General features: G+C 47.8%; 2 protein-coding genes across 8 annotated transcripts in view; both read left to right on the top strand.

Annotated features, from left to right (window-relative positions):
• The first annotated feature begins 15,280 nt into the window (after positions 1 to 15,280).
• On the top strand, positions 15,281 to 121,347 carry C16H10orf143 (chromosome 16 C10orf143 homolog). Of its 6 annotated transcripts, none has more exons than XR_009522378.1 (6): positions 15,281 to 15,610; positions 42,238 to 42,411; positions 42,510 to 42,572; positions 105,091 to 105,316; positions 107,061 to 107,175; positions 120,800 to 121,347. XR_009522378.1 is itself a non-coding variant. In XM_060033833.1 (4 exons), the coding sequence occupies exons 1-4, from the start codon at positions 15,542 to 15,544 to the stop codon at positions 43,618 to 43,620; spliced, it is 330 nt and encodes a 109-aa protein (XP_059889816.1). In that variant the 5' UTR covers positions 15,283 to 15,541; the 3' UTR covers positions 43,621 to 44,658. The 6 variants fall into 6 exon arrangements, 3 of the variants coding, with proteins under 3 accessions (XP_059889816.1, XP_059889817.1, XP_059889815.1); XR_009522377.1 differs by having other exon boundaries at positions 105,091 to 105,284; XR_009522379.1 differs by having other exon boundaries at positions 105,091 to 105,281.
• Positions 121,348 to 133,160: 11,813 nt separating this feature from the next.
• EBF3 (EBF transcription factor 3) overlaps positions 133,161 to 137,487 on the top strand; it is a 115,284-nt gene continuing 110,957 nt past the window's right edge. For both annotated transcript variants that reach the window (XM_060033839.1, XM_060033840.1), the window contains exons 1-4: positions 133,161 to 133,769; positions 133,875 to 134,031; positions 134,395 to 134,458; positions 135,158 to 135,213. In XM_060033839.1, coding sequence (XP_059889822.1) covers positions 133,636 to 133,769; positions 133,875 to 134,031; positions 134,395 to 134,458; positions 135,158 to 135,213 — 411 coding nt within the window. In that variant the 5' untranslated portion in view covers positions 133,161 to 133,635. The remainder of the gene's footprint in view (positions 133,770 to 133,874; positions 134,032 to 134,394; positions 134,459 to 135,157; positions 135,214 to 137,487) is intronic.

The following is a 137,487-nucleotide window of genomic DNA, read 5'->3' on the forward strand; positions in this document are numbered from 1 at the left end:
CATTATTAAAATTAAATTTACCTCTTTCTACCTTTTAAATGTGGTTACTAGAAATGTTTAAATTACATAGGTGACTTTCATTTGTGGCTCACTTTGTATTTTCTCTTGGGCAACTCTGCTCCAGTGATTGAAAGTGGTCTTTAGTTACATATGTGCCTCATCCTGAGAAGTGGGTGTTCCTGAAGATGGTAAATTCCATTATCTAAAATGCAATAAGAGAGTGGTGAGGAACTGTTTTGTATCCTGACTTTGGTGGTAGGTACACAAACCTAAACGCACGAAATACACACAAAGAGTACAAGTAAAACTGGAGAAATGGAAGAAGATGGACAGATCGTATGAATATCATCATCCTAGTTGTGGTATTGTACTACAGTGTTTCAAGATGCTATCTTTGGGGAAAAGCATAGGCAGAATCTCTCTCTGTTATTTCTTATGACTGCATGTGACCCTACAATCATTTTAAAATAAAAAGGTTAGTTTTTTTAAAAACCGTAAGTAAAATCTAGAGACTACTATGAAAAAATGCACCGGGAAGGGAGAAAACAGCATGTTGCAAAACAAGATGTATGCTCTGATGACCATTTTTAAACAGAATTATATGTAAATAAAACACGTAACTCCGTATAGCTAAATGTAGCATAGCAAAAGGTCTTCAGAAGGATGTTCTCCAAAGTGTTAGAAGAACTTGTGCCCAGAGAGTGAAAATAGGGAAGTTTTAAAGGGAGGACCTACACCTTTTACATTATATGCTTCCTAGTGTCACCTGCATTTTTTCTTTTTCTTTTTTTGTTTTTTAAACTTCTTTGGAGTCATTCATTGAAATGTTAGTATGTTTGGAAACACATCTGCACCAAATGTTGTACAAGAATTATATCTCTAATTTGAAGGAAGCTTACACATCAATACTAAAAACATTTCACTTGCATTTTTTTCAAAGAACATGGATGGGCTTTGTAATTTAAAAATAATGAAATTGTAATACACTAGGGAAATGTGCAATAGTGAATCTTTTTCAAAAAATGCAAGAATCACCCATCTAATGTAACTGTTAAAAATCCTGATTTTTCCTTCTTTAAATGGAATTTGCTGAAAGCAGGATATACCAGCTAGAGAGCATGCTCCCTACCTTAAAAATAAAGTTGGGAAAACTCCCTAAAAATCTTTCCAGTTCTGCCTCCTGCCCTTTTTGCTGTTATCACTATTGATATCAACAGGCCTAATGTTCAGCAAGTGAATCTCTGAGCTTTAAAATGCTCTGATTTCACAACAAAGACCATTCCACTCAGCCCTGAGCCCAAGCCACATTTTGGGGGGCTGTCACATCTGAGTTACAGGTAGATAAGGGTGTACACAGCTATATAGTGCTTTTCAGCTTTCCAAAGTCCTTGCTGCTTCCAGATCATGATGCAAAGACATCACTGCCTGTGTTACCAAACCAAACTTAGGTCCTCTCACCCACCCACAGTAAAGCCAATCTACTGACCCCAGGTTGTGGTGAAGGAAAGTGCAGCATTCATTGCAGGAGCCAAGCAAGGAGTCCAGGCAGCTAGTGCTTAAAAGGTCCAAACTCCCCGAAGGCTTTCAGGAAAAGCTTTTTAAAGACAGGTAAGGGAGGAGGGTTGTGGGGTGCGTGATCAGCTCGTGGACATACTTCTGATTGCTTGGTGGTGAGGTCATCGAGAGTCAACATCATCAACCTTCTGGTTCCAGCTGGTCTGGGCTCTGCGTGCTTGTGGGCAGCATGCAGTTAACTTCTTCCACCTGGTAGCGGCTTCAGTATCTGCAAAACAGCTCCAAGGACATGGCTCAGAATATTATCTATAGCCCTTGAGGAGGAACTAAAGGCCCTGGACTTTGTTTAAACTAGTATTTTGTCTTGCTGACCACTTTCCTTTCTCTCCGCATTTTCTCACTTCTCTGATTAAATTTATTCTTTGGAACTTGGGCAAGGCCTAGGAGGCTAAAGTTTTTCTGCAGACGAGAGTCAGGCAGAGGACATGGGAGGCAGGGTGCAGTTCTGTCCTGGGAAGGCCCCATAGCGCCCTGTTCAGTTACACCTGCCCCACTTTATAGCTAAGGAAATTGCCCAAAGCCACAGCAGGGAAGGGGCAGTGCCGGGACTCATTCCATGGCCTTCCCTGTCCTGCCCCCACTGCACCCCATCCTGCACGCTGCTCATTCTTTGGAGAGCCCAGTCCTCTGCTTCTCTGAGCGTGTTCAGGCACAGAGGGGAAAACTCATCATTGTCATACAGAACTTAGTGCGTGAAGACTCAAAACCACAGGAAAGCAAGATGCTGGGGCTGATTTTGGCCTTTGTCCCCAGTGTGGGTTAATCCCAGACACTGACATTCTGCTGACCCATATATAAGCATCATTTAGCTACATCCTATACCCTCTTGGGGCAGAGGGCTCCCCCTAGGGAACCCAGTGACACTTCGTGGCCCTGGGCAGGGGCCTCTCCGGGCTCTCCGGCCCACTTGGTCAGGAACCAGGGACAGCTCTCCAAGCAGCACAGCCCTGCAAAGGATGGGGCAATTAGGTTTTGCTGAGAAGGCTGTGTGGCACCTCAGGGGCTGGGACCATGGGGACCGGGAAGCTGAGGCTCTGGGTCCTGGCGGCTGAAGTCCTGGCCTGGCAGAGCACAAGCTTCAGAGAGGGCTGCAGGGGGCCTTCCTGGCGGCAAAGGTGCCGCACCCTGTGTCTGTGAATGGACCTCAGTTCAAAAGGGATGTGTTTGTGTGGCTGAGGTGTAATTATTTTTAACGACAGCTAACATTTCACCGCTCCTGAATGGGTGAGGAAATATTTTAGCCATCCCACGTTTGGTGACACATCATTCCCTCCTGGGCCCCAGTGTTACTCCCCAACAGGGCACAGTGCTGAGTACTAGGTGGGCACAGATAACCCAGGTGGAGAAAAACACCTGGTCGTTACAGGGGAGGATTTGGAATTGAATTCCCGCCTGGCTAGGTTTTTGTAAACACTCCCTCGAGGAGCCAAGACACACACAGGGTTTTTAATGGGCAAAGCATGGCATTAAGAAGTGTTGTTACTCAAGGAAAATGGCCAATGCGCCCTCTCTTTTAAGAGAGACTCCTAAATCCCAGTCACTCTGCCTCCGAAGGCCGGTTGAGAATAACCCCAACTGGAGGGAATTAATTTCCTTAGGAATTTCACTGTTACAAGATTAATGGAGCCCCCTGCTGAGAAACAGTAAAACTGTAAGTACAGTAGATTTGCACCTGAAAGATACATATTTTAATTTCCGTTCTCAAGCTGCGATAACATCTTCTCGAGCTACTATAAATGGCATAAATAAGCACCCGCACGTCTGCTGAGAACCTGCCGACACAGAGCTCCCGGGGAGGAGTCCGCGCGGAGCTGGGGTGGCCCCGGGTCCCAATGCTGCGGGCTCCATCCACGTGGTGGCCCGGAGCAGGGGTCGTGGCCACGTGACCACGGCTGGGCGCAGGTCTGGAAGGGCCGAAACAAACGCCCCTCCCGGGAGCCCCAACGGGTTGACCAGAACCCCAGAGAAGAATCCCTGGACCACATTCTCGGAAGTCGACCCCCATCGGCCCGCCCTAGCCCTGCCACCCACCCTGGCACAGTCCTGCTGAGGGACCACCGGCCTGGACCGAGAGTGGGGTAACTAAGAAGTGGACAGTCTGTGTTCTGCCCCTCGGGAGCCCTCCAGGGAATTTCACCCCGCTGTCCATCAGCTTTGGCGGCCCCAAGAATGGGGCTTGGGAAGGTTGTCTCACAAACCACGTTGAGATAAACTGGACACTGGGTCCAACCAAGTGACCAGCCCTGTTCTCCTTGGCCCAAGGGCCTCCCTGGCAACTGGGATGCTACAACTATCACCCTGATAACCAAGAACTAGTCTGGGATAGGGAAGTGGGAATGGGCTGTGATGTTTCCTCTGTCAACCCTTAGGAGCCCCGCACTTGACCTTGGCAATGTCTGGCCAATTTTTTTGTTCCCTTCCTTACCAGAAACTGCTGTTATTGGAAGAACTCTATGTATATGCTGGCTATAAAGGTTGTTTATGCTGCCATAGCGAGATTTTTATTGGTTGTATTTTTGCTGCACTTGCTTGAAAAATAATTATTTTCAAAGAAAAGAAGAATTACATATCCAGTAAATTAAATAAGACTCGTGTTTGTTAGGGACCTCTGACAGCTCCTCAAATGTGAAAAAAGGTTTCGAAGCAGTGAATGGACAATTTATGAGCAAGCTTATGTGTAAAACACATTTCAAGACGTACTCCATCTTGGCTCCACCGATAAAGATACATTTCATTTCTTTTCAGAAGTATATGTTATCTGATAGTTTCACAGTAATCTCTTTTCCCCTAAAATAAGACAATGTGAATAAGCGTGTACCCACTAACCCAATCTAGCACTGAGTTGAACGTTTTTGGGTTGCTATAGGGCAAAAAAAAAAAAATGTGACCACATCCCATAAAGTGCTCTCTAGAAGAAATATATTTATAGAAAATGTAGTTCACAAATCTTGATCTAATTGCTACAATCTTCAAAAGCTCTTTAGTCAAAATAATTTTTAAACACGTTTCTAGTTGTTGACAATTTATCAGGGAAAATTCATCTTGAGAGTTGACTACCCATTTTCCATCCCCTGCATCAATTCTAATGTGTCTTCCACGGAAGACCAGCGAGGGCGGCAGGTGAGGATTGTAGAGCCAGTTTCCAGGCTGTAGGTGGCACCAGCCGCTTCTTCAGGCTGGGGAAGGAGCATCCTTTGTTGAGTGGTTTCTTTATTCAACCTGGAGACATCACAATTCAGAATTAACACAAACTGATGCTCTATCTATAGAGGTTCTTCTGATCCACCAAAAACGTGCTTTACCCTGACTTGCCAATTTTTAACACCTCCTGCCTTCTCAGTTCGATTGGCAGTGTATTTGAGGTCCTATAAGATGTACCAAGTCTGTGCTGTACATATGAAAGCCGCTAGTATGGGGTTGGAGGGAAGGGTCATGTGCAGAGAGAGAGAAGGAAAAACTTACACATACACTGCCACATACATCTTTGCCTACCTGAAGTTTCAGTTTTCCATGTGATCACCCGGAAGAAGATTCCATGGCACTTTGCTGATCACGAGTGTACATAGTCACTGTGTATGTTTGTATGCAGCTGTGTGTTGTCTTGAGTCAAACGTTTTACATATAAACAGCGTTGTGTGTGTGTGTGTGTGTGCGTGTGTGTCTATGTATTTATTCTCCAGGTCCATTTGGAGTCAATTTTCTGCTTGTATTTGTAATTCTTGTTTCAAATTTGACAAACTGAGGATACAAATGAGTTTGCCTTGGTGTCACAAACAAGATCACTTGTAAAATGAGAGGGAATTCTTAAGAGAACTAAGAAGTTCTAACCAGGCAAGCTCCTTTGGGCCGTGTGGCTCCAAGATGTCACGTCTCAAAGAGAATCCTTCCACCTAGGCTTTTGAGTTCACAGGTCCTCTGTCCCGCTGACCTTGGCACTCTCACAGGCTGCTTTTGCCTGGAGATGTCACATCACAGAGTGGATGTCTGGAGTGTCCAGCAAACACCGTGAGCAGAGCTGGCCCTTCCTTGCCAACTTTAAATTCTTTCCTCTAGAACCAAACGAGAAAGGAAAAAAGCAAACCACTGATTTTTAAATGATGCATAGGCGCTATTGCCCTGTAGTACGTATATAAAATAAATGGGTCAGTCTTTCATGTTCTCTTGATGAAGTAGCTAAACCTCTATGGTTGTGTCTCTTCACCAGAGTAAAGCAAAAACTTGGTGGTGACTCCATTATTAGCCTAAGTTTAAGTTAGTATCTATTATTTGCTCATTTGTATGAAATACACTTCACTATTTTAATCAGAACAAATATCTCATGTAAAAATGTCGATGCCAACATGACCTTTAGACCTTCCAGCTATGACATACATTCTTTTCTCAGTTCATATCTGTTGAACTAAGAAATGAATAACAGGAGATACAGAGGGGGAAAGTCTCCTTCCTATGATAAGAGGCAGAAGTGGGGGACCCTAAACTGGCTAACCCTTTATGGCGTGGACCTGAAGGAGAAAGCAGCACGTCTGGCCGATTCTGCACGGACACGACACACCAGCTCTGCCAGGCACTGAGCCGTCAGAAGTCAGGCTGCGGCTGCCCTGAGGGCTGAGATGGAAGAGGCAAAGCTCCCGGGGCGTCAGGTAGGTCTTCAGTCTCAGCCTGCTACCCTCACACCCCCAGCCCCTCTACACGGGAGGCCCCAGCTCCTAAACTGCTGTGTTTATTCCTATTGCCCCAAACTCTCAGGCCTTTCTCCCCAACGGGTAAGGACCAGGAAGATGCTCTCGCCCACTTGGATGAAATGCTGCTTCTCTGGTTTCCGCATGTTCTCTGTCACTGCATCACAGCTAGAAATGACTGGGTACACTTCACATGGATTCTGGGCCCTGTTTTTTTTTCTCCCATTGAATCAGGTTATTATATCATTCCTTACCCAGGACAGAGTTATTATCGGGCATAACTGTATTTACCCTACAGATATATGTCCTTTTATGATGGGACATAAATATTAATAACAGTGTTCTGGAATTCCTGTCCACTAACACAGTAGGGGGGAGCCACATTCTGAGGAATCCCGAGGCCTACTCCAATCCTTAAATGAAATGTTCTGTTTTAAGGGATGGCTATAAAAATCTTTAACACTATTTAGCAATCTCTTTGGAGGGGTTTGTCTCTTATTTACCGGAAGATATAGTATGTGAGTTTGTGTGCCTTTGCTTTCGTTTTATAATTTCAAATAGTCAGAAAATATGGCATCTGCTGGCAATCAGTTTATTTTGATAGATAAAAAGGGGTTAATAAAAACCCCTTAGAAATAAAAAGAAGGTGACTAGTAATATATTTCATGGTGCTTTCTTCCAGCTGTGCATAAAGAGAGCAAGCTTTTTTACTTCTCCCCAGTAAGTCTTCTCCCCTTATTTTCTCTACCTACCGAGTCATTTATAATCATTATTTCCAACCCACATACTAACGCGGCCTCAGTCATATTTCCACATCCTGGGGGTTTCTCCTTACTATATTGTGAGAGCTGAGGGGCAAAAACACCTTATAATTTACATGAAAATACATGCCAAAAATGGATTCTCAAACATAGCCAGTGTGACTTCATATACTTGCAAATAAAAAAATCTTAGGATGAAATATAAAACATCATGCTAAAATTTTAACCTATTGTGGAAACATAGTGTCTCATAGGAAGTACACTGGTGTCTGGCACTTAACAATCATTACCCAGCGATTAGAAGCAGGGGTAGGTTAAAATGAAATACAGTTACTACTTTCTGTTCGAACCTAAAGCTATTGCTTTTAGAAGGCGCGTTTGTGGTTTATTAATATTTCAATTTTTCTACGGCACCTGTTTAGCAGACTATAAAATCCTGGCCTGCGGCGTAAAGCAAGTGTTTACAGTTCCATTATGGGATGGACGGGGGCACATATGTCATACTGTATCATACAAATCTCTGACTTGCACTGGTCATAACGTCTTTCAAATAATTATCTATTTTTGATCATCCCTGAAGAGCATATTTACAATGTCAGGAAATAATATAGGGAAATGGCTCAGATCACAAAGGTCTCCATGTAGAGATATTATTTTGAAAGTTGAAAATGATGGGTTATTATTACTGTTATTCTTATTTGCCTTAATGAAATATTCCTGGATCATTATAAGGATTGCATTTAGAAAAATCTTATACTGAGTCTTGCCATAAAAAAAGTAATAACCTGAGTTAAAATGACGTGGGAACAAAACCATGACCCTTAGGAAGATGAACATGCGCTGACTTTCTGGAGAGACAAGCATCCTTCAGATTACCCCTCTTGGGATGGGGCAGCTGTCCACAGCGCGTGGGCCCTCAAGTCACCTGTGTACTGTTGAGCTGAAGACCAAGGCAGAAGATGCAGGCAGAGCGTGGGGACCTGCAGGCAGTCCTGACCAGCCACTCTTCAGTAACACTTTGACTGTGGCCCAGAAGCAGAAGATGTAATCACCGAGACAAGAGGTGGACTAGTGCACGGCTTGTGCAGTCTGTTCTTCCTTGTCCCATTTAAAATCCCAGCGATGTTAGATGTCTTTAGCTAAAAACAGCCCAGAGGGGCCAGGAGGGCAGGGGCACCTGTCTTGAGGCCTCCCTGGGCTCTGGCTGGAGCTGATGCCACACAGCTACCTCTGCTGAACTCATTTATTCACTGGCCTATCTCTGAGTACTCACGCTGGGTCCCGCCTGTGCTGGGCGCTGGGGACACAGATTCTCAAGAGGAGAAGCCCTTGGCCACACACTCCCGTTCATGAACCACTTCGAATGCAAAGGTGGGTGATCAGAATAAAGATTATTCATGTCCGGGTGCAGCAGAGGCTCACCTTGAGGAAGCCGGCTGGGACTCTGTACCTGCCAGCAGCGTCTGGAAAATTGTGTGGTGAAATTAAGGCCCTTGGGGCAACTAGCAGAGCCGTTTTGTTTGTTGAACTGTTGTTGTTTATTTGTTTGATCAAACTTACGGAGGCTTTCCACCGGAACCAAAGGCAAGGCGCGCAGAAGGGTAAGAAATCCGGACAGAGTTGTGTCTGAATCCAGGTCTGCCCTTCAACCTTTTGCAGCCCTGGGCACCGCAGGCAACATCTCTGAGCCTGATGTTTCTCTGTTCCTTTATCTGAACATGAAGACAGCCCGAGCCCTGCTGTGTTGCTGGGAGGATGAAGTGAGATCAATGTTGCAAAATTGACCACTAAAGTCTGTTAACGCCCAGTGTATGGTTATTTCCTGAGTGCCAACTGCAGGCCTGCATCTGCCCAGTGGAGAACAGTCCTCCTGGAGGGGATATGGAACATCAATGGATAAAAAAAGAAAGCTTCCCACCATCCAGGCATGAGTGCCCTGAGGGACCGGAATCAGGCAGATGGGGTGGGGGCGGGGTGGGCTCGGCGTCTCTCCGGAGGGACGGTTCCCTCGACCTCTGAAAAACAAGAAGGAGAGCTGTTGCAGTTTAGAGAGAAGTGTTTCCAGGCAAAGACGATAACCGACATTGTCATATAATGTCTAAAGAAACTGTGAATTTCAGAGGAAAAAAATAACCTATTCTAGTGCCCAAAGTAGTTCTGGGAATTTTTTTAAAATAAGAGGGCAAGAAGGAAGGGAAAGAGCATTTATTAAACACTTATTATGTGCCAGGCTATGTGTTTCTGGAGATATGCATGTATATAGATACACTATATATATTCTCTGTTACATGCCAACAAGATAAGCAGAGGTAGTCATCTTTTAGAGAGGTCACTAAAGATTTAAAGAAGGAAGGTTAAGTCAATGGAAGAGTAGAAGTAATGACCTTGCAACAGTTGAATCAAAACTGTTTCTGGCACCCTCCTCACAACACATACACAGACACAGACGTGCAAGACACATGCGCATGGGCACAACCCATCTGAGGGAAGCAGAGCTGAGCATGTTATTAAAGACAACCCCCAGCTACTCCATGAAGCTCTGACTTCCCTGGAAGGCTTTATTCCTATTTTACAGATGAGGAAACTGAGGCTCAGGAATGAACACTCCCCCCAGCACACCTCACTAGTTAAGCAAACAAAACCTCTCCACAAACTTCCTGGACTCCGATTGGTCGGTCCAGTGCTCGGCTGGGAAAGACTAGAGATTCCTCATTCCAGCTACAGTGAACTGCGGGCTTGCCAAGTACCACGCATCACGCTGGGCACTATACAGACGGTGTCTCACTGTAAACTCGGAGCACTCCACTGTAGGAGACACCGTTTATATATATATATTTAAAGCTGAGGAATCAAAGCAGCTTGCCCAGGTGCTGGAAATTGGCCAGGTGGAATCGGAGCTCAGGTACCTTCCTCTGAGAGCCGCTTTCCCTGTAGGTGGTGTGCAAGGTGACTGGAAGTGGTGCACAGAGAAACAACTTTTCTTTTAATAGTTAACTTTTATTTATTTTTATTGTGTTACAATACACAGAACATAAGATGACCATTTTAATCATTTTTAACTGTATAGTGCAGTGGCATTAAGCACAGTCCCATTGCTGTGCAACCATCACCACCACCGGTGTCCAGAACTCTGTTCATCTTCCTAATTGAAACTCTGCCCCGCTTAAACACCAACTCTTCATTCCCCTCCCCCAGCCCCTGCTGCTGCCTGTCTGTGAGTCTGACTACTCTGTCCCCTCCCCCAGCCCCCAGGAGCCACCCTGCAGCTGTCTGTCTGTGAGTCTGACTACTCTGCTATTTAATAGAAGTGGAATTGTATTGTACCTGTCCTTCTGTGACCCACTTATTTCATTTCACATGTCCTCAGGGTTCATCCACGTTGTAACCTGTGTCAGAATTTCCTTTCTTTTAAAGACTGAATAATATTCCATTGTATGGATGGACTGCATTTTGCTTATCCATTCACCCATCTATGGTCACTTGGGTTCTTTCCACCTTTTGGCCGCTGTGAATAGTACTGCTATGAACATAGGTGGTCAAGTCCCTTCTTTCCATTATTTAGTGTGTATACTCAAAAGTGGAATTGTAGGATCATATCATAATTTTATGTTTAACTTTTTGAGGAAATACCATACAGTTTTTAATAGTGGCTGCACCATTTTACCTTCTTGCCTTCTCCCCTCGAACAGGGGTCCCAGTTCCCCCACATCCTAGCCAACACTTGTTTGTTTGTTTGTGTTATAATAGCCCTCCTCATGCAGGGGTCCCCAATCCCCAAGTCATGGACCGGTGCTGGTCCGTGGCCTGTTAGGAACCGGGCCACACAGCAGGAGGGGAGCGGTGGACAAGTGAGCGAAGCTTCATCTGTATCTACAGCCGCTCCCCATCGCTTGCATTACCTCCTGAGCTCCACCTTTTGTCAGATCAGCGGCAGCAGTAGATTCTCGTAGGAGTAGGAGCTCGAACACTACTGTGAACTGCAAATGCAAGGCATCTAGGTTGCACGCTCCTCATGAGAATCTAATGCCTGATGATCTGAGGTGGAGCTGAGGCGGTGATGCTAGCACTGGGGAGCGGATGCAAATACAGATCATCATTAGCGGAGAGGTTTGACTGCACAGACACCATAATAAATCAACTGCTTACAGACTCATATCAAAACCCTATCAGTGAGCGGCAAGTGACAATTAAGCTGCATCTTACAGAGTAGACTGGATATAAGCAACACACTTCGGGTGTCACTGTCTCCCATCACCCCCAGATGGGACCATCTAATTGCAGGACAACAAGCTAAGGGTTCCCACTGATTCTGCATTATGGTGAGTTGTATAATTATTTCATTATATATTACAATGTAATGAAAATATAAATAAAGTGCATAATAAATGTAATGTGCTTGAATCATCCCCAAACCATCCCCCACCTCCCTGGTCCATGGAAAAATTGTGTTCCATGAGACCGGTCCCTGGTGCCAAAAAAGTTGGGGACCGCTGTCCTAATAGATATGAAGAGGCATTTCATTTGGTTTTTAAAGAATTTTTTTAAATTAATTAATTTGTTTATTTTTATTTTTGGCTGCCTTGGGTCTTTGTTGCTGCACACAGGCTTTCTCTAGTTGCAGTGAGCAGGGGCTACTCTTTGTTGCGGTGCACAGGCTTCTCATTTTGATGGCTTCTCTCGTTGGCTTCTCTTGTTGCAAAGCACGGGCTCTAGGCACGCAGGCTTCAGTAGTTGTGGCTCGCAGGCTTAGTTGCAGCATGTGGGATCTTCCCAGACCAGGGCTTGAACCTGTGTCCCCTGCATTGGCAGGCAGATTCTTAATAGCTGCACCACCAGAGAAGTCTCTCTCATTTGGTTCTGATTTGCATTTCCGTAATGATTAGTGATGTTGGGCACCTTTTCATGGCCATTTGTATGTCATCTTTGGAGAAACGTCTATTCCAGTCCTTTGTTTTTTAAACAAGTTGTTTGGTTTTTGTTGTTGAGTTGTAGGTGTTCTTTTTTTAAATTTTTTTTCTAAAATTTTATTTATCTATTTTTGGCTATGCTGGGTCTTCGCTGCTGCACACGGGCTTTCTCTAGCTGTGGCGAGCAGGGGCTACTCTTCGTTGCAGTGTGTGGGCTTCTCATCGCGGTGGCTTCTTTTGTTGCAGCACACAAGCTCTAGGCATGTGGGCGTCAGTAGTTGTGGTGCACGGGCTTAGTTGCTCTGCGGCATGTGGGATCTTCCCGGACCAGGGATCAAACCCGTGTCCCCTGCATTGGCAGGCAAATTCTTATCCAGTGCGCCTCCAGGGAAGCCCCTGTAGGTGTTCTTTATGTGTTGCGGATGTTAACTCCTTATCAGATATATAATTTGCAAATATTTACTCCATTTCTTGGGTTGCATTTCACTGTGTTAATAGTGTCCTTTGATGCACAAAGGTTTTACATTTTTATACAGTTCAGTTTATCTAATTTTTCTTTTCTTGACTGTGTTTTTGGCATCATATGCAAGAATCCAATGCCATGAAGCTTTCTCCTGTTTTCTTCTGTTAATGTATTTAACATATTAGAATAACAAGTCCTTTAAACTATTACTTTATAGATATTTTGTATTATTTTTAAAGTCTTAAATTTTAAGATATTAAGAATTTAAATATACTAGGTAAATAATAGGAGAGGTTTAGTATACATCTTTCGGTTGGTACCCAAATGACTGATGTTTGGTAAATAGTGTGATAAGCTAAACTGCATCCTTCTAAATATACCAATTGTGTTAAAGAAAAAAGTAATCGTGACACTTGTTAAAGAATGATAAGGCAGACTTTACTCAGGGGGACCCCACTGTGACAGGTATAGTGACTACTGAAATGGGCTTTTGCAGGAGTGGAGAGATTGGGCTCAACTCTAAATACAAGGGAAAGTGGTAACTTATAGCCAAGGAGCATGGCGGGGTGGGGGAGTGGGGTCAGTGGATGGAAAATTTCTACGAGGAAACATCAAGGGTAAGAGGAGATTCTAGCTAAACTAACCTAGCAGCATTCTTGCTGAAAGCAGGCCACCATGACCAGACAACCCCTGGGGGATGTTGGAGGATGAGAAGCCCAATCAGAAACCAAGGCTGGGGGCTTCTGGCTAAGTTGCCTTAGCAAGATTCTTGCTGAAACTGGAAAATGCAGGGATGAACACGGGAGCCCAAAGGTCAGAGCCTAGTTGATAAGAGATTTCAGAGGAACCTGAGTAGTTTGGTCAAGGAGACCATCTGTCACTACTTCAGGGACTAAGCGTTTGTACCCCCATTACCCAACGGTTGGCTCAAGCATCTGAAAAAGCAGCCCTAGGTGCAAAGAACAGTGAAATTGAAACTGGACGACAAAGCAGGTCATTTAATCTCAACTGCAAGACACATACATGCAAAGTTTTTAAAGTAGAGGTAGTAATACAGGTCCACAGTAGTACTTTATTTTCAATTCTGAAATGCAAAAAGTTCTAAAACATAGAAGTTTCCCCCTAAGTTTGGAGCAAACTCATTGGAACTAACATAAGACTATAGCCTTTATATATCCCACTTCGGGTTAATATTTGTGAATATTCACACATTTTTGCTGCAGAAATATTGTCTTTGATTATATGCCGTTCCAGACCCCGCTGAAGGTGTTTCATGCAGTATGCATACTGCCCTTTAACACAGAATCCAAAAAATTTTGAATTCCAAAACATCTGGCCCCAAGGTCCCCCACCCCCATCTTTATTGAGCTATAACTGACATTTGTCATTTAAGTTTACTGTGTACAATGTAATGATCTGATATATGTATATACTGCAAAGTGATTACTACAGTCAGGTAAGTTAACACATCCATCACATAGTTACATTTTGTGTGTGTGTGTGTTGTGTGAGAACTTTTAAAATCTACTCTCTGATCATCTTTCAAATATATAAAGAAGACAGGATTGCTACTATAATCACCATGCTGTATATCACACACCCAGAACTTAATCACCTTGTAACTGGAAGGTCCCAAGGTTTTTGATACAGGATTAACTAGTAGTCCTAGAAGTACTAGTAGTAGAATTGAGCACTTAGTTTGTGTCAGGCATGGTTCTAAGCACTTTACATTTAATCCTCCCAATACCAGAAGAGTCATCATCTTTTATAAATGAGAAAACTTACGTGATTAGCTACTTAATTTGCTGAATATCCTGCATAAAGTAGCCCAGCTGAGTAGGGATTCATGCTTTTCACCACAACGGGTAAGGACAAGTCTTTGTGACAAAAGATGCCTCCAACTGAAGCAAAATGGTAAATTTACAGTGACTCAAATAACAGAGACAAGACAAGACGTCTGGAGATTGGTGGTCAGCTGGTTTGGGGTTGGTTCAGAAGCTCACATTGTTAGCCTGGATGCCTTCCTACTTTTCACTAAGTTTCCAACCAGCTGCCCTCATGGTGATAAGAAGGCTGCAGCAGCTCCAGGGAGCTTCCACTGGCAACAACAGCAGGAAAGAACTAAGCCCCCAACCATCCAGCCCCTTTTTTAAACAGTAAGGAACATCTGTCCCAGAGCCAGCCATGCCCCTAACAGACCCACTAGCCAATCACTGTCAAAGGACTGGCTTATACTAATTTTAGTTAACCAGAAAGGACCTCGGGCTCGGCGATTTGGTGCAGAAGCCGGTGCGGCTCTGCGGTGGGGTACTGGTGCCGGCCGAGCCTGAGCACGCTCCAGCCTGGACAGGTCCCTCGGCTCCCTGAGATGAGGGCAGTGCAGCTCCGCACAGCACTGGGTCGCGGGTGCGATGCCCACGGTTTGGGGACTGCTCACAGAGGGAATCCCACCCCACGACGGCGCGGACAGCAAGGCCTCGGTTTCCCCTTCCGCACAGCCCAAAGGCCCCGGCAGCTCAGGCCTGCTGCCTCAGAGAAGCGGGTGCTCCCGGGGCCTTCAGACGAGAAGCTACCGTACCACGAGCAAACTCGGCAGGAGGCCACCGCGCGGTCTCGCAGCAACCGGGGCCCACTCCCGCCCGGAAGTTGAAGCTGCATCCCCGGGACTACATCTCCCAGAGACGCCAGAGCTTCTCCCATGCTGATAAGGCCCGCTGCGCCTTCTATCAGCCAACCAGACACAGGAAGACGGCCGCAGACTGGGCTCGGAGACCAATCACAAGAAAGGAGGCGGGCGCTCCTCCAGCCGGTCCAGGGTCTGTAGTCGAATCGTGACGAAACCCCAAGAGTAGGTTCTTTGGAGCCCCACGGCCGACTCAGTGATCGGAGAAGTGACGTTCAGCCCTCTTCCCGAATCAATGACCTGAGGCAAACGTCCCCTCAAACGTCTCCTCAAGGCTCTGGCCTCCGCTACTCCGGCCTGTAGCCTGGGCCCGCCGGGTCTCAAGGGTTCCTTGCGGCGCCCCGCCCCCAGCCCCTCATTGGCTCCCTCGGGGCACGTGGGCGGAGAGGGCGTGGTCGCGGCGGCGTGGGCCGGCGGCGGCACCTTGCAGCCTGTGGGCATGAGAGGCTGGGCGGCCTCGGGCCTGGGCCCGCATGGACCCCCTGGCGCTGGGCCGGTGGCGACGGCGGAGGCCAGAGGAGCTGCAGGTTCCGGGGGACGCGGTGAGTCCCCCGGGGCCTGGGCCTTAGGAACGGGAAGGCGGTGGCTCTCGGCGGGCCCCCACTGGGCCTCGCGTCTTCTGGCGCCCTGCCTGGGAGGAGGCCCGGCCGGAGCGGGGCACGCGCACCTGCTGAGGCGGAGGGTAGTGGGCGGGGCCGCCCCTCAGACCGCGCCTGCGCAGAGATGCGAACCCGGGCGCTCAGGAGCACTGGAGACGTAGGGTCCCTCAGATGTGCGCGGGGCTCCCTGCAGGGTCTCGATGTCTAGGTCAGGGGGGTGTCCTGCATTCTGCACGACGCTGTTCCTAAGTCACGCCTCCACGTGCAGGCGCTGGACTGGGTGTGGTATGGGTGCCAGGTGAGTAGACACGCCAGGCCTTTGCTGTGAGAGAGCAGGGTAAGAGGTGATCAGTAAGGGGGGCCAGGGCCTAATCAAGCTGGGGTGGGAGGGTAATCGGGTCTCTGTGAGGCTTGAAGGGGAAACAGTGTGGGTAGGAAGCGCGTAGGCTTTTAGGGAACTGAAAGAAGTCCTGTGGGACTGGAGCAGGAGTGCAGGGCCTCTGAGCTGCGCTCTTGTCTAACACCTCTGCCTGCGAATTGCTGTTTCTCACTTCATCTCGTTTATTTCCTTCTAAGAGCAGCAAGGATCTGCCACCATACCGTGCTTCTTAATTGTTTGTCTGCTTCTTCTGGACCTACGGGCTCCATAAGCATGGGGTGTGCCTTCTGAGTTAATGCAGGCAACGTTTTTCTCAAATGTTTTGCACAGCATAGCAGGAGTGACGAGCTTTCTACTCTGCAGCATGTTTCCTCACCACCCACTGCCTGACCACGAGCCAGTATCACTTATGTTCTGTCACAGTGGCGCCCCACTCCCTTGTGCCATATTACAGGGCATAGGTTAAGCTTCTGTAACAGAGGGACTTCAAACCACATTGGCTCAAACCGGATGGAAGTTCGATTCTCCCGTACATTACAGTATGGAGGTGAGCCCAGGGCCGTGGAACACAGAGCCGCTAAATATAAGTATGGGACTGGTGGTACCCAGATCAAAGACATCCAAGGACTCAGTTACCTTTTGTCCGTGGCTTCACCACTCCCTGGGTGTTGTCCTCCAGACAGTGCGAAGTAAATAGTAGAATGACACGATCATACTGACATTTAAAGAGCTAACTCTTTCCACAGAGCAGCTTTGTGGGAAATGAAAGGGATAGTGGTCAGAGGGGAGGCCAGGAATAAATAGATCGTGGGAGGCGACAGAGGTTCAGACAGAGGGGAGTGAGATGGTGACAGTACACAGACTTGGCTGTATATTTTGGAGGAAGAACTGTCAGGTCTTGCTGGTGGAGTGGATGTGGAAGGAAATATAAAGGGAGGAGTCCAGGTGACTCCCAGGGTTGTGACTTGAGCACCCAGATATGCAGTGGTGCTGTCATTGAGGAAAGATTGACGTGTGACTGCAGGAGAAAATGAGGAATTCCTGTTAGGCCACACTGAGTTGTGTGTCTTAGAGACATTTAGCAGAGATGTGGCAGATACTGCCAGTCCTTGAGCGGCTACCATGTGGGTTATCAGTTTCACAACAATCCGTTATTATACCCGTATTACCAATGAGGAAACTCAGGTACAGAGAGGTTAATCAACTGGCCTAAGGATGCACAGCTAGCAAGTGGTGGCAGTAGGTCTTAAACCCCACTGTCTGCCTCCAGAGCCTGTGTTCTTAACCACTGGGCTATACAGCTTCCCATGGGGGGCTTGTGGACCTAAAACATGAGACTTCAAAACGAAGTCCTAAATTGGCCATCAAATGATGAAAAGTGTGATGCCATGGGCTGTCAGGGGTGGGGAGCCGGAGGTCACTATTGATCAGAGAGAACAGGAAGGGCTTAATGGAAGAGACCTTGAGTGATCTTTCAGACTGGAATTGCTGAAATTAAACGCCCAGGTTGAGGCTACAACACTTCCTGATTGTGACCAAAGAAGGATGAGGTGGTATCTTATTGCTGTGGTGTGTATTGCCTCCTAATTTGATAAAGTTCTTGTTTATGTTGTATTGTGTCCTAGTCTTTGATCTAATAATCCAGATTGAGTTCAATTAAGTAGCCAAGCTCTTGTCCCAAGTTTTCCGTTCTCTCTCACACACACACCCCCCCTTCAGAATTTGGTCACTCAGGAAGTGCAGCTCCTTTCCTACCTCTGTGGCAGCCTAGTGGCCCTACACCCTGTGCGTTAAAACCAGCCGTGGAGTTAGGAGCTACAGCCACCAGGACCCATCTCTGGAATGAGTGAGTCTCATGAACCAGAGTCAGGTGCCTCTCCTGTAATCTTGTTAGTGTCCTGATCATGGTAAGGTTGGCTAATGTGGTAACACGTGTAGCAGTTAAATATCAGTAGTGATTATCGTTTCCGTCGGGTAGCCGTTTTTTGAGCATCTATTGTGTATCAGGAACTGTTCTAGGCTCTGGAAGAAGAGACGTGAGGTCCTTGCCTAGGTTGACCCCGTGACTCGGGGCATCCAGTGCCCGGCTCCTTTCAGTCCCTGCCCACCACACTCACCTTTCCTTTAAGAATAGAAGTTTCTGCCTAGAACAGCTGAAGATTCATGTCTACTCAGCCTTTCATCTCCCTGAAGACTCTCCTTCCATAAAAGCTCTGTAAAGAGCAAGTTCTCTAGGCAGAGCATACCTGGGCTCACGTTGAATTGATATTTTTTTCTGGTTTAATCTGAGGTGATCCAAGATCCCCTTTCCCAGCTTTTGGTTCCTAGGGATAAGTGGCCATTTCCTGTGTTGTAATTTCTTTCCATTCTTTGTCAATGTCCTTTAGAAATAAAATAGAAGGATACATTAATTGATTGGCTATTGCAGGGTTTTTTGCCTATAATTTTTCTTTCTTTTTATTTATTTTTTAACAACATTATTGGGGTATAACAAACTACAAGTACTTAAAGTGTACAATTTGGCTTTTTGGCTATTATAAATAATGCTTTTATGAACATGTTCAAGCTTTTGTATAGACATATATTTTTATTTCTCTTGGGTGTATACCTAGTGGTGGAATTTCTGGGTCATATGGTAACTCTCTAACCATTTGAGGAACTGCTAAATTGTTTTCCAAAGTGGCTGCCACATTTTACATTCCCACCGGCAGTGTATGAGGGTTTCAGTTTCTCTGCATCATCACCAACACTTAGTCTGCTTTCTAAATTGTAAATTGTAACCATTCTAAGTGGATATGAAGTAATACCTCTTTGTAGTTTTGATTTGCATTTTCTTGATAACTAATGATGTTGAGCATCTTTTCATGTGTTTCTTTGGCTATTTGTATATCTTCTTTGGAGAAATGTCTGTCAGATCCTTTGCGCATTTTTAAATTGGGTTGTTGTCTTTTTATTATTAAGTTGTAATAGTTCTTTGTATATTTTAATACCAGTCCCTTATTGGATACATGATTTTCAAAATTATTCTATTTCATACCCCAGTATTTTTCCTAAAAGTCATAGTTTTAGCTTTTACATTTAGATCTACATTCCATTTCAAGTTAATTTTTATATATGGTGTGAGGTAAGGTTCCAACTTCATTCATTTGCGTGTAGGTATTAAGCTGTCCAAGCACCATTTGTTGAAGAGACTATTCTTTCCCCCCATTTAGTTGTCTTGGCACCTTTGCTGAAAACCAACCCACTGCAAAGGTGAGGGTTTTTTCCTGGATTCTCAGTTCTGTTCCATTGATCAGTATGTCTGTCCTTATATCAGTACCATACTGTCTTGATTACTGTAGCTTTATAGTAAGTTTTGAAACCTGGAAGTGAGAGTCCCCCAACTTTGTTCTTTTTCAACATCGTTTTTGCTATTCTGGGTTCCTTGAATTTCCATAGGAATTTTAGGATCAACTTGTCAATTTCTGCAAAGAAGTCAGCTGGAATTCTGAATTGAATCTATAGATTAATTTGAGGAATATTATCTCTTAATATCTTAACAATATTAAGTCTCTGATCTATGTACATGTGATGTCTTTCTAAGTTTCACTGATTTTTCTCTATTGCTTTTCTATTTACTTTGTCAATAATTTTCACTCTCATCTTCTTTATTTCCCTTTTTCTTCTCATGTTGGGTTCACTGGTTCTTTTGTTTCTTGTGACTGAAGGTGGATTCTGAGGTCACTAGGTGGAGGCCTTTCATGTTTTCTAACGTAGGCACTGACCGCTATACATTTCTTCTTTAGTGAATGTAATGTTTTGTTTTTTATTTTTTCAGTTCAAAATGCTTTATAATTTTCCAGTTGATTTTTTCTTGGATGCATTTGTTATTTAGAAGTGTGTTATTTAGTTTCCAGATATTTGGGGATTTTTCTAGAGATCTTTGTTACTGCTTTCTAGTTTAATTCCACTGTGGTCCAAGAACATACTTGGTGTGACTTGAATCCTTTGAAGTTTACTGACACTTTTCCTTTTCTAAAATTTAATTTAATTTATTTTTAAAATTTTATTGTAGTAAGAATGCTTAACATGAGATCTGTCCTCTTAACAAATCATAGGTGTACAATCAGTTATTGTTGACTGTAGGTATGGTGTTGTACAGCGGGTCTCTGCTGATGAATAACTCTCCATTTCCTCCTCTCCACAGCCCCTGGAGTTAGCATTCCAGTCTTCGTTTTGTGAATTTGACTATTTTAGATACCTCGTATAAATGGAATCATGCAGTACTCGTCTTTCATTATCTTGCATATTTTGCTTAGCATAATGTCCTCAATGCCCCTCCATGTTGTTGCATATTGTGAAATTTCCTATTTTTTAAGGGCTGAATGGTATTCATTGTTTGAATATACCACATTTTCTCTATCCATTCATTTGAAATGGACATTTAGGTTGTTTCTACATCTTGGCCATTGTGCATAGTGCTGCAGTGAACATGGACATGCTAAATGTCCATGAAGTAGGGTTGCCAGATCATATGGTATTTTTAATTTTTTTGAGGAACCTCCATACTGTTTTTCCTATGAGATGACTTCTTTTATGACTCAAAATATGGTTAGTCTTGGAAAATGTGTATTCTGCTGTTGAGTGAAGTGTTCTATAAGTGTCAGTTAAGTCAGGTTGGTTGATAGTTTGGTGTATATCTTCTGTATCCTTAACAATTTTTTTCATGTCCTATAATTTTTTTTTTTTTTTTTTTTTGCGGTACGCGGGCCTCTCACTGTTGTGGCCTCTCCGACTGCGGAGCACAGGCTCCAGACGTGCAGGCTCAGCGGCCATGGCTCACGGGCCCAGCCGCTCCGCGGCATGCGGGATCCTTCACGGACCGGGTCACGAACCCGTGTCCCCTGCATCGGCAGGCAGACTCTCAACCACTGCGCCACCAGGGAAGCCCAATGTCCTATAATATTTTTAATGTTGTAATGGTTTTTGTGAGATGGTATTGAAACCTCTGAATATAATTGTAGATTTGTCTTTTCTCCTTGCAAACAACTTGCAAAAACTCCTTGCAAAAACTTCTATAAGTTTTTGTTTCATGTACTGTGAAACTCTTATGTGCATATACATTTATGAATTGTATGTCGTCTTGATTAAATGACTCCTCTGTCATTATGAAATCACCTTTTATATCCCTGGTAACATTCTCCATTCTGAAATCTATTTTGTCTGATATTAGTATAGCCACCTTAGCTTTCTTTGGATTAGTGTCAGCATTGTATATCTTATTTCACCTTTTTACTTTTAATCTATTTGTATCTTTGTATTAAAGTGAGTTTCTTGTAGACAGTCTATAATTGGGGTTTTTTTTGTTACTCAGTCTGATAATCTCTGCCTTTTCATTAGAGTATTTAGTCTATTTACTTTTAATGTGACAGTTAATATAATTAAAGTCTATCATATTGCTTTTTGTTTGTTTTATTTACTTCTTTTTGGTTTAGTAAGATATTTTTTTATGATTTCATGTTATTTCCTTCATTGACTTAACTGTAACTTTGTTTTTTGCTTTATGATTTAGAATATGCATCTTCAAATTGTACAGTCTGTCATCAGGTGGTACCATACCACTGTACATGTAAGAACCTTACAATATACACTTCCATCCCTCTCCTCTCTGCTTTTCTGCTCTTGTCCTACAGTTTACCTTGATATATGCTGCAAACCATACTATATTATTACTATTTCTGCTTAAACAGTCAGTCATCTTTTAAAGAAGTTTCAGTAACAAGAGCAAAAACTTACTGTTTGCCCACAGAGTTACCATTTCCAGTGCACTTCATTCTTTTGTGTAGATTCGTAGATTCGTATTTCCATCTGGTTTTATATTTTGGTTTTCTTCCTGAAGGAATTCCTTTAACATTTCTTATAGGACAAACCTACTGGTGATAAAAATTTTGACCTTTTGTATGTCTTTACTTCACCCTCGTTTTTGAAAGATATTTCTACGACATACAGAATTCTAAGTTGGTAGTTTTTTCTTTCAGTACTTTAAAGATGTTGCTGCGCTGTCTTCCTAATTGGTTTGTTTCTAATGAGAAATTTGCCGTCATCCCATCTCAGTTCCTCAGAATGTAATATCTTTGGTCTCTGTGTCCTTTTAGTTTTCTCTTTATCAGTGGCTTCGAGCAATTTGCCCATGGTGTTCTTTGGTATAATTGTCTCCATGTTTTTGTGTGTTTGGTGTTACTGAAATTCTTGGATCTGTGGGTTTATAGTTTTCCTCAAACTTGGGACATTTTCAGCCATTATATCTTCAAATATTTTTTTCTGTTTCCCCTCTCTTCTCTCCTACTGAAACTCCAGTTATACATCATTTAAGCTTCTTGAGGTCATACCACTGATGCTCTGTTCTTTTTTAAAAATCTGTTTTTTTTATTTTCAGGTAGTTTCTATTGCTGTGCCTTCAAGTCCACTAACCTTTTCTTCAGTGTCTAATCTGCTGTTGATTATATCCGTTACTTTTTTTTTTTAATCTCAGACATTGTAGATTTCAACTTATAACGTTTGATTGGGATTTAAAATATCTTGCATATCTCTGCGTAGCATTCCAGACACATAGAATACAGTCAACATGACTTCCTAAATGTCCTTCTCTGCTAATTCTTACACCTGTGTCAGTTTGGGGCCAGCTTTGGTAGGTTGTTCTCTTCACTGTGCATCATATTTTTCTGCTGCTTTGCTGCTCAGATATTGTGAATTTTACCATATGGGGTGCTGGATATTTTTAGATTCCTATAAGCATGCTTGAACTTTGTTCTGGGTCACAGATAAGTTACTTGGAAAAAGTTTGAGCCTTTGGATCATGCTTTTAAGATTTGTTAGGTGAGACCAGAATAGGGCTTGGTCTAGGGCTAATAAGTCCCCACTCCTGAAGCAAGATCTGTGTAGTCTGCCCTCTGCGTCATGAGTCATGAGGTTTTCCAGGTTTGGCGGCAGGGTCAGACAGTATTCCCAGCCAGTCTGAGCACCAGGTACTGCTCCTAATCCTTCCGGGTGGCCCTTCTCCTGCCCTTGGGTACTTCCTTTACACGTGTATGCTGACCAGCACTCAGCTGTATGTGTGTGCATCATCCTGTTTCTCGCTCTAGGCCACTGTCTTTTCTCCAGGGCTCTGTCCTGTGAGCCCCCAACATGCTCAGGGATGTGCTATGAACTCAGGGAGTCCCCCAGGCTCTGCCTCGGTTCCCCTTGCCATGCCGCAGCCTGGAAACTCAAGGCAGTGAGGGAGGGCAGGTATAGGGCTCAGCCCGTTTGTGTCCCTCTCTCAGGGGTCACTGTTCTTTGTTACTTGTTGGTCAGTGTCTTGAAATCTGTTGTTTCATTTATTTTGTCCATTTTTGGTTGTTTCGTGCAGGAGGGTGAATCTGGCCCCTGTTGCTCCATCTTGGCCTGAAGAGCTACTTGCATTATTGATTCAAAGCTTATAGAAAGAAGTTGCGACACACACACACACACTCAGTAAAGTTAAGTTTGAGGCACTCCTTAAACAGTGCAAGAATGTCAATTGTGAATGCTTTCTATCTGTTTTGACTTAGAATATTTAGAAGTTTGTGTAGGTTGTGCACTGCAGCAGCGAAGTCACTGCTAGCTAAAACCGCTAACAATGTGAATGTTTTCTGCACAGCATTTAGCTTGTCAGCCCTGGTGTGACTTTATTTAGCTGTGCTGTGTGGGCTCTTCTGCAGGTTGAAGGTGTTCAGGTGCACATGCTGTTGGCAGACATGTTTTTCCTTGTGGGCACCACACCTGTACACAGGTCATGTCTTCAGTCCAGGGATGAGCAGGCTTGAGCTTGGGGAGAGGGCAGGTAATTGTGAGCTGCAATCTGGAATGTTTTGGATGCAGCTGTTGAAATTCAGATGTGAGTAAATTGTAAAATTCCAGTCTGCCGTTTTCACCAATTCTTGGTATTATGAATAGCTGCCCCTAAATTAGAGGGCCGAGGGTATTTTATATCCACTCTTTTCTGGATAACTTTTAGATCTGCCTTTGTTAACACTTGAAAAGTTATCCAGTAAAGCTAGTAGTCCTTGTAGGCAAAACCACTTAGACATATTGATGGCTTTAACTCCATCCAGGTTGTCCTATGGGGTTGAACTTACAAAGTGAGAAAATTCAGAGTTAAATTTGCTTGTTTCGTCCTGTAGGATGTAGGTTTTATTGGCTCATCTGCTGAATTGAGATCCCCACTGTGAAAATCTAATGAACAGGGACTTCCCTGGTGGCGCAGTGGTTAAGAATCTGCCTGCCAATGCAGGGGACACGGGTTTGAGCCCTGGTCCAGGAACATCCCACATGCCACGGAGCAACTAAGCCCGTGCGCCACAACTACTAAGCCTGTGCTCTAGAGCCCACGAACCACAACTACTGAGCCCACGTACCACAACTACTGAATCCCATGTGCCTAGAGCCCATGCTCTGCAACAAGGAAAGCCACTGCAATGAGAAGCCCTTGCACTGTAGCGAAGAATAGACCCCGCTCACCGCAACTAGAGAAAGCCCACGTGCAGCAACGAAGGCCCAACCCAGCCAAAAATAAATTAAAAAGCAAAACTAAACAAAAAACCTAATGTATAGTAGCTGATGATGCGGACCCCTGACAGAGCCCTTTTGTTTTGCCTTTCTGTGGCCACTCTTCATTCTAAGTAATTGTAACCCACTCTTCAAGAAACAAGTTATTTATTTCTCTCACCTGTCTTTTAGTTTAGAAATCATCTGTTGAGCTACTTCGTATTGTCTGGTCTACTCAGTTTAATTGTATTCAGCCATTCTTCCATCTTGAAAAAGGAAATTTATCAATCATAATTCACCTTCAGTTATAACTCTAATACAAATACTCATACTGCCAGCTACACATAGCCTCAGTCATTTCTAGTTTTCAGCAGATTTCTTTGTACATGACACAGAAAAGTCAAAATGAGGTTAGGTCAGTCAGGAGGTAGTTTTCCACGGTTTGGGCCCTTGTAGGTATCTGTTGTGTTCAGCAGTGGCCCATGGAAGACCACGACCTGGCGTCTGCTTCTCTAATTACCAGGTGCCCAGAGCCAAGCGAGGCACCCAGTAGGTGTTCAGCACCTACTTCGTGACTGCTTAACGTGGAAGAGCATGTGTGTATGTGTGTTTAACTGAAAAGAAGTGAAGGGAGGATTACATTGATGCATAAAATTGTTGATATTTTCTAAGTTTCATTTATTTAGGGGAAATTATATATCAGCTGAGTGCAGTGTTCCCCTTCAGGACCATGCCCATGGCCCATGACTTCTCGGATTTCCCTTTTGCGCTTATCATCAAGACCACGTTGATTAGGGTTTTTAAAATATTAAGTGTACAATGAAGTGATTTTTCGTCACTTTAGTTGTGCAACCATCACCACCCAGTTTTAGACTGCTTCACCTCAGAAAGAACTCTTGTGCCCGTTTGCAATGACTCCTGTTCCCACCCCCAGTTCCAGTCAAGTGCTGATCTACTTTCTGTTTCTCTAGATTTGCCTTTTCTGGACACTTCATGTAAACAGAATCATACAGTGTGTGGTTTTGCAGCTGACTTCTTTCACTCTCATAATGTTTTTTGAGGTTCATCCATGATGAAGCATATATTAGTGTATTGTTTTTTGATTGCTAAATAATATTCCATTGTATAGATAGCCCACATTTTGTTTATTCATCAGCGGATGGACATTGGGGCTGTTTTTCCTTTTTGGCTATTATGCATAGTGCTGAGAACTCACAAGGGTCACATAGAGATCATTGTGTGGACATAACTTTTCATTTCTGCTAGATAGATGTCCCTCACCGGGATGGCTGGTTCCAATGGTAAATTGATGTTTAACTTCCTAGAAACTGCCAGACTGTTTCCCAAAGTGGCAGTAGCATTTTGCACCTCCACTGGCCTCCTGTGAGTATTCTGGTTTGTCCACATCCTCACGGTGTCTGTCGTTTTGATTATAGTTATCCTCGTAGGTGTGAAGTTAGGTATTCACAGCAATATCAATTTGCATTTCCCTAACGACGAACGATGTTGAAGATCTTTTTATGTATTTATTAATCATTTATATCTTTCTTGGTGGACTGTCTATTCAGTTTTTTTGCCCATTAAAAAAATAGCTTTATTTATGTATCATTTTAAATGGGTTCCTGGACCCAGTTCCAATGTGTGTATGTGTTGGAGGAGAGGCTTGCCCACAGCAGTTCTGGGACACCAGTAGGATGTCCGAGGATTCAGCTCAATCCTGACACTAACTACCCAGGGACAGTATCAGACCCCACAGGTAAAGGGCTCAGTCCCCCAAGGCTGCCCTGCACTTCAGATGCCCGTTGAAAGCTCAGGTTGTTACCAACTGGCTATAAATCAGAGGGTCCCACGACCCCCTCCTTAGATTCAATTAACTTCCTAAAACAGCTCACAGAACTCAGGAAGCCCGTTTACTCACTAGATTACCAATTTATTGTAAAAGGACATTGAAGGATACGAATCAACAGCCAGATGGAGAAACACATAGGATGAGTTCCTGAACAAAGGAGGTTCTGTCTTCCTGGAGCTTGGGGCCTGGCACACTGGTTGTGGAAGCGTCTGGTTCCCCATCCTGGAAGCTCTCCGAACCCCCTCCTTCTGGGCTTTGTGGTGGCTTTGTTATATACGCATGGTTGAACACTGACTCTGTCCCCTCTTCCCTCCCCGGAAATCAGGGGGTGGGACTGAAAGTTCCATCCATCTAGTTTTCTACCTTTTTCCTCAGGCAGCAAGTGCCCCCACCCCCCAGGTGCTTGTCAAAAGTCACTTCATTAGCATAAACCTAGTTGGGGTGGAAGGGGGCTTGTTATGAATAAGGAGACACCCACTTCACCTTTATGGCTGTGAAGTGGTTTCAGGAACTGAGGACTAGAGACCACGTATTATTGACAGAGAACACTCACGTTGCTCTAATCACGTGGCAAATTCCAAGGGTTTTGGGAGCTGTGATCCAGGAACCATGGACAAAGACCACATATATCTGAAAAATATGTGTTGGTCACCGGAATGACGATATATATATTTCTTATAAATCACAGTATTGCAAATTTATATACCGTTAAGTCCACTCTGTTAAAGTGCACGGATCCGTGGTTTTAGTGTACGTACAGGGTTGTGTAGACATCATCGTAATCTAATTTCAGAACATTTTCATCACCCCAAAAGAAACCTGGTACCCACTAGCAGCTCCCCCTCCCCCAGCTCTGTCTCTTGATTTGCCTTCTCTGGCCACTTCATATACATGGAATCACACAGTGTTTGGTCTCTTGTGACTGGCTTCTTTCACTTAGCGTAATAATGTTTTTAAGGTTCATCCATATTGAAGCATATATCAGTATTTTATTCCGTCTTGTTTCTAAATAACATTGCATTGTATAGATAATACCACATTTTATTTAACCATTTCTCAGTTGATGGACATTCAGGTTGTTTGCACTTTGGGGATTTTATAAGTAATGATGCTGTGAACATTCATGACCGAGTTTTTGTGTGGACATATGTTTTCATCTCTCTTGGGTGCGTACCTAGCTGGGGAATTCTGGGTTGTCAGCTAACTCTGCACTTAACATTTTGAGGAGTCACCAAACTGCTTTGTAAAGCAGCTGCACCATTTAAATTCCCACTAGCAACAAATGAGTGTCCCATTTTCTCCACATCCTTGCCAACACTTGTTTGGATTATAACCATTCTAAGTGGGTGGGAAGCGGTATCCCATTGTGGGTTTTTTTTTTTTTTTTTGCGGTACGCAGGCCTCTCACTGTTGTGGCCTCTCCCATTGCGGAGCACAGGCTCCGGACGCGCAGGCTCAGCGGCCATGGCCCACAGGCCCAGCCGCTCCTCAGCCTGTGGGACCTTCCCGGAATGGGGCACGAACCCATGTCCCCTGCATCGGCAGGCGGACTCTCAGTCACTGCACCACCAGGGAAGCGCCATTGTGGTTTTGATTTGCCTTTTTCTAATGACTAATGATGTTGAACATCTTTTCATGTACTTATTGACCGTATGTATATATTTGTTGGCAGAATTACTATTCAGATCCTTTGCCCGTTTAAAAAATTGTGTTGTCTTCTTGTGAGGTTGAAAGACTTCTTTATATATTCTGGAGACAAGTCCTTTAACGTGTGTGTGGTGTGTAAGCAGTTTCTCCAAGAATGTGCCTTGTCTTTTCACTTTCTTAATGGTGTCTTTTGGAGCCCCAAAGTTTTCGATATTGATCAAATCCAATTTATCAATTTGTTTCTTTTACGAGTCATGCTTTTGCTGTCATATCTAAAAAAATCTTTGCCTAACCAAAGATCACAGAGATATTCTCCTATGTTCTCCTCTAAAAATTTAATACTTTTAGTTCTGACATTTAGCTCTCTGATCCATTTTGAGTTCATCTTTGTGTGTGGTAAACGATAGGGCCCTGTGTTTCTCTTTGTGTGTATGGATATAGCATTACACCAGCACCATTCCTTATAAAGACGCTTCTTTCTCTGTTGAATTGTCTCGGCACTCTTGTCAAAAGTTAGTTGACCGTAAATGGAAGGGTTTATTCTGGACTCTCAATTCCATTCCATTGATCTGTTATATGTATCCCTGTGCCATTACCACACTATCTTGATTACTATAGCTTTATATTAAGTTTTGAAATATTTTTCCTACATTATTGTAAAGTTTTTAGTGTTGCTTTAGTGTATGTTTCAGTCTTGTCTCCCCAGTTAGAATGAATGCACACTGAGCCCCAGCTCTGCCATCTCAAATCACCAGGCAAGTTACCTGAGGTTTGTGGACTTCATAGAAATAAAATTCCCTATCCTTCCTACGTCGCAGAATTTTTGTTTGTTATTGAAATAACAAATGCACGGACTTCCCTGGTGGCGCAGTGGTTAAGAATCCGCCTGCCAATGCAGATAGAACCCTTCCCCGACCAGGGTTCTATCCCACTGGCCGCGGAGCAACTAAGCCCGTGCGCCACAACTGCTGAAGCCCATGCGCCTAGAGCCCGTGCTCCGCAACAAGAGAAGCCACAGCAATGAGAAGCCCGCGCACCACAAAGAAAACCCTTGCCGCAACTAGAGAAAACCCACACGCAGCAACGAAGACCCAAATGCAGCCAAAAAACCCCAAAAAACCAGAAAGAACACATGCAGAAACACTCCAAGCTGTAGTTTTTTATCATTGCAGGGACGGTTACTAGGCTCCACCTGTGGTGAGTAGATTTTTACAATTTAGGGTTATAGTGTCCTTGGTAAACCATGCAAGCAGAATTAATCCTCAGCCTAGAGTGTGCATTTGTCTTTTAATTGGAAGTAAAGAGTGATTTTTCTTCACTCTCCTCCGCTACCTTCCTCTAGGGAACCAGCTCTCACTCCTGCCCGAGGCTTAACCTCGTTCATCTCCTCATCGGGAGGTGATGCATTCTCTTTGCTGAGCTAGACTTGGTCCAGGGCGTGGATGCAAGCCCGTGCCCGGTAAGGTGAGGAGTCTTCTGGAAAGGGCAGCTGAGGGAAGCGCAGCATCTCAATATTACGGTCCACGTGGCTGAAGTCCTGGGATGCCCTGACAACATGGGGTTGAGAGTAGGGACCCTAGCTTCTGGTGTTTTCTGTAGTTTGCTCTGTGCCGCAGAAAGCAACCCCTCCCCAAGAGCACAAGGTCGTTTCCAAGTGTCACTGAGGGGGAATCTCTGCTTGATGGAAACACACTTTCTTTCTCAACGACAGTCTGTAGGCCTTATTAATCCTGTTCATAAGCACTAAGGGTTCTGTATCAGAGCTGATGGACGTCTGCATCCTATTCCAGAAAAAGTAAACTTTCTTTACTACGATAGAGTTAAAAGTAACCTATAAAAAACTCACTCAGCAGATTTTCTGATAACTAGAACCCCGTTAACCAGCATCACACGTTTATAATACAAATGATCTTTTGAATAATCTCCATTAGTCAATAAAAATCCTTAAAATACCTTTGAAATGAAAGCTGAGATTATTGTGTGTGTGTGTGTGTAGAGAATTACCTTTAATTGCATTACCAACTTCTAATGATTTACACTGGCGTTCTAACTTAAATATGCTTGACATATATTAGCATACGTATTATATATGCTTAACTTAAGGTTTTTAAGAGCGTGCCACTTTGTTGCTGTGCTGACTGAAGAGGATACACGCTGTGTTTCTGTCAGGGTTCAGGAAGTTGGCGTCTTTATCCTCCACATCCTTCTCGAGCACAGAGTCGAGAAATGGGTTTCCAGAGGTGGCCGCATGTGTGGGTTCAGTCCAGGTCAGAGCTGGCCCTCGACAGAGCCGGGCTGGACGGTGCTCTGTGTGCTCCCTGTTGCTGGCTCACCCATGTGTGCCCGGGCGCATCAGGAGAACAGCCCCCGTCTGGTTTCTACTAGCCAGGGCTGTGCACTCCGTTTCTGCCAGCTTGTGAAACCTTTACCCCACCTCCCGTTCACCCCACTCACCAAGCTCGCCGGGGCCCCATCACTTCCGGTAAAGGAAAGAGTCCCGGCAGCAAAGGCATGACCTGCCTTCTCAATGGAGGGGAGCTTGTCTTTCCCAGACAGGCCAGCTGTGTGTCCCATCATTGTGGGAACATGATACATCTTTTATGTTTTAATTTATGCATCTTATCAAGTGTCTTCTCTTACTCAACCATGTTCCTGTTTCAACTCCTCTCTGGCGAGGTTGCTGTTTGGTAGATCTTCAATTATTAAGTAATGGGGTCTTTGTGTATACTCAGGATTTTAATTTTGTTTATACAGAGCAAGAGTCTTTTATTTGGGTGGTAAATCTTCATCTGCCTTTATGAAGGCTGACAGAGCCTCTCTAGTAGGGAGTGGAAGAGAGCAAGCCATGCAGCACAAGCATCCCGGAGTTTAATGCCTCTGCATCCTTCGTCTTCCTCTGGTCCAGGCCAATCCACGATAACTGGAATATTTCCCAAGTAAATGATACGGATCAGTATCGTATGCGGCCAGCTTTCAACAATCCACAGTAAATGGCAGAAAACATGAATAATTTAATCCACTCAAATGGCTGAGGGCCACCAAGCAGGTGATCCCCACATTCCCTAGAGGAGCACAGCCCTCGCTGAGCACCCCAGTGTCAGTGTGGCTCCCCTCTCCCCTGCCCCGGGATTTGGGGACCCAGCCGCGGCCACCTGAGCGCCGCGAGGAGTGTCATCTTGTCACCGGCTGTGGTCCCAGGTCTGCTGACCTTACTGTGCCAGAAGTTATTAGACGCCAGAGAGGAAGAGTTTCGAGTGTAGCTCCAGCGTGTGTAGACTCCATCCAGAAAGTATGGCTTGCGGCCGCAGTCGCCCACCCACGCCCTTTGCTTTCCTTCTTGGCAAGTGGTGTTGGGAAGGAGCGAGGGAGACAGTAATACCGCAGTTATACCAGCCTGTGACGCTACTGACGGGAAAGTCGCAGCCTGTGTGTAACATGGCACGGGCGCGTTTAGTATCTCCACTTCGTCCCTTTGCCCCGATGTTTTTTCCGCCGTCCCGCGCAGCACGCGGTGCCCTGGTTCCCTGACCAGGGATGGAACCCGCGCCCCTGCAGTGCAAGCGCGGCATCTTAACAACCGGACCGCCAGGGAAGCCCTGCCCAGATTATTGGAGCTTGACAGTAAACCCCTTTTACACGTCATGCCTCTTTTTAAAGTGTAAAGACTGAGCAGATCCTGAGTAACCGGAGATCTAGGTCCTTGGTCTTTCCTTCTTCAACACTTCGGTCGACTCAGGTGGGACACAGAAGGCGGCGTCATCTCCAATCACGAAGGCAATCTGCATGATTACGGCAGTATTTGGCAGTACTTTGATACACTAGAAAACAACATGGAAATCAAATTACACTTAACAAGGGGACGTAGCAGAGCCTGCAGTTGAATTTAAAGAACAAGGACAGTCAGTGGGCACCAGCAACGGGACGGTGCTTCCTGTGGAGGAGACGCGGAGCTGGGGGCGCTGGCCTCACGTGGACCCAATGCCGTGGTCGCCAGGACCGCTCGGCTGGCAGGGGTTTCTTCCCCGCAGGCTCAGGGCCGAGCTGGGGAGGTGGGGACGCGGCTCTCCTCTGTGGCTGGCGACAGGGCATTGCAAGTGTTTTGCATGGTGCGTTTTAAGAGGGATCTTGACGATTTAGGAACTCCAGGGCAGCGTGTCTAGGATGGGAAGACTGTGGATAAACCTCAGATACGGGATAGTGAAAGGCAGTAGGAAAGTTTGGCTGGAGAGAATAGCCTCAAAAGTACCTGAGAGCTGTCTTCACACATCGGAAAGGATTTTTATCTTACACACCTGTCACTGTTTACTTTATGTTGCTCAAGAGGGAAAAATTAGAATTAGCGGGCTGTGGGGAGGCAATCTGGCTGCATCCGTATTTCTAGAAGTGTGCATACATGCCACAGTGGGTGCGAGAGACTTTCTTACCTTCATTTTTAAAATTTTATTTCCGGATCGTTTTAGACTTACAGAAATGTTGGGGGAAAAAAACAAAAACCCAAATATAGAGAATTCATGAACACCCTTCACCTAAACAGCGTACGTAATTGTAGTGCAGTTAGCAAACCATGAAGTTCACATTGGTGCAGGACGATTAACCAAACTACAGACCTTACTCAAGTTTCACCTGTTTTCCCACTAACATCCTTTTTCTGTTCCTGGATCTAATCCAGGACCCCACATTGCACTTAGTCCTGGTGTTTGCTTAGACTTTTCCAGTCTATGAGGCTTCCTCAGTCTTTCCTGACCTTGGCACTTTTTTTTTTTTTTAGTAAATTTATTTATTTTTGGCTGTGTTGGGTCTTCGTTGCTGCGTGCGGCCTTTCTCTAGTTGCAGCAAGTGGGGCTACTCTTCCTTGTGGTGCATGGGCTTCTCATTGCAGTGGCTTCTCTTGTTGTGGGACACGGGCTCTAGGCGCATGGGCTTCAGTAGTTGTGGTACGCGGACTCAGTAGTTGTGGCACGCGGGCTCAGTAGTTGTGGCTTGCAGGCTCTAGAGCTCAGCCTCAGTAGTTGTGGTGCATGGGCTTAGTTGCACCACAGCATGTGGGATCTTCCCGGACCAGGGCTTGAACCCATGTCCCCTGCATTGGCAGGCGGATTCTTAACCACTGCGCCACCAGGGAAGTCCCGACCTTGGCACTTTTAAGGAGCAGTGGTCAGTTATTTTGCAGAAGAACGTCACTCAATTTTGGTTGTTCAGCATTTTCTGTCATGAGGTTGAGGCCGTGCATTTTCGGGCACGAATGTCACAGAGGTGATGTTACACTTTCTTAGCGCATCCCATTGGGGGTCCATGATGTCAGGATGTCTCATTACTGGTGATATTAACCTTCATTCTATCTCTGGATGAAGGTGGTTTCATCCCCTGTAAAGTTACTGGTTTTCTCTTCATAATTAATACATACCTTGGGGGAGATACTTTGAGACTGTGCCATATCCTACTTCTCCTTAAACCTTTGCCTACTGATTTAGCATCTATTAGTAAATCTTGCCTGAAATATTTTTCACTGTGGTATATACTTAATGATGATTTTGTCTTTCCCTCATTCATTTTATACTTATTAATTAGAATTCATCTGCAGGGAAGAGCTATTCTTTCTCCCCCAATTATTCAATTATTTTTGTTTTGGTTAGCCTCACAGGTATTTATTCTGTGGATTACAATCCACTGCTATTGTTATTTATTTTATTGCTTGAGCTGTTTCAGCTTTGGCCGTTAGGAACTCCTTCAGGTTGGTGCTATTTTTTTTTTTTGATGTGCCCTTGTCCTTTAAAAAAAAGCACAACTCTTTCTTATTTTGGGTGCCAGAAAATGTTTAAGGCTCAGCTTATATTTTCCTCGCTCCATCCCTGAATCAGCCACTTTCCACGGAGCCCAGATTCCTTTAATGGGAGAATGATATTTAGAAACCAGTATCTAGGGGCTTAGGTGTAGTCTTGCTGGTAGGGTGCCATTGTTCTCAGCAGACATAGCTAGGAAATGTATATATTATATACATATTTATAATGTGTACATTATAAAATACATATTTTATATATGTGGGTAAATGTATATGTATTTGTATTTACATATGTATACACACATCTATGTATATTTCTGTATCTCTATCTGGATATGTATTAAAAACTGTGCATTCATACTAATAATTCCATTGCTAATCCAGCACCCCTGGGTTCATTGTAGCCTTCTCCCTTTCTTTATTTGTAATTTTTCTTCATTAATAGAAAGCTGGCTCTCATTATTGACAGTATATTTACCTATTTATTCAATCCTAGTATGCCAATAAAGCTTCAAAACTGGTAACCCTGCGAGAAACAGATTTCCTAACTAGAGTCAGTAATTGCATACAGCCTCTTTACTTTAAAAGAGGTACTTTTAAAGAGGTGGCCTCTTCTCTTTTCTCTTTATCCTTGATGTTCTGCAGTTACATTGTGATATGTCTGGATATGGGTTCTTCTTCTGTCAATCCTGTGTGGCGTTTGGTTGGATTTTCAAATCTAATTCATTTCATGCCTTGGTTCTGAAAAATTCTGTCTTTAGTTCAAATATTGCCTCACTATCATTTATTTATTTTAACACTCCAAATCTGGAGGATGTGTGAGTGTTGGATCTTCTCAGTCTACCTTCCTTCTCCTTTACTGGTTTTCATAGTTTTTTGTGTCTCTGACTCTGCGCTGCGGTCCAGGTAATTTTTTTGGTTCTCTCTCATAGTTGATTAGTGATTTTTCATCAGTGACTCACTGTTTAGTGATCTACTGAGTTTTTCCATAACTACTTTTCATTTCCATAATTTCTAATGGGCTCTGTCATTAGCCGTTTAAGTTTCTAGTCAGAATAGTATTTTCCAGGCTTACTCAGGATGGTTCTGTCCTTCAGTGGCTATGTTACTCTTTTGTAATACAGTTCTGTTTTGTTTGTTATTGTTTGTGTTCCATTTGGGTACCCTCTCCCTGACATGCTTTTTGATTTAAATTTCAAACTTATTGTTTGGGCACATGAAATGTTACTATGGTTCTAAGACTCAGAACTACCCAAGAACAAGCTCAGCAGGGCGGGGCTCCCGCCTCATCCCTGGTGCCAGCCCCCTTCTGGCCAGCCCCTTCCCACCCACTGTCTTCAGCTTCTGATATATCCTCCCAGTATTTCTCTTGCACAGATGAGCAGAGAGGTGTATAATGTCTTATATCCCCTTCTTTCTTACATGCAGGATAGCAGATCATAGATATTCTTTTGCAGTTTGTCTTTTTACTTCACGGTATATCATGGAAATCACTGCAAGCCAGGGACCCTCCTCCTTTTTACCGCTGCATGGCACTCCACTGCCTGGAGAGTACCATGTTTGTCCGACCACTCTCCATCTAGGTTGTTTCCAATACCTTGCGCTTTAACCAGTGCTGCCATGAGTAACCCCGTGCAGTCTTTACTTTTCACACGCTTGTTGCTGTGCCTGGAGGGTAGATTCCTAGAGGTGTAGTTTCTGGGTTAAAAAGTGAGCTTTGTTGCATACCGCCAAATTTCCCTGCAGAGTGCACTCCCATCAGCAGCCAAATTTCCCTGCAGAGTGCACTCCCATCAGCAGCCAAATTTCCCTGCAGAGTGCACTCCCATCAGCAGCGTGCCTGTTTCCTACAGCCTCACCAACAGAGGCCGCATCACACTTGAAAAATTTTGCCAGCCTGATAGATGACAGTGGTATCTTGATATTGTCTTAATTTTCACTTCTGTAAATATAAGTGAGTTTGAGCCTTTCCTGTGTTTGGAGGCCATTTTTATAACTTTGTCTGTTCATGTCTTTTTTTCCTATTTTTCTCTTGGGTTTCTGGTTCTTTGTCCCTCAATTTTTATGAGAGTTTCATGTATTAGGGTTATTAGCTCTTCTCTTGTGGTGTATGCTGCAAATACTTCCCTCCAACTTGTAGTTATCTCTTTACTTTGTTTAGGGTTTGGTTTTGTTTTGCCCTGCAGACATCTTTATTTTTAAATAGTCAAATTTATCCATTTTTGTTTTGTTGCTCTGGATTTTGAGTCATAGTTAGAAGGTGTTTCCCTACACCAAGGTTCAAGAAGCATCTATTCGCATTTTCTTCTAGGAATTATAGTTTCTTTTCTCTTTTACATTTAGCTCCCTAATCCATTTGAGGTTTACTTTTGTATGTGGTATGGGATACAGATTGTATTTTATCTTTTTCCAAATGGCTGCCCGGTTGTCCCAGCACCATGTATTAAAGAGTCCATCTTTATCCCACTGGCTCGAGATGCCAGATTTTCATACACATTCAGGTTTCTTTCTGAACTTCTGTCCCATTGGTCTGTTTGTCTGTTTATCACCAGTACTACCCCTCCTTTTTCTCATTGAAGTATAGTTGATTTACAATATTGTGTTAGTTTCAGGTGTACTTGTGAAATTTCTTTTTTCAGATTGTATTCTTTTGTAGGTTATTACAAGATATTGGGTATAATATCTTGTACTATACAGTAAATCCTTGTTGCTTATCTATTTTAAGCACAGTAGTGTGTCTCTGTTAATCCAGTACTCCTACTTTCCCCCCCACCTTTGGTAATTTGTTTTCTATATCTGGTGGGTCTGTTTCTGTTTTGTATATAGATTCATTTGTAATATTTTTTTCGATTCCACATATAAGTGAGGTCATACAGTATCTGTCTTTCTCTGTCTGACTTACTTTACTAAGCATAATATTCTCTAGGTCCATCCATGCTCCTACAAATGGCAATATTTTGATATTTTTAATGGCTGAGTAATATTCCATTGTGCATATACACCACATCTTCTTACGTCAGTTGTCTGTTGACGGGCACTTAGGTTGCCTTCCATGTCTTGGCTATCGTAAATGTGGTGCTGTGAACATTGAGGTGTGTGTATCTTTTTGAATTTGAGTTTTCATTTTTTCCAAATATATACCCATGAGTGGAATTGCTGGGTCATATGGTAGTTCTCCTTTTATTTTTTTAAGGTACCTCCATAATGTTTTCCATAGCGGCTGTACCAATTTACATTCCCACCAACAGGGTACAAGGGTTTCCTTTTCTCTACACCCCCTCCAGCATTTGTTATTTGTAGACTTTCTGATGATGGCCATTCTGTAACTCTATTGGGTAACATAATACCTCTAGGACAATGGTGAACCGAAGTGGAGACTGGGCATTCTTGCTTTGTTCCTGATCTTAGTGGAAATGCTGCTGGTCTTTTTACAATAAATAAGATACTGGCTTTAGGATTAAGCTATGTATATTTTTCCATGTTAAGAATATAACACTCAATTCCTATTTTCTTTAGTTTTTATAAATGGGTTTTAATTTTGTCAAAGGATTTTTCAGCATCCATGGAGATAATATTATTTTTTCCTTAGCTTTATTAATACAGTGAATGATATTAATGGATTTCCTAATACTGAACCCAACTTTCATTTCTAGAAAAATATCCTACTTGGTCATGATATGTGATTGCCTAATGTGATATTTAATTCTATTTGTTAATATTTTATGTAATATTTTTGCATTGAAATTCATAAGTGATACTGGTCTGCAGTTTTCTTTCTTTGTTCTGTTTATCTGATTTATCAGAGTTATACATGCTTCATAAAAGGAGTTGGAAAGTTTCCTTCCTTGTCGGTGCTCTGGAATAATTTCTGTGTAGTGCACTGGAATGATCTGATCTTTGAAAGTTTAGTGGAATTCCCCTGTGGAACTGGCTGGTCCTGGTGCTTCTTGTGGGGTACTTGCTCAAAACCCTTTCTGGTTTTTTCTCTATGGCAGTCATCTGTTTAAGTTTCCTATCTCTGATGGGGTCAGGTTTTGTCATCTGAATTTTCTTAGGAAGTTATCCATTTTGTCTACATTTTCAAATTCATTTGTATAGAAATCTACAAAATAGTCTCTTACGAGTTTTAAAATTTCTTGTGTTTCATTTTATTTCCCTGTGTCATTTCTTATTTTCTGTATTTGTGCTTTTCCCCTTTTTTTCTTGGTTAAGTTAGCCAGTGGATTGTCTGTTTTGTTAATTCCTCTCTCCCCACCCCCAACTCCCCAGGATTTACATCTACTGTTTTTCGATGGAAAAAAACCCTCTACTTCATTAATCAGCTTTTCCCTCCATTATTTCCTTCCTTGTGTTTTCTTTTGGGTTACTGTGTTGTTCTTTTCCTAGTTTTTATGAGCTGAGGTTTTATTAATTTTATTCTTTCATTTTTATTGGTAACATGTTAGTATAATGAAGTTTTCTCTGATAACTGCTTTAAATCCATTGCATAGATTCCGATAGGTAGTGTTTTCCTTGTAGGTTCTTGAGAAGAATGTGATTCTGTGTTATCAGGGTATGAAGTTCAGTACATAGCCGTAAGATCTACCTTGATTGAGAACGCCATTTAGATCTTCTGTCTTCTTCTTACTTTTTGGAACCCTTGCTCTGCCTTGTACTGAGGATGGTGTATTAAGTCTCCTATGATTAGCATGATTTTGTCTCCTTGTATCTCTGTATTGTCTTTGCTTCGTAAAGGTGGTGGTTATGTTGTTTGGTGCATAGATGTTCATGAGCATTAAGTCTTCACTGTGAACTATGGCTTTTAGCATTAAATATGTCCTCTGTTGTATTTAATGCTTTGTGGCTTGAAATCTACTTGGTCTATTCCTTCTTTCTGTTTTCATTTGCTGGTATATGTTTGTCCATTCTTTTTATTTTTAGCCTTTCAAAATCATTTTATTTTAGGTGTGCCTCTTGTATACAGCATATAATTGGGTCTTGTTTTGTGAACCAAATTTAAAACCTTTCTTTAAAAATAGGTGAGTTAAGCTCATTAACGTTTGACGTGACTGATTTATTTGCATGCAACTCTATCATAATATTCCATAATTATGTATATTTTCTTATATTTGCTATTTCTTTATGCAATCTGTATTCTTTGCTTTTTTATTGAGATTTTTTATTTTGGATTTAGGAGGATTTGTATTTTCTAGTGATTAGTTTTGTATTTAAACCTATTTTAATGTCCTTAGTAATCGGTTTTGTCATTTAACTCTTTACTGTCTGATTTATCAATTTTTTCCCAGTATTGTTTAATATGCTCCTGTCACTTATACAGTATTGGCCTATACACAGTCAGAATTTCTCGTAGTGTTTTTTTTTTGTTTTTTTTTTTTTGCGGTACGCGGGCCTCTCACTGTTGTGGCCTCTCTCGTTGCGGAGCACAGGCTCCGGACGCGCAGGCTCAGCGGCCATGGCTCACGGGCCCAGCTGCTCTGCGGCATGTGGGATCTTCCCAAACCGGGGCACAAACCCGTGTCCCCTGCATCGGCAGGCGGACTCCCAACCACTGAGCCACCAGGGAAGCCCCCACAGTCAGAATTTTTCCTCTTTCCCTCCCCCTTCGTCTCTCATATTTTAGTTGAATTATTTCTGCTTTGTCAGAGTATTTAATATTTGCACATTAGTCTTTCGACCTAATCCCACCTTTATTTTAAATTTAGTCTTAGATGTACATCTAAATACTTTCAAATGCTTACAAAAAATCCTTATGCTGGAATTTTCCCAGTCATCGCTTGGTGAGATAAAGCTTACCTTCACGTAGAATCCTCAGGAAGGGCTGATGGGTGTGGTATTCTCTAAATTCTTGTATGTTGAAACTCTTTTTCTGTAATCTTGATATTTGAAGGACAGCTTGCTGGATTTAAAATTCTTATTTCATATTTTCTTTCCTTGAGATTGAAAAGAATGTTTCTCCATTGTCATCTTACTTGTATGTTGGTTTTGAAAAACCTGATGCCAGTCCAGTTCCTTTGCACTCTCATTGATCTGCATGCCCAGGGGCCTTGAGGATTTTATCTTTATCTTTGAAATCTCCTAGTTTTATTAGGATATATCTCAGCGTTGATCATTCTGGGTTAATTTTCCCAGGTGCCCTGTGAGCCTTTTCATTTTAAGATTCAGTCATTTTTTTTGTTTTGGGGAAGTTTTCTTAGGTTACAGTTTTAAACATTAGCTTTGCTCCATTATTTTGTTTTCCTCTTTTCGGAACTCTGATTTATGAACACTATTCCTTCTTTGTCTTCCATTTCCACTGCTTCCTTTCCTACCCTTTTTTTTTCCTTTATGTTCTTTTCCTTCTCTTGGTTGTGCTCCTGTCCTTCTTTAGTGCCCTTTATTTTCATTTGAATTTATTCTCCTTATTGCATTTTATAATTTATTCCTCATTTCTGAGATAATTGTGCTTTTTTCCTTCCATTACTTTAGTGAACTCATTCAAGTCTCTCCTGGTTTCTCCCTGCTTTTGTCCCTTTCTGTTTTTACATTTCTAATTCAAGGTGGTTTTTCATATCTTCAAATGTTTGTTTGAGCGTTTAAGTATGTTTTTAGACTGTTTGAATTACAATCTTCTTTTGATTCCTGGTTGTTTTTCAGGAGGGATTTTTATGTTAATGCATGTTTTGTAAAGATTGCTGGTCTAATGGCAGTTCTTCTGTTAATTTGGCTGAGTCCAGGTATAGCAGGTGTCTGTCTGTCTGTTTTGGTGATGGACAGGGGAGGGTGTGAGGCTCCTGGTATTATGGTCCTCGTGGCTTGCAGGACCCTAACTTCCCCTCTTTCTCCTTCTCACCACCCAGCACCCAAGGGGCACTCCCCCAACTCATTTGCCTGTTTCCCTCTCAGGACCTGTGAGTTTGGAGGGGAGCCTCTTTAAATGGCGTCTGTTTCCACGGTGTGGACTTTGGAGGCCCTGCCCGGAGTCTGTGCTCCAGGGCTCAGGCTCCCCCCGAGCTGCCGTGTCTGGGTGGGTTTTCCGGGGGCAGATCACTCACACCCTCACTGGCGTCCCCGCTCCGTCCAGCTCACAGCTTCTGCCCTTGCTCAGCATGGAGCCACGCTGGGGGTGTGGGCTGGAGTAGAGGGGACCCCGCACTGGGGTTTGGTGGCTTTTCTTTCTCGCTGGCCGTATTCTCAGATGTCAGTGTTCTCTGATTTCAGGTTGTGCCCAGGGTGTGGTTCAGTGCAGAAGTGACTGTGACCTTTCTGTATTTCCTGGTGTTCAGGAAGAACTGTAGGGAGAGGGGTGACTGCCTCTGCCCTTGTCTCAGCCGCATGGATTCCACACTTTATTTACCCCAGGACATTATTCTCAATGGTTTAAGGGGCTCAGATGTCAACGTTTTCCATTTTCATCCTCAGGTATCTGTTTTAAGGCATGTTAGGGAAGAGTAACCCTGGCACTCTAAACCCATGATAGGAGCTTTCTATCAATATATTAGATAAATCCATTAAGTAAAAAAAAGTCAATTTAGAAAACCATAAATAAATAGGACAGATAATGAACAGATTTGGCACCAGTCATGACGATGGTTTGCCAGTGACTGAAGAGGGTGTGCAGGCTGCCCGTGTGCTAGGGTGCTTTCTGACTCAGGTGGGAGCTGTCCACCAGCGGGGCCGCCCTCTGGCCCAGGGACCCAGGATGGAATGCTGGCGCTGGCAAGAGGTGGACGTCCTGACCCTCAGCTCTGTGTCACTGAAAACATCGTTATCCTGCAAAGTACACAGTCTTCGCACTTAGAGAGTGAACCGTTTTCCTTTAGCATTGGAGGGTTGCTTTTGTAATTCATCTTTAGTTCATGGAGAAGCAAAAGCCAAATGCTGACTTTCCCAAAGGTTATCAGTTATGGGCTGTGTGTGCAACTTTTGAAATAAATAAAATTAGTTTACTCTTCAGTGTCAGTAAGACAAAGAATTATCCACATGTGAATTATTCATATTGTATTAAGAAAGTATTTGCCTTGATACCAGGCAAAATGTATTGAAGCATATAGCCAGTTTCTTGAACAAAATTTATAGGTTTTGTACATTTTCAATATCAATAAACCAGTCACAATAGTTTATTACAAGAGTTTCAGCCAAAATTGTTTAAAATGACTATTTTAAATCCGTAAAGCTAAGTAAATATCAGACAATGCTAGAAATAATGAGGTTAAGTGTAATTGATGGTGTTTATTCCCGAAAGATAAAGTTTAAAGTCATCTCCTCAAATGTCCTATAAACTTTCCCAGCTCCACAGGGGTCTGTCTTTGCAGCTGAGGTTCTCAGAAAGCAAATTCAATTAGAGTGTCGTGTGCTTTACGAGGCCATCTCAAGTGAGATTTTGTTTGTTGCAGAAACGGGCATGCAGGAGATTAGAAGCAGCGGCGCAGGAGTGGGGCTGCCCCCAGGTGAAGGTGCGCGTGCCCACATCCTGGGGCAGCAAGGAGCCCGAGTCACCAGATGCCCAGCCCAGAGGCCACCTCCCTGCACCGAGGCCAGACGGTGGCCAGGGGCGACCAAGCGTGGGGGTAGGTTTCTGCTCCCACCAAACCAGCCTTTAAATGTCTAATGAAAAGTGTAAATAACCACCGTTCTGATTCACCTGCCGCTGTGATTTGTTAAATAGGTTCCTCAGGACGGTGGAAAGAGCTGGGCCCAGCCTTGCCCAAGATGCATTGCGGGGGAGTCTGTAAGTACATTAACCTTCTTGCTGTGACATAAAAGATAGACTTGGCCTTAAATATTAGATCCATAAAACAAAGTTCATAAAAACAGCAGATACGTTTCTAAGGAATGAGGGATGTAAATAAGAAGGTGCAGACAAGCTTTTCTTAGCTTTCTACCCGGCTGCGGACTGATTTGTTTCCAGCTTCAGACTGGAAGTAGAAATTGAATATACATTTTAAGTTCTTTCTAAAACACAGGGTTCAGGGAAGGGAACAGGTCTCTGGATATGGTTAAAATAGAGGTTATTTGAGTACATCTTAGAGAAAAGTCCTAACCTCATTTACTTATCCAAATAGGAATCAACGTTGTTTTTTCTCTTTTCCCTCTTTAAGCTTTTCTTTCATGTTTGCATAAACTTCACACAAACCACAGATTTCAGAAGGAGAAACACAGTATTCACACCATTAATTCAAAGTAAAGGGAGGTCTTAACGTGACCAGAGTCAGATTCTCAGTCTCCTGTGCTGGGCAGAAAATCGTAAAGTGTGCGTTAGCATCATGATACCCTCGTTACTAATTCTGAACTTGTTCTAAAAACAAGTTAATAGGTTTGAAACCGCTGTAATTCTTGGTTTTTGTTTTTGTTTTTTTAATTTTAAATTTGCGGTCTTCATATTGCAGTAAGATAGAATTGTGTTTAATTTCCACATAGAAAGCAGGAGTGTCTGTGTGTGTGTGTGTCTGTGTGAGTATTTTCAGGATTGCCCCCTAAAGATCTTTATAGAGAAACACATTGCTGTTTTTGATAAGCAAAAGACTGAGTCAGTAAACTGTAGTCTTCACGTGCTGCATTGCAGGCAACTTGTTTTATAGTGAGAGGCAATGACTCTGTTTTAAACTGAGGCCTAGAACTGTGTCAGTTATCGCCCACGCGAACCTCTGACTCTGTGACGTCATCAGACAAATATGAAGACAAAGGTTGGTGGCAGACCTGCCCCAATGTGCTTCTCTACTTTTTGTCCTCTGTCTTCCGGGAACTTTCCGCAGGTTGTATTGCGTTTTGTGGTGTGATCCTGAACAATGGTGAAATCAAAGATCCAGCAACTTGAACTTACCGAGTAAACAGTGCGACCCCATTATGGGTAGATTGCACTGATGCTGGTGACTAACCAGGACCTTCCTTGTTCTTATCCCATTTCCATGGAATGTATCTTTCAAATCCCCCATCTGCCGGGCAAACAGTTGGAACGTAATGTGGGTTCTTCATGCTCTGAGAGGTCGTCTTCTGGCACGTAGGGCTTAAAGAAAAAAAAATTTGGCCCAAGCAGCTGATTGGATCATTTAAGCTAATGTTCTGTTTGAACAACAGTACCTATTTGATTAGGGTTTTCCTTCCTTTGTAATTCCCCAAGCTTGCCTCTGTATGTTTCCTAGGAGATGAATCTGCGCACAGAAAACCTATATTGATATGTAAATATATCATTTTTTTGTTAATGCTCGATATTCTTTTCATCTAAATTTCAGAAAGTGACTTTAAAAAATCAGTTTCCCTTTATTTGTAGTTATTCTCAATAAAATTTCACCCAAGCTTGGGTGATTTAATATTTACACCCACTACTTCTAAAAGTCTTATGTAAATAAAGATTGAAATGTGAATTTGAAAAGTCACACCTCTTGATATTTGAACAGACTATAGCTGCATATATCTTCTTTTTCTAATAATATGGCTAGTTTCTCTCTTAAGCTTTTAAAATAATAAGACACTATTTTTGTATTCTAGAACATCAAAAGGCTCAGTGTTAAATAAAAAGCAAATAGTATTTTTAGAAGTGCAAGATCCCAGGGAGAAGTGCTTAACGGTAAATCACTGATGGGCAGCAATTCCAAATTTCAGAAGACTTTATTAAACACACAGCTCCATTCACAAGTGTGCCCCCCACTTCACACACAAGCCCGCCCTGTCCTGGCCCACAGTTCCCATAGCTGACCCGGGATGGCGACCTTGGCTCAAAGAAGCAGAGGTTACGTTGGGGAGTTTGTGTGGAATCCCTGACGGGAAACGTAGACCTGTGTTTCTCAGCTTGTTTGCTGCTTATCCCTGAAAACCTCCTTTGCATCCCAGTTCTCTGGGTATTTCTGACCTCAGCAGGGTATCAGCTGATCGATGGCTTCTGCTCTGAATTCTCACGTGGCTGTCTAAGCCCGCTGCCTGAGTTCCTGTTGTCTTTCTCCCGCGAAGCTTTTCCTTGTTGTTACCATGAGTCGTTGTTCACTATGCAAGGACTTTTTCTGTAGACCTTCTCAAACTCATTTTCCAGGCGGGCACGCGAGTCTCCTGTTTGGTCTGTTCCAGCTCACTGTCGTGGGGATGACTGTTTCAGTCGTTGCTGACAGTTTCTTAGGGTGATCACTGTTCAGGTTCAACTCCTAGTACAAGTTATTATTTAGAAACAACTCCTCTTCACCCTGAGTCTCCCTGCTCATGTTACGGACAACTGGGGTGAAGCCATCCCCAATTGTGGTGGTGGGACATGGTGTTATGTCACTTGGGGTGTCCACCCCCGACCCCGGGGCGGGCTGCCCTCACTGCTGTGCACCGTCCAGGCTGCAAGGCCAGGAGCAGGGTGATGGTCGCCGTCTCTAGCAGGCTCCTTTCCTTCCACGGGTGGTCCCAAGGCCGGGCTGCACCTTGCAGCCAGCTTCCTTCCTCGGTCAGCTCAGCCCACCTGGCACAGGGGTCCATGGCAGCCAAGTGTGCCATGGAAATCACGCTCTTCTTGGAGATTCTGCCCATTAAATGAAACCTAGTGAGGCTGGGAGAGGTCTCCATGATAACGAAAGGAAGATGCGTGAAAGCGGGTGGGCATTATCATGCAGGAAACTACAGGAAGAACAGTTAAGATGTTCGCTGGGGGGACAGCACCCTGTTTTCTGAATGGTACCTGGTCACTGATGCTCTACAGCTCCTCAGGGAAGGGGCCACCTTCAGACTTTATTGGGTCCGCGTGACGGTCACTTGTCTGTTTTTTCTCAGCTCCGTTCACCATGCTCGTCTCCCCTGCATCTCCCAGGGCATGGCTCCCTTCCCCTACCCGGCCCAAGGCAGCCTCTCAGCCCCTCCCTCCAGTCCCAGCTCCTGCTGGGTGGAGCAGCTCCGGGGCTCTGCAGTCACACCATCTCCTCCCTTTGTCCTCCCAGCCTGCAGGAGGGTGGGGCTTCTACTGGGGGAATATTTGCCTCCCTTCCCCTGTGTGGCTTCTCTTCTCCTCCGTCACTTGTGAAGTTGAATCCCTGTGTATGAAATACCTAGATTGATTTCCCTTTTCTGACTGGACCCCACCTGGGCTAATCATCTAAGGAGTGGACAAATCCTCCTGAAAACAAAAGCCTTGCAGTTTTAAATGTAGGCCTGTGGGTCTTGGTTGCCCAGCAGGCTCAGCATTAGGAGTGCCCACAGAGTGGAGAACCTGGGCGTTAAGTTGAAAAAGGTAGGCCTTATGTATTGCACATCACTGGTATTCCTTTGCTTCAATTTATCTCAGGTTATTGGGTTTTTAACCCAAGCTGGTAGTGAATTGCCACATAAAAGCCAACATGCAAAACAGGATGTTTTGGGTATTGTGGACCACCCCCCACTCCCAGTCCCCGACAGATTGATTTTGGATAACAGCCTGTTCGGTAGTGTTGAGGGCAGATACTAAGGGAGCAGCCTTAATAAGCTTCGATGTTACTCACTTTTTGACGTGGAAATCCTTTGCCGGACAGTGGTGTTGGGGGAGGGGAAGAAGAGAGGCGGGACGTGAGAGTAGATATTGCGGCGGGGGTGGGGGGGGTGGGGGGGGTGGGGGGGTGGGCGGCACGTCCCAGCTGTTGTCTGGGCTCCGTTTTCCCTGTAGGGACGGCAGGAGGAGCCCAGGGATGATTATTCTGATTCTGAATGGATACATTTTTTTCCTTGTACTACTTCTTATCTCCAAATGGGTGACCTTTAAAATATTTGCCTTATTTTATTTACCTATCTGTCTTATTAGCCACTGCTTCCTACATCTGTAGCATCTGTAAATACTGCACTGAAACGGAATGGACCCGGAAGCTGGTGTAAACAGGATTCTCTCTCTCTCTTGGGCCCGGGGGTCAGGCAGGAGCAAGGGCCGAGGATGAGAAGGTAACACTGTGCTGTAGGTGAAGACAGATCTGTGTGCAGTGGGCTGGTCTTCGTGTCCCGTTTCAGCAACAGTTACTCCTTGTGAGTCCTTTACTCTTACGTCCTGAGAGAAGGAAACACAGTCATAGAGGGATCAACGGGAATTTCATTGCTCATTCTGTAGGAATCAAATTGCGCTCTGTGCGTTTTCCCTGAGGTCTGTCAGGGACCCCAGAGGTCACCGGTCTAACCCTGTCACCTTACAGATAAGGAAAGTGAGGTCCACAGGGGTTAAGTGACTGGCCCACTGTGCACCATGGCTGATGGGGAGGTGGCGGCCCCAGGACCGACACCGCAGCCCTCTCCTCTTCCCGCTCTCCTGGCTGGTCCTGTGCTCATAGCCCGTGTGGCAGCAGCACTCCCGGACAGTGCACAGTGACGACCTGCTCTAACCCCTCTGAGGAGCACAGTGTGAGGTGGTGCTGAGGAGCACAGTGTGAGGAGCACAGTGTGAGGTGGATGTTGTTCCCAGACACAGTGAGAGCTTCCTGGCTGAGACGTAGGGTTGAATTATTCAAACGGTGGAAGAACAAGCTGGCCAAGAGAGGAGTTTGGCTGTGTCAGCGTAGCCAGACGTGAATCCCAAAATGGACGAGTTTGAATAGACCTGCTGCCAGAATCTTTGGATATAACTTCTGATGGTAAATGCTTTCTCTGAATATGGATGCCAGAAAAAGAGTTTAAAAATTTTTAACTGTGTTGTTGAGATCATTTCCAGGCTCTGAAGGAACAGATAGCCTTCAGGTGACTAGAAGAACAAAACTAAACCTTTCTCTAGGAATAAAATGTTATACTATGAGGAGACGGTGAAATGGATTTTTACAGAAGAGATAGTGTTTTAAGAAAAATGCAATTTAGATTTCCTACAAGCACGTTAGACTAAGCTAATGCAAATGTATCCCTTCCTGCTACAGATAAAAACATTAGATACATAGTTAATAATATAATAAGTGAAGAGAGAAGCAGAGCAGTGGATACAAACATATTCCTTTGTGGCTGTTGTTAGGTCTTGGCCTTTGTTGGGTTTGGTAGTAGAATGGGCCCAGGGCATGGGGGCTAGAATGCTGATGTCCAGAGATAGATGAGACTTTGGCCAGTGGAGATGTGGGAGCTAGAATTTGGACCCTTCCCTAAAGTTCTCTGCCTTGAAGATCTGCCTATACCATAAAAGAGGGTTAGAAGTTAAAGTACCGGTCGTACATGGGTGTGGGCTCCAAGTTTATTCTGTCTCAGTGCTACAAAAATCAAAAGTTAAAGCGTGAACATAAAAATAGACACGGACTATTAAAATCCTTAAGGCCTCGGTTAGTGGCAAAGTCAGAATCCGCCTGGAGGGATGCTTCCACCATCCAGAGCGTACAGGATTCAGAGGTGAAACAGCTGGCACTGTGCGTAAGGTCACAATACAGTGATATAAGCTATGTAAACAAATCTACCGTGGTGGGGCTGGGGGGTGGAGTAGGGGAGTGGCGTCAGGAACTCTTAACAAACAGGAGAATACAAACCTGTAAGAATCTGAATTAATAGAAGAACCTGAAGTTCACTATAAAGGTAAATATTTTAAGAATTTTAAAAATGACTTGAAAAGAATTAGAGCCATGATGCAGAAAAGGATGGTATGAAAAAGGAATTGGGAGGTTAAAAAAAAAAAAAAGAAACAACTTCTAAAAATGAATGATACAGTCATTGAAGTGAAAAAAAATTCTCAGGTTAGACACAGTTGAAGACAGAATTAGTGAACTAGGAAATTTATCTGGGGAAATCATCCAAAATACAGCAAGAGAGATAAAGAGATAAAAAGTGTGATTAGCAGTCAGAGGAAAGAATGAGAAGGTTCATTAGGGAATCTAGAAGGAAGGAATTTAGAATATGGGAGAGAAAAAGATAATGAAAAGATCTGATTTGAAAAGAGTAATGGCTGAGAATTTCCCAAAATTGAAGAAAGGCATTTGTAGACAAGTAGTTTTGAAGAAGAACAAGGTGAGGGAGATCACCAATCAGATGTCAAGATATATTACAAAGCTGTAGTAATTAAGGCAGTGTTATTGGCCTAGGGGTAGACAGACAGACAAGGGAATAAAACTGAGAGCTTCAGTTAACCAAGCAATGTGGCTCCAGTGCATATATGGCGGCTGGGTATATTACAGACAATGTGTTACAAGTCAGCTGGGAATGACCAGTTACTCTATAAATTGTGCCAGGACAATTGGCTATCCACATGTGAGGAAAGATAAAATTAGATCTCTACCCCACACAAAAATCAATTCTGGGAAGTGGGGGAAAGGTAAAGCACCTAAATGTGGGGGAAAAAAACCCCGAAACAAAGAAACCTTTAAAACCTTCAGTAGAAAGTATAGGAGAATATATTTATGACGTTGGGAAGATTTATAAAAACTAATAAACCCAAAGGGAAAGGACTAACATATTTGACTATGCACATAAGACGTTGCATATCAAAATTGCTCCTTCACTGTTTAAGAAGATACCATAAAGCAGGGGACACATTTGCAACACACAAAACAGAGAGCAGCAGACAGAGGGGTGAAGTACATGAACTGGCAGTTCAGAGAAGAGGACACCCGGTCAGCCAATAAATATTAAGTGGAGATTCAACCTCTCTAATAATTAAGGGCGTGCAATTAAAGCACCAAAAATAAAAATGTCTGCTGATGTAAGTGTGGGTGAGGATGTGGACCTGAAGGGTCTGTCCACTTTAGTGGAGCCAGTATAACCTGGCATAGTGACTTGGAGAGCAGATGTCTAGTAAAGGTGATGGTGGGTGTCCCTGTGGCCTGGAAGTTTCAATACTAGGTACATATTCAGATGTGCCCAGGGAAATGTGTACAAAATAATTGTAGCATTGTTTGCTTAGCAGAAAGCCAGAAACCACATAGACGTCCATCAATAGGAGGATGGATAAATGAATTGGCTGTATTTATTCAGTGAAATACACACTGCAGTGAGAATGGATGGACTCAGAAAAGGAAATTACAGAAGAAAATGACACCATTTAGATACAATTTTCAACAAGTAAAACGTCGATACATATTAACTAAAAGAATAAAAACATTCCTGAGAATGATGGACTGAGTTCAGCATGAGAAGGTTATTCCTACCTAGGGAGTGAGGGCTCAGGTATGGTGCGTGTTTCAGTCGTATCTGTAATATTTTACCTCTTAAGCTATGTGATGGATCATGGGGGTTGTTATATTGCTGTCTATACCTCGTTGTGTTTCTGAGAAGTCCTGGTGAGTCTTGGGTGTGATGTATGTGTGCATCCATCATGGTGAAACTGAAGAACATTAACGACAGAATTCCGGAGAGCTGCTAGAGAGACAGGACTGGTGTCCATGAGGAAACAGGGACTCGAGTGACAACAGACCCCCCATTGGTAACAGACACCAAAGACCTTGGAATAACGCTCTGAAATGCTAAGGGGACTGTCCTGTGTGAACACGTGGCTGTGCTAGGCTCAGAGCTAGAATGACCAGTGCAGTGGGAATTCTCTTCCCCCCATAGTAATTCACTTGCCAAAACTGACTCTGGAAGAGAGAATGTAGACCAATCACAATGGAATAATTTGGGAATGTTCTCAAAGGCTACCATCCCAGATGGCTTTATAGGTTTAAAGAAATCCTACCTGAAGAACACATGGATGACTTGCATTAGAAAAATGACTACATTGTTTGGTCAAAGGAGGAGGAAAAAAAACAAATGATCATCTTAATAGAGACAGAAACAGTGTTCAGTTACTCCAGATCACACTCATGATAAAACCAGAAATAGAAGGTTTATCCTGGTAAGGTTTAAGGATCCTCACACTAGGTGGGCATTTCTGCTGATGAAGAGAAAAACACAAGTTTGTTTTCTGTCTGCTTACCAGGGTTTCTAACTCAGACAATTAAACAAGGAAAAAGAAACAATGGCAACAAGAATTGGGAAGGAAGAAAGCTAAATTGTTATTTCCTGATGATATTATTATCTACATAGAAAATCCAAGAAAATCTACAGATCAACTACTAGAACTAATATTCAACAAGATTGTTGAATAGAAGAAAAACATGCGAAAATAGGATGGATGAGTGGTTAAAGAAATTGCGCTATACATACAATGGAATATTATTCACCCATAAAAAGAAGGAAATCCTGCCATTTACAACAACATGGATGGACTTCGGGGCATTATGCTAAGTGAAGTAAGTCAAACAGAAAAAGACAAATATTGTATGATCTCTCTTATATGTGGAATCTTAAAAAAAAAAAAAAGCTCATAGATACAGAGAACAGATTGGTGCTTGCCAGAAGTGGGGGGGGGGAGAAATTGGTGAAGGGGGTCAAAAGGTAAAAAGAAAACAGCAACAAAAATCTTTTTTAAAAGCAGCAGCAGCACTGGGTAAGTGGGCTCTTTAAGCTCCTGAGGCTCCTTCCAGGGCAGCGTCTTAAGACGTCAGCATCCCCTCCAAGGTGCCAGGATGTCCCTTCCTGAGCCCATGTCAATGAATTTGAGATAAAGCAAACTTATGTAAGAGAACAGCCTATATGTATTTTGGAGAGTCTGTCCTTAATGCCTGCTTTTGAAGTCCAGGAAAGCTGTGCCTACAATTTTTTTTGGTCTTAAACTCAAGACTTTTCCTAGAATATATACATTCATCCTTACACCCTATTTCTTTATTTTTGGCTGCGTTTGGTCTTTGTTGCTGTGTGCAGGGTTTCTCTAGTTGTGGTGGGTGGGGGCTACTCTTTGTTGAGGTGTGTGGGTTTCTCATTGTGGTGGCTTCTCTTGTTGCGGAGTACAGGCTCCAGGTGCGTGGGCTTCAGTAGTTGTGGCATGCGGGCTCAGTAGTTGTGGCACGTGGGCTCAGTAGTTGTGGCATGTGGGCTCAGTAGTTGTGGCACGTGGGCTCAGTAGTTGTGGCTCGCGGGCTCTAGAGCGCAGGCTCAGTAGTTGTGGCTTGCGGTCTCTAGAGCGTGGGCTCAGTAGTGTGGTGCGCTGGCTCTAGGGCATGGGCGCAGGAGTTGTGGTGCGTGGGCTCCAGGGTGCGGGCTCAGGAGTTGTGGCTTGCAGTCTCTAGAGCGCAGGCTCAGGAGTTGTGGCTCGTCTCTAGGGCGCGGGCTCAGGAGTTGTGGCTCGCGGTCTCTAGAGCACAGGCTCGGGAGTTGTGGTGTGCGGGCCCCTATACCCTATTTTTAAAGTTGCCTGTTTGTCTCACAAGCTCAACAACAGCTCCTCTGCAAAGCTCTTGATCCTTGTACATCTGAGGTGAGAGCGCTGCCTGTCGCACTGCTGTGGCTGGTGGAGCTGCGCCCTGCAGAAGCCTGGGCCTGGGTTCAGGCCTGTGTCTTCCTTCCCAGCGTGAGCACCTGACTCAGCCTCAGAGGAGTGGAGAAGGTTATGGGGTGTCATTTCACGCTACCTCCCCTGACTTCAGTGCTACCCACTTATCCTTTCCTTGGTCTAAATGGATTGCTTCCCAAACTTGATCCCCTTAAAGATATTCAGTAGGAGACTGATTATAAACATCGTGTGCTCATCGTTGTTTGAACTGCTCACCAGACGCTGTCGTTGGGTACCGATAAGTACTAAGCTTTGTTCGCGTCGGCCATGCCCGCCTCCTAGAAGGGCCCTAGCGGATTAGGCTAGGACACGTTCCAGCACACGGGAGCTACGGGACAATCTGGAACAGAGGTAAAACGTGACCGCAGGAATCAAGTCTTCTTTTCCTTGGTTTGTGCCCTGCTCTCCAGCACTACTTCAGACTTATACAGACAAATAATCCTTCCTAACAAGGTGGAAGGCCAGGTTCAAATATAGAATTCTTGAATTTCTCAGAGTGCCACGCCGGGACATGGTGGAACGAGGGAAAGCTGGCCCCTGGCCCAGCCCCCTCCTCAGCTCAGGCCCTGCTGCTCAGGGGCTCCTGACAAGAGTTTCCGGCCAGAGAAGTTCGGGAAATGCTGCTTCCTTTCCCCACCTTTGGAGGTGTGATGTACATTAGACTGTTGGTCCCGAGAATCAAGTGAAGAGATGGGTTTGATTTTGCTCAGCCTAGTATTTCTAGAACATCCTTTTGTCAAGGGACGCCTGTTATACATGTGCTTCTGAGACTGTTTTGGAAAACACAGGTCCATTGAACAAATCCAGCCTCTGTATTCATCGTGGTCTTCAGGACCTTTTGCAGCCTGGCCCAGCCTGACCTCCCCTGACCTTCCAGGCAGATCTCCCATCCCTGTCTCTGTGCACCATGAACCCTGGCTTCGGTCACCCAGGCAGCTGCTCTGGTTCCGGAACACTCTGACCTGCTGTTCTCACTGCCTGGGGTGCCATCTCCCATCTTGTAAGGTTCTGCTGTGCCTCCATGGTCCACGTTTGTGAAGCCTTCCCCACCCCTCGTCAGGTTCATCAGCCACAGCATCCCGTTCCAGTCACCCCAGTGAGCCATCCGTGTGAAACGGGTGTTCACGAGCCTGGGTGCTGCTTCCCTTGCCGACCGCAAGTCCTCAGTCTCTCTTGTTGGGTCCCCGTGGCTCAGGGCAGCACCCGCCTTCCAGGAAACAGGATGCCATCGTGGACCGGACTGCTCTGTCCCCCCACCGCCTGGCCCACCACTCCCTTCCTGGCCTCAGCCAGCGCAGCAAGCCTTCTGCTACAACGGCGCAGCCTTGGAGTGCAGGGGTGCCCTGCCAGCCTCTTCCCAGGGGCCACGGAGCCACACTGCTCTTTGCCGGGACAGTGGCAAGTGTGATAAAGGTTTTTGGTTGCTGGACAAGACCTCTCATTTCATGGTGGCACAGTGTCTGGCCACGGGTCTGCCCCCAGCCGTCCGGTGCTCCTAGTGACTTCTGCGGGCGAAGGTGAGGAGACAGGAGGTCTGCTCCAGGGGCGGGGAGGGCGGGGGACCGGGTGCGGATCCTCCCGACGCTGGGTTACTTCCAGACCCTGGCCCCTGCTGCAGTGTTTTTGTGCTGAATCATATTCCATATTTAGACATCATTTTTAAAAACTATTTATGAATTTATAAATGATTTTTATTTTTTTTCCCTCTCATAGAACTGTGGGAGAGAAGAGAAGTAACATTTATTGAGAACATTCTGTGTACCAGGCACTGTAGGAAGTGCTTTAAATATCTTATAGTATTTTATATATATTCTATAAATATGTACTTACCGCAGAAATAAGTGTTAGCTCAGCCGTTTTAAATGCAGTGCTTTGTGTTGGTGAATGTGAAGCCAAGGTAAATTGATTCCCACGACATGCTGTTTTATCATTGTAGGGACATTTTAACCATCTGGAGAGTTGGTAGAAGATGCAAGCTGAAAAAGGAAGATTCCAGTTGTGGTTTTGAACCCTCATGTGCCAGCGAATGTAAACCTCTCCTGGGTGGATGTGTGTGCCCACCTGTTCAAATAGCGCCCGGTACCCTCCCGTCAGGAAATCCCACGTCCTCCTCCGCTCCAAAGCCAGAAGAGCCTCCAAATGTTACTCCTCATGAAGCCTCCTTTCAAATGCATCTTGCTTGAGAAGAAGATCAATTACTTTATTTAAAAGCTTAAAAAATTCAGTATCAAACTTCCCGTGAGGTTTGAGAACCCTGTAGCTTACGGAGCCATATCCAGATGTCGCCCCACTTTATACTTTTCTGTTGTTTTGTGGATGTTTCCAGAGCTGCTTATGTACTCTTTTTTAATTAAAAGTCTTATTTTTATATTGAAAATGCTCTATAATCTTAAACTGAATTTCAGTAAATGTTAGTATCCAGTCTGTTCTGTGTGATTCCCCAACTAAACTTATCAGGCACAGGACCACCTTTATGTTAAAATGGGAATTTCTCACCTTCTCTTGGGTTTTCAGTGTATGGCCTGACTGTGGAGACTGGCATTGTTCCCCTGGGTCTGCAGGCACCCTGAGATGCCCTTGTCACCTAGAGACGGGTCCCGGTGAAACCACTGGGTCGTAGGCTTGCTCTCGGGTCCTTTGCCCGGGCGGACGCAGCCCCATGCTCGCCGTGTTGCCCTGTGTTAGCTGTGTGGCCGTGTCCTCTGCCAGTGACGGGCTGCAGCATCCGCGTCCCGAAGAGCCCGACCCGTAAACCACTGTGTGTAGTCACGGAGGCACCTCATACTGGAAAGATGGGGCAGAAGACACGGGGCAGAAAGGAGCGTAGTGCGACCGTCTGTGACATGGATTACCCAGTCACTGGACGCACTGCCAGGTTCAGGACAGAAAGCTGACTTTTCTGTCCGCAGCATCTTAACCCCGAGCAAGCTCGCGGAGCCGTGACTTGAGGAAACGCCAGTCAGGGCCGAGAGAAAGTATTGAGATTTGTGGCCTTGAAAATACATCTTTAAAGAGCTTTAATTTGCTTCTGTCTTTTCCAAATGAGATACACATCTTAATTTTTATGGAAAACGTGAAAATTCTTAGATGACAACATTTTGTTTTGTGTATAAGCTCTTCCTTTTCCCCCAAATTCATGGGGCGAGGAGGTGACCACATGTTCACAGCTAGGTGTTTTGGTAATTGAAGCAGCACAGCGGTCGCCCCAGCCGTTTACATGGACTGAGAGAAAGCTTTCCGGGGGGGGGAAGAGCCCCTGTGCAGCACCCTGCCTGGCGCAGGACGGACGCCCTTGGGTAGAGTTGGGTGGACGTGCAGTCAGGGCTCACCTCCCCGCGCTGCCTCCAGCGTCTCGGCTGCCGTCCCTCTGTGAAAGGGTCTGGTGACCCACAGGCTGTCATTAGTGTGAGACCCAGGAGTGAGACCGAGGCCTGGCCACTGCTCAGGGTCTGTCCCCTGCCCTGCCACACGGCCCCTCTGAGACCAGAGCAGGCGACCTTCTCTGGAAAAGCCCTGTATGAGGAGTCCTCACAGTGTGAACGTGACAAGAGGGGTGAAGTGAAGCCAGCCAGCGTGAGGGAACCGGCAGTTTTATCCTAAATTCCTACAGTTCTTAAATGGTAAAGAGAAAACGCAGCATGGAAGAGCTTATGGGGGCCCCTGGGAGGTGTGGCCTCAGCATTCTCTGTCCCTGTAGAACAGGCCCGCGGTAGAGTGTGCTGGGTCTAGGCTTCCAGAACCACCCCTGTGCCCCGCGGAGCCCACCAGCAGGCCTTCTTGCCCAGCAGAGACCTCTGGCGCTGCAGAGCCTGGCAGCACGTCCTGCAGCCCACCTCGCCCACCTGGCCTTTGACTTCACCCCGGCTCCGGAATCGTCCCTTCTGTCCCGCCCAACCCGCCTCCTTTTGGGCCCTGCAGCCTGCAAAGGATGAGGGAGACGACGTTTTGGTAAAACTTTCTTAATTGGCTTTTTTATGATTATAAAAATAATACTTGTTCATGTAGAATAAAGTAGAGAAAGGAAAACAAAACCCCTCACCCCGCATTGCCACCCTTGGCCTGCTGGCGGGCCACCCTCCGGATGTGGACTTCTTTTTTACTTCTGAGTGTTTTGTAGTGAACATGCTCCCACATCATTGTAGGAAAACGTCGTTTTAAAAGGTGACACGGTACTCCACCTGGGGGCAAGCAGGCCATTGTTTTGATGGCTCTGACACTAGCTGTGCCCTTTGGTGGGGAAGGGCTGGCTTTAAAGTCCGTAGACAAGTTTGCAGGGAGCCTGTCTGTCTCTGCCGGGATGTAAGGGGATGTGACAGGCAGGAAGCAGGCCCGCCGCCCGGAGACCCCGCACAGGGACCACCTCTCCCTGCCACACCAATTTGTCCACACCACAGGTATGAAAACAGACTAGCGACACGCAAAACCTGTACAGATTCCACGAAACGGGGTTTTGACACACCCATGACGGCATGAAATGTGATTATCCCTTTAAGGTGCTTCGTCTTTCTCTTCTTGTCAAAAGAGGAGGAATACTCTGAGGAAACAGACCAGGCATTTGCGTATGTGTATTAGATATACATATACATGAATATCCATCCGTTAAATTTTCCATTTCTTCTTACTCATGATCTGTCATTGTTTGCTCTTTGTGTAGGGACAAAGATACCAACACATACCTCTTATCATTTTACCAAATAAGTTTATGATGGTTTCTAAACCTCGGAACAAATTACAAAACTCTCAGAAAATTCAAAAGCATGGTAAATGGTTATCGAAGACTTATTAACATCACTTGAACCGTTTTGCCTGCTTTTAAAATAGTTTATTTTCAAATTTGTTTTTAACGCATTTCAAAATGATACCTCAAATTCACACTTACTAAAGAAAAATTTTAATTTTAGATAAGTTGAAATGAAATATAAATATAAAAGTCAGGGAGCTTCCCTGGTGGCACGGTGGTTAAGAATCTGCGCTCCCAACGCAGGCGACACAGGTTCAAGCCCTGGTCTGGGAAGATCCCACATGGCGTGGAGGAACTAAGCCCGTGCGCCACAACTACTGAGCCCATGAGCCACGACTACTGAAGCCCACGTGCCTAGAGCCCGTGCTCCGAAACAAAGAGAAGCCGCCACAACGAGAAGCCCACGTGTCGCAACGAGGAGTAGCCCCCGCTCATTGCAACTAGAGAGGAACGTGTGCAGCGACAAAGACCCAACACAGCCAAAAATTAATAAATAAAATAAATTTATAAATAAATAAATAAAAGTCAGGGACTTCCCTGGTGGCGCAGTGGATAAGGCTGCGCGCTCCCAATGCAGGGGGCCCAGGTTCAATTCCTGGTTGGGGAACTAGATCCCACATGCGTGCCACAACTAAGGAGCTGGTGAGCTGAAACTAAGGAGCCCGGGAGCTGCCACTCAGGAGCCCGCCTGCCGCAACTAAGACCTGGTGCAACCAAATAAAATAAGTATTTTTTTGAAAAGTCATCTATAATTCCTATGCCAAGGTAACCAATGCTTACGTTTCAGCGTGCACCCTTATAAACCTTTTTCTGTGTGGACACGCACATCTGTAGGCCTGTACTTTTGATGTTAACATCATGTACAGCTTCTCATGTCAGCAAGCGTGTATTAGGTTGTCATTCTAAAGGGCAGCATCAGGAGTTCCCTGGTGGTTTAGTGGTTAGGATTCAGCACTTTCACTGCTGAGGGCCCAGGTTCAATCCCTGGTGGGGGAACTGAGATCCTAAAAGCCGCCCGGCATGGCCAAAAAAAAAAAAAAAAAAAAGAGGGCTGCATAGTATTCCATTGACTGAAAATACACAGTGCATTTGCCCACTTTCTGTCTAATGTGCATGTAGGTTCTTTGCATTCATTCATTCATTCTTTCTTTCTTTCATCTACTTGCTATCACAAAAATTGCTGGATAAATATTCTTACATATACTTTTTTAAAAAAATTTATTTTTGGCTGTGTTGGGTCTTTGTTGCTGTGCGTGGGCTTTTCTCTAGTTGCGGCGAGCGGGGGCTACTCTTTGTTGCAGTGCGCAGGCTTCTCATTGCGGTGGATTCTCTTGTTGCAGAGCATGGGCTCTAGGCCCGTGGGCTTCAGTAGTTGTGGCACATAGGCTCAGTAGTTGCGGCACGTGGGCTCAGTAGTTGTGGCTCGCGGGCTCTAGAGCGCAAGCTCAGTAGTTGTGGCGCACGGGCTTAGTTGCTCTGTGGCACGTGGGATCTTCCTGGACCAGGACTCGAAACCGTGTCCCCTGCATTGGCAGGTGGATTTGTAACCACTGCACCACCAGGAAAGTCCTACACATACATTTTTATAAAGTTTTTCAATTATATTCATAAGAGAAGATTCTAGAGGTTGTATTGCTAGGTCAGCGGGTACACTGGTCTTCTGTCCTCTGCAAAGGTGGTCCCATGTCCCTTCCCTTTCACCAACACTGAATAGAACCCACTCTTATTTCTTTTTAACTTAGCACGTCTTAAACACACACAAAAGTAGGCAGAAGAAATAGTACAAGGACCCCCTTTAGCCTTTGACCTGCTCCAACAAGGGTCACCACAGCCAGTCCTGCCCACCTCCTCTCCCCCTCCCTGTGTACTGGAAGCAGATCCCAGACATAATATTAGTTCAACTATAATTATTTCAGTCTGTCCTCCCAAACAGACAAAGTGAAAGGCATAACCACAATACAATTTTCAGCCCTCAAACAAAATTTACAATAATTCCTTATACTATGAAATCCCTCTGTAGTCTTTGGTCAAATTCCTACATGCCTCTTCGATTTCACAGGTGATTGTTTTTATTTTGTTTGGTTTTTCATGACTTGTTTGAGTTGGATGCAGGACGCAGACAGGGTCCACGCACCTGAATGGCTGACCTGTCCTGAGTCTCTGATCACGGGTCCCCCACCTCCTGTCCCCACTTGCAGTGTATTTTCAGGAAACTATTCGTAGAGTTTGTGCTGAGATGTTGCTAATTGCATCTCCCGTGTTCTACCTACTTCTCTGACCTCTGTACTTCCTATAAATTGATGTTGATCCAGAAGCTTAATCAGATTCAATTTTGATTTTTTGGCAAAAGTTCCTTTTTGATCCTTGCCAATCTGACCTTTGCACCAAGTTCGTGGTCTTAATGCGCGGGTCCTGCGTTGCGTTTCTGACACGTGTCATTGGCCACGTGGGCGTCCTTTCTGAATGTCCCATCTTTGGCCATTTTCCTGTTGGGGTGCATGTCATGGTCGTTTATTTTTAGGAGTTAAATAATAAGTCTGTTTTCCTCTCATCTGTTACATGTATTTTTTCCCCCATTTACAATTTTTCACATTCTTTTCAGTGAGGTCTACAAAGTCCTTTGCTGGAAGTTTTTAGCTGTCGTATCTGTTGGCCTCTTTTTAGCCTGTTTCTCCTCTTGGAACCATTCGAGAAAGACCTTCCTTTCCCCTGGATTACATACCTTATATGAACTGATATGTAAATCACGCATCGACATTTTTCATGATTCTGATTTCATTTTGAACACATAGAACTTTGCCTTAGCTACAAAGTTTGGGGACATAAAGGGTGATATATCTAACTTTTCTTTTCCCCAAATATTAACCAGTTATTCTAACCACATCTTTCTGCACCGATTATAAATCCCACTTCTATACGTGGGGTTGCTTCTGTACTTCCTCTTCTGTTCTTTGATCTTTCTCATCTGGTGGCTGTTACACCACCTGTGCGTGTGGGATGTGTATGTGCGTGTGGCGGGGGGGGCCTTTTTGTTAAAATATAACACATGAACAGAAAAGGGAAAAAAGGAGTGTCCAGGCCCAGCGCACATGCTGTGTGGACGGCTGATGCGGCACCTCCCCCTGGTATTTGTCAGATGCTCCCGGTTCTCCTCACGTGCTCGTTCTTCCAGATCAACTTCAGGATCGTTTTGTCAAAATATCAAGAGTAAAAACCACATAAAGTATTTATTGGATTTGTGCTGAATTTACCGATTAATTGTGGGATAAGCGGTGACTTTACACTGTTGTGACTTGTCACCGGAGACACACACACTTTGCTCTGATAATACTTCTTCCGTGTGCAGCTAAGTTTCCTTCTTTACCCTCATTTTTGGTTTTTGTTTTGTTAGTATCTGTCTCACACTTTAAGCTCAGTCCTAGATAATCTTTTTTCCATTACATTTTCTGATTATAACTGTTATACCAGATCATTTCCCGAAATTTTGCTGCTTAAAACTCAAACAGTTTTTTGGTGCATTTTTTCCCCAAAAGCAAAGGGAAGGAAGCTGCCCTTTAGAGAGCAGCACTGTATGTCAGATGTTGTACTAAATTATCAATTTTAACCCTCAAAAAGCCCTTTGGGGAGAGAATTATCCTCACTGTACTTATAAGGATAGAGGATCAGTGAGACCAGGTCAGTTATCCACGGCCAGGCCACGGGTCCAAACCAGGCTCCTTGGACCCCAGCATCTGCCCCTCCAGACCCGCCCGCTCTCCTCAAAGCGCTCCTGGATCCTGGGGGCGGGAGGGGCTGCTTAAAAAGCAGAGTCTCCGGGTCTGGGGGAGGGGCTCCCAGGAGGTGCCCCAGGAGGTGCCGTTGACCACACTCTGAGAACCGGCATGTCCCCGAGTCACTTAGGACCCTGTGACATGGGGCCTTCGTGGAGGTGCAGGCAGTCCTCGGGGTCCAGTGTGGAAGGTGTTTCCGTTTTCCTGGAATAACTGGACAGCCTAGGAAGTCCCTAGTCTCGGTGTCCAGCACCTGCAGTGGTGACATCTGATGGGTCGGGGGCCCGGGGCTCCTGCCGCTTCCTCACTCCAACCCAGCGCCTCGGTTTCCTGCCTGTGAAATGGCAACCACGGTGCCCCCCTTGTAATAAGCTGCAGCGGGGCCGATGCGGTGATGTACTTGAGGTGCTAGAACGGGGTCCACTGGCATGGGGCCTTTGAGCCACCCAGCCCAGTGTGCAGGGTCACAGGCAGTCTCGACAGAGGAGGTTAAAGCGGGCTCTCTCTGCCCCTGACACGGACCCTGTTGTGAAGCCCCCTCCCTTGCCATCAGAGCCGCATGGCGAGTACCATCCCAGACCTCATCACCACGGCCCGCGGCCCCCGAGCTCATGATAGTATTCTTGATTTTTGTGCTTATTTTAGAGAGCCTTTAGGAACTTCTGGCCCATCAGTTACTTACAGAATGCGTGCTTATTTGGTGAGGATTCCTGGGCGTCCGCCTCCCATGATCACTGTCACTTCTGCACCCAGTGGGAAGGCAGGGCTGTCTAATGCAAACAGCAGGGCTCAGAGCGGGAGTGGGGACAGAACTTCTGTTGGGGAGGACGGAAAAGTTCTGGACATGAATGGGGGGTGATGGTTACACAACAATATGAATGTACCGAATGCCGTTGCAATGTACACTTAGAAATGGTTATAATGGTAAGTTCTTTGTCGTGTATTTCACCAGAATGAAAAATCAAGACTTGCAGTGACTCAGTCCTTCCCTTTCTTCTTTGTTGGCTGCATCACGCAGCATGCGGGATTCTAGTTCCCCGACCAGTGATCAAACCCAAGCCCCCTGCAGTGGAAGCACAAGTCTTAACCACTGGACCGCCAGGGAAGTCCCACCGCTTCTCTTTCTTTTCCTTGCTTCCTGTAAGTCACCGGCTGTGGACAACCCAAATCCAACCACTCATTTTCCACTTCTTCCTCTTCCTCCAGCCACTGGAAACCCTGGGATAATTCAGGAACTCAGACAAGCCCCCCTGCCCTGGATTCTTTGGGAAAATGGTCACGCAGAGCTGGGGATGACCCTTCAGTCCCCAGTTTGGGGACACAGCCCAGACAAGCGTTTGGATGGAGTCCATTCCTCTGGGCCACGCTCAGGTGTCCTGGAGGAGTTGTTGGCGCTGCTGGGCCTCCCGCCGTAATTGCTGGAGGGCAGAGGCTGTGGACGGTGACGCATGTGGCGACTGTCATTTAGTCAGTGCTGCAGGGGAGGGTCACAGACAGCGGCACCTGCATGGATCGTGGCCTTTCCCTCCATTGCACGCAGGGACAGCCGAGCTGGGCAAGAAAAGAAAGGAGGATGAGGAGAGAGAATCCTCCTCTGTTAGAAACTTGAGCTGTACAGTAAATTTCTGCTCAGAGCCTTGCTCAGCCACCTGACATCTTTCACCTGGGACCCACCTACCCCACAGCTTCTATGGAGTAGAAGCAACCATCTGTCTCAAGAACTCAGCAATAATCCCTCCAGATGACCTTCCAATGGGGGCGGGTCAGTGTCAGGCTCAAAATCAGGTTCCTAGGTTTCCAGTCGCTCTGAGGACAAATATCTTGGTGTGGGTCCAGGACGGCATGTCAGTTTGATCTACAGGGCCGGCTCCGAGCAGTTGGAAGGCTAGGTGGTCCAGTAAAGAGAGGCCGTGCACCTCCCATGGCTGGTGACGGTAACTGGTTCACATGGTGACTGGTGGGGACAATGCAGAATGTGGGTTTGCGTCTCCTGGCTCTCATGGACTCATCCGGGGTTTCTGTCTGACCATCCGTTTCCTCTGCTGTATTTTGGGGCCGACATCTCCTTATAGAGTCTGTGACAGTCGTCAGCCACCTGAGGTGAATCGCCGGTGTGCATGTAGTGTGGTAACTGCTCGGCGTGTGGCAACTGCTACTTCTGCACCCATGTGTGGTTCTCCAGGTGCTCTCCTTGGTCTGCAAGAAGCACTCCCACTTCTTGACTCATGGTAAGGGTGAGAGCCAGAGGCTTTGGAGGCCTGGGGGCAGCCCTTCCTTCTGGAACGAGAGCCCAAGCCCTTCCAGTGGCCTGCTCAGGTCAGCAAGGGCTAATTGAGCTTTAACTAAATCCATAATGACTTTTTAGCCCCAATTCAGGACAAAACAATATTCCTTTACGGACATCTAAATTTACTTAGGTGAAAATAATTACACTAATCCAAACTTAAATCACGTTTAGTTATGACCTTTATTAAGAATAAAATTATAAGATGTAACTGTCAACCACAAATGTATATGACATGTAAAGTGATCTTTTTGGTCGGTCTTCAGGTGAGGCCCACTTACTCATGTGTCAGGAAAGCCAGTTGAATGAGGATCTAAACCTCTTAAATTTTCCAAACATTCTTGACATGCCTCTTCATAATTAATTTGAATTAGCAGAAGAAACTTAACCTCAGGGGTCATAAATGCTTCTTCCAATCCCTAAAAGTTGCCGATCATCAAAAATGTCCTGTGGCCATTTGTGTGTCATCTTTGGAGAAATGGCTATTCAAGTCCTTAGTCCCTTTAAAAAATGAGTTATTTGGTTTTTTGCTATTGAGTTATAGGAGTTTCTTACATATTTTAGAAATTAACCTTTTATCAGATATATGGTTTGCAAATGTTTTCTTCCATCCCGTAGGTTGCCTTTTTACTTTGTTGATTGTTTCCTTTGCTGTGCAGAAGGTTTTTAGTCCGATGTAGTCCAGCTTGTCTATTTTTGCTTTTGTTGCCTGTGCTTTTGGTGTTACATCATGTCATTGCTGAGATCAACGTTATGAAGCTTTTCCTCTACATTTTCTTCTAGAAGTTTTACAGTTTCAGATCTTTAATCCATTTTGAGTTGATTTGTATGTATAGTATGAGATAAAGGTCCAGTTTTATTATTTTGTGTGTGGATATCCAATTTTCCCAGCACCATCTGTGGAAGAGACTATCTTTTCCTCATTGTGTATTCTTGGCACCCTTGTTGAAGATCACTTGACCATATATATATGCATGGATTTACTTCTGAGCCCTTTATTCTGTTCCATTGGTCTATATGTCCATCTTTATACTGTTAACATACTTTTTTGATTACTATAGCTTTATAGTATATTTTGAAATCAGGAAGTATGATGCCTTCAACAGGCATATGAAGAGATGCTCAACATCCCTAATCATTATAGAGATGCAAATCAAAACCACATTGAGACAGCATCTCGCTCCCGTTAGGATGGCTGTTGCCAAAAAAGCAAAAGATAAGTGTTCGTGAAAGTGTGGAGAAGTCGGAACCCTTGTCCACTCTTGGGAGGAATGCAAAGTGGTGCAGCTGTTATGGAAAATAGTATCATGGAGGTTCATCAGAAAATTAAAAATAGAACCACCAGATAGATGATCCAGCAATTCCACTTCTGGGAATATAGTCAAAGGAATCGAAATCAGGGTCTTGAAGTGCTATTAGCACTCCCATGGTCATGGCAGCACTATTCACAACAGCCAAGATACGGAAACTATCTAAATGGCCGTTGACTGATAAATGGATAAAGAAAATGTGGTATATGCATACCATGGAATATTATCCAGCCTTTAAAAAGAAGGAAATCCTACATTATGTGAAAACATGGATGAACCTGGAGGACATTATGCTAAGTGAAATAAGCCATTCAGAGAAGAATAAATATTGCATGATTCCACTTATGTGGGGAATCTAAAAGAGTCAGACTCAAAGAAGCAAGGGACAGAACCCTAGTTGCCAGGCTGGGGGAGGGGCACATGGGGGGGGTGTTGCTGGGTGGGTGGAGTTTCTGATGTGCAGGGAAACTAAGCTCTGGTGCTCTGCTTCACGACAGAGTGCCTGTGTCAGCAAACCGTGTGTGTTGCACACTTGAAAACCCGAGAGGCTGGATCCTGTGTTACGTGTTCTTACCACAGTAAAGTTAAAAAGACCGTGGTGGCACTTGGGAGGGAGGGCTGCACTTACTCTTGGACTTCGCACTTGGGTTCGAATGCTGCCCCTCCCCCCAGAGGGTCGTCGCTGAAGGGCCTCTCCTCCCCCTCCCCGTGGTCAGCAGTTTCTCCTCCGACCAGAGCAGGAGGAGACTTTGCACAAAGCCTCTTTGTCCCTCCAGATGGTTCCACTTATGCCGCGGTTTCACTGGCATCCGGGGTAATTGACAGATGCGCTCAAGACCCCGTGTCCGCAAGTCCAGGCTCTGGAGCAGCCCACGCTGGCTGCTGTGCCCACCCGGACTGCAGAGTATCCCACAGCCGGCCAGCTGTCCCTCCGTTGTCAAGTTCGATACCAGCACCCTGACACAGGTGGACGCGGTCCAGTGAGGGCCCTACATGCTCTGGGCCCTATTCTGGGAAACGCCACCTCAGACACAGAGGCACAGAGGCTTGTCCCAGAAGATCTGACTCTGTCCCCAGAAACCATGTGAGCAGCAGTGATGGGCCCAGCGGATTACAGAGGTCCCGGGGCAGCTGAGCTTTGCTTACATCCTCTCGAGCTCCGCGTCACTCTGAGGAAGTGTGGGTCTTAACAAAAAAGACGTCCTGACACAATTGGTATAAATGCGTAAGGTGGCCCCTTGTACCCTCAGTGTGGCATTCAGATTTGGTGTTTCTTTGCTGCTTTTGTGAAATGAATTCACAGGACTCTGTCTTATGTGAGGTAGAAAATGTCATGTAGATTTTCACATTTCTTTTAGAAATCTTATATGTTAAAGTCTTACTGTGATTACACCTTATTTTCTCTTCCAGCTTGCCTGGATTTTGTGGATTAGTGATGTTTATATGTCATGGATGATGCCAGGTCCCTGTGCCATTGTCCCCCGTCCAGGCACGCTGGCTCGGCCGTCAGCTGCCGGCCCAGGGCGCCCCTCCATCCCTGTCTACCCAGCCCCCCTCCCAGAGCCCTGAGGGAGGCTGGCCTTGGAGGGCAAGGGTGCGAGGTTTTCTCGGGCCCGAGTGGAGTCAAGGACGGTGCTTCACTCGGCGGTGCCCCAGAGCTGGGCAGGGTTCCCTGGCACCCAGAGGGGTTCCGTGAATATTCACAGAGTCGATTGGAACCAATTTTTAATGAACTTCAGGAGCCCAGCCACCACCAGGCCAGCAGCGTGCTCAGCCAGCGGGGCTGGGGGCGGCCCACCGAGGACCCTCGGCTCGTGGTCCTGCTGCCACATCCTGCAGGGCTCCGACCTCGCAGCCACGTCCACCACCTGCCTCCCGCTGCAGACCCTGCCCTCAGCCCTAAGTGTCACCGTGTTGCCGGTGATTCTCTCCTGGGTAGAAAAGCCACGCGTGTGCGCCGCAGGTAGGCTGAAAAGAGAACACGTGGCGATGAGGTTAAAATCACTCAGCGTATCACCGAGGGACAGTCCCTTTCTAAATGTGACAGGATTTCCTCGTTCTCTGCTTTGATTCCCAACAATGTGCAACAGAATTTCTTGAGGTTTTCATTTAACATTTTAAATGTTTCCCTGACTTTCTAACTCTAAATGAGAAGAACTCCAAGTCTAAACCCCAGGCGCAGCCTCCCAGGAGTGGAAGCGGCACTTACTCCACGTGGCTTCAGGAGGAGTTGTCACTTTGGCAGCAAACCCTACGAACAAAATGACCGTAAAGTCGGACACCACCTTGGTGGCCGCGAGCGAGCCGGGCCACCCAGCCCAGGACCCACCCCAGCCCCCGAGTGGAGAGGCCTGGACCTGCCTGCCCGGTGTCTTAGAGAGTCGCTGTCCTGCCCGGATGACACGCTGTGCCCCGGGAAGGCACCGTGTGGAGCTCGGATTCTAACATGAAGACCGAGCCCAGCGGAGGAAAGGGGACCCGCCCGAGCTGGACCTCCTACCCGCCAGGTGGCATGGCCATCCTCCCCAGTCTCAGAGGTGGGAGTGTCCAAGCCCTGCCCGGCACCAGGACGCCTGCTCATCCCCCATCCCCTCGGCCGCGTGATTTCCCCAAGCGTTGGGATCAAACACGTGAAGGATGAGTGAGCAAGCCCAAGCCCGACCTCGTACCCACCCTGGCCACCCTCGGGGACACACCTGGGACAGTGCTGAGGGCTGGAGCCCCCCAGTTCCAGGGGCCTCACGGTATGTTCCAGGGCCTCTGCAGTAGTAATAAAGTCTATTAAGAACATGTCTCCCCAGCTCTCTATTTCATTCATGAGCTTCCTCTGTGATGCACGGCTTGTGCACGGTCTGTGAGAAAATTTGCTGAACTGCCGGGACCTGTGTAACTGTGGGGATGGTGGGTGGCCCTCAGGGCCTGAAGCCGACTGAGGTCCCTGCAGGCCTCACCTCCCCTGGGCCCCCTGGGTCTGGAACAGCAGCCAAACCCACTCACCCTGAGTCCTGAGTTGGGGGCCCACAACGCTGTCCCAAAGCCCCATGGTGGCCCCAGAAGTGGGTACTGGGGACCTAGTCTGTCCAGCCAAGCCATGGGCCACGTCGGTGAGCGGGGAGGAGGAGGGTGCAGGGGGTGCTGGACCCGGGCGGGGAAAGCGGGTGCCTGCCCCCAGTCGGCCTGCCCACCTGGCCAGTGGGAGGGGCGCCCAGAGAGCCAGGCTCCACCCTCAGGCTTAGCGGGTGGGGCCGGGGCGAGGATGCAGCCAGACCAGCCTTTGCTGCCCCGCTGTCCTACAGCTTCTAGAGGGAGCCGGGCAGGCCAGTGCCAAGCACATCTGTGATGAGCCACAGAGAAGGAGGTAGAAGACAGATTCGTCACCAAAGCAGAGGACCACTGTCCGGGGGCCAGGCTGCCGGACGCGAGCGTGAGCTTTTTCTCTCGGCTTCTAGGGCACGGAGATGGTCTGCTGTATAGACTGCTGGCCCAAAGAAAGGAGGCACACCTGTCCTTTAGGAGAAACTGCGTTACTTCCCTGGAGCTGATTCAGAAGGAACACTTCCAGTGGATCTTTATGTAAATGACATTGGCGGACGGAGGGGAACATCCCTGAGTTGGGGCACCGGTGGGATGCATTGAATCTAGAAACGTGAGGAAGCGTGTCTCCGGGGCCAGGTTGGTGTGGCCGTGGTGTTGCCGATCTCAGCTGAGGCAGGGACGGGAGTTGGAGGAAGTGGGCGGTGCCCCTCCCCCGCATGCCTCCCGCACCCCCTCCCAGCTTCCTGGGATCCACTGGTTTTGTAACGGGGGAGGCTGGAAGCCTGGAGTGTGGGTGTCTGGGTTACTCACCGAAGGGAGATCCGGGCACTTCAGAAAGCCCTGCCGGTTGCAAAGCTGTGGGCACTGCTGAGGCATTAAGGCAGCCCCCGGGAAGGGCAGGGCTGCTGGAGGCCCCGGGTCTCCCGCATTGTCCAGGCTGTTTCCCCGTCAGGCATCCAGCCTTGAACAGGAGCCTCCAGTGTCCTGTGGCGACACTCAGGATGAGAGAGAATGAGCACATTACCTTTATTGCCCGGGCAGTAGCAAGACGCTAACGAGATAACGTTTGTGAGCGGTTCCGCTGTGCGGCCAGTACTTCTCCAGCGTGTCCTCTGATGGACGCTTGGTCCCCACGATGACGCACATCCCAGCTTCATCCCCACTTCACAGATGAGAACGTCAAGTCCAGAGAAGCTACAGAAGGTACGTGTGTATCATCTGAGGTCCATGGTGGGTTGAGTGGCTGCTCTTGGAGCCCACCTGGATATCAGCGGGAGTCCGGGTCACCCTCAAGGTGGTGATGTGACAAACCAGGTGACCCTTGTAGGTGGAAGACCCACCTGGATAAGAATGTGCATGCCTTTCCTTGCAATTGAAAAGTTTTATTGCCTGTTGTTTAGAATGCAGAGCAAGTGTGCCCAGGTGTACACACACACACACACCCCCCTGAGGTGTGATTCACACTGCCCACCGACCCACCAGGGAAAGGTAAGGGGACTCCCCGTGGGAGGCAGAACAGGCCCCACCCCGGGGAGATCTAATGACCCACATGGTACAGAGGACATTTGATTAAATGAACCTCTCATCCTTTGTTTAAGGCTCCTGACGCATTGGAGCAGGTTTAGGTGCCGCTGGCGGCCTTGCTGCCCGGGAAACACGCCCAGGCCATCGCAGGGGCGGCTGGCAGCAGGCGCCGTCCGTGACTTATAGGGAGATGGCAGCTTTACATATTTAAAAGGAGCATGGCCGGCTTCCTATCTGAAGTATGTTTCCCCAGAGAGACCACCACCATTTGATCTATTTTTGATTAAAATGTAAAAATTAAAAATTAAATCAAATGGTAGTGTAACTCCTTGGGGAAAACACGCTTCAGTTACGAAGTATTCCCTAGAGTAACCTGGAGACTCTTACGGCAGCATTGTCTCATTTGCAGGTGGTATCTTTATGTCACACGTAATTAAAATAAATTGCGGTGAGAACCACCAAACGCCTGCCTTCGGATGTACGGCCTGCAGGCTGGGCCCCTGGGGCAGGTCCTGGTCGGGGAGATGCCAAGCAGAGGGGCAGACGGGGCTGCCCAGCCAGCACGGGACCCAAGGGTGCCTGCTCCGGCCCCTCCCCTTCCAAAGCCCCTGGTGCAGTCTCATCTGGCCCGTGTCAGATGAAGGATCACACCCTCTCTTCTCAAAGAGCCTAAGTACAATCATGTACCATCACCAAATAACGGATACTGCCCCAGAAACTAAAGCAGGTGCAATTGGATTTCCTAGGAAAATGTGCTTTGCAGAATCTAATCTACAACTGATTGGTATCAAACTACTTTATCAGCCTGCCTGGGAATACGGGAGAGCATTGGATAGGTTCAGGGGACGGTCACCTCGCAGACGAGATGCCAGCGTTTGCCTCGGCGATCCCCGCTGCTGACGGACACGAGCCACGCCGCATGTGGGGTGTGACTGGACATGCCGTGGCTGCCTAATCAGACTTTTTTGTCTGCATTCATTGTTTGAAGCCTCTGCTTCGAATGAACATTCCTCAGAAGAAAAACGTTTCTGGAATAAAGGTCTTAACGCACCTCGCAGCCATGCTCTGCCGCGGTTTCTACGTGAGCCGTGCCGGGCCCGAAGGGCTGCAGAAGTGCTGAGTCCCACGTCAGAGGGCACGAGGGCTGTTGCTGTCGTCGCACACGGGGTGCAGGCTCGTGCCGCTTTACTTACCTACTAGTGTCAGACGCTTGGCACGTGTGGATTTCCCTTTCTGTTCTCAGATGTTCTGGCAGCACAGCCTGGCTCGCTGGAAGCAAGTCCCAATTGTCGGGATTTGGGAAGGCAGTCACGTGATGCGCATGGGCTGGGCGGGCTCCGTCTCACGTCTTCCTCCCTGATGCCCACTGATGCCTCCTCCTGGGGCATGTGTGTGCGAGTGTTTGTATGAATGTGCGTGTCCACACATGGGCGTGTGTGTACGTGTATGCGTGTGTATGCACGTGTGTGTGTGGAGGTTATAAAAATCATACACAAAACTCCTGCAACTTTCATTTTCACTTAACACTGTGTCCTGAGCGTCCTTCCTGTAAATATAACTCATCAGCACAGATCTGGCTCGTTGTTTTAAGAGCCACGTGTTATTACATTGAATATATGAACAGTAATTCATGTTGCTGGTATCCTCTTGATAGACACTTGGGTTGCTCTTGAATTTTTGCTACAGCCAAAAATGCTAAAACTTGTAAGTTTAAAAATGCAAGTCAAATCTGTTAGATATTTTACAATCAATTTGGCAAGAAGTTTTAAAAAGCGTAACACTTGGTGCTGGTGAGGATGTTGGAAAATAGGCACTCAGTCAGTGTTGGTAGCAATGAAAAGTGTTACCATCATTTTGGAAGGCCATTTGGCACAATCTTTTAACGTGTCAAATGCCCTTGCTCTTTGCTCAATTCGTCACCCTCCTAAGAATCGATTCTGTCCACAGATTTATGCCCAAAGCTGCGTTCTGAGCCTACGGAAGGGACCACCGTCTTCTTTCCCTTCTGGGGTCAAACGTCCTATGTGGGGACGGTGACACCTGTCAGGGCCCCTGGAGATTTAGGTTTGTTGAAGCCACCAGTACTCCGGATGTCTGGTCTCAGACACAGCGTTCAAAGCGGAACAGATTTCCCCAACTCTGCCCTCCGGTGGCGGGAAGGAGGCGATAGCGTTTCGGATGGCGCAGCACCCCACATCCACCCTAGGAGGCCTCACAGAGGTCTGGGTGGGGCATGGGTCCTGACCAGGATGCAAGCGTCCCCTTGCATGGTGGCTTGTGTCCAGGAGTGGTGCCTTGGACAAAGAGGCTGTGCAGTTTCCCCCAGGCCCCCATGGCCGTCAGGGACCCCTCTCGCTGGGCCTCCAGCTCCACTCCTGTGGTCTCTTCTTCTCCTGCCCTTTTGAGTAAGGGGCTTTACCACGGGAGGCAGGCCAGGCCAGGAGAGAATCACCGAGGATGCTCGTCGCTGCCTTATTCCAGTGAGGGGAAAGAATTTGAGGCCAGTACAGAGTTGATATCCATGAACCAAACGGCCCACTTCCTGATGTTTTGCAAAGGAGCCTTGACGTGGCCTTCGCCTTGGAGAGACCCAAACGCTCACATGGTCCTTGCACCGCAGGGACAAGCAGATGTATGACACAGTCATGGTCATGACTTTGTGGACTGCCTGGCACAGGTTACCTGGCACAGGGGTGCCTTTAGCCCAAAAGGGGTTGGGGACTGGGGGTGCAGGGACCCGGGCATTCCCTTAAAGAGGCGGCCCCCAGACTCAGACTGGTCGAACACCAGCCCCTTGTGTCCCCACCGATGTGTCCACTGTCACCCGCACCCATCCTGGAGCACCCTGACTGGCTAAGTTGTTGAGAGATTGGAGCCTCCAGGCCTCCTGCTGACAGTGGAGCCACTTCCCCATACGAGTCAGTTTCTTATCCCAAGCTCTCCACCGTCGATGCCGTGCGACTTGCTGCGTCTCTGAATGGGTCATGCCCATTGGCTCCCTGGGGACAGCAAACTGATGGTAGCCTTCCTTAAAGGCATCCAGAGTGCCTTGGGGAGGGCCACGGACCCAAACAAAACTGTATGAAAAGCCGCGAGGTTTCCTAGAGGTGAAAGACATCCTTATCCACGGTGTATGGATGAGGAAACAGGCCCGGGTTGCGAGCTGACTTCCAGGGTCACCCGGATGGGACAGAGCAGCATGGAGCTGGGTTTCTGGCTGCCAGGGTGACCAACTGTCCTGGTTTGTCCGCTACCGAGGGTTTCCTGGGACACAGGACTCTCAGTGTTAACAGGGACGTTCCAGGGAAACCAGCCCCAGTTGGTCACTCTATGCAACATCTCCCAAGCGCCTCCCTGGGTGCTCCCTGCCAGCCGGAGCCCTGTCCCCATGCCCTGCTCCTCGCCCTGAGCTCAGAGCCCCCAGTCCAGCACTTCTTTCTGGGCTGCCGTCTCTGCTTCCTCCCTTCGTTTAGGTCTGGAATGGAATAGCATACACAGTCGGTGCTCAGTCGTTGTGCTCTGAGCCACACTGGACTGACTGTAGGCAGGGTGTACAGGTAATAATCGGGGACAGCCCAGTCCCAGATTCAGGGGCTGGGCAGTCCAAAGCCAAGGCAGGCATTGTTCTGCCAGGCTGGGGATGGGGAGGGCACCGTCCAGGCAGCTGGACCCTGCTGTCCCATCGTTTAAATTGAGCAAACTAATTAACAAAATAATCCCCCCAGATCATTTCCCTCCCAGGCTTCCTGTGTGTGTCCAGCGGCAAAGTCAGGAGGGGCGGTCACACAGGCTAAGGTGGACCTTAGCAGCGGCTGTGGGGACCACCCTAGTCGGGGCCGACACCTGCGCAGGAGCCGGCAGCCAGGGGACAAGATGCTCCCGGAGGATACCAAGCACGAGGGAGCGGCTGTGACAGGAATCGCGGGCCAGGGGGCTTTTCTGCACCCGCCGTTCTCTAATGAATGTGTTTCTATTCTGATGAATGACGTGCCTCTGAAGATGCATTCCTCCTAAACAAATGAGAAGTTCAGAACCAGAAACTTCAGTCTGTGGCAGGAACAGGACCCCTGTTCCCCACTGGCAGGGACACCTCAGGGCCCAGGCCCTTCCTCTCTGCCTGGACCTGCTGGGAGCCGGCGCCGGTGTTTCTTCCTGTCACGAAAGAATTAAAGACAACATCTTGGGTGGGAAGCAATTGCGGAGGGTGGAAGTTTCTGGCTAGGCAAATAAACTGGATTCAAGTATATTACAGCCCTAATCTTTCCTGCCTCTCTCCAGACGCTCTCCGTACATGGAAAAATGAGAATGTATTCGCAGACAAAGCGTGACCTGAGGGAGAAGGCCGCCGGAACCTGGATTTTCAATAACATAAGACAATAAAGCTTAGACTTCTAACCTGCTGCAATATGGCTGAAGTATAAAGAGCTTAGCTGCTAATAAAAGGGAAGGGGCTTCCCCTCCTATCTGCAGATCCGAACCCCCCAGAAGGACACTTCACAAAGATCATAATGGGTTAGCCGGGATCACACAGACACGGGGCCCCTTGTTGACTGATTGTCTGACAGTTGTCACCTATGTGTCTGATATTACTAAGTCCCGTGTTGATTTCCTTGGGGTATTTTTGTCCCTTTAATTGCATATCTTCCTGTTGTGACCCTACACGGGGCAACATGTTGGGCTAGAGTTACCTGATGGCAGGTGCACATGCACTGTGCATGGCACCTCCTCGCTGGGGTGGGACTTGGCAGCGGCCACCCCACGGGGAGGGCAGGCTCTTAGGACGCAGGACAGAGCCGATCGCTTCCTCCTGGGAGGTCAAGCACCCAGACTCCTTGTGCAAAAAGGGAGCTGGTGAAATTCAGGAGTGTGAGCGATCCTTCTCTGAATTTGTTTATCAAGTACTTTACCCGCAGATTAATGGGTTGCCAAGCTGTTCCCCAGACAGTGTAATTGAGGCAAATTGCATGAATACACTGCATCAATATGAGTGCATGAGTCAAGCTGGGGGAAGGCAGCAGTGCTTGGTTAAAAATGTTCTTTGCCATGTAAAATGAGCCAGCAATGGAGCTGTGCAGAACTGCAACGCCAGCAGCCTTTCTGCCTGTCCGTCCCCTCCCTCTCCTCCACCATCTCCACCCAGACTTCCAGGTGGCTCAGGGCTGGTCCAGGCTGGCCCATGGCTCAGGGCTGTGCCGTGCTCTTCAATATCATCTGCACTTTAACATGACATTGAAGCCAAGTTTTCCAAAACATTCCAATTCTGTTCATTCCAGGTGTCACATCTTCCCTCCAGCTACACCTCGGAAGAGCCAACCCCATTGCGTAGAGGACACATCTCTAGAAGCTTTCATTTCCGCAGCAGTCCCTGAGGTGGGCCGTGTAGCCAGGCCGTCCTCTGGGAACTCAGACACTGTACAGTGATTCACACCCATGTGGAGCCATGTCACTTCTCGCTCGGGTCGTCAGATACAGACCGTGGAGACGTTGGATGCTCACAACACCACACAGCCGGAAGGCAGCTGCCGATGGGTGAGGAGCCCTCCTCTCAGGTGAGGGCTTTTAGAAATGCTCTGGCCCTGGTGCTGGGGGCCTGAGGAGAGAGCTGCCTGCCTCTGGGTCAGGCTGTTGGTGCTGCCAGGAGGCAATTCTGAGCCACAGACAGAGCCCACAGAACTATCTGGACCCCTCTGTCCAACATGGGCTCTGCCCCAGTTGGTACTTTTGGTACTGTGTTGGGAGGTCCTGAGGTGTGTGGTGGTGCCCACGACCTACTGGGCTTGGAGGACCAGAGCCCAAGACCCAAAATGGGCTCCCAGTTAGACAGGCTGATGTGGGAAGTGGGCACCAGATGTGCCACTCAGTAGCTCCATGACTGCGTCCTCCAGAGCCTTAGTTTCCTCATCATAATATAAGGATAACATGGGTGCCACTGGGTGGATCAACTGAATTAATTACAGTCTTTTAAGAGAGGGCAGTCCTTAGCCTTTGAAGGGCAGTGTTATGAGATGAATTGTTTCCTTCTCAAACTTCATATATTGAAGTCCTAGCTGCCGGTAACTCAGAATGTGACTCTATTTGGAGAAAGAGTCTTTAAAGGTATTTAAGGTTAAAATGAGGTTATTAGGGTGGGTCCCAATCCAATATGACTGTTGTCCTCATAGGAAGAGGAGATTAAGACACAGACACACACAGAGGGAAAAGACAGACACACAGGGAGAAGACAGCCATCTACAGGCCGAGGAGAGAGACCTCAGAAAGAAACCAAACCTGCTGACACCTTACTTTTGGACTTCCAGCCTCTAGGACCGTGAGAACATGAATTTCTGTTGTTTGAGCCACATAGTGGTAGCAGCCTGAGCAGACTAATACAGGCATATTTGCCCACAGCTGGCTCTGCCCTCAGCCTAGAGAGAGTTAACCTTTTATTCCTTAATCTCTTCTGTTTCTACCTGTCACTGAGTCATCTGCTCAGAGGCTTCCCAGCTTTGTGACAGGTGAACAAAACACCTGTGCGTTGGAAACAAGCATACAGGTATAGCCAAGTAAACTCCTACTGGACCTAACCCTCTTGCATATAAACACTAAAAACTCTGCACAAAAAGAAAAAACTCTGCCCAAATCTCTGACTGATATCTGAACCACACATGCTTGTAGGTAGAATGAAAGCAGTTTAGCTAAAATAAAAGATCTGCGCTGTGATTTGGGCTGATACTAAAGACAGAGTTTGCAATTTAAGTCCAGTCATGTTAACTGCCTTCCAAAACAAAAAAGTCAACATTCTCTGGAGGATTAGAATAGACTCCAGAATCTCTGCAACATAACATTCCAATACATGACATTCAGCATACAGTCTAAAATCGCTTGACATATGGAAAAAAAAAACAACAGGAAAATGTGACTCAGTCTCAAGAGGAAAGTCAATCAGCTGAGAACAATCCTGAGGTGACCCCCAAGATGCTGGAATTGGAAGGCAACACTTTAAAGAAGATATTATAACTACACGCAATTAAGTAAGGAAAAATATGCTGGCAGTGAAAGAAGAGATAAGAAATCTCAGCTAAGAAATAGAAATTATAAAAATCAGAAGCAAAAAGAAATTCTAGAACTGAAAAAAATAATTGAAAAATATTTGAAATAAAATATTCAGGGGATTGGCTTATTACCAGAATGGAGATAATAGATTAAAATCTGAGTCAGTGAACTTCAATATAGATGAATGTCAATCATCCAATCTGAAGAAGAGAAAGAAAACAGGTTGAAAATAATGAAGAGAGCCCTGGGAACCTGTGGGACAGTATCAAAACATCTAACACATATGCAATTTGAATCCCAAGAGGAGAGAAAGCAGAGAATGTAGGAGAAAAAAGTATTCGAAGTTATAGTGGCCAAGACATTTCCTAAATTTGGTGAAACACCTAAATTTGAATTTCAAAAGGTTCAGTGAGCCCCCAAACAAGATAAATATAAATAAAACCATGTCTGAGCATCATAATCAAACTGCTGAAAATCAGAGGAAGAGGCTATCTCTGAAGCAGCCAAAGAAAAACTATACACATTGTACGTGAAGGATACGATCTGAGTGACTGCAGACTTCTCATCAAAAACTATGGAGGCCAGAAGGCAGTGGAACGATGTGTTTGATGCTGAAAGACAAACCCATCAACCTAGGAGTCTGTAACCAGGGACAGTATCCTTCAAAAAGGAAAATGTTTTCAGATTAAATAACAGAGAATCTGTTGCTATTTATGAGAACTACTAAAAGAAGTTCTTTGAAGGGAAATGATACCAGTTGGGAATTCAGATTTTAGAGAAGTAATGGAGAGTATCAAAACTGGGAAATATGTGGGTACATATAAATGAATGTTAAAATCTTAATTTCTTTAAAATACATAAGACTGGGGCTTCCCTGGTGGCGCAGTGGTTGAGAGTCTGCCTGCCGATGTGGGGGACGTGGGTTTGTGCCCCGGTCCAGGAGGATCCCACATGCCGCGGAGCGGCTGGGCCCGTGAGCCATGGCCACAGAGCCTGCGCGTCTGGAGCCTGTGCTCCGCGATGGGAGTGGCCACAACAGTGAGAGGCCCACGTACCACAAAAAAAAAAACCCATAAGACTGTTTAAAGGAAAAAGCTGTAACATTTTCTTCTGGGGTTTATTATGTATGTGGATACAATACCCATGACAACTATAGATTAAAGGACTGGGGGGACACATGGACCTATACAATTATAAGGTTTCTACATTTTACATATGGTGCTACAGTATTAACTCTAACTAGACCGAAAAGTCAAGGATGCGTATTGTGTATGCTTTAATCTGTAAGCAGCCACTAATAGTGTAATGTACAGAGGTGTAGCTAAAACACAGTAGGTTAATTGAAATGGATTTTTTAAAAATATTCAACTAATCCAGAAGAAGGCAGAAAATGAGGAACAGAGGAACACAAAACGGAGGGAACGAAAAGAAAACAAATACTTAAATTAGCCTAAATCCAACCACATCAAAACTTACATTAAATTTTAGTGAACTGAGCATGCCAATTAAAAGGCAGAGGGTGTCAGAATGGACTTTAAAAAGCAAGACCCACACCTCATACTCATTAGGATGCGACAGTGAAAAACCCAGAAAATAACAGGTTGCAAGGATGTGGAAAAATGGGCATCCTTGTGCACTATTGGTGGGAATGTACAATGGCACAGCTGCCGTGTAAAACAGTGTGGTAATTACTCAAGACTAAAAACAGAATTACTGTATGATCCGACAACTCCACTTCTACATATATACCCAAAAGAACGAAAAGCAAGGACCTGAACAGATATTTGTACACCATGTTCATAGCAGCATTATTCACGGTAGCCAAAAGTGGGCGGCCACCTATATGTCCATCGATGGGTGAAAGGGTAAGCAAAATGTGGTAAATACATACAAGGAAGTATTATTCAGCCTTAAAAAGAAGGACATCCTGACACAAGCTACAACACAGGTGAACCTTGAAGACATTATGCAAAGATGTTTCTGTCACAGCCCCGAGTACTGAGGGGCGTCCACACACCCTCCCCCATGCTCAGAGCCCTGAGGTCCAGATACATCAGGGCTGTGTCTACTCCTCACATGCTGGTACCTGCTTTGACTAAAACAGGAAGGAAAACCCCAGATTCAGGACTGGGGCTCTCCCCTCTGCCCTGCTCCCCTGTGCCTTCCAGTGCAGAGTTCCCAGGAACACCCTCCCTCGGGCAAGCCTGGCCGCCGCTGCCCAGCCCCTCTGGCCTCTCTGCTCTGGGCTGCAGCCTGCGATGCTGTCTGTGAGTGGGGCCCGTGGGCCCGTGCAGGCAGGCTGGTGGCCGAGCCCAGGGGCAGGCCGTTGACCTGGACACGCAGCCCGAGCGAGAGGTTAGTTCTGGACAATTCCGCCCTCGCCAGAGATTGTCTTCCTGGGATGGCAGGGCACAGCCTACCACTCTGCCTGACCTGGGGCAGGGGAGCCAGAGAGGGAAAGAGAGCAGGGACTCTACCTGTGGACAGGGGACCGGAGTGCTGGCTCTGAGTCCACATGCCTGATGAGCCCAATGAGTGGGCGTTTTAGTCATGATGAGCTGTTCCTCCTCCTTTCTTTTACTGCTATCTGAGTTCTGTTTTGTCTGGTGTTAATGTCGCCAGCCTAGCCTTCTTATGCTTACTGGTTTCAGGGCATGTCTTTTTCCATCTATTTGTGCCCAGCCTATCTGAGTTTTCATTTTAAAGTAACGATTTTAAAGGAACCTATTTAAGCTAACTATTACAGCTGGGACTTGCTGTTTTCTCATTTCTTTTTCATTGTGGTAAAATACACAGAACATAAAAATTCCCTGTCTTCAGTGTAATTTACCATTTTTAAGTGTATAGATCAGTAGTGCTACGTATATTCACACTGTTGTGCAGTCAGTCTCCGGAACTGTTCATCTTGCAAAGCCGAAACTCTGTACCCACGAATAAATGCCCCGTTTCTCCCTTGCCCTGCAGCCCCTCGAGACTACCATTCTGCTCTCATCTCAAAATCCTGGGGGCTGTGAGCGTGGTGGAGGGTGTGTGGGTGTCCCCTCACTCAGGACCCTTTAGCCCTGTGAGCCATTAGGACACTGGGTGTCACCCAGGTCCTGCTGCTCTGAGGCACAGCCTGTGGCATTGGCCAATGTCACGCCGCAGCCTGACTCCTGTCTCTCACTGGCCGGGGCCATGCTCCCTGGCAGATCTCGGGCCTGGAGTCCAGGTCATGGGCACTTGTTTATACTCGGTGGTCTGGGGCTTCATAGGACCTCCTTTATGGTCGACGAGCCACAGGTGTGGGGAAGTCCCCAGGCAAGTCCTCCCCGCTCAGGAGCGCGGCTGGAGGAGAGAAGCGCAGAGGACCTCAGCGCCTGGCCCTGGCTCAGTGCACTCACCTGCCACGCACGTCACTGCCTGGCCCCCCCGTGCATCCATGGGACTAACAGGCCTGTTTCTCATTGGGACCCCACAAGGAAACGGTTTCAGCTGCTCCTTTTCTGTGTCTCAATGTGCACGCAGCGGTTTTCATCACCTGACCAGAACGCCTGAATTACTTCTCTACCCGCTGCTGCAGCAGCCAGCGCTGGAGCTCTGATCCAAACCTGAACACTGGGCACGCTTGCGTGAATTCTTGGGAGCTTGAGGGGAAAACATTTCAAATTAGGGAGAACATCCCAGTACTTGGGAGCACTTGGAATCCTCAACAGCACCACCATTTCTAAGTGCATTTCAGAAGAGGAAAAAGCTCCTCTGTGAGCATCCCTTGAAATCGCCTGACAGAGAATACTCTGCAGGGGCCCGTGGGTGCCTCCTAACTTTTGTGGGAGAAGGATCTGAAGAGCCCAGAGGCCGGCACCCTCTACTGTGTATCATACAAGCAGTGTGAAACCTGAGGAAACACTACAATGCTTTGGACACAACACCAGTGACCTGCCCACGTGCTGTCACGGCATCTTCCCACCGGTGACCCATCATCAGGGCTGCAAACTGATACCCGTGAAACCACCACGTGGAACGTGAGCCCCTGAGCCATGGGCCTGGAAAGGTGAGAGCATCATTCTCGCAGCCCTGGGGGTGGGGGGCAGGGGAGCTTCCAACAATGTTCACGGCAACCCTCAACCTGTCAACATAGATTTTGAAACACTCACACCCATCTTGGAAGATGGCAGAGTATCAACCAATGAATCGATTTTAAAAATTGAACTTTAAGGACAAATAAATAAGATCAAGGAGGCTTTGCTGTATTTGTCTGCTAGGGCAGCTGTAACAAAGTACCACAGGCTGGGGGGCTTAAACAAGATGAAATTTATCTTCCCACAGTCCTGGAGGCTGGACATCCAAGATCAAGGTGTGGGCAGGGTTGGCTCTCCTGAGGCCTCTCTCCCTGCCTTGTAGACGGCCACCTCCTCCCTGTGTCCTCACGTGTCTGTCCTCTGTGGTCACGTGTATCCAGTGTTTCTTCTCATAAGAACACCAGTCCTAGCAGATGACCTGATGACCTCCTGTAACCTCAGTCACCTCTTGAAAGGCCCCATCTCCTGGCAGGGGTGCCGGGACCACTTGGACATGTGAGGCCTCCGTCACCTCTCACACCAAATGGGGATCGGAGCATGACCCCCGTCAGATGTCATGAGGAGAAATGAATCCATCCAGGCCACAAGAGTTTGGAACGGATACATCAGGCCCATGATGAACAGGAACAATTGTTTCTCAAATCCCTGCTTTGCCGGCGAAGCCCCAACTGGTGCTTCCTTAAGTGCGTGCTCTCCGGCCAAGCGTGGAGATGGCCAGGGCCGGGGTCCCCGCCAGGAGCTCAGTACGTGAGGGAGGCAGATGCAGACACAGGCACTGGCATCCTCTGAGGTCACCGTCAAAGTGGCCTTTTTCACAGGGCAAAGGGAAGCCAGGTAAAGGGGCACTGGGGGTCTCCAGGTGTGGGCAGGGTGCTTCCCAGGACAGAGCGGATTCTTCAGGAGGTCCAGGAGTCCGCAGAGCTGCAGGAAGCAGAGTGAGGGCTGTGTGTCAGGGGAGCCGCTGGCTGCTAAGAGTTCAGAATCAGAAGCCCAGGTGGGCGCCGGGCCCTGGCGGGGGGCCTGACTAAGGAGTTGTTCCCCACACTAGTGTCCTGGGGCCGCTGTAACCAAGTGCCACGAAGTGGGCAACTTAAAACAGCAGAATCTATTCTCTCACGGTCTGGAGGCCAGAAGCCAAGGTGGCGGCAGTGCCCTCCCTCTGGACGCCGCAGGGCATCCTTCCTGCCTCCCTGGCTTATGGCGTTCGCTGGGGTTCCTCGGATGGCAGCTCCTCCGTCGTCATGTGGACGTTGTCCCTGTGTGTTCTGTTCCTCTGTGTGTGTCTCTCCTCTCCTTACAAGGACACCAGCCATTGGATTTGGGGCCCACCCTAATCCAGAATGACCTCATCTTTAACCAATGACACCTGCAAAGACCTATTGCCAATTGTCACCTTCCAAGGTTCTGGGTGGACGTGCACCTGGGGAGACACGATTTAACCCTGTGCAGGAAGCATGTTGTGAAGAGCAGCCCCCTTTGTCCCATCTTGGAGAGACTTTCTCACTCCCCAATTCACCCCTGTGATGCCCCAAAGCGGCGTGTGATATTAACTGAGTCACAAGTGTTTTCTGAAGAGAAGCTTCTTTTCTTGCTTCTCTCCCCAGGGATGGAAGACGAGCAAGTGCTTCCTTCCCCAGGCAGGGGAGGCTAAACCGAGCCCAGGACTGCGGGACCGCGGGTAAGAAGGGAGGCTCCGCGCCTCTGGCCTCGGACAGGCTGCAGCCCCCGGGCCGTCCCTGCCCCTTTCTCCCCTCTGTGCGTTCACTGCGTTTTGCCCACTTGCATTAGATCATACTTATTTAATAGGACTTAACAGGACTCATGTGTTTGCAAGTGGTCAGAACAAAATGGGAGCTGGCTAAGGCAGCCAGGGGCTTGTGGAGAGGACTTGGAGGCGTCTCTAAGAGCCACTCAGCCCCTAGGAAAGCAAGCACAAAGCAGGGCTGGATGTGACATCCAGGGCCACGAACGCCCCCAGGCCCCTCCAGCTGCCTCCCCGCTCCCTGCACTTGGTTCCCTTCACGTGCGCGGCGCATCAGCTTTCTCCACGTGGCTGCCGACGGCCCCCAGGTGGGTCTGCCTCAGCCGACGGAGCTCCAAGTCCAGAACCCTCAGGGCAGCAACTCGTTGGTCAGGTCCCTCCCGGCCCCGCGCAGCATCGGAGGCCGGCTGGGGACAAGGAATTGCCCACGGAAAGGCGAGGGCCTGGCAGGGAAGCCTAGGGAGGGCTGCTCCCTGCCGCCATCACTCGGGGAGCGCTTGTTTCCGGCATTTGGGAGCCACAGGCTCATGTTTGTCACTTGGAAATCATGTCCTGTGCAGAGCTGAGCGAGCTAAAGTCAGACAGAGCCATTTGACTGACACCAAGCCGTGAGGGATTCTGCGGTGCTGGGGCCTCCAGGCAGCAGGGACCAGGGACGCAGGCCGTGCACTTGGAGGGCCAGAGGGCCATTCCTGCCTGTCTGGCCAGCTCTCCCTGAACCAGCCTGACAGGCCTCCCTATTTCTGGTCTGGGCCTGGGGTTCCAGTCCATGAGAGACAGTGTGCCTTCATGAAGTCAACCTCACGTTCCCCCATGCTTTTCAAAGGCAGGAGAACCCAGCCAGTGCCTCCTAGAAGAGAAACGGAGATGGGGAGAGCGGGAGGGAGGAGAGGTGATGCCAAGCTTTCAGGAGAACTGCGGATGGAAGGGGGCAGGAGCAGCAAAGGCTGAGCAGTGAACAGAAAGCTGGGAGGAAACTCTGACCCAGGGCACCGCTGAGGGCTGCCCAGCGGCCGCAGCAGGCGGGAGCTTGAGACGGTGGATCTTAACTGGGAATTTGATGATCGCTTGAGCAAATGGTAAAAAGAGGGTTTGTTGGCTTGAGCTGGAGAGTCCTGAGACGGTGATGGTTTCGGGCGGGGAATGACCCGCATCAGGGGTCGGCAAACTCTGGCCCTCGGGCCACATCTGTCCTGCCGGCTTTTCTCGTAAGTGCATTGTTACGGGAACACGAGCACAAGCATTTAAGTGATATCTGTGTCTGCTTTCACACAACAAGGCAGGGTTGAGCGGTGGTGCCGGAGACCATCGTCTGGCAGAGCCTAAGATATTTATTACCTGGGCCTTTACACGAAAGGTTTGCTCACCCTGGCTCTAGAGCTGTGCTCTCTAATGTTATGACACTTGAAACCTGTCTAGTCTGAACTAAGATGGGCTTAAGTGTAAACTAAGATTTCAGAGGCTTACTAGGAAGAAAAGGGTATTAAATAGCTCATTAAGAAATTTTGTATATTTGTTTGCGTGTTAAGGTGGTATCTTTTGATATGTTTGGCTAAATGAAATATAGTATGAAAATTAATTTCACCTGCTTCTTTCTACACTTTTCCCGTGGCTACGTGAAAAGTGTAGAATTTTCAACTGTGTCTGTGGCTTCTGTTGCATTTTTATTGGACGGCGCTTGTTCAGACTCCACGCCTCTCTCCCACCTCCCGGGTGGGGTTCCTGCACGTGGTAGAGGAGGTGGCTGCCGGCATCATCTTTTCAAATTGCAGGTCACAGCCTATCAAGTGGCCAGGAAATTAGTTTAGTAGGTCATGGCCAGAATTTTTAAACAATGAAATAGAACAAAAGAGAAAATATTTATAGTGAATTGCACACTAAAGATACTGGTTTGCAAAACCTTCTTAAGTTAAGCATTTTTTAGTTCATCGATCTAAGTGCTAGAAGTTGTAAGAGGTACAGCTGACCCTGGGGATTGGCTCCAGAACCTCTGTAGATACCAAGACGCGAGGATGCTCACGGCCCTTATATAAAATGGCTGAGTATTCTATTTGCATTTGGTTGAAACCACAGATGCAAACCCCATGGATATGGAGGGCCCACTGTGCTATAATTTTATGAACAACTAAGAAAGAAAACACACAGCCAATTAAACCATGATGAAACGCATTAAATGACAGGCATTCGGAACACCAGAATCAGTCCCAACAGCTTCTTGGTGCTTTGAGTTCCTTGTCTACCGTGTAGGCCTTGGCCATTTATCCTGCCTTGGGCTGCATTGCTGGGTGTGGTATAGTCAGTCCTTTTGCATGTGTCTTGGTCACCAAATACAACCCAGCCTCACCTACTTATGGGCCTCTTCTTTCCTTCAGGTTCATAAAGCACTGGATGTTGTTTTGCAGAAAACCGTGTGGCCTCCCAGTCATTCTCCCAATGATGCGTATTTGCTTCCCTAATGTTTTTTTTAAAATTAATTGATTTATTTATTTAATTTTGGCTGAGTTGGGTCTTTGTTGCTGCGTGCGGGCTTCCTCTAGTTGTGGCGAGCAGGGGCTACTCTTCATCGCGGTGCGTGGGCTTCTCATTGCGGCGGCTTCTCTTGTTGCGCAGCACAGGCTCTAGGCGTGTGGGCTTCAGTAGTTGTGGCTTGCGGGCTCTAGAGCACAGGCTCAGTAGTTGTGGCGCACGGGCTTAGTTGCTCCGCAGCATGTGGGATCTTCCCGGACCAGGGCTCGAACCCGTGTCCCCTGCATTGGCAGGCGGTTTCTCAACCACTGCGCCACCAGGGAAGCCCTGCTTCCCTAATATTGAATTCTGATTCAATATTGATTTGAATTCGAATCAGCTGCCCTGCTTTGGTGCGTTCTACATACTCAAAATTCTTCCATTTCAATGCTGAATCATAGTGACTCTCTTTGAAGACATTTTAACAAAAATGAAGTTCACCCCATGTGGTACCAAAAAGATGGGCAACTCAGGTGAGCTGAGGAGGGTGCCAGGCAGCGTTTCATTGCAAGGTGGGGTCTGTGTAAGACAGAGTGCATTTCAGAGAGGCTAAAAGGTTAGAATAGACCACACGTGAGATATGAACATGTGAGGATTGGTCCAGCATAAACCACGTTTCCTGCTGTGGGTTGTGTTGAAATGTGTCAAGCGGTGCCATTCATGTTTAACGTGGAAGGTGGGGCGGGGCCTTGTGGGGCCCACACGCGTGCGTTCTCTCCTAGGCCATGCAGGATGCTCATCTGTTCTTTCAGTAGTTCAGGAAGGATTATGGAGCAGGTACCCCATGCAAGGTATGAGCTGGCGCCAGAGGAGCAGGGGGCAGCCTCGGGACGGGGAGAAGGAGGAGCCCAAAGTGCGGCAGGAGTTAGGCGAAGTTCTGCCGCATGGCAGCTGGTGCGGGGGGTGGAGTGTGGCCTCACTTGAGATGCAGCACGGCAAGATGAGATCTTTCCAGAGAGACGCCCAGGCAGAAGCAACACTGTGAAGAGGGAGGAGAGAACACCCAGTGGGTCAGTTAGTTAACCAGCCAGTCAGCTGCCCTGTGTGCCCGGCTGCCCCCTGCCCCATGCCAAGCTCCTCGTGGTTGGCAGAGGTTCCGTGGAGATGGTTCTGAGTGTCTGTGCACTAGAATTGACGGCTCTGAGACTCTGGCCAGCCCCTGGGTCCTCTTTGCTTTGTTGTCCCCTTGGGCTCATCTCCCGGTGGCCCAGGATGGTGGGGGCCCTGCTGCCTGCCAGTCCCCTCTGCACAGAGCCAGTGGACCCTGCAGGGTGCTAACCCCATGGGCGGCCCACAGGTCTGGGCCAGTGGCCCTCCCTGCCCTGCCCGTGCTGCGGGAGCTACTGTGGTCTCAGGCATGGACACATGTGGGTTTGCTCTGGTGGCAAAGCCTGAGGGTCCTTTGAACTGAGTCAGTAGTTTCTCTGGGGGATGCACAAAACAAGCAAAGCTTCATTTCCCATGTCTCCCGGGTGACAGTGGCCAATTCCCACCCCATCCCCCGGCATCCTCCTTGCGTGCCCGCCGCCTGGACATTTTGGCTCCAGAAGAGGCAACGGAGCTGACACGTCTTTGGTGGCGAGCGGTGAGCACACAACTTCGTAATGAGGTCGGAAAGTTTGGGGCTACAGACTTATTGAATTTTGCATTAAGATATAACACAGCTGCTCTCATTTGCATTTCACAGTGCTGTTTAGAACGGATGTTTAATACTTAATGAATTGAATATTTAGATATGGCGATGCATTTGACACCTACCATTAAAGAAGAGAGCTTCCAAAGCAGTGAAGTCCTCCTGAAGCTGTGCTTTCGGGGTCTAGGCAGTGAAATCTCCAATGGGCCAGAGGGGGACGAAGGTCTCGAAGATGCTCTGTACCTTCTTCCTGTGCAGAGGGGTTCCCGGGGCCTCCTCCATCCCTAGTGACCACCCAGGCTGCTCCCGCCAAGCACCCCACCTCCTTCAGATGAAGCATTGGGTGAGCTTTCCTCTCTGACAGAGATTGTTCTAGAAAGGCATCCCATCCCTTGTGGACTGATTCAGGAAGTTAAAACAAAGTTATGAATACCCGACAGTTTTCTGTATATTATGATGTGTACTGTGCTCCGTGGAACACTGCAGCGTGCTTATTACAGTTTATTTCATAAGTCGATGCACCTTAAGAACAATTTATTCCAATATTAATACCTCTTAAGGGAGACATCATCAGCCTCACTAGAAAACAGTATTATGGTAAAGTCCTGGGGAAAACCGTGCAAAGCAAGGCAGCAAAATCAATAAAGAAGCAAAGGAACACTTGGCACATGCGATGAAGGACACGAAGGGCTGCCCTGCGATGTTGCTGAGTCTGCTCGGGGGCCGCACAGACCTGGCCCCTCCCACCCGGCCCCCTGATAGCAGCCCAGGGAGGCCAACGGCAGCCGGGGGCCTTGCCACGCGGCCGGACAGGCCCCACCTTCCCGGTGGCAGCCGCTGGTCTCAGTGGGGCCCGTGAGTGGTGGCAGGTAACGAGCCTCACGCAGCCCAGCCGGGCAGCCTGACCTGCTCCAGGGAGCTGGCAGACGGTCCTCTGCCAAGAAAGGGTCCCATCTGCGCTTCTCACGCTGGAGGCTGGAGCCCGAGGCCCCTTCCCAGCTGTGTGGCCTCGGACGCATCTCCAACCCTCTGTGCCTCGGTTTCCTCATCTGTAAAACTCAGATAACCCCCAGTGACCTGTTGTGAGGACTAAGTGGGTTAATAGTGGAGAAGCAGTCAGAGCAGGGCCTGCACAGAACAAGCATCATGGGATAATGTGCCGCTGCTGCTAGCCTCCTCACAGGACCAGTCATTTCATCTCCGGGCAAAAGAAGAAGCAGAACGATGATAATACCAGCAGTGTCACCAAGCAACTAAGTGTGATGCTGGGCTGCGGGGCAAGCACGTGGTCTAGAGGCTGCTGGGGGAGGCCAGCCCCGCCCTGTCTCGGCGCATGGAGCCACGCCCCACACTGAGGACCCCACTGCCTAAGCCTTCGGGCTCATTGGCCTAGAAAGAGGCAGGCCAGCTGCAGCCTCAGTGGAAAGGCTCATTTGGAAAATGGAAATGCATATCCTAACCCCATTGGTCATGTTATCAGCGCTCATGACAGCCGCATGGCACGATCCAAAGGAAAGCTTTAGACCTAATGGGGAAAAATCAGTTAAAATTGACGTATCCATTAGAAGATTTTAGAACTGAAAGCATATTCTTCACAGAGTGTTAGGATGACTTCTTAGGTGATGCTAATCAATATCTCATACTTGGGAGGAATTCATTATTTTGTTTTACGAGAACCGTCTGGTTCCTAAATTCTCTCCTGTTCTGCCTTTTCAAAAACACCCAGAAAAGCCCCAGATGAATCTTATAGACACCAGCCACAGTTCCAACTCGGAGCCCCTTCAGAAAGAGAAAAGATGAGAGGGAAGGGGCAGACGGTTTCAAACGGCTCCCTCCTCACCAAAGGGAGCCGACCTCTCCCAAACCCCGTCTGGGGCACGACGCCATCCCAGGACACAGCGCCTGGCTCCACGCCCACGCCTGCCCCTCCGAGTCTCAGATCCATTAAGGCTACAGCCTCCCGCCTTTTTGGTCCCTGCGCTGCTCTGGCTGTCGACAAGTGTGAGAGACTCAAAGTGGACACCAGAGTGGGGACGATTGCACCTACAGAGAGGAGGGTCCACCACTGCACCAGGTGGTGGAGGAACGGATGGGGGCAACAGCCTGTGCGGGGGGAGCAGCCCCCAGACCCATCAGCCTCCTAAGCCCGGCCCACCCAGAACTGTGCCCCGAACTCAGCAGCCGGGTGAGATTAACACCCTTGAGGGGAAAACAGAAAAGGTTTCCTTATACTTTTTCCCTCTGAAGTGATGCTTTCCTTCACATCCAAGAACACACCGCGTCACTGGAAAACATGAAACTGGGTATAAAATATAAGCCTTTGAATGAACCGTTTATTCTGATGAGTATGAACTTTCCTCGGGGAAGCAGTGAAGGGTGGGGGCTGAGCGTGTGGCTTCTGCATCCAGTTTGCCTTTGGACGTGTCCCGGCCTGGCCCTGCACGGGGCGGCCGGCTCACACCCTGTCCTCCACCTCTGCGGTGTGGACAGGGCTGGGGTTAGGGTCCCCGCCCCTCGTAGGTGCCACTGAGCACGTGGCAGAGCCTGGCTCTGGCTGTGCGGCAGTGAGCGTCGGCCGTTGTTATTACCGTTGTTTTCCACCCGTGCGGCTGGTCAGCAGCCTGAGGTTTGCGGCCCTGGCTGCCGGGGCAGCGACATGCCAGTGTCCCTGGGCTGGCACTCCCTCCAGCCCCGAGACCCCACTCTGTGGCCTCAGCAAGGTGCCAGATGTCCGTGAACCTGGACACCCTCGCCGGGGGTGGGCACAGCCATACCCACCTGTCTCTGCTTCCCGTGGCCGCCTAACACGCCACCGCAAGCTTATTTTATCTCAACGTATTTTAGATCAACAGAAATGCGTTCTCTCACAGTCCTGCAGGCCAGAAGTTCAAAATCAAGGTGTCATGCGGGGCTGCGCTCCCTCTGCAGGCTCTGCGGGGTGGCTTCCCACTTCTTCCAGCCTGCCTGCTGCTGTGGTGCTTCTCTCCCGTCTCTGCGTGCATCCTCACACGGCCCCCCCTGTGCATCTGTACCAAACCTCCCTCTGTGCCCCTCTAGGAGGACACCTGATGGCATTTCGGGCACCAGATAACCCAGGATGAGCTACACCCCTCAAGAACCTTAACGGCATCTTTCGTCATAGAAAGTAATAGTCACTTGTCTGCCAGGCGAGGTCCCATCCACAGAAACTGTGATTAGAGCATCAGCGTGGGGCTCTCAGAGCGAGGAGGGGGTGAGATCCTGCCTGATTCCCGGTCAGCCACCACGGTGGCCGTTGTTCAGCCTGCACGAGACCTGCCTCCAGTCCGGGAGTGAAGCCATGGGGACATCGGTCCCCTCTCCCCGTCTGGCTCTGAGCCCCAGCTCTGCACTGGAGGGAGGGACAGGAGTCCCACTCCTGTCCCTGGGCCCCAATAGCCTGTGAGAGCTGCCACCACTGCCCTCTGAGGCTCTCAATGCCACCTGCCTGGCGCTCTCCCCCAGCCACCAAGCCTTCTGTCCTCGTGGGGCAGTGACCACAGCACAGCCTACGTGGTACCCCCAGCAACACCACCTGGGACCCAGCTTTGCACGATGGGAGAGCCCTCAAGCCCTCACCAGCCAGACGACTGTCTGCCTCCTGCCCTGAGATGCCTGGAACATCCGCGGTGCCCCTTCTCCCATCAATTCTGGGAGCTCCTGGCAACCCACCAATAAACGGCCTCTGTCAGCTTGCCCGCCAGAGTCAGTCTGGCAACCAAACCTCCACCTGGGAGCAGTGCTGAGACCACGACACCTTTCGTGCTTGAGTTAAAGTAGATTTATCTTTTTTTTTTCAACCTGAAGAGCCCCATCTAAACTACCTGCTGCGTGCTGGGACCTGCATCTCGCGGGTGCCACTCTGTGCCCCGTGCGGCTGTGCAGTTGAGGAGACAGACACATCAAACCGACAGCGACACGGCGACAGACACATCAAACCGGCAACAACACAGCCTTGCCCTGGAGCAGCGCCAAGGCCCCCATGGCACTGGGAGTCTGCGGCAGGCCGAGTGCGCTCACCAGATCCCGTGAGGGCTGGCGCTGAGACACCGGGAGGTGCAGCCGCTGCCCGGGAGAGAATGTCACAGGTCAGAGTGTGGGTCTCCCTCTTCTAGGCCTGTCTCTGCCCTCTGGGTCCCCACTCATCCCACAAGCCTCCTGATGGGCTTCACGGGGCCGCAGCAAAGCAGGACCCACGGGTCTCCTGAATGTGCCCTGCCTCCACTTTGGCTGGACTTTAGGGCTAAACATGCCAGGCTGGTGTTTTCCTCCAAACTCCACAGCAGGGACAAAGCAGAACGTGGGAATCCAGACCCCAGGGCAGCCACACGCACACCTGTGCCAGATGGAGTGGGAGGCCGACCGGGCGATGGCAGACGGGCAGAGGCTCCACGCGGGCCTGGCTCCAGGCAGGCCCCCTCCCGACGGCAGAGCCAGGCTTGTCCTGCTCGAGGATGCCGTCCCGCTGTTCCTCCACGGTACCCCTCTGGCTAGCGTCTGCATGCTTTTCTCGAAGCCCATGTCAAGGGCGAGCTCGTGGAAATAAAGCTTCGTTCGTAAGGATCCAACAGCCATTCTAGACGCAAGCCCCCTCTGGAACTAAAAGTCTGTTTTGTCAAAAGTGAGCAATGCAGGATACATGTGCAGTGATAGTAACTTTCGCCCCAGCCACGTGCATCTTATCTAAGACACCAGCCGAGACCCGCACGTCACGATGACCACGGCGAGCCGACTGGGTGAGCTCTCACCAGCTGTGGGCCTGCGTCCAAGTTATCTGCCCCAAGAAAGCAGGATGGCCCGTCTAATCCATCTTTTAATTATCCTTCTGAGGATGTGGTTTATAACCAGAACCTTTCAACAAGAAAGGGATTGATGTGGAACCCAGTTCAGTTTTACCATAAATGGCTGCAACGCCATCCAGAAACAGGGAAGAGTCGGCCGAGGTCACTTAGGAGAATGTACGTGCGTTTTCCCAGAAGTTCACGAGCACTTGCTGGGCTTCTGAGGACTGCGCTCTCCCAGCCAGACGGGCACACGGAGGGCGTTCGGCGCAGCAAAGCCCACGTGGACTCGGCCTTCTTAAAAAGCAGGAAGAGGATGTTGGTGAATCTGCAGGACATCGGACTGGCAGACATGGGCTGTGGGCCTCCTTTTCTCCCCAGTAGCAAAAGTAACTGCTTATTGCAAAACTTCCTACAATTCGGAAATGAAACAGAGACACAGTTCGAAGTTCAGAGCAAAAAGCTCCCATCCTCTTCCTGCCCTAGTCCCATCCCCGGAGCAAATGCCATTGGCAGGTCTTTGCTGTGTAAGTACAGATACACACATTTCTTTTTCAAAACTAGTTTATTGAGATACAAGTCACATAACATACACGTCACCCATTTGAAGTGTGTATTCACAGATAAGTGCGCCCATCACCACAGTCATCACCTCAGAAAGCAGCTGAACCCCCGCGAGCCCTGCGCGGCCTGTTTTCTGTCTACTTTCTGTCTCCATAGATTTCCCTGCTCTGCACGTTTCATGTAAATGGAATCACACAATGCACCGTCTTTTGCGTCTGGCTTCTTTCACTCAGTATAATGTCTTCAAGGTTCATCTGCGGTGAAGAGTGTGTTAGTATTTTATTCCTCATTATGGCTGAATAATATCCCATTGTACGGATATATCACATTTTGTTAGTGCATTTGTGACTGTGCAAATGTCCACATTTCTTCTTGTGTATGAACATTTCAACAGGATTCTATGTTCCTGCCGCCCACGGACTCCATGCCCTCCAGCACGCTTGGGGATCCCACTGTTTCTCCTGGCTGTGTGGCATTCCCCCTGGGTACTCACCGTCACATCTTTGAAGTCGAGGTCCCAGCCGGTGGCCTATGTGCCACGTTTGGCCCACCAGTGTGTAGTCCCCTGCCTGCTCGGCGATTAGCTGGCTTTTTTGGATAAGTAAGGGAGGCAGCCCCTCTGCGTGCCCTCACCACGTGGCGCTGGGCTCTGAACGGGTTGCAATCTTAACTTAAGTTCTCCTTTCCCGATAGATGTTCAGGTTGTTTGTTAGGATAAGCTAAGTAATAACAAAGGACTCCCCAACCATAGTGGATTAAAATAACCCGAGTTATCTCTGGCTCACGCTCGGGTCCAGGTGGCCCAGACCCTTGAGAGGGTCCCAGGCTGGTCCATCTCCTTCTAAACTGGCTGCTCAGCCACGCAGAAGGGGAAGCAAATGCTGACTGATGCTAGAACGTGGCCCTTAAAACGTTTCCAGGAAGTGACACGTGACTTACCCTCAGGGGGCCATGGCAAATGTCAAAGGGACGTGCCCACATCTGAGCCTGGAAGGTTGGCCAAGTGGTGCCCGGGACTCCTCAGGTACCAGCTGGGCCGAGGTGACGTCCAGCTTGGGCATGCTTGGTGGCTCTGGTTAGACACAGCCAGGTTCCTTCTATTTTGCCTTTCTTTCTTTCTTTCTTCCTTTCTTCCTTCCTTCCTTCCTTCCTTCCTTCCTTTCTTTCTTCCTTTCTTTCTTCCTTTCTTTCTTTCTTTCTTTCTTCCTTTCTTCCTTCCTTCCTTCCTTTCTTTCTTCCTTTCTTTCTTTCCTTTCTTCTTTCTTTCTTTCTTTCTTTCTTTCTTCTTTCTTCCTTCCTTCCTTCCTTTTCTTTCCTCTTTCTTTCTTTCTTTCTTTCTTTCTTTTCTCTCTTTCTCTCTCTCTCTCTCTCTCTCTCTCTCCTTCCCTCCCTCCCTCCCTCCCTCCCTCTCTCATTTCTTTCTTCTTTCCTTCCTTGTTTTTTTTAGTTGAAGTATAGCTGCTATACAATATTATCTAACTTACAGGTGTACAATACAGTTATTCATAATTTTTAAAGGTTATACTCCATTTATAGTTTTTTTAACATATTGGCTATATTCCTCATGTTGTACAATATACCCTTGTAGTTTATTTTGTACTTCACAGTTTGTACCTCTTCCTCCCCGACCCCTTTATTGCCCCACCCCCACTGGTAACCACTAGTTTGTTCTCTAGACCTGTGAGTCTGCTTTTTTTCTGTTATATTCACTAGTTTGTTGTATTTTTTAGCCCGTTCTTACCAGAGCTGAGAAGGAATGCATCACGTTCCAAATATGGTATCAACTTCCTATATGGCCTTTAAAAAATAATTATTTTGTTGAAGTATAGTTGACTTACAATGTTGTGTTACTTTCTACTGTACAGCAAAGTGATTCGGTTTGACATATGTATACATTCTTTTTCATATTCTTTTCCATTATGGTTTATCATAGGATATTGAATATAGTTCCCTGTGCTCTACAGTAGGACCTTGTTGTTTATCCATCCTATGTACACTAATTTGCATCTGCTAATCCCAAACTCCCAGTCCATCCCTCCCCCACCCCTCCATCCCCTTAGCAACCACAAGTCTGTTCTTTATGCTGTGAGTCTGTTGTGTTTTGTAGATGAGTTCACTTGTGTCATATTTTAGATTCCACATATAAGTGATATCATATGATATTTGTCTTTGTCTGACTTACTTCACTTAGTATGATAATCTCTAGGTCCATTCTTTAGGTCCATTCATGTTGCTGCAAATGGCATTATTTCATTCTTTTTTTTGCCAAGTAGTATTCTGTTGTATATATGTACCACATCTTCTCTATCCATTCGTCTGTCCATGGACATTTAGGTTGTTTCCATGTCTTGACTATTGTGAATAGTGCTGCTATGAACATAGCAGTGCACTTATTTTTTTGAATTAATGTTTTGTCTGGATATATGCCCAGGATTGGGACTGCTGGATCATACGGCAACTTTTTTTTTTCTGTAAACTTTGCTATTTTTATTACTCTTAACAAACAGATATCACATGTTAGCCTCCTCCTTTCCTAGACATGCATATATATCAGCACACCTCTTCATATGACATACTACCCATCCCTTCCTTTCCGTTTGGACTGTGCCTTTTTTTGTTTTATTTTTAACGTCATTATTGGAGTATAATTGCTTTACAATGTTGTGTTAGTTTCTGCTTTATAACAAAGTGAATCAGCTATATGTATACATATATCCCCATATCCTGTGTCTCCCTCCCACCCTCCCTATCCCACCCCTCTAGGTGGTCACAAAGCACCGAGCTGATCTCCCTGCGCTATGTGGCTGCTTCCCACTAGCTAGCTATTTTACATTTGATAGTGTGTGTATATCCATGCCACTCTCTCACTTCGTCCCAGCTTACCCTTCCCCCTCCCCGTGTCCTCAAGTCCATTCTCTAGGTCTGCATCTTTATTCCTGTCCTGCCTCTAGGTTCTTCAGAACCTTTTTTTTTTTTTTTAGATTCCGTATATATGTGTTAGCATGAGGTATTTGTTTTTCTCTTTCTGACTTACTTCACTCTGTATCACAGACTCTAGGTCCATCCACTTCACTACAAATAACTCAATTTCATTTCTTTTTATGGCTGAGTAATATTCCATTGTATATATGTGCCACATCTTCTTTATCCATTCATCTGTCGATGGACACTTAGGTTGCTTCCATGTCCTGGCTATTGTAAACAGAGCTGCAATGAACATTTTGGTACATGACTCTTTTTGAATTATGGTTTTCTCAGAGTATATGCCCAGTAGTGGGATTGTTTGGTCATATGGTAGTTCTATTTTTAGTTTTTTAAGGAACCTCCATACTGTTCTCCATAGTGGCTGTATCAATTTACATTCCCACCAACAGTGCAGGAGGGTTCCCTTTTCTCCACACCCTCTCCAGCATTAATTGTTTGCAGATTTTCTGATGATGGCCATTCTGACTGGTGTGAGGTGATACCTCATTGTAGTTTTGATTTGCATTTCTCTAATGATTAGTGATGTTGAGTATCTTTTCATGTGTTTGTTGGCAGTCTGTATATCTTCTTTGGAGAAATGTCTGTTTAGGTCTTCTGCCCATTTTGGGATTGGGTTGTTTGTTTTTTTGATATTGAGCTTCATGAGCTGCTTGTAAATTTTGGAGATTAATCCTTTGTCAATTGCTTCATTTGTAAATATTTTCTCCCATTCTGCAGGTTGCCTTTTCGTCTTGTTTATGTTTTCCTTTGCTGTTCAAAAGCTCTTAAGTTTCATTAGGTCCCATTTGTTTATTTTTGTTTTTATTTCCATTTCTCTAGGAGGTGGGTCAAAAAGGATCTTGCTATGATTTACGTCATAGAGTGTTCTGCCTATGTTTTCCTCTAAGAGTTTTATAGTGTCTGGCCTTACATTTAGGTCTTTAATCCATTTTGAGCTTATTTTTGTGTATAGTGTTAGGGAGTGTTCTAATTTCATTCTTTTACAAGTAGCTGTCCAGTTTTCCCAGCACACTTATTTAAGAAGCTGTCTTTTCTCCATTGTATATTCTTGCCTCCTTTATCAAAAATAAGGTGACCACATGTGGGTGGGTTTATCTCTGGGCTTTCTATCCTGTTCCATTGATCTATCTTTCTGTTTTTGTGCCAGTACCATACTGTCTTGATTACTGTAACTTTGTAATATAGTCTGAAGTCCAGGAACCTGATTCCTCCAGCTCTGTTTTTCTTTCTCAAGATTGCTTTGGCTATTCGGGGTCTTTGTGTTTCCATACAAATTGTGAAATTTTTTGTTCTAGTTCTGTGAAAAATGCCTTTGGTAGTTTGATAGGGATTGCATTGAATCTGTAGATTGCTTTGGGTACTATACTCATTTTCACAATGTTGATTCTTCATATGGCAACTATTTTTAGTTTTCTGAGGAAACTCCATACTGTTTTCGATAGTGGCTGCACCAATTTACATTCCCACTAAAAATGTAGGCAGGTTCCCTTTTCTCCACACCCTCTCTAGCATTTGTTATTTGTAGATTTTTAAATGATGGCCATTCTGACTGGTGTGAGGTGGTACCTTGGTGTAGTTTTGATTTGCATTTCTCTAATAATTAGTGATGTTGAGCATCTTTTCTTGTGCCTGTTGTCCATCTGTAGGTCTTCTTTGGCAAATTGTCTGTTTAGGTCTTCTGTCCATTTTTTGCATGGGTTTTTTGTTTTTGTTGTTGTTGAGTCTTATGAGCTGTTTACAGTAAGTCCCTTACACGAAACTTCAAGTTGCAAACTTTGAAAGATGCCAACATGTGTGAGGTTATGGCCTTCACCATGAATGGGGTTTGGAAGAACCTTTTTTCACAGTTTGTTCATGAGTTTCGTGGATTTGAGAGGTAGATGAGGAGTCCAAAGAGGTCTTCAGCAACTTAGTGGCCCTCAGCAAGAAGCTGGAGCTAGATCTGCAAGGGGACGACTTCATTAAACTCCTTGCTGTACAACACGAGGAGCTTACTAATGAAGACCTGATGGAACTGGAGGCACAGAGAAAGGATGAAGAAGGACAAGAGGAAGAAAAAGTAACTGAAGAACCAGAGAGATTCATGACACAGGAAATGGTAAGGGGATTTCCTTTATTTGGGAGGCACTGTTAGTTTTTGAGGCACAGACCCAAAGGAAGAACAGTAGATGAAGGTTGCAGCAGCCGTTCAGAATGCAATCCAGCGCTACGGTGTCATCTATGACGAGAAAAAAGAGCTACTACCCAGACATCACTGGATTGTTTTTTCAAGAGGGTAGATAGAATTGAATCCAGCAAGGAACCAGAACCTGTGCCACCAACGTCAGGTGTGAGTGAAACTGCAGCTCGCCCTCCGTCTCCTATCGCTGACGACCCTTCAGCTCTACCGTCTCCCACCTCCTCTCCCTCCTCCAGTCAGTAACTCTTCTTGCCTGTTCACTCGATGCCAGCCCCTGTATGCCACCTGTTGTACTGCACTACTGTACTTTTCAAGGGACTGTACTGTAAGATTAAAAATGTTTTATTTGTTGTGTTTGTTTATATCTTATGTGTTATTTGTGTGAAAAGTATTATAAACCTATTACATTACAGTACTATACAGCCGATTGTGTTAGTTGGGTACCTAGGCTAACTTTGTTGCACTTATGAACAAATTGGACTCACAAACGTGCTATTGGAATGGAACTCGTTTGTATGTAGGGGACTTAGTGTATATTTTTTGGAAATTAAGCCCTTGTCAGTCACATCATTTACAAATATTTTCTCCCAGTCTATACGGCCTATTTTTTTTTTTTTTTTTTTGCGATACATGGGCCTCTCACTATTGTGGCCCCTCCTGTTGCGGAGCACAGGCTCCGGACGCGCAGGCTCAGGGGCCATGGCTCACGGGCCCAGCCGCTCTGTATACGGCCTATTTTTAAAGAAAGGAAGAAACGGGACCTACGGTTTTAAGATAACACTGAACGCTTAAACATCATCCTGTCTGCTGTGCTTGTCCTACTTTCATGGGTCTAGCTCACCTGGGAAGCCCTCTGTCCTTTGAGAACCTGCCTGCCACTTACCAGGTGGTCACCTGGAGCCACATCTGTTTCACCTGATGCACCTTCCAGGCCACAGTTGGCTGCACGGGTGAGGGGAGCAATGAAAGTGACCCAAACTACCCCCTGGATTCTTCTCCCATCTTCCTTTTTGGAATAGAGCTCTGTCAGTTCCAGCTGACACAGTGGTGTTGGTGGACCAGAGATGGAGGCCCAGCTTGGGAGTCAGTCTGCTAGGCTGGGCGCCCTTGTCCAGCCTGAGACTGTCAGCCCAACGTTAATTCTTACACTGTTAAGAATTACACTTAGGGGGCTTCCCTGGTGGCGCAGTGGTTGAGAATCTGCCTGCTGATGCAGGGGACACGGGTTCGTGCCCCGGTCCGGGAGGATCCCACATGCCGTGGAGCAGCTGGGCCCGTGAGCCATGGCCGCTGAGCCTGCACGTCCGGAGCCTGTGCTCCGCAATGGGAGAGGCCGCAACAGCGAGAGGCCCGCGTACCGCAAAAAAAAAAAAAAGAATTACACTTAGTTTCCCAGGACATGTGACCAGGTACCACAGGCCGGTGGCTTAAAATGATAGACATTTATCATCTCACAATTCAGGAGGCCGGAGTCCAAAATCAAGGTGTGGGCAGGGCCAGGCTCCCTCTGGAGGTTCTAGGAGAGCATCCTTCCTGCCTTCCTCCTAGTTGCTGGTGGTTCTAGGTGGTCCCTGGGCTTCCTCCATCACTCCAATCTCTGCCTCTCTCCTCACCCAGCCTCCTTTCTCCCTTTGTGTGTGTCCTGGTGTCTTTGACACCTGTCATTGATTGATATACATCTTTGCACACTTAGCCAATTATTTCCTTAGTCTCAGTTCCTAGAAGTAAAACTGCTGGACTTTTGGCCACATCCTCCAATTGGCCCACAGAAGATGGTGCCTCTGGCTGCAGGGCCCAGGGGGCAGGCTCCGCCTACCTCCCACCCGCATCATTACTGGCTCTCCCCGCTCCCTGCTCCCCTCCTTCCCTTTCTCTTCCTCCTCCATTTTCAATTTTGCCAGGCTGAGGGGTAAAGAAGTTAATTTGCTGTTTTATTTGACAATTTTTCATTCCTCCTTTGGTGAGATGCTATATATCCTTTATCCTTTTTTTCTATTGAGATATTTAGGAATTTTTCTTGTTAATTTGAGAAAGTTTCTCTTTATTAAGGATGTCAACCCTTCTGTCCTCCATATCTGTTGTAGATATTTTTCCCAGGTTGAGGCAAACTTTCTTCAGGTGAGAAATTCTGGGAGAGGTGTGTGGCACGAATCCTCGTATGGGGACATGAGGTGACATAATGGACATGAATGTCTTTCATTGCAGTTTCCAAACCCTACAGATGTGCTCTTCGATGGCTACTTTTTTTAATATAGATATATGTATAAAGTCCAAGGGGATAAGACTAAATCATAAACAAGTGGAGACATTTTTACAGGAAACAAGGACATTGATGTCTGTGTCCATGGCTTTTCCCCCACATTTTTAAAATTATAAAAGTATTACACACAAAGTAAAAATATTAAAGCAGTGTAGACTGATATGAAATGAAAAAGAAACATTTCCCACCCCATTCCCCCTCTAAGGAGAGAACCATTTTAACCGTTATGTTTTCAGATCTTGTTACCGCCACAATTCTAAATAAAATGCTTCCACTCTGTCCCTGCATTTGTCCATTTTAAGCAATTTCTATCTGACTTCTCAGTATGAAAGAGAAGCTTAAGTCATTTCAACTTCATCCATTCCCCGCTTAATTTTGGTATATTGTTTTTAGCCCTTCCGTGTTTTCATGAGTAGTTTAGAATCCCATGTATGGACCTCCACTTCTGTGACCAGCCTTGGACACACTCTCCTGTCTCCCTTCTGTGTCAGGGGAAGAAGTGGGGAATCCTCTCTCTGCACTGTTCCCCCCAGCTGTGTCAGTGATGCCCTGTCATTTGCATTGGAGTATAATTGCTTTGCAATGTTGTGTTAGTTTCTGCTGTATAACAAAGTGAATCAGCTATATGTGTACATATATCCCCATATCCCCTCCCTCTTGCATCTCCCTCCCACCCTCCCTATCCCACCCCTCTAGGTGGTCACAAAGCACTGAGCTGATCTCCCTGTGCTCTGCAGCTGCTTCCCACTAGCTAGCTATTTTGGTAGTGTTTATATATCCATGCCACTCTCTCACTTCGTCCCAGCTTACCCTTCCCCCTCCCTGTGTCCTCAAGTCCATTCTTTATGTCTGCGTCTTTATTCCTGTCCTGCCTCTAGGTTCTTCAGAACCTTTTTTTTTTTTTTTTAGATTCCATATATATGTGTTAGCATGCGGTATTTGTTTTTCTCTTTCTGACTTACTTCACGCTACCTGACAGACTCTAGGTCCATCTACCTCGCTACAAATAGCTCAATATCGTTTCTTTTTATGGCTGAGTAATATTCCATTGTATATATGTGCCACATCTTCTTTATCCATTCATCTGTCGATGGACACTTAGGTTGCTTCCGTGTCCTGGCTATTGTAAATAGAGCTGCAATGAACATTGTGGTACATGACTCTTCTTGAATTATGGTTTTCTCAGGGTATATGCCCAGTAGTGGGATTGCTGGGTCATATGGTAGTTCTATTTTTAGCTTTTTAAGGAACCTTCATATTGTTCTCCATAGTGGTTATATTAATTTACTTTCCCACCAACAGTGCAAGAGGGTATCAGGTGGTGATGAGAGCTGTGGAGAAAACTAAAGCTGGGAGAAGAGGGAGGGAGGTGAGGGGTTGCAATTTAACAAACGGCTGGGGGAGAATTTATAACACTTACTCTGTCCTCAGTCTGTTAACTGTGTTTCCCCTATAATTGCCACTATGTTGAGTCTATAATTCTAAAGCTAGTAAAAATATATTATGATTTTATAAATATTATTCCTTTCCTATACCACTGAGCCTGGCTTCTGGCAAGGGGATGATCCAGGTCTCATGTTGAAATGGATGTATAATTTTTACATTCTATCAATTGCTCCAAATCGCATCAGGATGCCTCATCTGGGCCCATGACACTCACCTGTAACTCTTTATCCTGGCATTGCTAACGGCCTTTCTTTTTCCATATTGATGGAACAAGCATGCTTCCGCATCAGGAAGGCCAGCCAGCTTCCCTTCTGGAGCGCTAGTTTTTGTACTGGCTGTTATCTAGGCTCTCAGACTAGAATTTACTTTCATGTTTCACTCTTGGGTTAATGCAACTGTTTTCTTGGATTCCATTTCTTTCTTTTTCTTGAATTCCTTTTGTCGTTGTTGGCGTTGTTGGAGTACATCCTCAAGAAAATTTTCTCAGAAAGGGCACAAAAGGAGAATTAACAGATTACCTCCCCCAAATTTGCATATCTGGAAATTCAAATGTAATTGATGGTTCGGCTGAGGATAGATTCTGAGTTCAAAATACCCACCTCCTGACGTTAAAGGTTGACTTCATCGTTTTCTGGGACCCACTGGGGCTGATGAGAAGCCTGTTGCTGATTGGATCCTCATTCCTCTGTGGTTAACCTCTCCTTTCCCTCTCTAAATACTCCAGAGATCTGTCCTTAATCCTTGATATCCTGAAATTCCTCAAGGCTGGTACGGAGTCTAAATCTCCTTTTGGGTAGAGGAATCAGAATCTCACAGGGGTTGGGTGCCCCTGAAACATGAGTGCAGCTGCTGTGGCTACCGCACTGTGAGAGGGTCTGTGCAGTGGGAACAAAGTCATACTAAGGTGTGAGTGGCTGATAGGTCAGCTGCTCCCAGGAGGGGTGAGGAGGAGGTATTTATTTTCCATTTATTTATTATTTAAAAAATTTTTATTTTACATTGAAATACAGTTGATTAACAATGTGTTAGTTTCAGGTGTACAGCAAAGTGATTCAGTTATACATATACATGTATCTATTCTTTTTTAAGTTCTTTTCCCATTTAGGTTATTACAGAATATTGAGCAGAGTTCCCTGTGCTATACATATATATCCTTTGCAGTTACCTATTTCAAATATAGTAGTGTGTATATGTCAATCCCAACCTCCCAGTCTATCCTTCCCCTCCACCCTTCCCCCCTGGAAACCATAAATTTGTTCTCTAAGTCTGCATGTCTGTTTCTGTTTTACAAATAATTTCATTTGTTTTTTTTTTTGGATTCCATATATAAGCGATATCATATGATATCTGTCTTTCTCTGTCTGACTTACTTCACTTAGTATGATAATCTCCAGGTCCATCCATGTTGCTGCAAATGGCATTATTTCATTCTTTTTTTATGTCTGAGTAATATTCCATTGTGTATATGTACCACCATCCTAAATGTTGATGGACATTTAGGTTGCCTCCATGTCTTGGCTGTTGTAAACAGTGCTGCAATGAAATTGGGGTGCATGTATTTTTTCGAATTATGGTTTTCTCCATATATATGCCCAGGAGTGTGATTGCTGGATCAATGGTAGCTCCACTTTTAGTTTTTTAAGGAACCTCCATACTGTTCTCCGTAGTGGCTGCACCAATTTACATTCCCACCAGCAGTGTAGGAGGGATCCCTTTTCTGCACACCCTCTCCCGTGGGCACGGAGCTCCCAGTCTGTGGCGGGCTGCTGGGCGTCGGCTACCAGCACAGCTCTCTCTCCGGAACAGCTCAGAGGGGCCTTCCACTGACCCTGGCACCCCGGCCACTAAAACCTGGATGCCGTTTTTGCTCTCCCCCGTCTCCCGGTGTCACTCCCTCCATCTGGGTTGCCCTCTGGGACCTGGGTGCAGGCTCACACCTTGCCTCACCGTGGAAGCCCAGCCTGGCTGAAGGGCAGACAGAGGAAGTTCCCGCACACTTGGTGGACGGCCAGGCCCTGTCTTTGCGGGCAGCTGTACCCACTGGCTCGGGAGTGCCTGCCGCAGGTGTCTGGAGGCCAGCCCTGGCCTCGGAACCCAGCCTGGGGAAGAGAGCCCCAGCCTACTGCTGGCAGAGCCTGGCACGCCCGGCAGGACGGCCTGGGCAGCTGGCCTCCACTCCTGCACCGGCGTCTTCTCCACCGAGGACAGACATGCCACCTTGCAGCCGGGGGGTCTCGGCCCAGATCTGTTGCCCCCACTTCTTGAGGAAAGCTGATCCTTTCCCCCACTGTGCCTAGGTGAAGGCGGCCTCTCTGCTCAGGGTCACAGGGAGAGGCTGGGCCCCTGGCAGGGGGGGACCCAGACCCACCTTGGGGACAAACACCCAGGCTCATGGTTTCTGGGACAACGGCCGTAAACGCCACTTCTCCACAGGCTGGGGGCAGTGTGCTGCGTGGGTGCATGTTCGTGGGTGTCTTGGGCAGCTGTTTGGTCTGAATGGAATGAGCTTCCCCGGTATCCTCCCAAGACCTCTGTGAGCTGCACTGGGGCCAGCGCCCACCTGGGGGCCGCGGGGCCTGGGCTGAGTCTCCTAAGCTGAGGGCGGTCAGGAGGGGGGACGGGGCACGGCCCTCATGGGTCAGGGCTGCAGTCCACGCCCTGGAATAGCCCTCAGCTGTCAAAGGGAGGGGACACCTATCCTGCCACAGCCTGGAGGAACCTCGAAAGCGTGATGCAGAGGGAAAGGAGCCAGACACCATCGGCCGCGTCTCGTGTGGTCTCGTTTGTATGAAGTGTCCAGAGCAGGCAGGTCCACAGACGCAGAAAGCAGATCGGCGAGGACTAGGGCCTGGCGGGAGCTGGGTAAACTGAGGCACGGTACATGTTTTCAAGGGTCTATGTGAACAAACATCGATGTGAAACTGGAGGCCCGCCCGACAGGAGCGGGGAGGGGTTTATAGAGAAGACTCGGAGAGCAGGAAAGTTTGGCCACAGTTTAAGCAGCTGCCGTATTTGGGGAGACCCCACAGCTGTTTGTGTTCGGTGTCTTCAGGTCTCATCTTCCCAGATTCGAGTGCAGTGACTTGACTTAGGCGTCAGCTGGCTTTTGTGGCTACCTGGCATCAGAGCCACTGTCTGACGACCTCCTTGTTTAATTACTGTCACAGGGGACTGGGAAGCAATGCTTAATGGGTGCAGGGTTTCCTCTGGGGGCTTGAAAATTCTGTAGAACTGGATAGAGCACAACTCTGAATGTACTAACATGCACTAAATGCTACTGAACTGGGTGCTTTAAATGGCTAAAGTGGTTAATTTTATGTTACCTGGGTTTTATCTCAATTTATAAAGAAGCCCAATAGTCTAGCTGTGGGCTTGGGGACAGGTCTCAGGGCCACAGGGACCTGGCCTCAGGGTTGCTGGACACTGGGGTGTGAGGGTGAAGGAGGGGCAGTGGTCTGCAGAGAGGGCCAAGGTGGCCAGCACACCTGGGTCCTGCAGCCTTGGGGGCAGGCAGTGTCCAGGCCTGCAGGCCACCTGGAAGCCTGAGCTCATCACCAAAGCAGTGGCCTGAGCTCCTTGTGAGGGCCCAGGGGCCAGCTGCAGGGTCCCTGGACACATGCCCCAAGAGGGTGCACTGCAGGGCACTGCCCAGGCCGAGGAGGGTGCAGACCCTGGGAGCCTCATCCCTCCTGCTGGGACAGACCTGCACCTCGGTCGGAAGGAAGGACAGGCCTAGGGTGGATGGGTCAGAGGCTTAAACCAGGTGGCCAGCCCTTCCCACCCTGGGCTGAGCTAGTGAGGAAGCTGCTCCTGGTTTGAACCAAAAGTGCTTCAGGCCAGTTAACTGCATTCCTAGAAACCTAGCTCACGGAAACCAGCAGAGATGCAGTCAGCGACTCATACACAAAGAGCTCCTGGAGCTTTGCGTGTGGTGCAGATAAGTACAGAGTCTGTGCATCCATTGGTACGGGTCAGGGCAAGTCCATGTAACACAGCATTGGATCAACATCAAAATACTGATATGTTAATTACCAAAGTGCCCACAAAACGTTAAATGGAAAAGCCAGTCATGGGTATCATTGAGTGCCTACTACATGCCATGCAACGTATTAGACTGGGGACAACCATGGTGGCCAAGACACAGAGTCACCGCCAGCCGGGTGTGGGACATGGTCCAGTGGAGAAGATAGGCGAACTCTAAACGGAGAGAAAGGCCTGAGCTGTAACAGCCTGGCAGGCTGTCATCTGCAAGAGGCTGTTTTTCGGTGCTTTAAAGTCATAGAAGGAGAAGCAGGCCTGAGATGAGGATGGAGGTGTTAGACTTGGTGTTAGGTGTAGGTGACACCTAACACCTTGTCCCAGGTGACAAGGGACATCCAGGGGGGAAGGCCTCTGGTCCATTCAGAATTTGGCCCTGGGGCTGCAGTGGTCAACAGGCCAGGGTTCTAGTCTCGGGGGACAGGAGAGTGCCTTGAGGTGGCTATGATTGGAGTTGTCTGGACAGAAGCGGGTGAGGCGAGATTGAAGGACGGAGGCATGGGGGCCGCTGGCATTTCTGGGGGGAGAAGGGACTTGCAGCCAAGGAGCCCGGGAGTGAGGCCGAGGGGACACGTGACCTACAGCGGCACTGGGCATTTTTTGGTCAGTGAACAGATGGGAAGCATGACCTCAACTGACCTCACGTCCCACAAGTGCACCAGGGTCTCTGGACTAGGATGGATGGGCCTGGCGGCTAGGTCAGGGTGAAGATGGAGGAGGGAGAGGTGGGGTGAAGATGGTGCCCGATTCCTAGCCTGGAGGACAGAACCAGTGGTTCAGCCATGGTTAAGATGTCTATGGCGGTTCCGGTTTAGGATGGGACAGATGAGTTCAGATCAAGACAGGACAAATGTCCAAAGGGGATGGGGGAGTCTGGCCAGAGCTATGGATTGGGAGTGTGTCAGGCTGACTAATGGCTGCTCCAAAGATGTCAGGTCCCAACCCCTGGATCCGGTAATTGTATCTTATAAGGAATAAGTGTGTTTGCACAGGTTTAAAGTAAAGATCTGGAAATGGGGAGCTTGGCCTGGATTGTCCAGGTGAGCCCTAATTGCAACCACATCTCTGTATAGGGAGGAGGCGGAAGGAGATATTTTGCAGACAGAACAGGAGAAGCCATCTGACCGCACCTGCAGAGGGATGCGGCCACGAGCCAGCGAAGCCAGCAGCCTCCAGGAGCTGGGAGAAGCGAGGAACGGATAATGGATTTTCCCCTCGAGATTCCAGAGGGAGCTCGCCCCTGCTGACACCTGACTTCAGCCCGGTGGTACTGATTTCCTACTTCTGGCCTCCCAAACTGTAAGGGAACAAATTCCTGTTGTTTTAAGCCACCCAGTTTGTGGTGATGTGTGGCAGCCGCCCCAGGACGCTCACGCGGTAGCCTTCCAGACTAGGGGCTGCTGGACGTGGATGAGGCACAGAGTCTCCTGGGAGCACATCTTAGGGTGCGTCTCCCAAGAATGGATGGGGACAGGGGTCTACCTGCGATACAGCATAGGGGAGTGGGGAAGCCAGGTGGGAATAGCAGGGCATCAGCACAGGAGGCCTGAGTGTGCAGTGACCACCGGGCCTCAGAGCTGCACAGGAAGCGGGTGTCTCCCTGAAGACTGCCACTGGCTGAAGCTGCCTCCTGGGAGTTGGTCCTCTGGTCTGTCCCACGTGCAGGCCAGGTGGTGCCTGTGGCCGGGGTCATCCGGGGGGCTGGCCCAGCAGTGCTGAGAGATGTGCGCGGGCAGGAACGGCTCTGCCCGGGTGGGAGGAGGGCATGGGGCACTGGGTGCAGTGGACACTGCCCTTTCAGACAAAGAGGGCCCGGGAGCCCGGCCAGGGAGGGAGGGAGGGCACATCCCTCATGGGGCCCAGACTGAAGGGCCTGCAGAGGCAGTGGAGGGGGGCGGGTCCTAAGAGCTGGGCCAGCTCCCTGTGCCAGAATCCCAGCTTCCACACCACTGGCTGGTGACCCTGGGGGAGCGGTCTGTCCTTGTTCAGCCTAGTGTCCTCATCTAAAGTGGGACAACAAGGATGTCCACCCTGCAGGGCTTCTATGGGGACCGGAAGGCACACAGCACGTGCCCAGAAAACATTACTGATCCTTATGAATTTTAACTTGGTTTTCTGTGTTGAGATCAGTGTGGGTTCACAGGCAGTTGTAAAGAATAGTACAGAGAGACCCTGTGTCCGCTCTACCTGGTCTCTCCTCATGACGACGTCTTACACAACTGTGGTGAGCATCACTGCCAGGAAACCCGTGGCGATGGAGGCCGGGCACAGTGCGTTCCCACCAGCCCAAGGAGCCACACTTCTGTCCTGCCCCCGCCCCTCCTTACCCCTGGGAGCCACTGACATGTCACCTCATTCTATAACTTTGTCACATCAAGAATGCCGTATACATGGAATCGTACGGTGTGTGAACTTTGGGTTCTCTCCTTTCCATGGCTGGGTAGTTTTGTGTGGTGTGCACGGCCGCAGCTGGTTTAAGGTCACCTGGGCTGTTCCCCGGTTCTGGCTGTTATGAATAGAGCTGCTACCAACATTCGTGTTCAGATTGTTGTGCGAACGTCAGTTTCCCTTTCCCTGGGATAAGGCCCGGGGTGCAGTTGCCGGCTTGTATAGTGGTTGCGTGTTCAGTTTCTAAAGAAACCACCAAGCTGTCTTCCCAAACGGCTGCACCGTGTTACCTTCCCATCCCTGGCTGTGCGTGAGGGATTCGGTTTCCCCACATCCACACCAGGATTTGATGCGTTACTATTTTTCATTTTAGCTATTTTGATAGGAAGTTATGGTATTTCATTGGTTTTAATTTGCATTTCCCTAATGACAATGGTGTTTTACATCTTTTTCATGTGATGATTTGCCATCTGTAGACCCTCTTTAATGAAATGTTTCTTCATGTCTTTAACTTACCTTCTTATTAGATTTTTTGTGTTTTTACTGTTGAGTTTTGAGAATTCTTTATATGTTCTAGATACTAATCCTTTGTCAGATTTTCAATTTACAAATATTTTCTCCTGGTCTGTGACTTGTCTTTTCATCTTCTTCCCAGGATCTTTTGCAGAGCAACATCTTATGTTCACACGAAACCCTGTACATGAATGTTGGTAGCAGCTTTCTTCGTAACAGCCTAAACCAGGAGTCAGCCCAGATACCGACTTCAATAGGTGAGTGCTTAAACGAAGTTTAAAAAAAATTGTGTCAAGCAATTTGCACTCCTGCCCAGTGCATGTTAGTATCAGAGGTACCAAGGGAAACAACACAAACAAGCACTGCATGGAACAGGTCTCTCCTGACGCAGAGAAGAGACTTAGCCGGTTCTGCTTCAAGAGCGGGCATCGGTCTCCACGCCAGTGGGCTCCTCCCGGCAGCTGCTGCAGGGCCATTGGTTGCACGCAGCCCTCTTGTGCTGCATCGGAAGAACACTGTCCCCCCACCCCCACAGGGGACAGATACAGCAGAGGGGTTGGCCAGGTGCTGTGTGATGCATGTAGCTAAGCAGAGCAGAGGAACACACACTGAGTCTGACAAGTCCAGCAGGGCTGCGTGGGCCCTTTATCTCTTGATGAGGAATTGTCCAGGCCCAAGGCCCATTCTTACGTGGCTGAGTGGGGTATTGAAAGACTATAAGCGGGAGACTTCCTTTCCCAACATATTTAATTAATTGATTAATTTTAAAATTTAATTTAATTAATTAATTTTTTCATTGGGGTACAGTTGTTTTACAATGTTGTGTTAGTTTCTACTGTACAGCAAAGTGGAGTTGCCTGTGCTGTACAGCAAGTTCTTATTTGTCATCTATTTTATACATGTTAGTGTATATATGTCAATCCCAATCTCCCAATTCATTCCACTCCCCACCCCTGCTTTTGCCCCTTGGAGTCCACGCGTTTGTTCTCTACGTCTGTGTCTCAATTTCTGCCTTGCAAACTGGTTCGTCTGTACCATTTTTCTAGATTCCACACATATGCATTAATATGCGATATTTGTATTTCTCTTTCTGACTTACTTCACTCTGTATGACAAAATCTCTAGGTCCATCCATGTCTCTACAAATGACCCAATTTCATTCCTTTTTATGGCTGAGTAATATTCCATTGTATATATGTACCACATCTTCTTGATCCATTCGTCTGTCTGTGGACATTTAGGTTGCTTCCATGACCTGGCTGTTGTAAATAGATCTGCAATGAACATTGTGGTACATGTGTCTTTTTTTTTTTTTTTTTGTGGTACCCAGGCCTCTCACTGTTGTGGCCTCTCCCATTGTGGAGCACAGGCTCCGGACACTCAGGCTCAGCAGCCATGGCTCACGGGCCCAGCCGCTCCATGGCATGTGAGATCCTCCCGGACCAGGGCACGAACCTGTGTCCACTGTATTGGCAGGCGGACTCTCAACCCCTGCGCCACCAGGGAAGCCCCATGTGTCTTTTTGAATTATAGTTTTCTCTGGGTATATGCCCAGTAGTGGGATTGCTGGGTCATATGGTAAATCTATTTTTTGTTTTTTAAGGAACCTCCATACTGTTCTCCATAGTGGCTGTATCAATTTACATTCCTCCCAACAGTGCAAGAGGGTTCCCTTTTCTCCACACCCTCTCCAGCATTTGTTGTTCGTAGATTTTCCGATGATGCCCATTCTAACTGGTGTGAGGTGATACCTCATTGTAGTTTTGATTTGCATTTCTCTAATGATTAGTGATGTTGAGCATCCTTTCATGTGTTTGTTGGCCATCTGTATATCTTCTTTGGAGAAATGTCTATTTAGGCCTTCTGCCCAGTTTGGATTGGATTGTTTGCTTTTTTGCATGAGATGTTTATGTATTTTGGATATTAATCCTTTGTGCGTTGATTTGTTTGCAAATATTTTCCCTCATTCTGAGGGTTGTCTTTTTGTCTTGTTTATAGTTTCCTTTGCTGTGCAAAAGCTTTTAAGTTTCATTAGGTCCCATTTGTTTATTTTTGTTTTTATTTCCATTACTCTAGGAGGTGGGTCAAAAAAGATCTTGCTGTGATTTATGTCAAAGAGTGTTCTTCCTATGTTTTCCTGTAAGAGTTTTATAGCGTCCGGTCTTACATTTAGGTCTCTAATTCATTTTGAGTTTATTTTTGTGTATGGTGTTAGGGAGTGTTCTAATTTCATTCTTTTACAAGTAGCTGTCCAGTTTTCCCAGCACTGCTTATTGAAGAGACTGTCTTATCTCCATTGTATATGCTTGTCATAGATTAGTTGACCATACATGCGTGGGGTTATCTCTGGGCTTTCTATCCTGTTCCATTGATCTATATTTCTGTTTTTGTGCCAATACCATATTGTCTTGATTACTGTAGCTTTGTAGTATAGTCTGAAGTCAGGGAGTCTGATTCCTCCAGCTCCAGTTTTTTTTTTTCTCAAGATTGCTTTGGCTATTTGGGGTCTTTTGTGTCTCCATACAAATTTTAAAGTTTTTTGTTCTAGTTCTGTAAAAAATGCCACTGGTAGCTTGATAGGGATTGCATTGAATCTGTAGATTGCTTTGGGTAGTATAGTCATTTTCACAATATTGATTTTTCCAATTCAAGAACATGGTATATCTCTTTATCTGTTTGTGTCATCTTTGATTTCTTTCATCAGTGTATTATAGTTTTCTGAGTACAGGTCTTTTACCTCCTTAGGTAGGTTTATTCCTAGGTATTTTATTCTTTTTGTTGCAATGGTGAATGGGATTGTTTCCTTAATTTCTTTTTCTGATCTTTCGTTGTTAGTGTATAGGAATGCAAGAGATTTCTGTGCATGAATTTTGTATCCTGCAACTTCACCAAACTCATTGATTAGCTCTAGTAGTTTTCTGGTGGCATCTTTAGGATTTTCTATGTATAGTATCATGTCATCTGCAAACAGTGACAGTTGTACTTCTTCTTTCCAATTGGTATTCCTTTTATTTCTTTTTCTTCTCTGATTGCTGTGGCTAGGACTTCCAAAACTATGTTGAATAATAGTGGTGAGAGTGGACATCCTTGTCTCTTCCTGATCTTAGAGGAAATGGTTTCAGTTTTTCACCATTGAGAATGATATTTGCTGTGGGTTTGTCATATAAGGCCTTTATTATGTTGAGGTAGGTTCTCTCTATGCCCACTTTCTGGAGAGTTTTTATCATAAATGGGTATTGAATTTTGTCAAAAGCTTTTTCTGCATCTATTGAGATGATCATATGGTTTTCATTCTTCAGTTTGTTAATATGGTGTATCACACTGATTGATTTTCATATATTGAAGAATCCTTGCATCCCTGGGATAAATCACACTTCATCATGGTGTATGATCCTTTTAATGTGTTGTTGGGCTCTGTTTTCTAGTATTTTGTTGAGGATTTTTGAATCTATATTCATCAGTGATATTGGTCTCTAATTTTCTTTTTTTTTGTGTAGTATCTTTTTCTGGTTTTGGTATCAGGGTGATGGTGGCCTCGTAGAAAGGGTTTGGGAGTGTTCCTTCCTCTGCAATTTTTTGAAGAGTTTGAGAAGGATGAGTGTTAGCTCTTCTCTAAATGTTTGATAGAATTCATCTGTGAAGCCATCTGGTTCTGGACTTTTGTTTGTTGGAAGGTTTTTAATCACAGTTTCAATTTCATTACTTGTGATTGGTCTGTTCATAATTTCTATTTCTTCCTGGTTCAGTCCTGGAACGTTATACCTTTCTAAGAATTGGTCCATTTCTTCCAGGTTGTCCATTTTATTGGCATACAGTTGCTTATAGTAGTCTCTTATGATGCTTTGTATTTCTGTGGTGTCCATTGAAACTTCTCCTTTTTCATTTCTAATTTTATTGATTTGAGTCCTCTCCCTCTTTTTCTTGATGAGTCTGGCTAAAGGTTTATCAATCTTGTTTATCTTCTCAAAGCACCAGCTTTTAGTTTTATTTTTATTTAGTTTTACCTTTGCTATTGTTTTCTTTGTTTCTATTTCAGTCATTTCTGCTCTGACCTTTATGATTTCTTTCCTTCTACTAACTTTGGGTTTTGTTTGTTCTTCTTTCTCTACTTCCTTTAGGTGTAAGGTTAGATTGTTGATTTGAGATTTTTCTTGTTTCTTGAGGTAGGATTGTATTGCTATAAACTTCCCTCTTAGAACGGCTTTTGCTGTGTCCCATAATTTTTGGATTGTCGTGTTTTCATTGTCATTTGTCTCTAGGTATTTTTTGATTTCCTTTTTGATTTCTTCAGTGATCTCTTGGTTGTTTAGTAGTGCATTGTTTAGCCTCCATATATTTGTGTTTCTTACATTTTTTTTCCTGTAATTGACTTCTAATCTCATAGCATTGTGGTCATAAAAGATGCTTGATATGATTTCAAGTTTCTTAAATTTACCAAGGCTTGATTTGTGACCCAAGATGTGATCTATCCTGGAGAATGTTCCATGAATGCTTGAGAAGACAGTACAATCTGCTGTTTTCAGATGGAATGTCCTATAAAGATCAATTAAATCTATCTGGTCTATTGTGTCATTTAAAGCTTGTGTTTCTTTATTAATTTTCTGTCTGGATGATCTGTCCATTCGTGAAAGTGAGGTGTTAAAGTCCCTCACTATTACTGTATTACTGTCAGTTTCCTCTTTTATAGCTGTTAGCATTTGCCTTATGTATTGAGGTGCTCCTATGCTGGGTGTATATATATTTACAACTGTTATATCTTCTTCTTGGATTGATCCCTTGATCATTATGTAGTGTCCTTCCTTGTCTTTTGCAACATTCTTTAATTTAAAGTCTACTTTATCTGATATGAGTATCGCTACTCCAGCTTTCTTTTGATTTCAATTTGCATGGAATATCTTTTTCCATCCCTTCACTTTCAATCTGTATGTGTCCCTAGGTCTGAAGTGGGTCTCTTGTAGACAGCATATATATGGATCTTGTTTTTGTATACATTCAGCCAGTTTGTGTCTTTTCATTGGAGTGTTTAATCCATTCACATTTAAGGTAATTATTGATATGTATGTTCCTATTACCATTTTCTTAATTGTTTGGGGTTTGTTTTTGTAGATTGTTTTCTTCTTTTGTGTTTCCCACTTAGAGAAGTCCCTTTAGCATTTGTTGTAGAGCTGGTTTGGTGGTGCTGAATTCTCTTAGCTTTTGCTTGTTTGTAAACCTGTTGATTTCTCCATCAAATATGAATGAGATCCTTGCTGGGTAGAGTAATCTTGGTTGTAGGTTCTTCCCTTTCATCACTTTAAATATGTTTTGCCACTCCCTTCTGGCTTGTAGAGTTTCTGCTGAGAAATCAGCTGTTAACCTTATGAGAGTTCCCTTTTATGTTATTTGTCATTCTCCCCTTGTTGCATTCAATAATTTTTCTTTGTCTTTAATTTTTGTCAGTTTGATTACTGTGTGTCTTGACGTGTTTCTCCTTGGGTTTATCCTGCCTGGGACTCTCTGCACTTCCTGGACTTGGGTGGCTATTTCCTTTCCCATGTTAGGGAAATTTTCGACTATAATCTCTTCAAATATTTCCTTGGGTCCTTTCTCTCTCTCTTCTCCTTCTGGGACCCCTATAATGCGAATGTTGGTGTGTTTAATGTTGTCCCTGAGGTCTCTTAGGCTGTCTTCATTTCTTTTCATTCTTTTTTCCTTATTCTGTTCTGTGGCAGTGATGTCCACCATTCTGTCTTCCAGGTCACTTATCTGTTCTCCTGCCTCAGTTATTCTACTATTGATTCCTTCTAGTGTATTTTTCATTTCAGTTATTGTATTGTTCATCTCTGTTTGTTCTTTAGTTCCTCTAGGTGTTTGTTCTTTAATTCTTCCAGGTCTTTGTTAAACATCTCTTGCATCTTCTCGATCTTTGCCTCCGTTCTTTTTCCAAGGTCCTGGATCATCTTCACTATCATTATTCTGAATTCTTTTTCTGGAAGGTTGCCTATCTCCACTTCATTTAGTTGTTTTTTTGGGGTTTTACCTTGTTCCTTCATCTGGGACATAGTCCTCTACCTTTTCATCTTGTCTATCTTTCTGTGATTGTGGTTTTCCTTCCACAGGTTGCAGGATTATAGTTCTTCTTGCTTCTGCTGTCTGCCCTCTGGCAGATGAGGCTATCTAAGAGGCTCGTCCCAACATATTTTGATTAAATCCAATTTATCCATTTTCTTTTCTATTTTTGGCTTGTGTTTTTGTTACAAGTCTGAGAACTATTTTACTACCCTAAATTCCCAAGATTTTCTCCCATGTTTGTTTCAAAAAAGTTTTGTAATTTTTCATTTAAGTCCATGATCCATTTTGAATTACTCTTTGTATAAGGTTTGAGACTTTGGTGGAGGTTCACGTTTGCCGGTGAATGTCTACTTGGTTCAGCATCTTTTCTAATGAATGCATTTAATGCTCTACATTTTTCCCTCAGCACTGCTTTAGCTGTGCTCCATCATTTTGATATGTCTTTTTATTTAGTTCAATGGATTTATTTTTTTATTTCACTAAGGACTTCTTCTTTGGCTCATGGGATTATTTAGAAGTGCCTTGCTTAGTTTCTAAGTGTTTGAAGGTTTTTTTTCTTACTGAATATTAGTTTTATTCTATTGTGGTCAGACAACACACTCTGTATGATTTTGATTCTTTTAAATTTGTTGAGATCTGTCTTATGTCCTAGGTTGTATGGTCAATACTGTTATATGTTTCATGGATACTTGGAAAGAATGTGTATGATGCTGTTGTTGAGAGGCATGTTCTATAAATGTCAATTAGATCCTAATTGGATTGAGTTGTTGGTTGATGGTGTGGTTGAGTTCTTCTATGTCTGCTGATTTTTTGTAAATGTGTTCTATCAATCACAGAGAAACTCCATGTATAATTATAGATTTGTCTATTTCTTCTTTCAATTCTATCAGTCTTTGCTTCACATGTTTTGTAGCTGTTTCTGTGGTACAAACACATTTAGCATTGCTGTGTTTTCTTTTATCAATTGCTATGTCTTCTTTTATCATTATATAATGTCATTCTCTGTCTCTGGTGATTTTCTTTGCTCTAAAGTATACTTTTTCTGATATTAATACAGGCAGTACTCCTTTTTTTTTTATTAATGTTCACACAATATATCTTTTTCCATCTCTTTGCTTTCAACCTGCCTATAGCATTATATTTGAAGTGAGTTTCCTGTAGACTGTATATTGTTGAGTATACTGAGTATATTGTTGAGTATATTGAATATATTGTTGAATCATGTTTTCTAATCTCTGCCTTTTTAATGGAGTATTTAGACTATTTACATTTAATGTAGTTTTTTGATATGTTAGGGCTTAGGTTTGCCATTTTCTTTTTGTTTTAAGTGTATTCCCTCTGCTTTTTATTTTACCTTTCTGTGGGTTACTTAAACACTTTTAATTATTAGGTTAATTAATTTTTATTTTTTATTGAAATACAGTTGATGTACAATATTATGTTAGTTTCAGGTGTACTGCATAGCGATTTGACATTTGCATACATCATGAAATGATCACCATGGTAACTCAAGTAACTGTCTGTCCTCATACAAAATTGTTAGAATATTACAGTACTATTGACCATATTACTTATGTAATATGCTGTATATTACATCCTTGTGGCTTATTTATTTTATAACTGGAAGTTTGTACCTCTTTCACCTATTTTGCCCTCCCCACTTCTCTCCCCTCTGACAGCCACCTTTTTGTTCTCTGTATCTATGAGTCTGTTTTAATTTTGTTTTGTATTTTAGATTCCACATACACAAGAGATCCTATGGAATTTTCTTTCTCTGACTTATTTCATTTAACTTAATACCCTCTAAGACCATCCATTTGCTGCAAATGACAAGATTTCATTTTTTATGACCAAGCAATATTCCATTGTGTGTGCGTATGTACATATATATGTATGTGTAAACATATATATGTATACACACATACACACACACACACACACACACACACATACACACCCCACATCTTCTTTATCCATTCATCTACCAGAGGACACTTATGTTGATTTCATGTCTTGGCTATTGTAAATAATGCTGCCGTGAACATTGGTGTGCATATATCTTTTTGAATTAGTGTTTTTGTTTTCTTCTGGTAAATACCCAGTAGTAAAATTGCTGGATCACATGGACGTTCTAATTTTTTGAGGAAACTCCATACTGTTTTCCCTAGTGGTTGCACAAATTTACATTTCCACCAGCAGTGCACAAGTGTTCCCTTTTCTCTACATCCTCTCCAGCACTTGCCATTTTGTTGTGTTTTTGACAATAGCCACTCTGAGAGGTATGAGGTGGTATTGCAATGTGGTTTTGATTTGCATTTCCCTGATAATTAGAGATGTTGAGCATCTTTTCACATGTTGGTTGGCCATCTGTATGTCTTCTTTGGAAAAATGTCTATTCAGATCCTCTGCCCATTTTTTAATCAGGTTGTGTTTTTTGATGTTTAGTTGTATGAGTTCATTGTAATTTTGTATATTAACCCCTTATTGGATATATTGTTTATAAATATCTTCTCCCATTCAGTGGGCTGCCTTTTTGTTTTGCTGGCTGTTTCCTTCCCTGTGAAAAAGCTTTTTAGTTTAGTCTCATTTGTTTATTTTTGATTTTGTTCTCTTGCCTGTAGAGACAGATCCAAAAAATTATTGCTAAGATCCATGTCAAAGAGCATACTGCCTATGTTTTCTTCTAGGAGTTTTATGGTTTTAGGTCTTACGTTTAAGTCTTTAATCTATTTTCAGTTTATTTTTGTATATGGTGTGAGAAGGTAGTCCAGTTTGATTCTTTTGCATGTAGCTATCTGGTTTTCCTGGTGCCATTTATTGAAGAGACTATCTTTTCTTCACTGTATATTTTTACCTCCTTTGTTGTAGATTAATTGACCATAATTGCGTGGGTTTATTTCTGGGCTGTCTATTCTGTACCATTGATCTGTGTGCTTGTTTTTGTGCCGGTTATACGGTTTTGATTACTGTAGCTTTGTAGTATAGTTTGAGATCAGGAAGGGACTATAATACCTCCAGCTTTGTTCTTCTTTCTCAAGACTGCTTTGGCTATTTGGGGTCTTTTGTGTTTTCATATAAATTTTAGAATTATTTGTTCTAGTTCTGTGAAAATTGCCATTGGTATTTTGATAGGGATTGCTTTGAATCTGTAGATTGCCTTGGGTAATGTGGTTATTTTAACAATATTAATTCTTTCAATCCATGAGCATGGTATATCTTTCCATTTCTGTCATCTTCAATTTCTTTCATCAGTGTCTTATAGTTTTCAGAGTCCTTTACCTCTTTGGTTAGATTTACTCTGACATATTTTATTCTTTTTGATGAAAATGTAAATGAGAATTTTTCTTAATTTCTCTTTCTGATAGTTCATTATTAGTGTATAAAAATGCAACAAATTTCTGTGTATTAATTTTGTATCCTGCAACTTTGCTGAATTCATTTATTAATTCTAACTTTTTTTGGTAGTGTCTTTAGAATTTTCTATATATAATATCATGTCATCTGCAAACAGTGACAGTTTTACTTCTTTTTTCAAATTTGTACTTCTTTTATTTCTTTTCTTGCCTGATTACTGTGGCTAGGAATTCCAACGCTATGTCAAATAAAAGTGTTGAGAGTGGGCATACTTGTATTGTTTCTGATCTTAGAGGAAATGCTTTCAGATTTTCACAGTTGAGTATGATGTTGGCTGTAGGTTTGTCATATGTGGGCTTTTTTATGTTGAGGTATGTTCCCTCTGTGTCCACTTTGTTGAGAGTTTTTATGATAAGTGGATGTTGAATTGTGGTGTCTAAAGCTTTTTATGCATCTGTTGAGATGATCAGATGATTTTATTCTTCAACTTGTGAATGTGGTGTGTCACGTTGACTGCTTTGTGGATATACTGAACCATGTTTGCATCTCTAGGACAAATCCTACCTGAGCATGGGTATGATCCTTTCAATGTATTTTTGAATTCAGTTTGCTAATATTTTGTTGAGGATTTTTGTGTCTATGTTCATCAGTGATATTGGCCTGTAATTTTCTTTTGTTGTGGTGTCTTTGTCTGGTTTTGGTATCAGGGTGATGCTGGCCTCGTAGAATGTGTTCAGAAGCATTCCTTCCTCTTCAGTTTTTTGGGGATCGTTTAAGAAGGATCAGTGTTAACTCTTTTTTAAATGTTTTGTAGAATTCACCTGTGAAGCTGTCTGGATTTGGACTTTCGTTTGCTGAGACTTAAACACTTTTTTTAGAATTCCATTTTGAGTTAACTATTGTGTTTCTATGTTTACCTCTTTGTATGTTCCAAAGTTCTTTCTCTTATTGTTTCTTTATTGTTTAAAGAACTTCCTTTAGCCATTTTTTGGGGGTAGGTGTACAAGCAAGAAAGTCTCTTAGTTGTCTTTCATCTGAGAATGGCTTGATCTCCCTTTTATTCCTGAAGGACATTGTTTTCTGAATATAGGATTCTGTATGGACAGTTCTTTTCTTTCAACACTTAAAAATAATTTTTTGCCATTTTCATTCTGGCTTCTATGGTTGCTGTGTTGGATGCATCTTGTCACCCTGCATTCTTTCACATGGGACCACTCCTCAATAGGCAGTTTCGGGATGGATGCTTGCCTATCAAAGGGCCCCATCCTCCTGGGGCCACCGTACTTGGTTTATGGATGATCATGTATGTGATCCAACCCAGACCAATGTGGGCTCTGCTTTCAGTTTTTATGTTAAGCCGGGGCTGGTAAATTGAAAGTATATGGTTGAAGGCTGACGGCACTGTTCTAGGTGCTGGGGGGTGGGAGGCAGACCCACAGGCCTGTTGGAGCTGGTCTCCATACAACAGGAGGGACAGATGGGAGGTGAGTGCCATGTGCTCTTTTCTCCTGACCCTCCTCCCCATCACCTATAGCTTCCCAATGGGACCGATGTGCATTTTCTCCACACTCTATGGCTCAGAGGCTGGCTTAGCCTTCTTCCGAGGCACTGGAGATGCCCACCTGGCCTCCACCCCTCAGAACAGGTCTGCTCCAGCCTGTGGCCACCCTGGAGCCAGGGGTCCCCAGGGAAAAAGCCAGCCTGTCCGCAGAGTTGCTGGGAGAGTCCACAGCTCTCGCCTTGTGTAGTGAAGCCACCGTTGGCCAGACACAACCCACCAGGCCGAGATCAGCACAGCTGTGCCAGCTGCCCTGCAGGGGCATGTGTGAGGGGCGTGGCTGTTGTTTAAGCCTCTGCGTTGGGTCTGTTAGCAGCATGACCATGGCAACAACGGACTGATACACAGTGTAAGCAAGGAGCATCTGCCTCCAGGCTTCAAGGGTGGGTGTTTTCATTGTCTGTTGTTGGGGTAACAAAGTGCCACCAGTTTGGTGGCTTTAAACAGCACCATTCACTGTCTTATAGTTCTGAAGGTCAGCGCCTGGATGGTCTCAGTTGGGTCCTCTGCTGGGGGTCTTGCAAGGCTGAAATCAAGCTGTCAGCCTGGCTGTGTTCTCATCAGGAGCTTGGGGTCCTCATCCAAGATGATTCTGATCTTTGGCTAAATTCGGTTCCTGTGGTTGTAGGACTGAAGTCCTGTTTCCTTCCTGGCTGACAGCTGGGTCCAGTCTTTGTTCATAGCGGCTGCCTGTGTCCTCCTTGTGCTTTCTGTGTGGCCCCTCCGACAATGGCAGGCCCAGTTTCTCTCATGCTTTGACTCTCTCTGGCCTCTCCTCCGGCTCCCTTTCCTGCTACATCTCACTGACTCTTCCTCCTTCCTCATCTGCTCTTAAGGGCTCATGTCCAGAGAGTCCAGGATAATCTCCCAGTTTTAAAGTCGGCTGATTGGTAATCTTAATTCCATCTGCCAAGTTCCTTCCCAGCAGTACCTGGATTATGGTTTGATTGAACAACCAGAGGACAGAAATCTCGGGGATGTCTTTAGAATTCCGGCCCTGCACCAGGGCCGTGCCATGGCCAGCTGGCTGAGGAACGGACTTCTGTATTATCTCACACCTGTCAGCACTGGATCAGAGATTAGAACGCAGGGTTGGAAAGAATTCATTAGGAATCTCTTCTGAAAGTTAAATGCAAAGAACTGTTATGATTTACATTTTTAAAAATGGCTTGTTTTCTCTTTAGTAGAATTTGCGGTACGAAAGTACATTGTTTCAAGTTGAGGAGATAACTCTTAGTAGACAAGCAAAACAGTTAGTGTATGCATAGAAAATATCCTCAGGTTTATGTCTGCTGTGATCACATGCAGGGGTCTCCTTGCCTGTGTGTTGCTCCTTGGCAGTCGCCCCGTCCTAGAATATGCACAGTGGAGACCCTGGATTTTAGTAAGAGGTCTTCTCTAGTAAATGCTGGGGAGGGTGTGGAGAAACGGGAACCTTCTTACACCGTCGGTGGGAATGTAAATTGGTGCAGCCACTATGCAGAACAGTACGGAGGTTCCTTAAAAAACTAAAAATAGAATTATCATATGACCCAGCAATCCCACTCCTGGAAAAAATGAAAACTCTAATTCGAAAAGACACATGCACCCCAATGTTCACTGCAGCACTGTTTACAATAGCCAGGTTATGGAAGCAGCCTAAGTGTCCATCAACAGATGAATGGATAAAGAAGGTATAGTATATACATACGTATACACACTGTGGAATGCTACTCAGCCATAAAGAAAGAGTGAAACGATGCCACGTGCAGCAACATGGACGCACCTAGAGATTGTCATACCGAGTGAAGTAAGTCAGACAGAGACAAATATCACATGATATCACTTATGTGTGGAACCTAAAAACTGACACAAATGAAGTTATTTACAAAACAGAAACAGGCTCACAGATATAGAAAATGAACTTATGGTTACCAAAGGGGAAAGCGGGGGAAGGATAAATTAGGAGTTTGGGATTAGCAGATACACACAACTATATATAAAATAGATGAGCAACAAGGACCCACTGTACAGCACAGGGAACTCTACTCAATATCTTGTAATTTATAATTACCACGTCCCAAGGCCAAGGCCAGCCGAGACACCCTGCCAGCCCCAAGCTACCGGGCAGGTGCCCTCGCACTTGTACACGATTCCTTTGTTCCACCACAAGGCAAAAGGGCGCTCTTTACTGTGGGCTTGACGGGATTCTGTGATTCAGACCTGCTCAGTCCCTGGGAGGGCAGCTGCCACTTCCTTGCTCCAACTTTCCATCTCTGAGTGCGACCTCTCACCCTACGGCTGCATTTCTGGTGGTCCCAGAGCTTGCGGGGGTCGGGACAGCTGATGAGGGAGATGAGGGAACCCTCTGCCGTCCTCACACCTTTCACTGAAAACTTCGCCTCCTGGCCAGAGGGCTTCCCACCCTGGGATTTCCCCAGGAATGATTTTAAGACAGAAGCATCCGTCGTGTTCCTTTAGACTCAGACAGTGGAGGGCCAGGTAGGGGCAGAGATGTCTTGGGAAGGGGCATCTGATTGCGTCCGTTCACAAGTGCCTTGGGCAAGTCTTCTGCCCCGAGAGCCCCAAGTCCATCTCCACAATTTGGAGGAGTGGGTCTCAATGTGAAATCAACATCCCAGGCAGGAAGGGCATTGGGAAGCCGGTTCCCGTCATCCCTGGCCTGGCTTATAGCCCTGTGGGCGGTGTTCACTGCTTCCCAGGCGGGACTCGACCGGGAGGGTCCTCACTTCCCCCGCCCCCGCCTCCCACAAGGGGCCCTTTTCCTGGCTGTCCGACGTGGACAGTGGGTTGTTTTCTTTGTTACTCTCGCCCAGGTTACTCCAGTGGGAGGCAAGAGCAAAGGTGTCCCCAAGCATCATGGCATATTTGACCAAGTCAGGTGCCGTTTTAACTAACGTATTTTTTTTCCCCTGCAGGACGGGAAGAGAGATGGACGAACAAAAATGTTCTGAGCAGGAGAGCGGTTTCCATCTTCCATTCTATCAAGGTGTGGGTGTGTTTGAATCTTCCCATGATACAGAGTCTCTAAAACAGAATCACATCTGTATTAATTCAGGAAGTATTTGCTGAGCCCCCTCGTCGTGCCAGCTCTGTGCTAGGAACGAATGAACCGGATGACGGGGACGGTCCTGACTCCAGGAGCTTCTCGTAGAAGAGATCCACGTAGAGACACGTTTCACACCAGAATGAGAGACCTGCAAATAAAACAAACAATCCCTGAAACTATTTGTGCTCTGAACATGCCCACGATCAAGTTCTGACTGCTGGGTTCAGTGGCCGAGTTTCACCTCGGCCAAGTTTCCGGGACGGGGCCCCTGCGCCTCCAGCACCCTGGACTAGCCTGTGCTATTTGGGGGCAGTTAAGTCCCCACCTTGCAGTCCTCACACTCGCAATGTTAGCTGCTTAGTAGTGGCCACTAGGCACAGTGCTTGTTCCGGGTAACATGATTAAAGTAAATATTGGAACAGGTTTGAATATTGATGTTTGTGAATTTATGTTTCCAGGTACAGTGGCCAGTGAGAGCACACAGATGTGGACCGTGACAGATGAAATGGACGCTGATTTTTTTTTTTTTTTTTTTTTTTTGCGGTAGGCGGGCCTCTCACTGTCGTGGCCTCTCCCGTTGCGGAGCACAGGCTCCGGACGCGCAGGCTCAGCGGCCATGGCTCACGGGCCCAGCCGCTCCGCGGCATGTGGGATCCTCCCGGAGCGGGGCACGAACCCGTGTCCCCTGCATCGGCAGGCGGACTCTCAACCACTGCGCCACCAGGGAAGCCCGGACGCTGATTTTTATGTGGCTGAGAGAACTGGGCTTAACCTGTGAGATCCATGGAAGGCTTTCCCAATGCGAACATCACCAAGCTGTCTCCTGTTTCTTTCGCGTGTCTGGCTGTGACACTACGTCTCCCGCTGCACGCGGGCAGGGCTTCCTCACCACACCTCACACACAGCTGAGCCTGGCCTACATGAATGTTCGGGGGTGGGGGGAAGGGAGGGCAGTGGAGGGGCAGCAGTCACTGTATCCAGTAAGCGAGGCACAGAGAAAGTCAATGGCTTCTACTTAAGGATACCTCTGTGCCGATACTGGTGTGTAAAAATGAGGCCATGGGGGGCCTTCTCTCAACGGCTGAGCTCTCTGAGTTTCTCTCCCATAAAAACGACAGGTTTGCTCCAAGCACCCCATCAGATCATGTCATTTCCCTCACGCACCCACCAGACCTACACCATTCCTCTCCCAGGCCCCTGACCCCTGAATGACTACCTACGTGGCTAAATGTTCTCCATGCATTCCTCATTCATGTATATATATATTCGTATATATGTACATATATATATATATATATGTATACACACATTTATATCTCCCTTGAGGACCTACCAAGGGTGAGACCAGGCTCCTTAGTCGAGTGGCGGCTCAGGAAGAGAGATGCCACAGAGCAGTGGGCAGGCACCTGCAGGGCGGCACAGGCTCACGGGCACATTTGGAGAAGGAGCCCTGGCGACAGCAGCCTTTGGGGGACAGGGGAGCAGGCAAGACTGTAGGGCATGGTGTGGGAACTTGGGGTTAAACAGCAAGGAAGGTTGGACAACAAAGGGTCACCAAGCCATCACTAGAGGATGGAACCCCTCCCTTCAGCGCCCCCCTGTCAGCACCCCACCCCCATCATTCCACAGCCGACCTGACCGAACTGATTGAGCAGAGGCAGTTTTAAGGCTCCATGCATGCAAAGTGACTTCAAGACATTGGACCCCCTGACCCCCCCCCGCCCCGCTTCCCCCTTTGCCTCTGAAGGCACACGTGGCTGCACCTTGTAAGGACCAGAGCTCTGGAGTCCAGCGCTGGGGCTGGAGTCGCAGCCTCCTGGCAGTGTGACCAGGACATGTCCTCCGTCTTTTCTGTGCATGTGCCTATCTTGGGGTGCTGGCACATAACATCCAATACATGTGAGCTGCTTTTAAAAACATGGGTAATTTTATGTCCTAAAATATTGCATACTGCTTAAATAGTTTCATGCTGGCTCACATTAAAAATGATTCCCAAGTGAAGATGACAAGGGGGAAATACTAGTTATTTAGTTCTTTTCTTACATTAAGCTATCATAATAAAGTACATTTCTGGGTTGCATTCTCTAGAGTGCTTTTTACTAAATAAATGGCCAAAAATAACTTTCTCCTTCCGGTAAGATTTCATGATTCAGCACATTCAACTTTCACTGTAAAAGGCTGAAATAAAGAGTACAAAACAAGTCTAGGAGCCAGAAACAAGGGAGAAAAACCGAGAAGGTGGAGGGTGAGGGTCACATTTCAACACACTGGTGCTTTCTGAAACAAACCTTGGTGATACGAAAGTTGTATTTGTTTAGGTATCTGCATCGCACTTAGGTTTTAAGAAAGCATGTAGATAAGAATCGGTAGGAAATAGCCCCAGGCTTTCGTCAAAGGGAGGTATTAGAAAACTGAGCAGACGGGGGGGTAGGGAGGGCAGGCCCGGTCAGCTCCCGCCAGGCCCAGCGTCAGTCAGAGGGTGCGGGATGCCAGAGCTCCTGACGCCCTTTCTTTCCTACAGAGCAGCTCCAGATGCTTATGGCAAAGGTTCCACATCCGGTCATTTGCCAGGTGACACCAAAGGCAGGGGTAGCGTGGTCAGGGCTGCCTGGCCTCGTTCTCCAAGAGTTACGGAGGCGCGTGAGCTGACGACGCCCCGAGCGCAGAGCTCCGCTTGGAGCGGGCCAGGTGGCTAAAGCCACCTGCAAACAAATTCTCAGGGGAGAATCCTGGTCCCTCTCCTGTTTGTGGGAGATCTCTTCCCTCCCCCATTTCACTGAGACCTCCGGGCGGAACAGTGTTTCTCACTAGCTTAGTAGCATCTAGTCTCCAAGGAAGCGGCCCCCTCCCCAACATTACCAAAAAGGCGCGGGGCGTCTTCAGCTTGCGAGGGTGCACTCATCCACACCGACGGCTTCAGGCCTCCCGGGCTTGGGACCCCCCTTCCGGACAGGTGTACTGGCCGTGCCGTCCCGTCCGGGGCCTGGCGCGCTGTCTTGTCCAAAGCAGGTTGCGAACGCCCTCAGGCCCTCAGAGGAAGGAGCGTGGCTCAGGTCCTGGCAAAAGGGCCTCCCCACGGAGAACCCCGCGTCCGGCTAGGGGATGCCCCGCAAGTTCTCCCCCGCCCGCGGTCAGCGCGGGGTGCAGCTGCGGCCCCGGGGCACGGCGGCGGGCAGGCTGCCGGGCGCCCGCGGGTACCTTCTCGCCCGCCCACCCACCGCACCCACAGCGCCCACCGCGCCGCCACCTCCCGCGGTGGAAGACGGCGCGGCGCGTGCGCACTGGTGCGCTCGCGGCCCGGCCCGTGGGCTCTCCAGGGAGGGCGGGAGGTGGGAAGGTGGGCAGGCGCCGGGCAGCACACCCTCCCGGCCCAAAGCCTGCGCCGCTGTCACCTCGCGGCAAGGGCGCCCCGCAACTCCCGTCGAATGAGCGGCGCAGGTAAGCGCGTGGTGGCTGCTCGCGATCCCGTCGGGGGGGTGGTCCCCGCCCCGGCCCGCGGCCCACCGGAGGCCACGGGCCCTCAAAGTTGAACTTCGCGCGTCGCGGGTCGGGCGCTGGGCGGAGTGGGGGGGGGGGGCCCGGGCTGCGCGCACTGAGGGGTCCCCGAGCCGGGGTGCGGTCTCCTCCTCGCCTGCGGGAGCGCGGGTCGGGGCTGCGGCGAAGGAGCGCGGCGGAGCTTGGGAACGCGGGAGCCCGGGACCGTGGGCGGCACTTCGGGCCTGGCCTCGCAGTGAACTTTTGCGCCGGGCCCTGGCAGCGTCTTGGCGGCTGGCGAGCACGCCTGGGCGGCCTCGCGGGTTCCGGGTAGCCTCTCCTCGAGGCCTTCCCGGCTGGGCTGCTGAGAGGTGAGCGCGTGCAGAGCGCCCTCGGCGCGGAGGAGGCGCGCACGGGCGCGGGCGGAGATAGGGGGTTCTGGGATTTAGTGGAACGACCCGGGATTTTTCAATCCCCGCCCCTCCCCCCAATACAAAGTGAGATCCCTGGAGGGCAGGAGGGAGGGGTCGAAACGCTGAGATGCCTGGAAGAGAACGCAGGAAGCAATTAAAACTCCTCCTTTCGGATTAACAACCAAAAATTGATCGATGTGTCAGGAATACCGCTGATTTATGAAAGGTGCTTATTTCTCTGGTATGGAGAATTTTATGTTCTCCAGGTGAAACCGAGTTCACCCAGCTCCAGCGTAGATTGATGTTTTAATAAAAATAAATAAAGGCGAAAAGCTCGCCAGGTCTTTGGGGACATCAAGTCTCAAATCGCAGAGTTGGACTAACAAATCAAATTGCATTATCTTTACATTTCATGTCTTTTAACCGTGTGCCCCAAAATTGCAAGCAGGAGAGCGCCTTCATTTCGAAAGTTTTAATACAGCGCTTAAAAGTTCGACTATCTAGCAATCAATGTTTCATAAGCAAAATGGCACGGGGAGGGCCTTGCAATTGTGGTAAGTGGCAGGCGTCGCTGTGCGGACGCGGGGCGAGCGCGGGCGGCGGCTGCGGGAGGAGGAGCGGGTTCCGGAAGGGGAGAGGGAGGAGGCGGCGGCGCCCGGAGCCGCGCGGCGCCCGTAGATGGCGCCCTGGTCCCACGCTAGGCTCCGGAGCTGCGCTCCGCCGGGCCGCGCGCGGGCGGGGGCGCTGGCGGGGGCGCTGGCGGGGGCGCTGGCGGGCGCCGAGCGCGAGGCTCCGCACCGGCAGTGGGCCTGGACCAGGGCCGCACGGCTCAGCGGGAAAAATATTAAGCGTATTGTTGGCATTTTTAATTTAAGGCCGGGGCAGTGCAGTGTTGCGGGGCGGATGGGGGTCCGTGAGTCTGGGATGCCCGTGGGAGCCTAGGGGCTCCCCGGGAGAGACTCCAACTGGCTGCGGCCCCCTGGTGGTGACCGCGCAGCTCCAGTGCCGGCTGCCCGGGCGCTCGGCCCAGGCGGGGCACTGGGGTGCAGATACGCCTGGGTGCGGGCGAGGGTCGGCCATGCGTCGGCAAGGACACCAAGTTCAAAGCTGCGCACTGATCACTCCCGAGGGTGGCCCGGACTGCCCAGAGGCCGCCCGCACCCCGCGCGGGATGCGCCGCCCGAGCCCGAGCCCGCTCCGCCGCCGTGGCTGCCTGTGCACTGCGCTTTGCAATGTAAATTTCAGCGGGACAAATTGCTTATTAATAGTCTAGAAGGGAAGCGGGTTTCTTTCTTTCTTCTTTCCTTTATCTGTTTTTATTTCTGCATGGCCCCCAGCTATGCCCTGGGCAGCCTCGCCGCCCAGCAGTTTTCTCTTCATTTCAATATCCTAAAGAAAATGCAAATTTCCAGTGTGGCCTTTTTAAAAAGTTAAATTAGCAGCAGCTTTAAGTGACTCCATTAGTATGGAAAACATACACATTTTTAATGTGAGAATAGCTTCCTTTTAACGGGGCTCATTCTGGACTGTAAATTTAGCAGACCCCCGCATTGGTAAAGAATCAAGTCGCGGCTAAACGTGTCGCCAGAGGCGCACCCCCGGTGTGGCCTGCGCCGGGCTTCCCAGGAGAGGCCGTCCCGACGCCGCGTGCCGCTGGACCCCGTCCGCTGGCTCGGATCCCTTAGAAGTCGGGAGAATGTGGCGAAAGGATTTGTGCAAGAGGGAAAGGAGGAGGGCTTGACACATTTCTGTCCAAGGGCAGTGTGCTCTCCCTTCCCTCCCAGCCTCGTCCTCCCGGTCCCCGCAGCCGAGATAATTACGCGAGCGGACTGACCGGGCCCGGCCGCGGTCACCCACCTCCCCCACCTTTGCGCAGGAGAAGGGATGTGTACACGCTCCGTTAAGGTGTGGCCAAGGAGTGGGCGAAGGTGGCGGCAGAGGAGGGCGTCAGTCCCGTGCCATCCCGTTCACCTCCACCCCTTGGCTCTCTACCACCCCAACTCCTTTGCCCGGGTTGGCAAACCCGTGTTTCAAACCAGAATCTCACTGGCAAACTTTTGCGCTCCGTTGGCTTCCACAGGAGGTTGTTCAGTTCCATCATGGGATCTGGCTCTCCCCCTCCTTTACCTTTAAGCCAGTGGCAGGGCACTCCATCCCCGTCCAGGAAAGAGTTAAGATTTATGGTGTACTGGAGAGGTCTTGTTAGGATGTAATCTGCATTTTTAAACTACTGCGTAATAAAAAGTGAGAAGTTTTGAGACACCTTTCTTGATTATACCTCTGGCGATACTTTAGGTTTTGCATTTAATTTGCATTTTGTTCTTAGTGAATATTGAAGTCTTGAGTGGAGGATTGAATTTTATTAGGACATCTGGACTGACAATATCAAATCAGACACCAGTGTCCCAAAGCATGCTAAAATTTCAGAGTTAATTAGAACGCAGTGTGTTTAATTAAAGCCAATTATAATATTTGAAATTATCTGATCGATCCGTGTTTCTACAGTTTGGGTGTGATTAGGTGTTGATTGGCGTACTTCGCGCGCCGTTCCATGTAGAAACTACTCTGGGGAAAGTTTGCTTTGTAAACTGGCGGGGGCGGGCGTGCGCGCGCGGAACCCGCGTCCGGGGCGCCGGCTCTGGCGCAGCCTGCCCGACTGCCTTGGGGCGCCGCTGAACGCAGCTCGGGAAATCCCAGCTCGTTGCGAAACCACTGTGCCTTTTCGGATCCGAGGGACCCCGCCACGCTTCAGCTGTCTTTCCCAGCACCGGTGCGCCTTCCGAGCTTGTTGCGGAGAGGCAACCTTTAAGGTTGCAAGGTGCACTGGGAGAAGCCCGGCTGGCAGAAGGCGAGTGTTTGATTTTGGATTCTCGCTCTGGCTGAAGAGCTCCCAGGGCTGACTCAGAATATGGGGTTAGACAAAGTAACTGAAAGGACCAGAGAAAAGTTAGGACAAGGAGACAGTAATTAACTGTTTCCTTTCTAATTTCGCACGCTGCAGGAGCCGAGGTGCGCCCCGGCATTTTCGGCCCCGCTTGGAGCTAGGTTTTCCAAGGAGACGGTCGAGCGCGTTCCGGTGGCGTCCGCTGCCCCCCACAGGGCCGGGCACTTGGAGCGCGCGCTTCTCTCCAACAAGGGCGTGAGCGCGGTGTTCGCCGCCTGGGCCTTGTTCCCGGTGCCCGGCTCGGCCTGACTCTTGCAAACATACGTGAGCGGCAATTAGGACCGGGCGGCGGGTGGACGTTTCTTCGCGCTCCTGAGGTCACGGGGTCAGCGAGGCCTAGGTGCGCCCGACGCGCAGAAGCCGCGGCCCAGCTGGTGAAGCCGGGCGGGGAGCCGCGGCGGCCACCTGCCCGGGGGTGGGTGGGAGCCTGGGCGGCTCGGCTCTCGGCTGCGCTGCGGCACTCCGCTCTCCTCACCCCAGGAGGCGCTGTTTATCAAACTTGGCCGCCTTGGCAGGAGGCGCCTGCACGTTCTCACTTGGAGAATTGAGCTCTTTTCGGTACTCAGGGGTGGGCCTACAGAGTGACCGGTGTTGGGGGGGGGGGGCGGCGGTGCAGAGAACAGGGGTCTGAGACCCTTCGGTGCTCTGTTAGCTGTAAATCCAGCCAGGCCTCCCGCCTTCCAGCGCAGGGGAGAGGAGCCCGTAGAAGCGCCCCGTGTGTCCAGGGCGAGATGCCCGGTTGATTGCCTCTGAGGGCAGGCGGGACGCGCGTCCCGGCTTGGATTCCGTCGCCACAGGCCTCCTGAGGGCCCCGCAGCTTCCGTCTCTGTACTGAGAGGGCGAAGGCGCGTTCTCTGGGCCTGGAAAACTCCCCAGACTCTGGCCCGGCCCCTTTGGTACGCAGCTTAACAGGTTGGGGTGGCCTGAGTGCGGAGCCCTGGCTTCCCCGGTCTCCCCAGGCCCACGGGCGAGCGTGCCCCCGCGGCGCAAGGCAAAGCCCGGGCGCGCTCAGTGGCCGCGTCACTGACCCCCGAGGGGCAGAGTTTGCGAGTGTCTGGCTGTTCCACCCCACCCCGCAGTTCACGGGACTTTCTAGGTGCGCCCTCTCGGGATTACTCTATTCTCCGGCTCCCCCAGCCCCTGCGACCTCCTTCTCGCCGGGGCCCAAGGTCAGTCTGGCCCTCCGCTTTCGGGTTCTTTTCCCGAGCCGTGCCTGTGCGCGGCGCCGGGCCCAGACTCGGGGCCGGAGCCGGGCTGGAGGCTGGGTCACCGGCGCTGTCTGAGCGTGACCCCCGGGCGCGGAGGACGTGGGGCGGGCCGTGCCTGCAACTCAGCACTGGCGGCGGGAAAGCGAACCGCTGGCCTTCGGCGCGTTGGCTCCCACCCTTTCCCGAGGGCTCTGAGGGACATGGCCGCGCAGCCTGGGCCTGAGGACACTGGCGCTACGACGGAGCCGCACCCGGCCGCGCTCGCGCACCCCGGATGCCTCCTGGGGATTGGCTTCCAGGAACCCCCGGCCCGGGCTTCTCAACGCCGGAAATGCAGTTTATTACTCTTCGGAAGGCTGGGAGAGAGGGCGGCTGGCTTCCCGGGCTCGGCCGCGAGCAGGAAGGGGCATTCACAGAGTGCTCTGGGCGTTGGGCCGGCGCTGACGCCGCGGCCGGCCTTGCGTCCTGGGACCCCAACTTGGCCGAAGTTTCTGGATGGCTCGGAGGCCGGCACCAGCCCGACTCCCGCTCTCCAGGCCTTGCACCACGCGGCAGTGGAGGACCCGTGACTGAGAGGCGCGAGGGGGAAGTTCAACGCCTGGCGCGCGCGGAGCAGTCCTCCCCTCCTCCCGTGGGTGGGTAGTGGGCGCGGGCGGAGGGCTTGGTGCGCGCGGCGGCCTGGACACTGCGCGGCCGGCAGGAAGGCCGGGCTGGGCCTGGGCGCGGGCGCTGCGCGCTTGTACCGCCCGGCCCAGCCTCGGGTGGTGCCGCAGGTCAGTGGCCAAGCGCGGCCGCGGCCCTGCGCCCTGCACGCCGCTCCCCGAGCGGGGCTCCAGGGGCTGCGGGCGCTGTCTCTTTAAGGTCACTGCCTGCTCCGGCACGACGTGGGGAGGACAGCTGGGCACTGGCCATCTGACTGACTCCGGCGTGACATCTGGGAGCCCACTGGTGTGTGGCACGCGAAGCGCTTGATGCCGCTATTTAAATGCAAATGTGAGGGGGCTCATTGAAGCCTCTCCCCGTAAATCCGCACAAAAGGAATACTTCCCAACCTCCGAGGGGGAGGAGGAGGAGGCAGTGGCGCGAGGGCCACCCGTGCAAATCGCGTTGAGCGCGGCGCCCTGAGCTGTCGTCGCCGCCGTCGCGGCCCGCGAGGTTTCCAGCGAAGGTCAGGCCCCGCCCGGCCCGGCCCCTGGGCGTCTGTCTGGCCCCTGGGAGCGGTCTGTGCGCGGAGGCTGGACCAGCGGTCGCGGCGGGCCTGCTCAACTTCCAAAGAGTCAGCCGGCACCCGCCCCCCCTCGGCTTCCCCCGCCTGGGTACTGGGCTCCCCTAGATCCCCAGAGAGCGAGAGGGGCGGGGGCAGGGCTCCTGCTAGAGGCGGCGGGCGCGGGGATGCGCTCCCAGCATCTCTCTGCACATCCAGGAATTGACCTGCGGCCCCCTCCGCCGTCCCCGGCCTGGGCGCTGGGCCCCTCGCTCCTCTCCGCTGCCGCTCCCGCCCCGTCAAGGGGAAAATCTGGGGTGGGGTGAGGTGTGGGGGCTGAGGGGCTGCCCTGCCAGGCCGCTCCCCAGCAGGCCCGTGTGGAGACCCTGCCCGGCTGGCGAGTCCTTGTGCCCGCAGCTCGGAGCCAGCAGTGGAGTGACAAAAAAGATAAAGTTGGTGAATGATAAAGACCGTATTTTCCACGCTTTGGGTGCGGGACCAGATGATCTAGAAAATGAGCTGAAATGGATTCAGCCTCCGAGCCTGTTGTGAGAGCAGCTGATTCCCCCATTTCGGGCCAGATGGCTGCTGAACACAGATTTGCATTCATTTTCGCTTAATATCATCCAAAATAGTGGGGCAGCTGCATTTGTTGTCAAAAAGGTTTAAAACCCCTTTTCTTTCTGGGGCAGGATCGTTACCTTATGTGATGGGCTTATAGAACTTTTTTTCCCTCTTTAGTCAACAGTATCAGATTTAGAAGGATTTGTTTTAAAACCTTCTAATTTGGTAATCAGATTTAAATCGCCTTGGCGCGTGTAATCTGAATTAAAGATACTGTAGATGATTTTAAGCATGATACTTTCGTTAGAGCAAGGAAGGGGGTACCTCCGGCGTGGGCTGGGCATTTTAGGAAGTGTGCTGCAGAGGGAACATTGTTTCCCCTTTCCAACTTCATCTTTTCCGAAAAGGCACTTTGCATAATCTGACAATAACGCTTGCCTGGCCGCTCGCCTTGCGGTGAGCCCCAGAAGCAGCTAAATACGCAGAGACAAAGCGATTTCTCAACCCGACCCTCCACTGTTGACTAACTTTATTTTGCGTTGTCCCTCCACGAGGAAAGTGTTCCCTCTTCCACTGGGTCGGCTGTGGGTGGAAAGCACTGGGCTTATGAGGAATACAGAAATTTTCATTTAATTTATCGTGAATAGTTTCCATACACTTTGATTTAAGGTTATTAACATTCTATAGACAGTGGCATCTTTAATATGTGGCGATCGCTTCTAAAGACTAATCTCATTACCCTCAAATAGTCATAAAATATGATTTTATTATACTTACGTATTTAATTAGACGGCCGGCACCGGAATGGATTTTGAGATGGGACTGGCGCAACAGCTGTGATAATTCACTTATCTTTGGCAATAGTCATTAACCCCCAACACCAGCAAAATAGATTGCTTTCCAGCACTGCTTTTTTTTCTCACCCCTTCCAAGAGGCTTGGGGGTCCCCAGATAACGTAAATCGGACTTTGATTTTCCTGATTAATTAAAATATTAACGCGCACACACTGCCAATTCAGGAAAGAAAAAAAAAAAAAACGAGTGCTGCCCCAGACCGGGCGTGAAGAGGCTGTCCTGCGACACACTGCACCTTGAAACCTGTTTTTTTTTATTTTCTGTTTGTTTTAATCAAAAGGGCCTGAATTCTCTCGGCAGGAAAGTGTCGGGACAGCTCCTGGTCGTCCCCTGGGCCTCCGCTCCGTGTCGCGCAGACGTCCTTTGGGCGGGCAGTGCGCCTGGGCGCCGAGTCCCGGCTGCCTGCAGGAGCTCGGCCGCCGGGCCCACGCGCTACCCGCACCCCGCTGCCCTCCAGATTCCTGGAAACCAGGTCTGGAAGCCGCGCGCCGCGCGCTCACTCGGGCTCAGCGGCACCGAGGGCAGGACCCGGGCGCCCGCAGCGTCTGCTCGGCTTTTAGAGCGGCTGGCGCCGGGGAGGTCTGGTCATCGCGCGGGGCGCACAGCCGGACACTCGGCTCGGGGTCGCCGCAGAGGCCGGGCGCGCTTCCTGTCCACCCAGAGAGCCCGGAGCCGCCTTTGTCACTCGCCGCGCCTAAGGACAGGCCGGGGGACGGGGTCTCCCGTGGCCGCCGGGAAAAAGAGAGAGCATCTGGCAGAGCCCGCCTCCGACGTGGGTCCCCAGCCCGACACTCGGTGGCCTCCGCCGGGGCGGAAAGCACGCGCGCCCAGAAAGGCCCAGACGGGAGCAGACCGGCCCCCCCAGCCGCTTTAGGTCTGCTTAGAAAACAGGCTGAGCTGCGCGCCCCGCCTTGGCCAGGGAGCCCTGCTCCCCGCCCCCACCTCGCCCCCAGGCCCCAGCCCCCCAGCCCCCAGTTCGTTGCTTGCCCCTCCAGCTCCCTTCCTGCGGCCTGCCTGCTTCTACCACTTTTCCCTTTGGGCCATCCCAGGGCGACCTGCGGCCCCTTGCATTTAGTGCCAGCATTTGGGCAACTGGGGGCGCCCCGGCATTTTACCCCCTGCTCCCCACGGTGTTTTGACTGTGTGGCTGATTTCGGGAGGAGGTATTAAGGGGCCAGGCTGCAGTTGTGCACTGGTTGTTTGTTTCATTTCAAGACTTATTTGGGCGAGTAGTAACTTCCTTAGCTGCGGGTGGGCGCGAGGAGCCGCGGCGCGTGGCTGGGGGCTGCGGCGGCGCTCGGTGGCGCTCGGCGGCGCTCGGCGGCGCTCGGCGGCGGCAGGGCTCGCTGGGCTCGCGGGGCTCGGGCCAGCTCGCGGCGCCGTCAGGCAGTCAGTCGGAGAGCGCGGCGGCGGCGGCGGCGGCGGCGAGGGGCGCGGCGAGGGGCGGCCGCTCCCATATATGGCGCAGGCGCCGCCCCCCGACGTCACCCTCTGACAGCGCCGCTCCCGGGGGCTTCGAGTTTTGGCTCCCGGGAAAGGGTCCATTCCTCGGGGAGAGAGGGCTGAGTTTTGTGCGCCTCCATCCGCTGCGCGCGCCGCTCCAGGCCCCGCCGCGCCCCGCCTGCGCCCGGGACTGCGCCGCGGCACTCACTGCCCCGTTTATTTGTCTTTGGAGCAGGCGGGCCGCGCCAGAAGCGGGCGATCCCGCAGTGTCCTGCAGCCGCGGACGCCGCCTGGCTAGGATGACACCACGTTGAGCGCGCCTGCAAAACAACAACAAAAACCGCCGCCGCCGCGGCCACCGCGTCCTGCTCCGCCGAAGCGCCGCCGGTGTAGCCGCCTCCGCGCCCCCGGCCGTCCGGAGCGCCCGGCCGCCGGTGTATGTCGCGCCTGCCCGGGACGGGCTGAAGCCGGCGGCGGGCCGGACCGCAGGCGCCGAGCAGGGCCAGCGCGGCCAGGGCAGCCGCCTGCCGCCGAGCCCCGAGCGCCGCTGCTCGCGGAAGCGCTTTCGGCCGGGAGCTGCGGCCGCCGCCACCAGTTTTCATGTTTGGGATTCAGGAGAATATTCCGCGCGGGGGGACGACCATGAAGGAGGAGCCGCTGGGCAGCGGCATGAACCCGGTGCGCTCGTGGATGCACACGGCGGGGGTGGTGGACGCCAACACGGCCGCCCAGAGGTACGTACCGGCCGCCCCCGCGCGCCCCGGCCCCGGCCCCGCCGGGTCCCCGCAGCCGGCCGGCGCCGCGCTCCTCACCGGGCCGCTGTCTCTTTCCTCCCGCAGCGGCGTGGGGCTGGCGCGGGCGCACTTCGAGAAGCAGCCGCCTTCCAACCTCCGGAAATCCAATTTCTTCCACTTCGTGCTGGCGCTCTACGATAGGCAGGGGCAGCCGGTGGAGATTGAAAGGACCGCTTTTGTGGACTTTGTGGAGAAAGAGAAAGTAAGTGCAAACATACAGTCACACCCTCCATCTTTCTAGAAGTGGGAGGCAGGCGGTGCCCAAGCGCGGTGGCCCCGAGTGCCCCCTCGGCGGCGGGGACCGCTCTGCGAGGCGCCCCCCGCCGCCGCCACGTGCGGCCGCCCGGGCCAGCCGAGGGCTGGGCAACTTCTCTGCGCCCCCGGACTTACTCCGGGCGAGGAGAACGCTGGCCTTCCAGCAGGAAAGTGACATCACCGCGCTGCTCCGAGCTAGGAATCCTGCCATGCGTGAGGCCAAGGGGCCTCGGTCGTGGAGGGGGACCGAGTGCGGTGGCCGCGCCGGACACCGATCGCACTAAATGCAATTATTTATCGTTACTTTCAGGAGCCCAACAACGAGAAAACCAACAACGGCATCCACTATAAACTCCAGTTGCTGTACAGCAACGGTAAGTGGCGGCGGCCGCTCCTGCCTTCCCGCCCCGCCGGGCTCGCTCTCCCTTTCCGCGATGGCTAAAGGACATAAAGATTTTGAGATTAAAATGACATGGATGTAAACACGAAATCTTCTCATGGCATAGAAGGAAAACAAAACATAAACGATCAATAAGTCGATGGCCCTTCACATGATTAACCGGTCGGGCTCGAAGCAGAAAGTAAAAAGGGGATCGATACGGGGCGCCAGCAGAACATCACTTTTAAGTGACTTTTTTCAATTTTGCAAATTAATGTTAATTATTGAAACGGGGGTAGCTCTGTACACCGAGCACAACTTACTTCCTGTGCACTGAGATTTAAAAAAAATCCTCGAGAGACATTAGAAAGAGTTCAGACTCTCACTTAGTTTCCATTTCGTGCTGTTTTCAAAAATAAAGCAGCACATGGCCCACCCGGAGCAGCGACCAGGCCTGCTCTCAGCCAGGCACATTTCTTGCACCTTTAAATGCAAACTCTAAGAGTATTGAGGTTCTTAAGTAAGAAAAGAAAACATTTAAATGAGAAGTGATTGGGGTTCTTTCCTGCCTTTTAAAGGGCATGCCTAACTTTTGCTGCATCATGGAGGTGGCAGTCCCGGGTTACCGACTTCCTGTGCCCCCGTGTGCCCTTGCTAAAAATCCTGATGAGAATCTGTCCCTGTTTCTTCGCAGGAGTCAGAACGGAGCAGGATCTGTATGTTCGCCTCATAGATTCAATGACCAAACAGGTGAGAAAGTTTAAGCCTCGACACTAGTTTTCACTGCTCAGCTGGGGCTGCCCTGGGGTTTCAGAGACTAGGAGACTGACAAATGGATCTGGTGTATTTGTTTTTCATTTAGTTTCCTTGACATGCTAATGAGAATTCCATATTTATTGGAATAAATGAAGTGATTGGTAAAATAGTTTATGTTGTCATTAGAACAGGACATACATGCTTTATTAAATGGTTTGTGATTGGAATCAAATTCTGTCTTAATTAATTATGGTAATTAATATTTGACAAAATTCTCAGGGTCTCCCCCCTTGTAAATTTTTAAACGTTTCTCTCTCTGCTTGGAATCATTTCATTGATTTTTTTTTTTCTATAACAAAGACAACTAACTCCTTTCCAGAGCCCATTGGGTTGGACTTGATTAGCTCATTTTTTTCCCTCCTTTCCAGTGTGATGGTCTAGTAACACGAGACGTTTATTTGGATTTAAAAGTTAAATGTGTTGGGGTGAAAAGTCACCTTGTTCTCCTCTAGTCCATCTTCACCTCTCAGCCCCCCATCTCCATAATTCAAACTCCGAGCTCCAGGGGTCACCCAAACCCGTCCATTGCTCTGGGGGTAGCTTCTCGTCCCTTTCCACCCTCTGTCATACCTTGTAAATAACATAATTACCAGCAGTTCCTTATTAAATTATTTAACCTGTCTTGGTCAACTTTTCCGATGATAACTATTGGCTATCAGTCGTGTGATTAAGTGCAGAAAAGTGCTTCATTGCTTTTTGACATTGTGCAGTCTCTGGCTGGTCTTGTGTTGGGTGGTATGTTGTTGTTTAGTTGTTTTAAAGATTTTCCCCCCGTTTTCGTCAAGTAGTGTGGGGGAGGGGCAAATCCCACGCCTAAGTGAAATCCACTGTGCACAGATTGATTTAAAATATACTTCCAAACTGAGCTTCACGCTTAGAAGTGAAAGTAGTGTCTTCAGTTTTGATGCTAACTTGAAGAATTGTGAGCGAAGTAAAAAGGAACTCTTTCTGCTTCTTGCAGCCCAGCACGCATGCCTCCCACTCTCTGCACGGCAATTGGTTTTCGGATTTTACTTACCCTTTAAAAAGTTTGTCCTTACCTAGGCAACAAGCGTGTTAGATTTTAATGTCTGCAGTGGTAAAACACAATGGTTTTCTCTTAGAGTAAAACAGATCTGACAGGTAAACTACGGTCTTTCTGACAAAGACGGAGGCGGCGCGCCCTTCGGTAATTATTTCACTGGGATTCAGGGAAGCCTCTGGAACTCGGGAGGCGCGTTGACAGGGTGCTTTTATTTCCTTTGTATATAAGGGCTAAATGTTTTCGGAAATCGCTGTAGTCTAACGAAGAGGTTGATGCAGGCAGCGCTGAGTTTCTGCATAGAGAAGGAGGAGGTTTCCGTTTTAAGTGCACTTTTATTGTTCATTTTTCCCTGTACCTTTACAGTATAAACGGGGCTGAGAATAAAGGCATTTAATCTCCTCTCACTGACGGAGATGGGGGGGGGGTGGGGAAGGAAAGAAATAGCCCAGTAACTGATCAAAGAGTCAATGGCGCTGAACCGACAGTTTATGGATTTCTGTTTGTGCTACAAAATAAAAAATAAATCAAATATAAATACGGGGATCCATCCGAGGACAAGCCGCGTTCTCAGAAGTGCTGGTGCCCGCCGCGGCCACGCGCCCTGAGCCCCAGGCGGCCCGTTGGCTTGGGGTGACACCCATCACTTCTGTGGTTCCGAGTGGGTCGGGAAGGAGGCAGTGGGAGAGGGGCTCGAGGGAACCCTTCCCTCTGCCCAGAGGGCGGCCCCGGGCTTTCCCGAGAAAGGGCTTTGTCCGCCTGGAAGTGGAGGAAAGTGTCAGAAGTGCCCGAGGAGGTTGGAAGTGATTTCCAGATAATTTTCGGGGGGGGAGGGCGGGAACTGGAGAGGAGACTCCCCTCCCCGTTCCGTGGAATTTTCTGCGGGGGAACTTGCGGCTCCCGGCCCCCGCCCCTCCCCCTCCCCCAGTGGCCTTTTTCCCTTTTTTTTTTCCTTTCTTTTTTGGCGAGGCCGGCGGTGGGGCAGGCGCGGGCGGCCCCCCGGCTCGGGTTCCCGGCTGCGGAGCCGGGCTGAGCGCGGTCGTGTGCGCACCTAGGGCCTCGCACCATCTGGCGGAGCCTCTGCTCAAAACCTACCAGAGCGTGTGCGCAGACACTGCCTTTTTACCCGAGAAAAATCATTGTTAGCAGTTTCAAAATAAACACCAGATTGGCCATTAGCACTTTCT

The sequence above is a fragment of the Delphinus delphis genome, chromosome 16, assembly GCF_949987515.2.
Source record: "Delphinus delphis chromosome 16, mDelDel1.2, whole genome shotgun sequence".
NCBI lineage: Eukaryota > Metazoa > Chordata > Mammalia > Artiodactyla > Delphinidae > Delphinus > Delphinus delphis.

Coding starts and splice junctions, on each gene's coding strand:
- C16H10orf143 (XM_060033832.1), top strand. CDS start 15,542: ATGGACCCCCTGGCGCTGGGCCGGTGGCGACGGCGGAGGCCAGAGGAG. Junction 42,412..42,509: donor AGGGGCGACCAAGCGTGGGG/GTAGGTTTCTGC, acceptor TTTGTTAAATAG/GTTCCTCAGGACGGTGGAAA. Junction 42,573..54,024: donor GATGCATTGCGGGGGAGTCT/GTAAGTACATTA, acceptor TTATCATTGTAG/GGACATTTTAACCATCTGGA.